General features: G+C 44.5%; 24 non-coding genes across 24 annotated transcripts; all 24 read left to right on the top strand.

Moving 5' to 3' along the window:
* The first annotated feature begins 7,911 nt into the window (after positions 1-7,911).
* LOC138568046 (U6 spliceosomal RNA) lies at positions 7,912-8,018 on the top strand. The gene has a single exon (XR_011302419.1). It is a non-coding gene; the product is annotated as a U6 spliceosomal RNA (small nuclear RNA).
* A 5,351-nt stretch (positions 8,019-13,369) lies between these two features.
* Positions 13,370-13,476, top strand: LOC138568045 (U6 spliceosomal RNA). The gene has a single exon (XR_011302418.1). It is a non-coding gene; the product is annotated as a U6 spliceosomal RNA (small nuclear RNA).
* A 5,359-nt stretch (positions 13,477-18,835) lies between these two features.
* On the top strand, positions 18,836-18,942 carry LOC138568044 (U6 spliceosomal RNA). Its single transcript, XR_011302417.1, has one exon. It is a non-coding gene; the product is annotated as a U6 spliceosomal RNA (small nuclear RNA).
* Positions 18,943-24,300: 5,358 nt separating this feature from the next.
* On the top strand, positions 24,301-24,407 carry LOC138568043 (U6 spliceosomal RNA). Its single transcript, XR_011302416.1, has one exon. It is a non-coding gene; the product is annotated as a U6 spliceosomal RNA (small nuclear RNA).
* A 5,352-nt stretch (positions 24,408-29,759) lies between these two features.
* On the top strand, positions 29,760-29,866 carry LOC138568042 (U6 spliceosomal RNA). Its single transcript, XR_011302415.1, has one exon. It is a non-coding gene; the product is annotated as a U6 spliceosomal RNA (small nuclear RNA).
* Positions 29,867-35,199: 5,333 nt separating this feature from the next.
* Positions 35,200-35,306, top strand: LOC138568041 (U6 spliceosomal RNA). Its single transcript, XR_011302414.1, has one exon. It is a non-coding gene; the product is annotated as a U6 spliceosomal RNA (small nuclear RNA).
* Positions 35,307-40,664: 5,358 nt separating this feature from the next.
* Positions 40,665-40,771, top strand: LOC138568040 (U6 spliceosomal RNA). Its single transcript, XR_011302413.1, has one exon. It is a non-coding gene; the product is annotated as a U6 spliceosomal RNA (small nuclear RNA).
* A 5,351-nt stretch (positions 40,772-46,122) lies between these two features.
* Positions 46,123-46,229, top strand: LOC138568039 (U6 spliceosomal RNA). Its single transcript, XR_011302412.1, has one exon. It is a non-coding gene; the product is annotated as a U6 spliceosomal RNA (small nuclear RNA).
* A 5,358-nt stretch (positions 46,230-51,587) lies between these two features.
* On the top strand, positions 51,588-51,694 carry LOC138568038 (U6 spliceosomal RNA). The gene has a single exon (XR_011302411.1). It is a non-coding gene; the product is annotated as a U6 spliceosomal RNA (small nuclear RNA).
* A 5,351-nt stretch (positions 51,695-57,045) lies between these two features.
* On the top strand, positions 57,046-57,152 carry LOC138568037 (U6 spliceosomal RNA). Its single transcript, XR_011302410.1, has one exon. It is a non-coding gene; the product is annotated as a U6 spliceosomal RNA (small nuclear RNA).
* A 5,354-nt stretch (positions 57,153-62,506) lies between these two features.
* LOC138568035 (U6 spliceosomal RNA) lies at positions 62,507-62,613 on the top strand. Its single transcript, XR_011302409.1, has one exon. It is a non-coding gene; the product is annotated as a U6 spliceosomal RNA (small nuclear RNA).
* Positions 62,614-67,959: 5,346 nt separating this feature from the next.
* LOC138568034 (U6 spliceosomal RNA) lies at positions 67,960-68,066 on the top strand. The gene has a single exon (XR_011302408.1). It is a non-coding gene; the product is annotated as a U6 spliceosomal RNA (small nuclear RNA).
* A 5,351-nt stretch (positions 68,067-73,417) lies between these two features.
* LOC138568033 (U6 spliceosomal RNA) lies at positions 73,418-73,524 on the top strand. Its single transcript, XR_011302407.1, has one exon. It is a non-coding gene; the product is annotated as a U6 spliceosomal RNA (small nuclear RNA).
* A 5,345-nt stretch (positions 73,525-78,869) lies between these two features.
* LOC138568032 (U6 spliceosomal RNA) lies at positions 78,870-78,976 on the top strand. The gene has a single exon (XR_011302406.1). It is a non-coding gene; the product is annotated as a U6 spliceosomal RNA (small nuclear RNA).
* Positions 78,977-84,327: 5,351 nt separating this feature from the next.
* LOC138568031 (U6 spliceosomal RNA) lies at positions 84,328-84,434 on the top strand. The gene has a single exon (XR_011302405.1). It is a non-coding gene; the product is annotated as a U6 spliceosomal RNA (small nuclear RNA).
* A 5,347-nt stretch (positions 84,435-89,781) lies between these two features.
* LOC138568030 (U6 spliceosomal RNA) lies at positions 89,782-89,888 on the top strand. Its single transcript, XR_011302404.1, has one exon. It is a non-coding gene; the product is annotated as a U6 spliceosomal RNA (small nuclear RNA).
* A 5,347-nt stretch (positions 89,889-95,235) lies between these two features.
* On the top strand, positions 95,236-95,342 carry LOC138568029 (U6 spliceosomal RNA). Its single transcript, XR_011302403.1, has one exon. It is a non-coding gene; the product is annotated as a U6 spliceosomal RNA (small nuclear RNA).
* Positions 95,343-100,699: 5,357 nt separating this feature from the next.
* On the top strand, positions 100,700-100,806 carry LOC138568028 (U6 spliceosomal RNA). Its single transcript, XR_011302402.1, has one exon. It is a non-coding gene; the product is annotated as a U6 spliceosomal RNA (small nuclear RNA).
* A 5,347-nt stretch (positions 100,807-106,153) lies between these two features.
* Positions 106,154-106,260, top strand: LOC138568027 (U6 spliceosomal RNA). The gene has a single exon (XR_011302401.1). It is a non-coding gene; the product is annotated as a U6 spliceosomal RNA (small nuclear RNA).
* Positions 106,261-111,631: 5,371 nt separating this feature from the next.
* Positions 111,632-111,738, top strand: LOC138568026 (U6 spliceosomal RNA). The gene has a single exon (XR_011302400.1). It is a non-coding gene; the product is annotated as a U6 spliceosomal RNA (small nuclear RNA).
* Positions 111,739-117,085: 5,347 nt separating this feature from the next.
* LOC138568025 (U6 spliceosomal RNA) lies at positions 117,086-117,192 on the top strand. Its single transcript, XR_011302399.1, has one exon. It is a non-coding gene; the product is annotated as a U6 spliceosomal RNA (small nuclear RNA).
* Positions 117,193-122,536: 5,344 nt separating this feature from the next.
* On the top strand, positions 122,537-122,643 carry LOC138568024 (U6 spliceosomal RNA). Its single transcript, XR_011302398.1, has one exon. It is a non-coding gene; the product is annotated as a U6 spliceosomal RNA (small nuclear RNA).
* Positions 122,644-127,994: 5,351 nt separating this feature from the next.
* Positions 127,995-128,101, top strand: LOC138568023 (U6 spliceosomal RNA). The gene has a single exon (XR_011302397.1). It is a non-coding gene; the product is annotated as a U6 spliceosomal RNA (small nuclear RNA).
* A 5,345-nt stretch (positions 128,102-133,446) lies between these two features.
* LOC138568022 (U6 spliceosomal RNA) lies at positions 133,447-133,553 on the top strand. Its single transcript, XR_011302396.1, has one exon. It is a non-coding gene; the product is annotated as a U6 spliceosomal RNA (small nuclear RNA).
* The last annotated feature ends 3,372 nt before the right edge of the window (positions 133,554-136,925 follow it).

Genomic DNA, 136,925 nt, shown 5'->3' with positions numbered 1-136,925 from the left:
GAAAATGGGAAAATTGAATTTGACCCTGCTTCAAAGGATGACACGCACATTCGTAAAGCATTCACTATTTTTGGCACACGACAGGACAGAAACTTTCTTAATCTGCAAGTCTTTATTTTTGAATACATCTTTTTTAATGAAGATTGAAATTGTATGTTCATTCATTTTACACGACAACACAATACATTTTGCTCCAAATTCAACACTAATGACTCTGGAGCCTTTTACTTGTGAGTCCTATTGACTGAATGAACAGCCCCATCCCCTTCAATTTCTTGACTTGTACTTTTAGAAGTGGCACGCTGCTTTTGTTTTTTTATCCCATTCTACCAAACTCAGTATTAACACTTTCCCCCTTGTTGTGCACTCCAGCGTAAACTGCTTTAAGGTGCTATTTGCAAACATCGCTCTGAACTACAGCTTTACTTGCTTCTAGGCCTTAATCTTTAATTGGGGCTGAGCAGTGTACTCCGGATTTGGCTGCTTTTAGTTGGTTGATTTCTTTTTTGATTTCTGTAACTTTCAAACAGTCCCATTGTGAAATACCATTGTCACAATGTGATGCAGTGCAGGAAAACTTAAAATTAATGGTAGGGAGAGGGAGAGGGAGCGGGGGTTGTGGGGGATGGGAAGGAGGGAGGGAGGGAGGAGAGAGAGACAGAGAGAGAGAAAACAATTAAAAGCCTAAAATCTTTGCCATGCAAACACATAGCCCCCGAATACCATATTTTCTTTATGTGGAAAGGGGCTCTGTGGCTGGTATGGCAGCCTGTTGATGCTTTGTTGAGTTGCTTGGAACGTGCATGGAAGGAGACCTGAAGCACTCCCGACCAGGTTGCATGCCTCCAGGTTACTGAAATCCCACAGACCTCCTCCCTGTGCCACAAAGTTCTGGGCGCTGAGCTCTGCAGTTGTTCCCCACAAGTTGCCAAGCACCCCAGATTTACTAGTTACTACTACCCCACCTCGACCACTATATTTTCCCCAGATACTTGCTACTGTGGAGTAAGCAGGGCTAAGAAAGAGGGAGAGGGGGTTTGCCTATGCAAATCATCTGCCAGTTTGCTTCCTGCGAGGTCATTCCATCTCACCAGCTGACACCTGGGCAGCGGCAGGTAATTTGGAGAACTGACATATATGGACAGGCCACAAAGCAAAGGCTGAGCCGTTGATTGAGGATCCCTTTTGCCATGTCTCCCTAAGTTACCGAGGACCAGAAAATTCCACCCTCAGCTCTCATAGAGAGGTCCTTGGCCGATCGTAGCCGATCAGAGGAGTGAAGTGTCGGAGGTGACTGTACACTGCCTCACCTGCCCTGCTTTCTACAGTGGTAATGCTTTTGCAGAAGGGGCCTGTACAAGAGATTTTGTTCTGCACTGTGGGAAAGTGACATTTATCCACTGACATTAACCAAACTACTTGCGCTGTTCAATGCACATGTATGCAGAGAAATCATTTTATGTTTTTTGGGGAAGGTCTAGAGGGTCCTGCTGGTGATTCTTTTAAGCTGTCTGCTACTCTTGCTTTTACATAGAGTCTTCCCTGCCCAGGAAGGTATACTGTATGTCCCTCCCTTACAATGAAAACTCTGTTCAAAGCACAGAGGTACATAGGAATGGATCTGTTAAGAAATGAGACAAAAAGCCTGTAAAATTTCAAAGCAGGTAGCATTTGGACTTACAATAAACTGACTCACAGTCAAATGTGCTATCATTTGACCCACTGAACCCCTTACCTTTTGTGTCATACTTTTGCTCTCAGTGGGGTTGCCCAAAGTTCCCTTCTTAAAGCGGCTTTCTTTTAAAAAATCCTAGACCTGCTTTTTGTGGCACACATGCCTCATATCCTGTTGCAGTTGATAAAGTCACATCATCTCCCACCAGTACAAGCTGTACAAGATTTCCAGGGCTTATCCTTGCAATCTAGACGTGGGTCGAAGGTTGAGCAATCCTTAAATCAGCTGCAAAGTTAAAATTGAAATCAGCCTGAGAATCCTTTAAAGGATGGTCCAACATCTGTTGCTTACAGGGCTCAATCGGACAGCCTCTGGTGCTGACGCTTTAAGCCACCTCCTGTTCTTGCCTTGTCCTTGTTACAGCCATGGGCCCACATACACTCAGAGGTACAGAGTTTTTCTCATGTCTATGGGTCTGTTGTGATGCTCTCAGGCTTGCATCAGCCAGCCATTGTGATGGGGAGAGGGTGTCATTTTGCAAGCACCCTGGAGCATTAATCTTTATATCTTTAAATATAATTGGCATTAAACTAAAACCCTTTAGGACCAGATCAATACAGCAGCAAAGAATGCTTATTCATTGTTGTTTGCCTCTTCATTTCATATCACCCGATATCTAAATGGTGTTTGGACTTTCTGCCCTCTGACATAAGGACATTTGGTATGGCAAACCTTTGACAGAGGTCCTAATCAATGGTTTGATTGACTCTCCCTTTGCGCTTGCTTCTGCAACACATGTACTAATATTGGAATGATAATGGGAAAATTAAATTGGCCCCTGCTCTAAAGGAGGACCGCACATTCGTAAAGCATTCACTATTTTAGGCACATGTCTGGACAGAAACTTTCTTAATTTGCAAGTCTTTATTTTTTAATATATCTTTTTTTATTGAAGATTGACATTTTATGTTCATTCATATTACACGACAACACAATACATTTTGCGCCAAATTCAACACTAATGCCTCAGGAGCCTTTTACTTGTGAGTCCTCTTGACTGAATGAACAGCCCTGTCCCCTTCAATTTCTTGACTTGTACTTTTAGAAGTGGCACACTTCTTTTTTTTTTTTTTTTTTAATCCCATTCTACCAAACTCAGTATTATCACTTTCCTCCTTGTTGTGCACTCCAGCGTAAACTGCTTTAAGGTGCTGTTTGCAAACATCGCTCTGAACCACAGCTTTACTTGCTTCAGGGCCTTAATCTTTAATTGGGGCTGAGCAGTGTACTCCGGATTTGGCTGCGTTTAGTTGGTTGATTTCTTTTTTGATTTCTGTAACTTTCAAAAAGTCCCATTGTGAAATACCATTGTGACAATGTGCTGCAGTGCATGAAAACCTAAAATTAATGGTAGGGAGAGGGAGGGGGGTAGGGGGGAAGAGAGAGGGTGGGAAGGAGTGAGTGAGGGAGGGAGAGAGGGAGGAGAGAGAGACAGAGAGAGAGAAAACAAAGAAAATATGGTATTTGGGGGCTATGTATTTGCATGGAAAAGATTTTGGCCTTTTAATCAAGTGGGAAGGGGCTCTGTGGTTGGTATCTCAGCCTGTTGATGCTTTGTTGAGTTGCTTGGAACATGCAAGGAAGGAGACCTGAAGCACTCCCGACCAGGTTGCATGTCTCCAAGTTACTGAAATCCCACAGACCTCCTCCCTGTGCCACAAAGTCCTGGGCACTGAGCTCTGCAGTTGTTGCCCACAGGTCGCCAAGTGTCCCAGATTTACTTTCTCAGAGTTGCTAGTTACTGCTACCCCACCTCGACCACTATATTTTCCCCAGATACTTGCTACTGTGGAGCAAGCAGGGCTAAGGAGAGGGAGAGGGGGTGTGCCTATGCAAATTATCTGCCAGTGTGCTTCCTGGGAGGTCATTCCATCTCACCAGCTGACACCTGGGCAGCGGCAGGTAATTTGGAGAACAGACATATCCGGACAGGCCACAGAGCAAAGGCTGGGCCGTTGATTGAGGATCCCTTTAGCCATGTCTCCCTAAGTTACTGAGGTCCAGAAAAATTCCACCCTCAGCTCTCATAGAGAGGTCCTTGGCCGATCGTGGCCGATCAGGGCTGTGAAGGGTCAGGGGGGACTGCACACTGCCTCACCTTTTCACTGCTTTCTGTAGCGGTAATGCTTTTGCAGAAGGGGCCTGTACAAGTGATTTTGTTCTGCGCTGTGCGAAAGTCACATTTATCCACTGACATTAACCAAATTACTTGCGCTGTTCAACGCACATACATGCATAGAAATCATGTTATGTTTTTTGGGGAAGGTCTAGAGGGTCCTGCTGATGATTTATTAAGCTGTCTGCTACTCTTGCTTTTACATAGTCTTCCCTGCCCAGGCATGTTTAAGGCATACTGTATGTCCCTCCATTACAATGAAAACTCTGTTGAAAGCACAGAGGTACATAGGAATGGATCTGTTAAGAAATGAAACAAAAAGTCTGGAAAAATGTCGAAACGGGTAGGATTTGGGCTTACAATTAACTGACTCACAGTCAGATGTGCTATCCCCTGACCCACTGATCCCCTTTCCTTTTGTGTAATCCTTTTGTTCTCAGTAGGGTTTTCCAAAGTGGCTTTCAAATAAAAGATCCTAGACCTGCATTTTGTGGCACACATGCCTCATATCCCGTTGCTCTTGATAAACTCACATCATCTCCCACCAATACAAGCTGTAAAAGATTTTCAGGGCTTAGCCAAGCAAACTAGACGCAGGTCGAAGGTTGAGCAATCCTTTAATCAGCAGCAAAGTTAACATTGAAATCAGCCTCAGAATCTCTTAAAGGATGGGCCAACATCTGTTGCTGGCAGCGTGCAAAGGGGCAGCCTGGGTGCTGACACCTTAAGCCATCTCCTGTTCTTGCCTTGTCCTTGATCCAGCCATGGGCCCACATACACTCAGAGGTACAGAGTGTTTCTCATGTCTATGGGTCTGCTGTGATGCTCTCACGCTTGCATCACCCAGCCATCGTGATGGGGAGGGGGTGTCGATTTGCAAGCACCCTTGAGCATGAATCTTTAAATATAATTGGCATTAAACCAAACCCTTTAGGACCAGATCAATAAAGCAGCAAAGAATGCTGATGTATTGCTGTTTGCCGCTTAATTCCATACCATCCGACATCTAAATGGTGTTTGGTCAAACGTTTGCCATATCAAATGTCCTTATGTCAAAGAGCAGAAAGTCCAGAGGTCCTAATCAATGGTTTGGTTGGCTCTCCCTTTGCGCTTGCCTTAAGGCGTCAGCACCAGAGGCTGTCCGATTGCGCCCTGCAAGCAACCAATGTTGGCCCATCCTTTAAGAGATTCTGAGGCTGATTTCAATGTTAATTTTGCTGCTGGTTTAAGGATTGCTCAACCTTCGGCCCACGTCTAATTTCCTTGGCTATGCCCTTGAAATATTTTACAGATTGTATTGGTGGGAGATGACGTGGGTTTATCAAGAGCAACGGGATATGAGGCATGTGGGCCATAAAAAACAGGTCTAGGATCTTTTGTATAAGAAAGTCTCTTTAAGTAGGGAACTTTGGACAACACTGCTGAGAGGAAAAGGATTACACAAAAGGCAAGGGGGTCAGTGGGTCAAGGGATAGCACATCTGACTGTGAGTCAGTTTATTGTAAGTCCAAATCCTACTTGTTTCAACATTTTTCCAGGCTTTTTGTTTCATTTCTTAACAGATCCATTCCTATGTGCCTCAGCAACCCATGTACTAATATTGGAATGAAAATGGGAAAATTGAATTTGACCCTGCTTCAAAGGATGACACGCACATTCGTAAAGCATTCACTATTTTTGGCACACGACAGGACAGAAACTTTCTTAATCTGCAAGTCTTTATTTTTGAATACATCTTTTTTAATGAAGATTGAAATTGTATGTTCATTCATTTTACACGACAACACAATACATTTTGCTCCAAATTCAACACTAATGACTCTGGAGCCTTTTACTTGTGAGTCCTATTGACTGAATGAACAGCCCCATCCCCTTCAATTTCTTGACTTGTACTTTTAGAAGTGGCACGCTGCTTTTGTTTTTTTATCCCATTCTACCAAACTCAGTATTAACACTTTCCCCCTTGTTGTGCACTCCAGCGTAAACTGCTTTAAGGTGCTATTTGCAAACATCGCTCTGAACTACAGCTTTACTTGCTTCTAGGCCTTAATCTTTAATTGGGGCTGAGCAGTGTACTCCGGATTTGGCTGCTTTTAGTTGGTTGATTTCTTTTTTGATTTCTGTAACTTTCAAACAGTCCCATTGTGAAATACCATTGTCACAATGTGATGCAGTGCAGGAAAACTTAAAATTAATGGTAGGGAGAGGGAGAGGGAGCGGGGGTTGTGGGGGATGGGAAGGAGGGAGGGAGGGAGGAGAGAGAGACAGAGAGAGAGAAAACAATTAAAAGCCTAAAATCTTTGCCATGCAAACACATAGCCCCCGAATACCATATTTTCTTTATGTGGAAAGGGGCTCTGTGGCTGGTATGGCAGCCTGTTGATGCTTTGTTGAGTTGCTTGGAACGTGCATGGAAGGAGACCTGAAGCACTCCCGACCAGGTTGCATGCCTCCAGGTTACTGAAATCCCACAGACCTCCTCCCTGTGCCACAAAGTTCTGGGCGCTGAGCTCTGCAGTTGTTCCCCACAAGTTGCCAAGCACCCCAGATTTACTAGTTACTACTACCCCACCTCGACCACTATATTTTCCCCAGATACTTGCTACTGTGGAGTAAGCAGGGCTAAGAAAGAGGGAGAGGGGGTTTGCCTATGCAAATCATCTGCCAGTTTGCTTCCTGCGAGGTCATTCCATCTCACCAGCTGACACCTGGGCAGCGGCAGGTAATTTGGAGAACTGACATATATGGACAGGCCACAAAGCAAAGGCTGAGCCGTTGATTGAGGATCCCTTTTGCCATGTCTCCCTAAGTTACCGAGGACCAGAAAATTCCACCCTCAGCTCTCATAGAGAGGTCCTTGGCCGATCGTAGCCGATCAGAGGAGTGAAGTGTCGGAGGTGACTGTACACTGCCTCACCTGCCCTGCTTTCTACAGTGGTAATGCTTTTGCAGAAGGGGCCTGTACAAGAGATTTTGTTCTGCACTGTGGGAAAGTGACATTTATCCACTGACATTAACCAAACTACTTGCGCTGTTCAATGCACATGTATGCAGAGAAATCATTTTATGTTTTTTGGGGAAGGTCTAGAGGGTCCTGCTGGTGATTCTTTTAAGCTGTCTGCTACTCTTGCTTTTACATAGAGTCTTCCCTGCCCAGGAAGGTATACTGTATGTCCCTCCCTTACAATGAAAACTCTGTTCAAAGCACAGAGGTACATAGGAATGGATCTGTTAAGAAATGAGACAAAAAGCCTGTAAAATTTCAAAGCAGGTAGCATTTGGACTTACAATAAACTGACTCACAGTCAAATGTGCTATCATTTGACCCACTGAACCCCTTACCTTTTGTGTCATACTTTTGCTCTCAGTGGGGTTGCCCAAAGTTCCCTTCTTAAAGCGGCTTTCTTTTAAAAAATCCTAGACCTGCTTTTTGTGGCACACATGCCTCATATCCTGTTGCAGTTGATAAAGTCACATCATCTCCCACCAGTACAAGCTGTACAAGATGTCCAGGGCTTATCCTTGCAATCTAGACGTGGGTCGAAGGTTGAGCAATCCTTAAATCAGCTGCAAAGTTAAAATTGAAATCAGCCTGAGAATCCTTTAAAGGATGGTCCAACATCTGTTGCTTACAGGGCTCAATCGGACAGCCTCTGGTGCTGACGCTTTAAGCCACCTCCTGTTCTTGCCTTGTCCTTGTTACAGCCATGGGCCCACATACACTCAGAGGTACAGAGTTTTTCTCATGTCTATGGGTCTGTTGTGATGCTCTCAGGCTTGCATCAGCCAGCCATTGTGATGGGGAGAGGGTGTCATTTTGCAAGCACCCTGGAGCATTAATCTTTATATCTTTAAATATAATTGGCATTAAACTAAAACCCTTTAGGACCAGATCAATACAGCAGCAAAGAATGCTTATTCATTGTTGTTTGCCTCTTCATTTCATATCACCCGATATCTAAATGGTGTTTGGACTTTCTGCCCTCTGACATAAGGACATTTGGTATGGCAAACCTTTGACAGAGGTCCTAATCAATGGTTTGATTGACTCTCCCTTTGCGCTTGCTTCTGCAACACATGTACTAATATTGGAATGATAATGGGAAAATTAAATTGGCCCCTGCTCTAAAGGATGACACGCACATTCGTAAAGCATTCACTATTTTAGGCACATGTCTGGACAGAAACTTTCTTAATTTGCAAGTCTTTATTTTTTAATATATCTTTTTTTATTGAAGATTGACATTTTATGTTCATTCATATTACACGACAACACAATACATTTTGCGCCAAATTCAACACTAATGCCTCAGGAGCCTTTTACTTGTGAGTCCTCTTGACTGAATGAACAGCCCTGTCCCCTTCAATTTCTTGACTTGTACTTTTAGAAGTGGCACACTTCTTTTTTTTTTTTTTTTTTAATCCCATTCTACCAAACTCAGTATTATCACTTTCCTCCTTGTTGTGCACTCCAGCGTAAACTGCTTTAAGGTGCTGTTTGCAAACATCGCTCTGAACCACAGCTTTACTTGCTTCAGGGCCTTAATCTTTAATTGGGGCTGAGCAGTGTACTCCGGATTTGGCTGCGTTTAGTTGGTTGATTTCATTTTTGATTTCTGTAACTTTCAAAAAGTCCCATTGTGAAATACCATTGTGACAATGTGCTGCAGTGCATGAAAACCTAAAATTAATGGTAGGGAGAGGGAGGGGGGTAGGGGGGAAGAGAGAGAGTGGGAAGGAGTGAGTGAGGGAGGGAGAGAGGGAGGAGAGAGAGACAGAGAGAGAGAAAACAAAGAAAATATGGTATTTGGGGGCTATGTATTTGCATGGAAAAGATTTTGGCCTTTTAATCAAGTGGGAAGGGGCTCTGTGGTTGGTATCTCAGCCTGTTGATGCTTTGTTGAGTTGCTTGGAACATGCAAGGAAGGAGACCTGAAGCACTCCCGACCAGGTTGCATGTCTCCAAGTTACTGAAATCCCACAGACCTCCTCCCTGTGCCACAAAGTCCTGGGCACTGAGCTCTGCAGTTGTTGCCCACAGGTCGCCAAGTGTCCCAGATTTACTTTCTCAGAGTTGCTAGTTACTGCTACCCCACCTCGACCACTATATTTTCCCCAGATACTTGCTACTGTGGAGCAAGCAGGGCTAAGGAGAGGGAGAGGGGGTGTGCCTATGCAAATTATCTGCCAGTGTGCTTCCTGGGAGGTCATTCCATCTCACCAGCTGACACCTGGGCAGCGGCAGGTAATTTGGAGAACAGACATATCCGGACAGGCCACAGAGCAAAGGCTGGGCCGTTGATTGAGGATCCCTTTAGCCATGTCTCCCTAAGTTACTGAGGTCCAGAAAAATTCCACCCTCAGCTCTCATAGAGAGGTCCTTGGCCGATCGTGGCCGATCAGGGCTGTGAAGGGTCAGGGGGGACTGCACACTGCCTCACCTTTTCACTGCTTTCTGTAGCGGTAATGCTTTTGCAGAAGGGGCCTGTACAAGTGATTTTGTTCTGCGCTGTGCGAAAGTCACATTTATCCACTGACATTAACCAAATTACTTGCGCTGTTCAACGCACATACATGCATAGAAATCATGTTATGTTTTTTGGGGAAGGTCTAGAGGGTCCTGCTGATGATTTATTAAGCTGTCTGCTACTCTTGCTTTTACATAGTCTTCCCTGCCCAGGCATGTTTAAGGCATACTGTATGTCCCTCCATTACAATGAAAACTCTGTTGAAAGCACAGAGGTACATAGGAATGGATCTGTTAAGAAATGAAACAAAAAGTCTGGAAAAATGTCGAAACGGGTAGGATTTGGGCTTACAATTAACTGACTCACAGTCAGATGTGCTATCCCCTGACCCACTGATCCCCTTTCCTTTTGTGTAATCCTTTTGTTCTCAGTAGGGTTTTCCAAAGTGGCTTTCAAATAAAAGATCCTAGACCTGCATTTTGTGGCACACATGCCTCATATCCCGTTGCTCTTGATAAACTCACATCATCTCCCACCAATACAAGCTGTAAAAGATTTTCAGGGCTTAGCCAAGCAAACTAGACGCAGGTCGAAGGTTGAGCAATCCTTTAATCAGCAGCAAAGTTAACATTGAAATCAGCCTCAGAATCTCTTAAAGGATGGGCCAACATCTGTTGCTGGCAGCGTGCAAAGGGGCAGCCTGGGTGCTGACACCTTAAGCCATCTCCTGTTCTTGCCTTGTCCTTGATCCAGCCATGGGCCCACATACACTCAGAGGTACAGAGTGTTTCTCATGTCTATGGGTCTGCTGTGATGCTCTCACGCTTGCATCACCCAGCCATCGTGATGGGGAGGGGGTGTCGATTTGCAAGCACCCTTGAGCATGAATCTTTAAATATAATTGGCATTAAACCAAACCCTTTAGGACCAGATCAATAAAGCAGCAAAGAATGCTGATGTATTGCTGTTTGCCGCTTAATTCCATACCATCCGACATCTAAATGGTGTTTGGTCAAACGTTTGCCATATCAAATGTCCTTATGTCAAAGAGCAGAAAGTCCAGAGGTCCTAATCAATGGTTTGGTTGGCTCTCCCTTTGCGCTTGCCTTAAGGCGTCAGCACCAGAGGCTGTCCGATTGCGCCCTGCAAGCAACCAATGTTGGCCCATCCTTTAAGAGATTCTGAGGCTGATTTCAATGTTAATTTTGCTGCTGGTTTAAGGATTGCTCAACCTTCGGCCCACGTCTAATTTCCTTGGCTATGCCCTTGAAATATTTTACAGATTGTATTGGTGGGAGATGACGTGGGTTTATCAAGAGCAACGGGATATGAGGCATGTGGGCCATAAAAAACAGGTCTAGGATCTTTTGTATAAGAAAGTCTCTTTAAGTAGGGAACTTTGGACAACACTGCTGAGAGGAAAAGGATTACACAAAAGGCAAGGGGGTCAGTGGGTCAAGGGATAGCACATCTGACTGTGAGTCAGTTTATTGTAAGTCCAAATCCTACCTGTTTCAACATTTTTCCAGGCTTTTTGTTTCATTTCTTAACAGATCCATTCCTATGTGCCTCAGCAACCCATGTACTAATATTGGAATGAAAATGGGAAAATTGAATTTGACCCTGCTTCAAAGGATGACACGCACATTCGTAAAGCATTCACTATTTTTGGCACACGACAGGACAAAAACTTTCTTAATCTGCAAGTCTTTATTTTTGAATACATCTTTTTTAATGAAGATTGAAATTGTATGTTCATTCATTTTACACGACAACACAATACATTTTGCGCCAAATTCAACACTAATGACTCTGGAGCCTTTTACTTGTGAGTCCTATTGACTGAATGAACAGCCCCATCCCCTTCAATTTCTTGACTTGTACTTTTAGAAGTGGCACGCTGCTTTTGTTTTTTTATCCCATTCTACCAAACTCAGTATTAACACTTTCCCCCTTGTTGTGCACTCCAGCGTAAACTGCTTTAAGGTGCTATTTGCAAACATCGCTCTGAACTACAGCTTTACTTGCTTCTAGGCCTTAATCTTTAATTGGGGCTGAGCAGTGTACTCCGGATTTGGCTGCTTTTAGTTGGTTGATTTCTTTTTTGATTTCTGTAACTTTCAAACAGTCCCATTGTGAAATACCATTGTCACAATGTGATGCAGTGCAGGAACACTTAAAATTAATGGTAGGGAGAGGGAGCGGGGGTTGTGGGGGATGGGAAGGAGGGAGGGAGGGAGGAGAGAGAGAGACAGAGAGAGAGAGAAAACAATTAAAAGCCTAAAATCTTTGCCATGCAAACACATAGCCCCCGAATACCATATTTTCTTTATGTGGAAAGGGGCTCTGTGGCTGGTATGGCAGCCTGTTGATGCTTTGTTGAGTTGCTTGGAACGTGCATGGAAGGAGACCTGAAGCACTCCCGACCAGGTTGCATGCCTCCAAGTTACTGAAATCCCACAGACCTCCTCCCTGTGCCACAAAGTTCTGGGCGCTGAGCTCTGCAGTTGTTCCCCACAAGTTGCCAAGCACCCCAGATTTACTAGTTACTACTACCCCACCTCGACCACTATATTTTCCCCAGATACTTGCTACTGTGGAGTAAGCAGGGCTAAGAAAGAGGGAGAGGGGGTTTGCCTATGCAAATCATCTGCCAGTTTGCTTCCTGCGAGGTCATTCCATCTCACCAGCTGACACCTGGGCAGCGGCAGGTAATTTGGAGAACAGACATATATGGACAGGCCACAAAGCAAAGGCTGAGCCGTTGATTGAGGATCCCTTTTGCCATGTCTCCCTAAGTTACCGAGGACCAGAAAATTCCACCCTCAGCTCTCATAGAGAGGTCCTTGGCCGATCGTAGCCGATCAGAGGAGTGAAGTGTCGGAGGTGACTGTACACTGCCTCACCTGCCCTGCTTTCTACAGTGGTAATGCTTTTGCAGAAGGGGCCTGTACAAGAGATTTTGTTCTGCACTGTGGGAAAGTGACATTTATCCACTGACATTAACCAAACTACTTGCGCTGTTCAATGCACATGTATGCAGAGAAATCATTTTATGTTTTTTGGGGAAGGTCTAGAGGGTCCTGCTGGTGATTCTTTTAAGCTGTCTGCTACTCTTGCTTTTACATAGAGTCTTCCCTGCCCAGGAAGGTATACTGTATGTCCCTCCCTTACAATGAAAACTCTGTTCAAAGCACAGAGGTACATAGGAATGGATCTGTTAAGAAGTGAGACAAAAAGCCTGGAAAATTTCAAAGCAGGTAGCATTTGGACTTACAATAAACTGACTCACAGTCAAATGTGCTATCATTTGACCCACTGAACCCCTTACCTTTTGTGTCATACTTTTGCTCTCAGTGGGGTTGCCCAAAGTTCCCTTCTTAAAGCGGCTTTCTTTTAAAAAATCCTAGACCTGCTTTTTGTGGCACACATGCCTCATATCCCGTTGCAGTTGATAAAGTCACATCATCTCCCACCAGTACAAGCTGTACAAGATTTCCAGGGCTTATCCTTGCAATCTAGACGTGGGTCGAAGGTTGAGCAATCCTTAAATCAGCTGCAAAGTTAAAATTGAAATCAGCCTGAGAATCCTTTAAAGGATGGTCCAACATCTGTTGCTTACAGGGCTCAATCGGACAGCCTCTGGTGCTGACGCTTTAAGCCACCTCCTGTTCTTGCCTTGTCCTTGTTACAGCCATGGGCCCACATACACTCAGAGGTACAGAGTTTTTCTCATGTCTATGGGTCTGTTGTGATGCTCTCAGGCTTGCATCAGCCAGCCATTGTGATGGGGAGGGGGTGTCATTTTGCAAGCACCCTGGAGCATTAATCTTTATATCTTTAAATATAATTGGCATTAAACTAAAACCCTTTAGGACCAGATCAATACAGCAGCAAAGAATGCTTATTCATTGTTGTTTGCCTCTTCATTTCATATCACCCGATATCTAAATGGTGTTTGGACTTTCTGCCCTCTGACATAAGGACATTTGGTATGGCAAACCTTTGACCAGAGGTCCTAATCAATGGTTTGATTGACTCTCCCTTTGCGCTTGCTTCTGCAACACATGTACTAATATTGGAATGATAATGGGAAAATTAAATTGGCCCCTGCTCTAAAGGATGACACGCACATTCGTAAAGCATTCACTATTTTAGGCACATGTCTGGACAGAAACTTTCTTAATTTGCAAGTCTTTATTTTTTAATATATCTTTTTTTATTGAAGATTGACATTTTATGTTCATTCATATTACACGACAACACAATACATTTTGCGCCAAATTCAACACTAATGCCTCAGGAGCCTTTTACTTGTGAGTCCTCTTGACTGAATGAACAGCCCTGTCCCCTTCAGTTTCTTGACTTGTACTTTTAGAAGTGGCACGCTTCTTTTTTTTTTTTTTTTATCCCATTCTACCAAACTCAGTATTATCACTTTCCTCCTTGTTGTGCACTCCAGCGTAAACTGCTTTAAGGTGCTGTTTGCAAACATCGCTCTGAACCACAGCTTTACTTGCTTCAGGGCCTTAATCTTTAATTGGGGCTGAGCAGTGTACTCCGGATTTGGCTGCTTTTAGTTGGTTGATTTCTTTTTTGATTTCTGTAACTTTCAAAAAGTCCCATTGTGAAATACCATTGTGACAATGTGCTGCAGTGCATGAAAACCTAAAATTAATGGTAGGGAGAGGGAGGGGGGGTAGGGGGGAAGAGAGAGGGCGGGAGGGTGGGAAGGAGTGAGTGAGGGAGGGAGATAGGGAGGAGAGAGAGACAGAGAGAGAGAAAACAAAGAAAATATGGTATTTGGGGGCTATGTATTTGCATGGAAAAGATTTTGGCCTTTTAATCAAGTGGGAAGGGGCTCTGTGGTTGGTATCTCAGCCTGTTGATGCTTTGTTGAGTTGCTTGGAACATGCAAGGAAGGAGACCTGAAGCACTCCCGACCAGGTTGCATGTCTCCAAGTTACTGAAATCCCACAGACCTCCTCCCTGTGCCACAAAGTCCTGGGCACTGAGCTCTGCAGTTGTTGCCCACAGGTCGCCAAGTGTCCCAGATTTACTTTCTCAGAGTTGCTAGTTACTGCTACCCCACCTCGACCACTATATTTTCCCCAGATACTTGCTACTGTGGAGCAAGCAGGGCTAAGGAGAGGGAGAGGGGGTGTGCCTATGCAAATTATCTGCCAGTGTGCTTCCTGGGAGGTCATTCCATCTCACCAGCTGACACCTGGGCAGCGGCAGGTAATTTGGAGAACAGACATATCCGGACAGGCCACAGAGCAAAGGCTGGGCCGTTGATTGAGGATCCCTTTAGCCATGTCTCCCTAAGTTACTGAGGTCCAGAAAAATTCCACCCTCAGCTCTCATAGAGAGGTCCTTGGCCGATCGTGGCCGATCAGGGCTGTGAAGGGTCAGGGGGGACTGCACACTGCCTCACCTTTTCACTGCTTTCTGTAGCGGTAATGCTTTTGCAGAAGGGGCCTGTACAAGTGATTTTGTTCTGCGCTGTGCGAAAGTCACATTTATCCACTGACATTAACCAAATTACTTGCGCTGTTCAACGCACATACATGCATAGAAATCATGTTATGTTTTTTGGGGAAGGTCTAGAGGGTCCTGCTGATGATTTATTAAGCTGTCTGCTACTCTTGCTTTTACATAGTCTTCCCTGCCCAGGCATGTTTAAGGCATACTGTATGTCCCTCCATTACAATGAAAACTCTGTTGAAAGCACAGAGGTACATAGGAATGGATCTGTTAAGAAATGAAACAAAAAGTCTGGAAAAATGTCGAAACGGGTAGGATTTGGGCTTACAATTAACTGACTCACAGTCAGATGTGCTATCCCCTGACCCACTGATCCCCTTTCCTTTTGTGTAATCCTTTTGTTCTCAGTAGGGTTTTCCAAAGTGGCTTTCAAATAAAAGATCCTAGACCTGCATTTTGTGGCACACATGCCTCATATCCCGTTGCTCTTGATAAACTCACATCATCTCCCACCAATACAAGCTGTAAAAGATTTTCAGGGCTTAGCCAAGCAAACTAGACGCAGGTCGAAGGTTGAGCAATCCTTTAATCAGCAGCAAAGTTAACATTGAAATCAGCCTCAGAATCTCTTAAAGGATGGGCCAACATCTGTTGCTGGCAGCGTGCAAAGGGGCAGCCTGGGTGCTGACACCTTAAGCCATCTCCTGTTCTTGCCTTGTCCTTGATCCAGCCATGGGCCCACATACACTCAGAGGTACAGAGTGTTTCTCATGTCTATGGGTCTGCTGTGATGCTCTCACGCTTGCATCACCCAGCCATCGTGATGGGGAGGGGGTGTCGATTTGCAAGCACCCTTGAGCATGAATCTTTAAATATAATTGGCATTAAACCAAACCCTTTAGGACCAGATCAATAAAGCAGCAAAGAATGCTGATGTATTGCTGTTTGCCGCTTAATTCCATACCATCCGACATCTAAATGGTGTTTGGTCAAACGTTTGCCATATCAAATGTCCTTATGTCAAAGAGCAGAAAGTCCAGAGGTCCTAATCAATGGTTTGGTTGGCTCTCCCTTTGCGCTTGCCTTAAGGCGTCAGCACCAGAGGCTGTCCGATTGCGCCCTGCAAGCAACCAATGTTGGCCCATCCTTTAAGAGATTCTGAGGCTGATTTCAATGTTAATTTTGCTGCTGGTTTAAGGATTGCTCAACCTTCGGCCCACGTCTAATTTCCTTGGCTATGCCCTTGAAATATTTTACAGATTGTATTGGTGGGAGATGACGTGGGTTTATCAAGAGCAACGGGATATGAGGCATGTGGGCCATAAAAAACAGGTCTAGGATCTTTTGTATAAGAAAGTCTCTTTAAGTAGGGAACTTTGGACAACACTGCTGAGAGGAAAAGGATTACACAAAAGGCAAGGGGGTCAGTGGGTCAAGGGATAGCACATCTGACTGTGAGTCAGTTTATTGTAAGTCCAAATCCTACTTGTTTCAACATTTTTCCAGGCTTTTTGTTTCATTTCTTAACAGATCCATTCCTATGTGCCTCAGCAACCCATGTACTAATATTGGAATGAAAATGGGAAAATTGAATTTGACCCTGCTTCAAAGGATGACACGCACATTCGTAAAGCATTCACTATTTTTGGCACACGACAGGACAGAAACTTTCTTAATCTGCAAGTCTTTATTTTTGAATACATCTTTTTTAATGAAGATTGAAATTGTATGTTCATTCATTTTACACGACAACACAATACATTTTGCTCCAAATTCAACACTAATGACTCTGGAGCCTTTTACTTGTGAGTCCTATTGACTGAATGAACAGCCCCATCCCCTTCAATTTCTTGACTTGTACTTTTAGAAGTGGCACGCTGCTTTTGTTTTTTTATCCCATTCTACCAAACTCAGTATTAACACTTTCCCCCTTGTTGTGCACTCCAGCGTAAACTGCTTTAAGGTGCTATTTGCAAACATCGCTCTGAACTACAGCTTTACTTGCTTCTAGGCCTTAATCTTTAATTGGGGCTGAGCAGTGTACTCCGGATTTGGCTGCTTTTAGTTGGTTGATTTCTTTTTTGATTTCTGTAACTTTCAAACAGTCCCATTGTGAAATACCATTGTCACAATGTGATGCAGTGCAGGAACACTTAAAATTAATGGTAGGGAGAGGGAGAGGGAGCGGGGGTTGTGGGGGATGGGAAGGAGGGAGGGAGGGAGGAGAGAGAGACAGAGAGAGAGAAAACAATTAAAAGCCTAAAATCTTTGCCATGCAAACACATAGCCCCCGAATACCATATTTTCTTTATGTGGAAAGGGGCTCTGTGGCTGGTATGGCAGCCTGTTGATGCTTTGTTGAGTTGCTTGGAACGTGCATGGAAGGAGACCTGAAGCACTCCCGACCAGGTTGCATGCCTCCAAGTTACTGAAATCCCACAGACCTCCTCCCTGTGCCACAAAGTTCTGGGCGCTGAGCTCTGCAGTTGTTCCCCACAAGTTGCCAAGCACCCCAGATTTACTAGTTACTACTACCCCACCTCGACCACTATATTTTCCCCAGATACTTGCTACTGTGGAGTAAGCAGGGCTAAGAAAGAGGGAGAGGGGGTTTGCCTATGCAAATCATCTGCCAGTTTGCTTCCTGCGAGGTCATTCCATCTCACCAGCTGACACCTGGGCAGCGGCAGGTAATTTGGAGAACTGACATATATGGACAGGCCACAAAGCAAAGGCTGAGCCGTTGATTGAGGATCCCTTTTGCCATGTCTCCCTAAGTTACCGAGGACCAGAAAATTCCACCCTCAGCTCTCATAGAGAGGTCCTTGGCCGATCGTAGCCGATCAGAGGAGTGAAGTGTCGGAGGTGACTGTACACTGCCTCACCTGCCCTGCTTTCTACAGTGGTAATGCTTTTGCAGAAGGGGCCTGTACAAGAGATTTTGTTCTGCACTGTGGGAAAGTGACATTTATCCACTGACATTAACCAAACTACTTGCGCTGTTCAATGCACATGTATGCAGAGAAATCATTTTATGTTTTTTGGGGAAGGTCTAGAGGGTCCTGCTGGTGATTCTTTTAAGCTGTCTGCTACTCTTGCTTTTACATAGAGTCTTCCCTGCCCAGGAAGGTATACTGTATGTCCCTCCCTTACAATGAAAACTCTGTTCAAAGCACAGAGGTACATAGGAATGGATCTGTTAAGAAGTGAGACAAAAAGCCTGGAAAATTTCAAAGCAGGTAGCATTTGGACTTACAATAAACTGACTCACAGTCAAATGTGCTATCATTTGACCCACTGAACCCCTTACCTTTTGTGTCATACTTTTGCTCTCAGTGGGGTTGCCCAAAGTTCCCTTCTTAAAGCGGCTTTCTTTTAAAAAATCCTAGACCTGCTTTTTGTGGCACACATGCCTCATATCCCGTTGCAGTTGATAAAGTCACATCATCTCCCACCAGTACAAGCTGTACAAGATTTCCAGGGCTTATCCTTGCAATCTAGACGTGGGTCGAAGGTTGAGCAATCCTTAAATCAGCTGCAAAGTTAAAATTGAAATCAGCCTGAGAATCCTTTAAAGGATGGTCCAACATCTGTTGCTTACAGGGCTCAATCGGACAGCCTCTGGTGCTGACGCTTTAAGCCACCTCCTGTTCTTGCCTTGTCCTTGTTACAGCCATGGGCCCACATACACTCAGAGGTACAGAGTTTTTCTCATGTCTATGGGTCTGTTGTGATGCTCTCAGGCTTGCATCAGCCAGCCATTGTGATGGGGAGGGGGTGTCATTTTGCAAGCACCCTGGAGCATTAATCTTTATATCTTTAAATATAATTGGCATTAAACTAAAACCCTTTAGGACCAGATCAATACAGCAGCAAAGAATGCTTATTCATTGTTGTTTGCCTCTTCATTTCATATCACCCGATATCTAAATGGTGTTTGGACTTTCTGCCCTCTGACATAAGGACATTTGGTATGGCAAACCTTTGACCAGAGGTCCTAATCAATGGTTTGATTGACTCTCCCTTTGCGCTTGCTTCTGCAACACATGTACTAATATTGGAATGATAATGGGAAAATTAAATTGGCCCCTGCTCTAAAGGATGACACGCACATTCGTAAAGCATTCACTATTTTAGGCACATGTCTGGACAGAAACTTTCTTAATTTGCAAGTCTTTATTTTTTAATATATCTTTTTTTATTGAAGATTGACATTTTATGTTCATTCATATTACACGACAACACAATACATTTTGCGCCAAATTCAACACTAATGCCTCAGGAGCCTTTTACTTGTGAGTCCTCTTGACTGAATGAACAGCCCTGTCCCCTTCAGTTTCTTGACTTGTACTTTTAGAAGTGGCACGCTTCTTTTTTTTTTTTTTTTATCCCATTCTACCAAACTCAGTATTATCACTTTCCTCCTTGTTGTGCACTCCAGCGTAAACTGCTTTAAGGTGCTGTTTGCAAACATCGCTCTGAACCACAGCTTTACTTGCTTCAGGGCCTTAATCTTTAATTGGGGCTGAGCAGTGTACTCCGGATTTGGCTGCTTTTAGTTGGTTGATTTCTTTTTTGATTTCTGTAACTTTCAAAAAGTCCCATTGTGAAATATCATTGTGACAATGTGCTGCAGTGCATGAAAACCTAAAATTAATGGTAGGGAGAGGGAGGGGGGGTAGGGGGGAAGAGAGAGGGCGGGAGGGTGGGAAGGAGTGAGTGAGGGAGGGAGATAGGGAGGAGAGAGAGACAGAGAGAGAGAAAACAAAGAAAATATGGTATTTGGGGGCTATGTATTTGCATGGAAAAGATTTTGGCCTTTTAATCAAGTGGGAAGGGGCTCTGTGGTTGGTATCTCAGCCTGTTGATGCTTTGTTGAGTTGCTTGGAACATGCAAGGAAGGAGACCTGAAGCACTCCCGACCAGGTTGCATGTCTCCAAGTTACTGAAATCCCACAGACCTCCTCCCTGTGCCACAAAGTCCTGGGCACTGAGCTCTGCAGTTGTTGCCCACAGGTCGCCAAGTGTCCCAGATTTACTTTCTCAGAGTTGCTAGTTACTGCTACCCCACCTCGACCACTATATTTTCCCCAGATACTTGCTACTGTGGAGCAAGCAGGGCTAAGGAGAGGGAGAGGGGGTGTGCCTATGCAAATTATCTGCCAGTGTGCTTCCTGGGAGGTCATTCCATCTCACCAGCTGACACCTGGGCAGCGGCAGGTAATTTGGAGAACAGACATATCCGGACAGGCCACAGAGCAAAGGCTGGGCCGTTGATTGAGGATCCCTTTAGCCATGTCTCCCTAAGTTACTGAGGTCCAGAAAAATTCCACCCTCAGCTCTCATAGAGAGGTCCTTGGCCGATCGTGGCCGATCAGGGCTGTGAAGGGTCAGGGGGGACTGCACACTGCCTCACCTTTTCACTGCTTTCTGTAGCGGTAATGCTTTTGCAGAAGGGGCCTGTACAAGTGATTTTGTTCTGCGCTGTGCGAAAGTCACATTTATCCACTGACATTAACCAAATTACTTGCGCTGTTCAACGCACATACATGCATAGAAATCATGTTATGTTTTTTGGGGAAGGTCTAGAGGGTCCTGCTGATGATTTATTAAGCTGTCTGCTACTCTTGCTTTTACATAGTCTTCCCTGCCCAGGCATGTTTAAGGCATACTGTATGTCCCTCCATTACAATGAAAACTCTGTTGAAAGCACAGAGGTACATAGGAATGGATCTGTTAAGAAATGAAACAAAAAGTCTGGAAAAATGTCGAAACGGGTAGGATTTGGGCTTACAATTAACTGACTCACAGTCAGATGTGCTATCCCCTGACCCACTGATCCCCTTTCCTTTTGTGTAATCCTTTTGTTCTCAGTAGGGTTTTCCAAAGTGGCTTTCAAATAAAAGATCCTAGACCTGCATTTTGTGGCACACATGCCTCATATCCCGTTGCTCTTGATAAACTCACATCATCTCCCACCAATACAAGCTGTAAAAGATTTTCAGGGCTTAGCCAAGCAAACTAGACGCAGGTCGAAGGTTGAGCAATCCTTTAATCAGCAGCAAAGTTAACATTGAAATCAGCCTCAGAATCTCTTAAAGGATGGGCCAACATCTGTTGCTGGCAGCGTGCAAAGGGGCAGCCTGGGTGCTGACACCTTAAGCCATCTCCTGTTCTTGCCTTGTCCTTGATCCAGCCATGGGCCCACATACACTCAGAGGTACAGAGTGTTTCTCATGTCTATGGGTCTGCTGTGATGCTCTCACGCTTGCATCACCCAGCCATCGTGATGGGGAGGGGGTGTCGATTTGCAAGCACCCTTGAGCATGAATCTTTAAATATAATTGGCATTAAACCAAACCCTTTAGGACCAGATCAATAAAGCAGCAAAGAATGCTGATGTATTGCTGTTTGCCGCTTAATTCCATACCATCCGACATCTAAATGGTGTTTGGTCAAACGTTTGCCATATCAAATGTCCTTATGTCAAAGAGCAGAAAGTCCAGAGGTCCTAATCAATGGTTTGGTTGGCTCTCCCTTTGCGCTTGCCTTAAGGCGTCAGCACCAGAGGCTGTCCGATTGCGCCCTGCAAGCAACCAATGTTGGCCCATCCTTTAAGAGATTCTGAGGCTGATTTCAATGTTAATTTTGCTGCTGGTTTAAGGATTGCTCAACCTTCGGCCCACGTCTAATTTCCTTGGCTATGCCCTTGAAATATTTTACAGATTGTATTGGTGGGAGATGACGTGGGTTTATCAAGAGCAACGGGATATGAGGCATGTGGGCCATAAAAAACAGGTCTAGGATCTTTTGTATAAGAAAGTCTCTTTAAGTAGGGAACTTTGGACAACACTGCTGAGAGGAAAAGGATTACACAAAAGGCAAGGGGGTCAGTGGGTCAAGGGATAGCACATCTGACTGTGAGTCAGTTTATTGTAAGTCCAAATCCTACTTGTTTCAACATTTTTCCAGGCTTTTTGTTTCATTTCTTAACAGATCCATTCCTATGTGCCTCAGCAACCCATGTACTAATATTGGAATGAAAATGGGAAAATTGAATTTGACCCTGCTTCAAAGGATGACACGCACATTCGTAAAGCATTCACTATTTTTGGCACACGACAGGACAGAAACTTTCTTAATCTGCAAGTCTTTATTTTTGAATACATCTTTTTTAATGAAGATTGAAATTGTATGTTCATTCATTTTACACGACAACACAATACATTTTGCTCCAAATTCAACACTAATGACTCTGGAGCCTTTTACTTGTGAGTCCTATTGACTGAATGAACAGCCCCATCCCCTTCAATTTCTTGACTTGTACTTTTAGAAGTGGCACGCTGCTTTTGTTTTTTTATCCCATTCTACCAAACTCAGTATTAACACTTTCCCCCTTGTTGTGCACTCCAGCGTAAACTGCTTTAAGGTGCTATTTGCAAACATCGCTCTGAACTACAGCTTTACTTGCTTCTAGGCCTTAATCTTTAATTGGGGCTGAGCAGTGTACTCCGGATTTGGCTGCTTTTAGTTGGTTGATTTCTTTTTTGATTTCTGTAACTTTCAAACAGTCCCATTGTGAAATACCATTGTCACAATGTGATGCAGTGCAGGAAAACTTAAAATTAATGGTAGGGAGAGGGAGAGGGAGCGGGGGTTGTGGGGGATGGGAAGGAGGGAGGGAGGGAGGAGAGAGAGACAGAGAGAGAGAAAACAATTAAAAGCCTAAAATCTTTGCCATGCAAACACATAGCCCCCGAATACCATATTTTCTTTATGTGGAAAGGGGCTCTGTGGCTGGTATGGCAGCCTGTTGATGCTTTGTTGAGTTGCTTGGAACGTGCATGGAAGGAGACCTGAAGCACTCCCGACCAGGTTGCATGCCTCCAAGTTACTGAAATCCCACAGACCTCCTCCCTGTGCCACACAGTTCTGGGCGCTGAGCTCTGCAGTTGTTCCCCACAAGTTGCCAAGCACCCCAGATTTACTAGTTACTACTACCCCACCTCGACCACTATATTTTCCCCAGATACTTGCTACTGTGGAGTAAGCAGGGCTAAGAAAGAGGGAGAGGGGGTTTGCCTATGCAAATCATCTGCCAGTTTGCTTCCTGCGAGGTCATTCCATCTCACCAGCTGACACCTGGGCAGCGGCAGGTAATTTGGAGAACTGACATATATGGACAGGCCACAAAGCAAAGGCTGAGCCGTTGATTGAGGATCCCTTTTGCCATGTCTCCCTAAGTTACCGAGGACCAGAAAATTCCACCCTCAGCTCTCATAGAGAGGTCCTTGGCCGATCGTAGCCGATCAGAGGAGTGAAGTGTCGGAGGTGACTGTACACTGCCTCACCTGCCCTGCTTTCTACAGTGGTAATGCTTTTGCAGAAGGGGCCTGTACAAGAGATTTTGTTCTGCACTGTGGGAAAGTGACATTTATCCACTGACATTAACCAAACTACTTGCGCTGTTCAATGCACATGTATGCAGAGAAATCATTTTATGTTTTTTGGGGAAGGTCTAGAGGGTCCTGCTGGTGATTCTTTTAAGCTGTCTGCTACTCTTGCTTTTACATAGAGTCTTCCCTGCCCAGGAAGGTATACTGTATGTCCCTCCCTTACAATGAAAACTCTGTTCAAAGCACAGAGGTACATAGGAATGGATCTGTTAAGAAATGAGACAAAAAGCCTGGAAAATTTCAAAGCAGGTAGCATTTGGACTTACAATAAACTGACTCACAGTCAAATGTGCTATCATTTGACCCACTGAACCCCTTACCTTTTGTGTCATACTTTTGCTCTCAGTGGGGTTGCCCAAAGTTCCCTTCTTAAAGCGGCTTTCTTTTAAAAAATCCTAGACCTGCTTTTTGTGGCACACATGCCTCATATCCCGTTGCAGTTGATAAAGTCACATCATCTCCCACCAGTACAAGCTGTACAAGATTTCCAGGGCTTATCCTTGCAATCTAGACGTGGGTCGAAGGTTGAGCAATCCTTAAATCAGCTGCAAAGTTAAAATTGAAATCAGCCTGAGAATCCTTTAAAGGATGGTCCAACATCTGTTGCTTACAGGGCTCAATCGGACAGCCTCTGGTGCTGACGCTTTAAGCCACCTCCTGTTCTTGCCTTGTCCTTGTTACAGCCATGGGCCCACATACACTCAGAGGTACAGAGTTTTTCTCATGTCTATGGGTCTGTTGTGATGCTCTCAGGCTTGCATCAGCCAGCCATTGTGATGGGGAGAGGGTGTCATTTTGCAAGCACCCTGGAGCATTAATCTTTATATCTTTAAATATAATTGGCATTAAACTAAAACCCTTTAGGACCAGATCAATACAGCAGCAAAGAATGCTTATTCATTGTTGTTTGCCTCTTCATTTCATATCACCCGATATCTAAATGGTGTTTGGACTTTCTGCCCTCTGACATAAGGACATTTGGTATGGCAAACCTTTGACAGAGGTCCTAATCAATGGTTTGATTGACTCTCCCTTTGCGCTTGCTTCTGCAACACATGTACTAATATTGGAATGATAATGGGAAAATTAAATTGGCCCCTGCTCTAAAGGATGACACGCACATTCGTAAAGCATTCACTATTTTAGGCACATGTCTGGACAGAAACTTTCTTAATTTGCAAGTCTTTATTTTTTAATATATCTTTTTTTATTGAAGATTGACATTTTATGTTCATTCATATTACACGACAACACAATACATTTTGCGCCAAATTCAACACTAATGCCTCAGGAGCCTTTTACTTGTGAGTCCTCTTGACTGAATGAACAGCCCTGTCCCCTTCAATTTCTTGACTTGTACTTTTAGAAGTGGCACACTTCTTTTTTTTTTTTTTTTTTAATCCCATTCTACCAAACTCAGTATTATCACTTTCCTCCTTGTTGTGCACTCCAGCGTAAACTGCTTTAAGGTGCTGTTTGCAAACATCGCTCTGAACCACAGCTTTACTTGCTTCAGGGCCTTAATCTTTAATTGGGGCTGAGCAGTGTACTCCGGATTTGGCTGCGTTTAGTTGGTTGATTTCTTTTTTGATTTCTGTAACTTTCAAAAAGTCCCATTGTGAAATACCATTGTGACAATGTGCTGCAGTGCATGAAAACCTAAAATTAATGGTAGGGAGAGGGAGGGGGGTAGGGGGGAAGAGAGAGGGTGGGAAGGAGTGAGTGAGGGAGGGAGAGAGGGAGGAGAGAGAGACAGAGAGAGAGAAAACAAAGAAAATATGGTATTTGGGGGCTATGTATTTGCATGGAAAAGATTTTGGCCTTTTAATCAAGTGGGAAGGGGCTCTGTGGTTGGTATCTCAGCCTGTTGATGCTTTGTTGAGTTGCTTGGAACATGCAAGGAAGGAGACCTGAAGCACTCCCGACCAGGTTGCATGTCTCCAAGTTACTGAAATCCCACAGACCTCCTCCCTGTGCCACAAAGTCCTGGGCACTGAGCTCTGCAGTTGTTGCCCACAGGTCGCCAAGTGTCCCAGATTTACTTTCTCAGAGTTGCTAGTTACTGCTACCCCACCTCGACCACTATATTTTCCCCAGATACTTGCTACTGTGGAGCAAGCAGGGCTAAGGAGAGGGAGAGGGGGTGTGCCTATGCAAATTATCTGCCAGTGTGCTTCCTGGGAGGTCATTCCATCTCACCAGCTGACACCTGGGCAGCGGCAGGTAATTTGGAGAACAGACATATCCGGACAGGCCACAGAGCAAAGGCTGGGCCGTTGATTGAGGATCCCTTTAGCCATGTCTCCCTAAGTTACTGAGGTCCAGAAAAATTCCACCCTCAGCTCTCATAGAGAGGTCCTTGGCCGATCGTGGCCGATCAGGGCTGTGAAGGGTCAGGGGGGACTGCACACTGCCTCACCTTTTCACTGCTTTCTGTAGCGGTAATGCTTTTGCAGAAGGGGCCTGTACAAGTGATTTTGTTCTGCGCTGTGCGAAAGTCACATTTATCCACTGACATTAACCAAATTACTTGCGCTGTTCAACGCACATACATGCATAGAAATCATGTTATGTTTTTTGGGGAAGGTCTAGAGGGTCCTGCTGATGATTTATTAAGCTGTCTGCTACTCTTGCTTTTACATAGTCTTCCCTGCCCAGGCATGTTTAAGGCATACTGTATGTCCCTCCATTACAATGAAAACTCTGTTGAAAGCACAGAGGTACATAGGAATGGATCTGTTAAGAAATGAAACAAAAAGTCTGGAAAAATGTCGAAACGGGTAGGATTTGGGCTTACAATTAACTGACTCACAGTCAGATGTGCTATCCCCTGACCCACTGATCCCCTTTCCTTTTGTGTAATCCTTTTGTTCTCAGTAGGGTTTTCCAAAGTGGCTTTCAAATAAAAGATCCTAGACCTGCATTTTGTGGCACACATGCCTCATATCCCGTTGCTCTTGATAAACTCACATCATCTCCCACCAATACAAGCTGTAAAAGATTTTCAGGGCTTAGCCAAGCAAACTAGACGCAGGTCGAAGGTTGAGCAATCCTTTAATCAGCAGCAAAGTTAACATTGAAATCAGCCTCAGAATCTCTTAAAGGATGGGCCAACATCTGTTGCTGGCAGCGTGCAAAGGGGCAGCCTGGGTGCTGACACCTTAAGCCATCTCCTGTTCTTGCCTTGTCCTTGATCCAGCCATGGGCCCACATACACTCAGAGGTACAGAGTGTTTCTCATGTCTATGGGTCTGCTGTGATGCTCTCACGCTTGCATCACCCAGCCATCGTGATGGGGAGGGGGTGTCGATTTGCAAGCACCCTTGAGCATGAATCTTTAAATATAATTGGCATTAAACCAAACCCTTTAGGACCAGATCAATAAAGCAGCAAAGAATGCTGATGTATTGCTGTTTGCCGCTTAATTCCATACCATCCGACATCTAAATGGTGTTTGGTCAAACGTTTGCCATATCAAATGTCCTTATGTCAAAGAGCAGAAAGTCCAGAGGTCCTAATCAATGGTTTGGTTGGCTCTCCCTTTGCGCTTGCCTTAAGGCGTCAGCACCAGAGGCTGTCCGATTGCGCCCTGCAAGCAACCAATGTTGGCCCATCCTTTAAGAGATTCTGAGGCTGATTTCAATGTTAATTTTGCTGCTGGTTTAAGGATTGCTCAACCTTCGGCCCACGTCTAATTTCCTTGGCTATGCCCTTGAAATATTTTACAGATTGTATTGGTGGGAGATGACGTGGGTTTATCAAGAGCAACGGGATATGAGGCATGTGGGCCATAAAAAACAGGTCTAGGATCTTTTGTATAAGAAAGTCTCTTTAAGTAGGGAACTTTGGACAACACTGCTGAGAGGAAAAGGATTACACAAAAGGCAAGGGGGTCAGTGGGTCAAGGGATAGCACATCTGACTGTGAGTCAGTTTATTGTAAGTCCAAATCCTACTTGTTTCAACATTTTTCCAGGCTTTTTGTTTCATTTCTTAACAGATCCATTCCTATGTGCCTCAGCAACCCATGTACTAATATTGGAATGAAAATGGGAAAATTGAATTTGACCCTGCTTCAAAGGATGACACGCACATTCGTAAAGCATTCACTATTTTTGGCACACGACAGGACAGAAACTTTCTTAATCTGCAAGTCTTTATTTTTGAATACATCTTTTTTAATGAAGATTGAAATTGTATGTTCATTCATTTTACACGACAACACAATACATTTTGCTCCAAATTCAACACTAATGACTCTGGAGCCTTTTACTTGTGAGTCCTATTGACTGAATGAACAGCCCCATCCCCTTCAATTTCTTGACTTGTACTTTTAGAAGTGGCACGCTGCTTTTGTTTTTTTATCCCATTCTACCAAACTCAGTATTAACACTTTCCCCCTTGTTGTGCACTCCAGCGTAAACTGCTTTAAGGTGCTATTTGCAAACATCGCTCTGAACTACAGCTTTACTTGCTTCTAGGCCTTAATCTTTAATTGGGGCTGAGCAGTGTACTCCGGATTTGGCTGCTTTTAGTTGGTTGATTTCTTTTTTGATTTCTGTAACTTTCAAACAGTCCCATTGTGAAATACCATTGTCACAATGTGATGCAGTGCAGGAAAACTTAAAATTAATGGTAGGGAGAGGGAGAGGGAGCGGGGGTTGTGGGGGATGGGAAGGAGGGAGGGAGGGAGGAGAGAGAGACAGAGAGAGAGAAAACAATTAAAAGCCTAAAATCTTTGCCATGCAAACACATAGCCCCCGAATACCATATTTTCTTTATGTGGAAAGGGGCTCTGTGGCTGGTATGGCAGCCTGTTGATGCTTTGTTGAGTTGCTTGGAACGTGCATGGAAGGAGACCTGAAGCACTCCCGACCAGGTTGCATGCCTCCAGGTTACTGAAATCCCACAGACCTCCTCCCTGTGCCACAAAGTTCTGGGCGCTGAGCTCTGCAGTTGTTCCCCACAAGTTGCCAAGCACCCCAGATTTACTAGTTACTACTACCCCACCTCGACCACTATATTTTCCCCAGATACTTGCTACTGTGGAGTAAGCAGGGCTAAGAAAGAGGGAGAGGGGGTTTGCCTATGCAAATCATCTGCCAGTTTGCTTCCTGCGAGGTCATTCCATCTCACCAGCTGACACCTGGGCAGCGGCAGGTAATTTGGAGAACTGACATATATGGACAGGCCACAAAGCAAAGGCTGAGCCGTTGATTGAGGATCCCTTTTGCCATGTCTCCCTAAGTTACCGAGGACCAGAAAATTCCACCCTCAGCTCTCATAGAGAGGTCCTTGGCCGATCGTAGCCGATCAGAGGAGTGAAGTGTCGGAGGTGACTGTACACTGCCTCACCTGCCCTGCTTTCTACAGTGGTAATGCTTTTGCAGAAGGGGCCTGTACAAGAGATTTTGTTCTGCACTGTGGGAAAGTGACATTTATCCACTGACATTAACCAAACTACTTGCGCTGTTCAATGCACATGTATGCAGAGAAATCATTTTATGTTTTTTGGGGAAGGTCTAGAGGGTCCTGCTGGTGATTCTTTTAAGCTGTCTGCTACTCTTGCTTTTACATAGAGTCTTCCCTGCCCAGGAAGGTATACTGTATGTCCCTCCCTTACAATGAAAACTCTGTTCAAAGCACAGAGGTACATAGGAATGGATCTGTTAAGAAATGAGACAAAAAGCCTGTAAAATTTCAAAGCAGGTAGCATTTGGACTTACAATAAACTGACTCACAGTCAAATGTGCTATCATTTGACCCACTGAACCCCTTACCTTTTGTGTCATACTTTTGCTCTCAGTGGGGTTGCCCAAAGTTCCCTTCTTAAAGCGGCTTTCTTTTAAAAAATCCTAGACCTGCTTTTTGTGGCACACATGCCTCATATCCTGTTGCAGTTGATAAAGTCACATCATCTCCCACCAGTACAAGCTGTACAAGATTTCCAGGGCTTATCCTTGCAATCTAGACGTGGGTCGAAGGTTGAGCAATCCTTAAATCAGCTGCAAAGTTAAAATTGAAATCAGCCTGAGAATCCTTTAAAGGATGGTCCAACATCTGTTGCTTACAGGGCTCAATCGGACAGCCTCTGGTGCTGACGCTTTAAGCCACCTCCTGTTCTTGCCTTGTCCTTGTTACAGCCATGGGCCCACATACACTCAGAGGTACAGAGTTTTTCTCATGTCTATGGGTCTGTTGTGATGCTCTCAGGCTTGCATCAGCCAGCCATTGTGATGGGGAGAGGGTGTCATTTTGCAAGCACCCTGGAGCATTAATCTTTATATCTTTAAATATAATTGGCATTAAACTAAAACCCTTTAGGACCAGATCAATACAGCAGCAAAGAATGCTTATTCATTGTTGTTTGCCTCTTCATTTCATATCACCCGATATCTAAATGGTGTTTGGACTTTCTGCCCTCTGACATAAGGACATTTGGTATGGCAAACCTTTGACAGAGGTCCTAATCAATGGTTTGATTGACTCTCCCTTTGCGCTTGCTTCTGCAACACATGTACTAATATTGGAATGATAATGGGAAAATTAAATTGGCCCCTGCTCTAAAGGATGACACGCACATTCGTAAAGCATTCACTATTTTAGGCACATGTCTGGACAGAAACTTTCTTAATTTGCAAGTCTTTATTTTTTAATATATCTTTTTTTATTGAAGATTGACATTTTATGTTCATTCATATTACACGACAACACAATACATTTTGCGCCAAATTCAACACTAATGCCTCAGGAGCCTTTTACTTGTGAGTCCTCTTGACTGAATGAACAGCCCTGTCCCCTTCAATTTCTTGACTTGTACTTTTAGAAGTGGCACACTTCTTTTTTTTTTTTTTTTTTAATCCCATTCTACCAAACTCAGTATTATCACTTTCCTCCTTGTTGTGCACTCCAGCGTAAACTGCTTTAAGGTGCTGTTTGCAAACATCGCTCTGAACCACAGCTTTACTTGCTTCAGGGCCTTAATCTTTAATTGGGGCTGAGCAGTGTACTCCGGATTTGGCTGCGTTTAGTTGGTTGATTTCTTTTTTGATTTCTGTAACTTTCAAAAAGTCCCATTGTGAAATACCATTGTGACAATGTGCTGCAGTGCATGAAAACCTAAAATTAATGGTAGGGAGAGGGAGGGGGGTAGGGGGGAAGAGAGAGGGTGGGAAGGAGTGAGTGAGGGAGGGAGAGAGGGAGGAGAGAGAGACAGAGAGAGAGAAAACAAAGAAAATATGGTATTTGGGGGCTATGTATTTGCATGGAAAAGATTTTGGCCTTTTAATCAAGTGGGAAGGGGCTCTGTGGTTGGTATCTCAGCCTGTTGATGCTTTGTTGAGTTGCTTGGAACATGCAAGGAAGGAGACCTGAAGCACTCCCGACCAGGTTGCATGTCTCCAAGTTACTGAAATCCCACAGACCTCCTCCCTGTGCCACAAAGTCCTGGGCACTGAGCTCTGCAGTTGTTGCCCACAGGTCGCCAAGTGTCCCAGATTTACTTTCTCAGAGTTGCTAGTTACTGCTACCCCACCTCGACCACTATATTTTCCCCAGATACTTGCTACTGTGGAGCAAGCAGGGCTAAGGAGAGGGAGAGGGGGTGTGCCTATGCAAATTATCTGCCAGTGTGCTTCCTGGGAGGTCATTCCATCTCACCAGCTGACACCTGGGCAGCGGCAGGTAATTTGGAGAACAGACATATCCGGACAGGCCACAGAGCAAAGGCTGGGCCGTTGATTGAGGATCCCTTTAGCCATGTCTCCCTAAGTTACTGAGGTCCAGAAAAATTCCACCCTCAGCTCTCATAGAGAGGTCCTTGGCCGATCGTGGCCGATCAGGGCTGTGAAGGGTCAGGGGGGACTGCACACTGCCTCACCTTTTCACTGCTTTCTGTAGCGGTAATGCTTTTGCAGAAGGGGCCTGTACAAGTGATTTTGTTCTGCGCTGTGCGAAAGTCACATTTATCCACTGACATTAACCAAATTACTTGCGCTGTTCAACGCACATACATGCATAGAAATCATGTTATGTTTTTTGGGGAAGGTCTAGAGGGTCCTGCTGATGATTTATTAAGCTGTCTGCTACTCTTGCTTTTACATAGTCTTCCCTGCCCAGGCATGTTTAAGGCATACTGTATGTCCCTCCATTACAATGAAAACTCTGTTGAAAGCACAGAGGTACATAGGAATGGATCTGTTAAGAAATGAAACAAAAAGTCTGGAAAAATGTCGAAACGGGTAGGATTTGGGCTTACAATTAACTGACTCACAGTCAGATGTGCTATCCCCTGACCCACTGATCCCCTTTCCTTTTGTGTAATCCTTTTGTTCTCAGTAGGGTTTTCCAAAGTGGCTTTCAAATAAAAGATCCTAGACCTGCATTTTGTGGCACACATGCCTCATATCCCGTTGCTCTTGATAAACTCACATCATCTCCCACCAATACAAGCTGTAAAAGATTTTCAGGGCTTAGCCAAGCAAACTAGACGCAGGTCGAAGGTTGAGCAATCCTTTAATCAGCAGCAAAGTTAACATTGAAATCAGCCTCAGAATCTCTTAAAGGATGGGCCAACATCTGTTGCTGGCAGCGTGCAAAGGGGCAGCCTGGGTGCTGACACCTTAAGCCATCTCCTGTTCTTGCCTTGTCCTTGATCCAGCCATGGGCCCACATACACTCAGAGGTACAGAGTGTTTCTCATGTCTATGGGTCTGCTGTGATGCTCTCACGCTTGCATCACCCAGCCATCGTGATGGGGAGGGGGTGTCGATTTGCAAGCACCCTTGAGCATGAATCTTTAAATATAATTGGCATTAAACCAAACCCTTTAGGACCAGATCAATAAAGCAGCAAAGAATGCTGATGTATTGCTGTTTGCCGCTTAATTCCATACCATCCGACATCTAAATGGTGTTTGGTCAAACGTTTGCCATATCAAATGTCCTTATGTCAAAGAGCAGAAAGTCCAGAGGTCCTAATCAATGGTTTGGTTGGCTCTCCCTTTGCGCTTGCCTTAAGGCGTCAGCACCAGAGGCTGTCCGATTGCGCCCTGCAAGCAACCAATGTTGGCCCATCCTTTAAGAGATTCTGAGGCTGATTTCAATGTTAATTTTGCTGCTGGTTTAAGGATTGCTCAACCTTCGGCCCACGTCTAATTTCCTTGGCTATGCCCTTGAAATATTTTACAGATTGTATTGGTGGGAGATGACGTGGGTTTATCAAGAGCAACGGGATATGAGGCATGTGGGCCATAAAAAACAGGTCTAGGATCTTTTGTATAAGAAAGTCTCTTTAAGTAGGGAACTTTGGACAACACTGCTGAGAGGAAAAGGATTACACAAAAGGCAAGGGGGTCAGTGGGTCAAGGGATAGCACATCTGACTGTGAGTCAGTTTATTGTAAGTCCAAATCCTACCTGTTTCAACATTTTTCCAGGCTTTTTGTTTCATTTCTTAACAGATCCATTCCTATGTGCCTCAGCAACCCATGTACTAATATTGGAATGAAAATGGGAAAATTGAATTTGACCCTGCTTCAAAGGATGACACGCACATTCGTAAAGCATTCACTATTTTTGGCACACGACAGGACAAAAACTTTCTTAATCTGCAAGTCTTTATTTTTGAATACATCTTTTTTAATGAAGATTGAAATTGTATGTTCATTCATTTTACACGACAACACAATACATTTTGCGCCAAATTCAACACTAATGACTCTGGAGCCTTTTACTTGTGAGTCCTATTGACTGAATGAACAGCCCCATCCCCTTCAATTTCTTGACTTGTACTTTTAGAAGTGGCACGCTGCTTTTGTTTTTTTATCCCATTCTACCAAACTCAGTATTAACACTTTCCCCCTTGTTGTGCACTCCAGCGTAAACTGCTTTAAGGTGCTATTTGCAAACATCGCTCTGAACTACAGCTTTACTTGCTTCTAGGCCTTAATCTTTAATTGGGGCTGAGCAGTGTACTCCGGATTTGGCTGCTTTTAGTTGGTTGATTTCTTTTTTGATTTCTGTAACTTTCAAACAGTCCCATTGTGAAATACCATTGTCACAATGTGATGCAGTGCAGGAACACTTAAAATTAATGGTAGGGAGAGGGAGCGGGGGTTGTGGGGGATGGGAAGGAGGGAGGGAGGGAGGAGAGAGAGAGACAGAGAGAGAGAGAAAACAATTAAAAGCCTAAAATCTTTGCCATGCAAACACATAGCCCCCGAATACCATATTTTCTTTATGTGGAAAGGGGCTCTGTGGCTGGTATGGCAGCCTGTTGATGCTTTGTTGAGTTGCTTGGAACGTGCATGGAAGGAGACCTGAAGCACTCCCGACCAGGTTGCATGCCTCCAAGTTACTGAAATCCCACAGACCTCCTCCCTGTGCCACAAAGTTCTGGGCGCTGAGCTCTGCAGTTGTTCCCCACAAGTTGCCAAGCACCCCAGATTTACTAGTTACTACTACCCCACCTCGACCACTATATTTTCCCCAGATACTTGCTACTGTGGAGTAAGCAGGGCTAAGAAAGAGGGAGAGGGGGTTTGCCTATGCAAATCATCTGCCAGTTTGCTTCCTGCGAGGTCATTCCATCTCACCAGCTGACACCTGGGCAGCGGCAGGTAATTTGGAGAACAGACATATATGGACAGGCCACAAAGCAAAGGCTGAGCCGTTGATTGAGGATCCCTTTTGCCATGTCTCCCTAAGTTACCGAGGACCAGAAAATTCCACCCTCAGCTCTCATAGAGAGGTCCTTGGCCGATCGTAGCCGATCAGAGGAGTGAAGTGTCGGAGGTGACTGTACACTGCCTCACCTGCCCTGCTTTCTACAGTGGTAATGCTTTTGCAGAAGGGGCCTGTACAAGAGATTTTGTTCTGCACTGTGGGAAAGTGACATTTATCCACTGACATTAACCAAACTACTTGCGCTGTTCAATGCACATGTATGCAGAGAAATCATTTTATGTTTTTTGGGGAAGGTCTAGAGGGTCCTGCTGGTGATTCTTTTAAGCTGTCTGCTACTCTTGCTTTTACATAGAGTCTTCCCTGCCCAGGAAGGTATACTGTATGTCCCTCCCTTACAATGAAAACTCTGTTCAAAGCACAGAGGTACATAGGAATGGATCTGTTAAGAAGTGAGACAAAAAGCCTGGAAAATTTCAAAGCAGGTAGCATTTGGACTTACACAATGTGCTATCATTTGACCCACTGAACCCCTTACCTTTTGTGTCATACTTTTGCTCTCAGTGGGGTTGCCCAAAGTTCCCTTCTTAAAGCGGCTTTCTTTTAAAAAATCCTAGACCTGCTTTTTGTGGCACACATGCCTCATATCCCGTTGCAGTTGATAAAGTCACATCATCTCCCACCAGTACAAGCTGTACAAGATTTCCAGGGCTTATCCTTGCAATCTAGACGTGGGTCGAAGGTTGAGCAATCCTTAAATCAGCTGCAAAGTTAAAATTGAAATCAGCCTGAGAATCCTTTAAAGGATGGTCCAACATCTGTTGCTTACAGGGCTCAATCGGACAGCCTCTGGTGCTGACGCTTTAAGCCACCTCCTGTTCTTGCCTTGTCCTTGTTACAGCCATGGGCCCACATACACTCAGAGGTACAGAGTTTTTCTCATGTCTATGGGTCTGTTGTGATGCTCTCAGGCTTGCATCAGCCAGCCATTGTGATGGGGAGGGGGTGTCATTTTGCAAGCACCCTGGAGCATTAATCTTTATATCTTTAAATATAATTGGCATTAAACTAAAACCCTTTAGGACCAGATCAATACAGCAGCAAAGAATGCTTATTCATTGTTGTTTGCCTCTTCATTTCATATCACCCGATATCTAAATGGTGTTTGGACTTTCTGCCCTCTGACATAAGGACATTTGGTATGGCAAACCTTTGACCAGAGGTCCTAATCAATGGTTTGATTGACTCTCCCTTTGCGCTTGCTTCTGCAACACATGTACTAATATTGGAATGATAATGGGAAAATTAAATTGGCCCCTGCTCTAAAGGATGACACGCACATTCGTAAAGCATTCACTATTTTAGGCACATGTCTGGAAAGAAACTTTCTTAATTTGCAAGTCTTTATTTTTTAATATATCTTTTTTTATTGAAGATTGACATTTTATGTTCATTCATATTACACGACAACACAATACATTTTGCGCCAAATTCAACACTAATGCCTCAGGAGCCTTTTACTTGTGAGTCCTCTTGACTGAATGAACAGCCCTGTCCCCTTCAGTTTCTTGACTTGTACTTTTAGAAGTGGCACGCTTCTTTTTTTTTTTTTTTTATCCCATTCTACCAAACTCAGTATTATCACTTTCCTCCTTGTTGTGCACTCCAGCGTAAACTGCTTTAAGGTGCTGTTTGCAAACATCGCTCTGAACCACAGCTTTACTTGCTTCAGGGCCTTAATCTTTAATTGGGGCTGAGCAGTGTACTCCGGATTTGGCTGCTTTTAGTTGGTTGATTTCTTTTTTGATTTCTGTAACTTTCAAAAAGTCCCATTGTGAAATACCATTGTGACAATGTGCTGCAGTGCATGAAAACCTAAAATTAATGGTAGGGAGAGGGAGGGGGGGTAGGGGGGAAGAGAGAGGGCGGGAGGGTGGGAAGGAGTGAGTGAGGGAGGGAGATAGGGAGGAGAGAGAGACAGAGAGAGAGAAAACAAAGAAAATATGGTATTTGGGGGCTATGTATTTGCATGGAAAAGATTTTGGCCTTTTAATCAAGTGGGAAGGGGCTCTGTGGTTGGTATCTCAGCCTGTTGATGCTTTGTTGAGTTGCTTGGAACATGCAAGGAAGGAGACCTGAAGCACTCCCGACCAGGTTGCATGTCTCCAAGTTACTGAAATCCCACAGACCTCCTCCCTGTGCCACAAAGTCCTGGGCACTGAGCTCTGCAGTTGTTGCCCACAGGTCGCCAAGTGTCCCAGATTTACTTTCTCAGAGTTGCTAGTTACTGCTACCCCACCTCGACCACTATATTTTCCCCAGATACTTGCTACTGTGGAGCAAGCAGGGCTAAGGAGAGGGAGAGGGGGTGTGCCTATGCAAATTATCTGCCAGTGTGCTTCCTGGGAGGTCATTCCATCTCACCAGCTGACACCTGGGCAGCGGCAGGTAATTTGGAGAACAGACATATCCGGACAGGCCACAGAGCAAAGGCTGGGCCGTTGATTGAGGATCCCTTTAGCCATGTCTCCCTAAGTTACTGAGGTCCAGAAAAATTCCACCCTCAGCTCTCATAGAGAGGTCCTTGGCCGATCGTGGCCGATCAGGGCTGTGAAGGGTCAGGGGGGACTGCACACTGCCTCACCTTTTCACTGCTTTCTGTAGCGGTAATGCTTTTGCAGAAGGGGCCTGTACAAGTGATTTTGTTCTGCGCTGTGCGAAAGTCACATTTATCCACTGACATTAACCAAATTACTTGCGCTGTTCAACGCACATACATGCATAGAAATCATGTTATGTTTTTTGGGGAAGGTCTAGAGGGTCCTGCTGATGATTTATTAAGCTGTCTGCTACTCTTGCTTTTACATAGTCTTCCCTGCCCAGGCATGTTTAAGGCATACTGTATGTCCCTCCATTACAATGAAAACTCTGTTGAAAGCACAGAGGTACATAGGAATGGATCTGTTAAGAAATGAAACAAAAAGTCTGGAAAAATGTCGAAACGGGTAGGATTTGGGCTTACAATTAACTGACTCACAGTCAGATGTGCTATCCCCTGACCCACTGATCCCCTTTCCTTTTGTGTAATCCTTTTGTTCTCAGTAGGGTTTTCCAAAGTGGCTTTCAAATAAAAGATCCTAGACCTGCATTTTGTGGCACACATGCCTCATATCCCGTTGCTCTTGATAAACTCACATCATCTCCCACCAATACAAGCTGTAAAAGATTTTCAGGGCTTAGCCAAGCAAACTAGACGCAGGTCGAAGGTTGAGCAATCCTTTAATCAGCAGCAAAGTTAACATTGAAATCAGCCTCAGAATCTCTTAAAGGATGGGCCAACATCTGTTGCTGGCAGCGTGCAAAGGGGCAGCCTGGGTGCTGACACCTTAAGCCATCTCCTGTTCTTGCCTTGTCCTTGATCCAGCCATGGGCCCACATACACTCAGAGGTACAGAGTGTTTCTCATGTCTATGGGTCTGCTGTGATGCTCTCACGCTTGCATCACCCAGCCATCGTGATGGGGAGGGGGTGTCGATTTGCAAGCACCCTTGAGCATGAATCTTTAAATATAATTGGCATTAAACCAAACCCTTTAGGACCAGATCAATAAAGCAGCAAAGAATGCTGATGTATTGCTGTTTGCCGCTTAATTCCATACCATCCGACATCTAAATGGTGTTTGGTCAAACGTTTGCCATATCAAATGTCCTTATGTCAAAGAGCAGAAAGTCCAGAGGTCCTAATCAATGGTTTGGTTGGCTCTCCCTTTGCGCTTGCCTTAAGGCGTCAGCACCAGAGGCTGTCCGATTGCGCCCTGCAAGCAACCAATGTTGGCCCATCCTTTAAGAGATTCTGAGGCTGATTTCAATGTTAATTTTGCTGCTGGTTTAAGGATTGCTCAACCTTCGGCCCACGTCTAATTTCCTTGGCTATGCCCTTGAAATATTTTACAGATTGTATTGGTGGGAGATGACGTGGGTTTATCAAGAGCAACGGGATATGAGGCATGTGGGCCATAAAAAACAGGTCTAGGATCTTTTGTATAAGAAAGTCTCTTTAAGTAGGGAACTTTGGACAACACTGCTGAGAGGAAAAGGATTACACAAAAGGCAAGGGGGTCAGTGGGTCAAGGGATAGCACATCTGACTGTGAGTCAGTTTATTGTAAGTCCAAATCCTACTTGTTTCAACATTTTTCCAGGCTTTTTGTTTCATTTCTTAACAGATCCATTCCTATGTGCCTCAGCAACCCATGTACTAATATTGGAATGAAAATGGGAAAATTGAATTTGACCCTGCTTCAAAGGATGACACGCACATTCGTAAAGCATTCACTATTTTTGGCACACGACAGGACAGAAACTTTCTTAATCTGCAAGTCTTTATTTTTGAATACATCTTTTTTAATGAAGATTGAAATTGTATGTTCATTCATTTTACACGACAACACAATACATTTTGCTCCAAATTCAACACTAATGACTCTGGAGCCTTTTACTTGTGAGTCCTATTGACTGAATGAACAGCCCCATCCCCTTCAATTTCTTGACTTGTACTTTTAGAAGTGGCACGCTGCTTTTGTTTTTTTATCCCATTCTACCAAACTCAGTATTAACACTTTCCCCCTTGTTGTGCACTCCAGCGTAAACTGCTTTAAGGTGCTATTTGCAAACATCGCTCTGAACTACAGCTTTACTTGCTTCTAGGCCTTAATCTTTAATTGGGGCTGAGCAGTGTACTCCGGATTTGGCTGCTTTTAGTTGGTTGATTTCTTTTTTGATTTCTGTAACTTTCAAACAGTCCCATTGTGAAATACCATTGTCACAATGTGATGCAGTGCAGGAAAACTTAAAATTAATGGTAGGGAGAGGGAGAGGGAGCGGGGGTTGTGGGGGATGGGAAGGAGGGAGGGAGGGAGGAGAGAGAGACAGAGAGAGAGAAAACAATTAAAAGCCTAAAATCTTTGCCATGCAAACACATAGCCCCCGAATACCATATTTTCTTTATGTGGAAAGGGGCTCTGTGGCTGGTATGGCAGCCTGTTGATGCTTTGTTGAGTTGCTTGGAACGTGCATGGAAGGAGACCTGAAGCACTCCCGACCAGGTTGCATGCCTCCAAGTTACTGAAATCCCACAGACCTCCTCCCTGTGCCACACAGTTCTGGGCGCTGAGCTCTGCAGTTGTTCCCCACAAGTTGCCAAGCACCCCAGATTTACTAGTTACTACTACCCCACCTCGACCACTATATTTTCCCCAGATACTTGCTACTGTGGAGTAAGCAGGGCTAAGAAAGAGGGAGAGGGGGTTTGCCTATGCAAATCATCTGCCAGTTTGCTTCCTGCGAGGTCATTCCATCTCACCAGCTGACACCTGGGCAGCGGCAGGTAATTTGGAGAACTGACATATATGGACAGGCCACAAAGCAAAGGCTGAGCCGTTGATTGAGGATCCCTTTTGCCATGTCTCCCTAAGTTACCGAGGACCAGAAAATTCCACCCTCAGCTCTCATAGAGAGGTCCTTGGCCGATCGTAGCCGATCAGAGGAGTGAAGTGTCGGAGGTGACTGTACACTGCCTCACCTGCCCTGCTTTCTACAGTGGTAATGCTTTTGCAGAAGGGGCCTGTACAAGAGATTTTGTTCTGCACTGTGGGAAAGTGACATTTATCCACTGACATTAACCAAACTACTTGCGCTGTTCAATGCACATGTATGCAGAGAAATCATTTTATGTTTTTTGGGGAAGGTCTAGAGGGTCCTGCTGGTGATTCTTTTAAGCTGTCTGCTACTCTTGCTTTTACATAGAGTCTTCCCTGCCCAGGAAGGTATACTGTATGTCCCTCCCTTACAATGAAAACTCTGTTCAAAGCACAGAGGTACATAGGAATGGATCTGTTAAGAAATGAGACAAAAAGCCTGGAAAATTTCAAAGCAGGTAGCATTTGGACTTACAATAAACTGACTCACAGTCAAATGTGCTATCATTTGACCCACTGAACCCCTTACCTTTTGTGTCATACTTTTGCTCTCAGTGGGGTTGCCCAAAGTTCCCTTCTTAAAGCGGCTTTCTTTTAAAAAATCCTAGACCTGCTTTTTGTGGCACACATGCCTCATATCCCGTTGCAGTTGATAAAGTCACATCATCTCCCACCAGTACAAGCTGTACAAGATTTCCAGGGCTTATCCTTGCAATCTAGACGTGGGTCGAAGGTTGAGCAATCCTTAAATCAGCTGCAAAGTTAAAATTGAAATCAGCCTGAGAATCCTTTAAAGGATGGTCCAACATCTGTTGCTTACAGGGCTCAATCGGACAGCCTCTGGTGCTGACGCTTTAAGCCACCTCCTGTTCTTGCCTTGTCCTTGTTACAGCCATGGGCCCACATACACTCAGAGGTACAGAGTTTTTCTCATGTCTATGGGTCTGTTGTGATGCTCTCAGGCTTGCATCAGCCAGCCATTGTGATGGGGAGAGGGTGTCATTTTGCAAGCACCCTGGAGCATTAATCTTTATATCTTTAAATATAATTGGCATTAAACTAAAACCCTTTAGGACCAGATCAATACAGCAGCAAAGAATGCTTATTCATTGTTGTTTGCCTCTTCATTTCATATCACCCGATATCTAAATGGTGTTTGGACTTTCTGCCCTCTGACATAAGGACATTTGGTATGGCAAACCTTTGACAGAGGTCCTAATCAATGGTTTGATTGACTCTCCCTTTGCGCTTGCTTCTGCAACACATGTACTAATATTGGAATGATAATGGGAAAATTAAATTGGCCCCTGCTCTAAAGGATGACACGCACATTCGTAAAGCATTCACTATTTTAGGCACATGTCTGGACAGAAACTTTCTTAATTTGCAAGTCTTTATTTTTTAATATATCTTTTTTTATTGAAGATTGACATTTTATGTTCATTCATATTACACGACAACACAATACATTTTGCGCCAAATTCAACACTAATGCCTCAGGAGCCTTTTACTTGTGAGTCCTCTTGACTGAATGAACAGCCCTGTCCCCTTCAATTTCTTGACTTGTACTTTTAGAAGTGGCACACTTCTTTTTTTTTTTTTTTTTTAATCCCATTCTACCAAACTCAGTATTATCACTTTCCTCCTTGTTGTGCACTCCAGCGTAAACTGCTTTAAGGTGCTGTTTGCAAACATCGCTCTGAACCACAGCTTTACTTGCTTCAGGGCCTTAATCTTTAATTGGGGCTGAGCAGTGTACTCCGGATTTGGCTGCGTTTAGTTGGTTGATTTCTTTTTTGATTTCTGTAACTTTCAAAAAGTCCCATTGTGAAATACCATTGTGACAATGTGCTGCAGTGCATGAAAACCTAAAATTAATGGTAGGGAGAGGGAGGGGGGTAGGGGGGAAGAGAGAGGGTGGGAAGGAGTGAGTGAGGGAGGGAGAGAGGGAGGAGAGAGAGACAGAGAGAGAGAAAACAAAGAAAATATGGTATTTGGGGGCTATGTATTTGCATGGAAAAGATTTTGGCCTTTTAATCAAGTGGGAAGGGGCTCTGTGGTTGGTATCTCAGCCTGTTGATGCTTTGTTGAGTTGCTTGGAACATGCAAGGAAGGAGACCTGAAGCACTCCCGACCAGGTTGCATGTCTCCAAGTTACTGAAATCCCACAGACCTCCTCCCTGTGCCACAAAGTCCTGGGCACTGAGCTCTGCAGTTGTTGCCCACAGGTCGCCAAGTGTCCCAGATTTACTTTCTCAGAGTTGCTAGTTACTGCTACCCCACCTCGACCACTATATTTTCCCCAGATACTTGCTACTGTGGAGCAAGCAGGGCTAAGGAGAGGGAGAGGGGGTGTGCCTATGCAAATTATCTGCCAGTGTGCTTCCTGGGAGGTCATTCCATCTCACCAGCTGACACCTGGGCAGCGGCAGGTAATTTGGAGAACAGACATATCCGGACAGGCCACAGAGCAAAGGCTGGGCCGTTGATTGAGGATCCCTTTAGCCATGTCTCCCTAAGTTACTGAGGTCCAGAAAAATTCCACCCTCAGCTCTCATAGAGAGGTCCTTGGCCGATCGTGGCCGATCAGGGCTGTGAAGGGTCAGGGGGGACTGCACACTGCCTCACCTTTTCACTGCTTTCTGTAGCGGTAATGCTTTTGCAGAAGGGGCCTGTACAAGTGATTTTGTTCTGCGCTGTGCGAAAGTCACATTTATCCACTGACATTAACCAAATTACTTGCGCTGTTCAACGCACATACATGCATAGAAATCATGTTATGTTTTTTGGGGAAGGTCTAGAGGGTCCTGCTGATGATTTATTAAGCTGTCTGCTACTCTTGCTTTTACATAGTCTTCCCTGCCCAGGCATGTTTAAGGCATACTGTATGTCCCTCCATTACAATGAAAACTCTGTTGAAAGCACAGAGGTACATAGGAATGGATCTGTTAAGAAATGAAACAAAAAGTCTGGAAAAATGTCGAAACGGGTAGGATTTGGGCTTACAATTAACTGACTCACAGTCAGATGTGCTATCCCCTGACCCACTGATCCCCTTTCCTTTTGTGTAATCCTTTTGTTCTCAGTAGGGTTTTCCAAAGTGGCTTTCAAATAAAAGATCCTAGACCTGCATTTTGTGGCACACATGCCTCATATCCCGTTGCTCTTGATAAACTCACATCATCTCCCACCAATACAAGCTGTAAAAGATTTTCAGGGCTTAGCCAAGCAAACTAGACGCAGGTCGAAGGTTGAGCAATCCTTTAATCAGCAGCAAAGTTAACATTGAAATCAGCCTCAGAATCTCTTAAAGGATGGGCCAACATCTGTTGCTGGCAGCGTGCAAAGGGGCAGCCTGGGTGCTGACACCTTAAGCCATCTCCTGTTCTTGCCTTGTCCTTGATCCAGCCATGGGCCCACATACACTCAGAGGTACAGAGTGTTTCTCATGTCTATGGGTCTGCTGTGATGCTCTCACGCTTGCATCACCCAGCCATCGTGATGGGGAGGGGGTGTCGATTTGCAAGCACCCTTGAGCATGAATCTTTAAATATAATTGGCATTAAACCAAACCCTTTAGGACCAGATCAATAAAGCAGCAAAGAATGCTGATGTATTGCTGTTTGCCGCTTAATTCCATACCATCCGACATCTAAATGGTGTTTGGTCAAACGTTTGCCATATCAAATGTCCTTATGTCAAAGAGCAGAAAGTCCAGAGGTCCTAATCAATGGTTTGGTTGGCTCTCCCTTTGCGCTTGCCTTAAGGCGTCAGCACCAGAGGCTGTCCGATTGCGCCCTGCAAGCAACCAATGTTGGCCCATCCTTTAAGAGATTCTGAGGCTGATTTCAATGTTAATTTTGCTGCTGGTTTAAGGATTGCTCAACCTTCGGCCCACGTCTAATTTCCTTGGCTATGCCCTTGAAATATTTTACAGATTGTATTGGTGGGAGATGACGTGGGTTTATCAAGAGCAACGGGATATGAGGCATGTGGGCCATAAAAAACAGGTCTAGGATCTTTTGTATAAGAAAGTCTCTTTAAGTAGGGAACTTTGGACAACACTGCTGAGAGGAAAAGGATTACACAAAAGGCAAGGGGGTCAGTGGGTCAAGGGATAGCACATCTGACTGTGAGTCAGTTTATTGTAAGTCCAAATCCTACCTGTTTCAACATTTTTCCAGGCTTTTTGTTTCATTTCTTAACAGATCCATTCCTATGTGCCTCAGCAACCCATGTACTAATATTGGAATGAAAATGGGAAAATTGAATTTGACCCTGCTTCAAAGGATGACACGCACATTCGTAAAGCATTCACTATTTTTGGCACACGACAGGACAAAAACTTTCTTAATCTGCAAGTCTTTATTTTTGAATACATCTTTTTTAATGAAGATTGAAATTGTATGTTCATTCATTTTACACGACAACACAATACATTTTGCGCCAAATTCAACACTAATGACTCTGGAGCCTTTTACTTGTGAGTCCTATTGACTGAATGAACAGCCCCATCCCCTTCAATTTCTTGACTTGTACTTTTAGAAGTGGCACGCTGCTTTTGTTTTTTTATCCCATTCTACCAAACTCAGTATTAACACTTTCCCCCTTGTTGTGCACTCCAGCGTAAACTGCTTTAAGGTGCTATTTGCAAACATCGCTCTGAACTACAGCTTTACTTGCTTCTAGGCCTTAATCTTTAATTGGGGCTGAGCAGTGTACTCCGGATTTGGCTGCTTTTAGTTGGTTGATTTCTTTTTTGATTTCTGTAACTTTCAAACAGTCCCATTGTGAAATACCATTGTCACAATGTGATGCAGTGCAGGAACACTTAAAATTAATGGTAGGGAGAGGGAGCGGGGGTTGTGGGGGATGGGAAGGAGGGAGGGAGGGAGGAGAGAGAGAGACAGAGAGAGAGAGAAAACAATTAAAAGCCTAAAATCTTTGCCATGCAAACACATAGCCCCCGAATACCATATTTTCTTTATGTGGAAAGGGGCTCTGTGGCTGGTATGGCAGCCTGTTGATGCTTTGTTGAGTTGCTTGGAACGTGCATGGAAGGAGACCTGAAGCACTCCCGACCAGGTTGCATGCCTCCAAGTTACTGAAATCCCACAGACCTCCTCCCTGTGCCACAAAGTTCTGGGCGCTGAGCTCTGCAGTTGTTCCCCACAAGTTGCCAAGCACCCCAGATTTACTAGTTACTACTACCCCACCTCGACCACTATATTTTCCCCAGATACTTGCTACTGTGGAGTAAGCAGGGCTAAGAAAGAGGGAGAGGGGGTTTGCCTATGCAAATCATCTGCCAGTTTGCTTCCTGCGAGGTCATTCCATCTCACCAGCTGACACCTGGGCAGCGGCAGGTAATTTGGAGAACAGACATATATGGACAGGCCACAAAGCAAAGGCTGAGCCGTTGATTGAGGATCCCTTTTGCCATGTCTCCCTAAGTTACCGAGGACCAGAAAATTCCACCCTCAGCTCTCTTAGAGAGGTCCTTGGCCGATCGTAGCCGATCAGAGGAGTGAAGTGTCGGAGGTGACTGTACACTGCCTCACCTGCCCTGCTTTCTACAGTGGTAATGCTTTTGCAGAAGGGGCCTGTACAAGAGATTTTGTTCTGCACTGTGGGAAAGTGACATTTATCCACTGACATTAACCAAACTACTTGCGCTGTTCAATGCACATGTATGCAGAGAAATCATTTTATGTTTTTTGGGGAAGGTCTAGAGGGTCCTGCTGGTGATTCTTTTAAGCTGTCTGCTACTCTTGCTTTTACATAGAGTCTTCCCTGCCCAGGAAGGTATACTGTATGTCCCTCCCTTACAATGAAAACTCTGTTCAAAGCACAGAGGTACATAGGAATGGATCTGTTAAGAAGTGAGACAAAAAGCCTGGAAAATTTCAAAGCAGGTAGCATTTGGACTTACAATAAACTGACTCACAGTCAAATGTGCTATCATTTGACCCACTGAACCCCTTACCTTTTGTGTCATACTTTTGCTCTCAGTGGGGTTGCCCAAAGTTCCCTTCTTAAAGCGGCTTTCTTTTAAAAAATCCTAGACCTGCTTTTTGTGGCACACATGCCTCATATCCCGTTGCAGTTGATAAAGTCACATCATCTCCCACCAGTACAAGCTGTACAAGATTTCCAGGGCTTATCCTTGCAATCTAGACGTGGGTCGAAGGTTGAGCAATCCTTAAATCAGCTGCAAAGTTAAAATTGAAATCAGCCTGAGAATCCTTTAAAGGATGGTCCAACATCTGTTGCTTACAGGGCTCAATCGGACAGCCTCTGGTGCTGACGCTTTAAGCCACCTCCTGTTCTTGCCTTGTCCTTGTTACAGCCATGGGCCCACATACACTCAGAGGTACAGAGTTTTTCTCATGTCTGTGGGTCTGTTGTGATGCTCTCAGGCTTGCATCAGCCAGCCATTGTGATGGGGAGGGGGTGTCATTTTGCAAGCACCCTGGAGCATTAATCTTTATATCTTTAAATATAATTGGCATTAAACTAAAACCCTTTAGGACCAGATCAATACAGCAGCAAAGAATGCTTATTCATTGTTGTTTGCCTCTTCATTTCATATCACCCGATATCTAAATGGTGTTTGGACTTTCTGCCCTCTGACATAAGGACATTTGGTATGGCAAACCTTTGACCAGAGGTCCTAATCAATGGTTTGATTGACTCTCCCTTTGCGCTTGCTTCTGCAACACATGTACTAATATTGGAATGATAATGGGAAAATTAAATTGGCCCCTGCTCTAAAGGATGACACGCACATTCGTAAAGCATTCACTATTTTAGGCACATGTCTGGACAGAAACTTTCTTAATTTGCAAGTCTTTATTTTTTAATATATCTTTTTTTATTGAAGATTGACATTTTATGTTCATTCATATTACACGACAACACAATACATTTTGCGCCAAATTCAACACTAATGCCTCAGGAGCCTTTTACTTGTGAGTCCTCTTGACTGAATGAACAGCCCTGTCCCCTTCAGTTTCTTGACTTGTACTTTTAGAAGTGGCACGCTTCTTTTTTTTTTTTTTTTATCCCATTCTACCAAACTCAGTATTATCACTTTCCTCCTTGTTGTGCACTCCAGCGTAAACTGCTTTAAGGTGCTGTTTGCAAACATCGCTCTGAACCACAGCTTTACTTGCTTCAGGGCCTTAATCTTTAATTGGGGCTGAGCAGTGTACTCCGGATTTGGCTGCTTTTAGTTGGTTGATTTCTTTTTTGATTTCTGTAACTTTCAAAAAGTCCCATTGTGAAATATCATTGTGACAATGTGCTGCAGTGCATGAAAACCTAAAATTAATGGTAGGGAGAGGGAGGGGGGGTAGGGGGGAAGAGAGAGGGCGGGAGGGTGGGAAGGAGTGAGTGAGGGAGGGAGATAGGGAGGAGAGAGAGACAGAGAGAGAGAAAACAAAGAAAATATGGTATTTGGGGGCTATGTATTTGCATGGAAAAGATTTTGGCCTTTTAATCAAGTGGGAAGGGGCTCTGTGGTTGGTATCTCAGCCTGTTGATGCTTTGTTGAGTTGCTTGGAACATGCAAGGAAGGAGACCTGAAGCACTCCCGACCAGGTTGCATGTCTCCAAGTTACTGAAATCCCACAGACCTCCTCCCTGTGCCACAAAGTCCTGGGCACTGAGCTCTGCAGTTGTTGCCCACAGGTCGCCAAGTGTCCCAGATTTACTTTCTCAGAGTTGCTAGTTACTGCTACCCCACCTCGACCACTATATTTTCCCCAGATACTTGCTACTGTGGAGCAAGCAGGGCTAAGGAGAGGGAGAGGGGGTGTGCCTATGCAAATTATCTGCCAGTGTGCTTCCTGGGAGGTCATTCCATCTCACCAGCTGACACCTGGGCAGCGGCAGGTAATTTGGAGAACAGACATATCCGGACAGGCCACAGAGCAAAGGCTGGGCCGTTGATTGAGGATCCCTTTAGCCATGTCTCCCTAAGTTACTGAGGTCCAGAAAAATTCCACCCTCAGCTCTCATAGAGAGGTCCTTGGCCGATCGTGGCCGATCAGGGCTGTGAAGGGTCAGGGGGGACTGCACACTGCCTCACCTTTTCACTGCTTTCTGTAGCGGTAATGCTTTTGCAGAAGGGGCCTGTACAAGTGATTTTGTTCTGCGCTGTGCGAAAGTCACATTTATCCACTGACATTAACCAAATTACTTGCGCTGTTCAACGCACATACATGCATAGAAATCATGTTATGTTTTTTGGGGAAGGTCTAGAGGGTCCTGCTGATGATTTATTAAGCTGTCTGCTACTCTTGCTTTTACATAGTCTTCCCTGCCCAGGCATGTTTAAGGCATACTGTATGTCCCTCCATTACAATGAAAACTCTGTTGAAAGCACAGAGGTACATAGGAATGGATCTGTTAAGAAATGAAACAAAAAGTCTGGAAAAATGTCGAAACGGGTAGGATTTGGGCTTACAATTAACTGACTCACAGTCAGATGTGCTATCCCCTGACCCACTGATCCCCTTTCCTTTTGTGTAATCCTTTTGTTCTCAGTAGGGTTTTCCAAAGTGGCTTTCAAATAAAAGATCCTAGACCTGCATTTTGTGGCACACATGCCTCATATCCCGTTGCTCTTGATAAACTCACATCATCTCCCACCAATACAAGCTGTAAAAGATTTTCAGGGCTTAGCCAAGCAAACTAGACGCAGGTCGAAGGTTGAGCAATCCTTTAATCAGCAGCAAAGTTAACATTGAAATCAGCCTCAGAATCTCTTAAAGGATGGGCCAACATCTGTTGCTGGCAGCGTGCAAAGGGGCAGCCTGGGTGCTGACACCTTAAGCCATCTCCTGTTCTTGCCTTGTCCTTGATCCAGCCATGGGCCCACATACACTCAGAGGTACAGAGTGTTTCTCATGTCTATGGGTCTGCTGTGATGCTCTCACGCTTGCATCACCCAGCCATCGTGATGGGGAGGGGGTGTCGATTTGCAAGCACCCTTGAGCATGAATCTTTAAATATAATTGGCATTAAACCAAACCCTTTAGGACCAGATCAATAAAGCAGCAAAGAATGCTGATGTATTGCTGTTTGCCGCTTAATTCCATACCATCCGACATCTAAATGGTGTTTGGTCAAACGTTTGCCATATCAAATGTCCTTATGTCAAAGAGCAGAAAGTCCAGAGGTCCTAATCAATGGTTTGGTTGGCTCTCCCTTTGCGCTTGCCTTAAGGCGTCAGCACCAGAGGCTGTCCGATTGCGCCCTGCAAGCAACCAATGTTGGCCCATCCTTTAAGAGATTCTGAGGCTGATTTCAATGTTAATTTTGCTGCTGGTTTAAGGATTGCTCAACCTTCGGCCCACGTCTAATTTCCTTGGCTATGCCCTTGAAATATTTTACAGATTGTATTGGTGGGAGATGACGTGGGTTTATCAAGAGCAACGGGATATGAGGCATGTGGGCCATAAAAAACAGGTCTAGGATCTTTTGTATAAGAAAGTCTCTTTAAGTAGGGAACTTTGGACAACACTGCTGAGAGGAAAAGGATTACACAAAAGGCAAGGGGGTCAGTGGGTCAAGGGATAGCACATCTGACTGTGAGTCAGTTTATTGTAAGTCCAAATCCTACTTGTTTCAACATTTTTCCAGGCTTTTTGTTTCATTTCTTAACAGATCCATTCCTATGTGCCTCAGCAACCCATGTACTAATATTGGAATGAAAATGGGAAAATTGAATTTGACCCTGCTTCAAAGGATGACACGCACATTCGTAAAGCATTCACTATTTTTGGCACACGACAGGACAGAAACTTTCTTAATCTGCAAGTCTTTATTTTTGAATACATCTTTTTTAATGAAGATTGAAATTGTATGTTCATTCATTTTACACGACAACACAATACATTTTGCTCCAAATTCAACACTAATGACTCTGGAGCCTTTTACTTGTGAGTCCTATTGACTGAATGAACAGCCCCATCCCCTTCAATTTCTTGACTTGTACTTTTAGAAGTGGCACGCTGCTTTTGTTTTTTTATCCCATTCTACCAAACTCAGTATTAACACTTTCCCCCTTGTTGTGCACTCCAGCGTAAACTGCTTTAAGGTGCTATTTGCAAACATCGCTCTGAACTACAGCTTTACTTGCTTCTAGGCCTTAATCTTTAATTGGGGCTGAGCAGTGTACTCCGGATTTGGCTGCTTTTAGTTGGTTGATTTCTTTTTTGATTTCTGTAACTTTCAAACAGTCCCATTGTGAAATACCATTGTCACAATGTGATGCAGTGCAGGAAAACTTAAAATTAATGGTAGGGAGAGGGAGAGGGAGCGGGGGTTGTGGGGGATGGGAAGGAGGGAGGGAGGGAGGAGAGAGAGACAGAGAGAGAGAAAACAATTAAAAGCCTAAAATCTTTGCCATGCAAACACATAGCCCCCGAATACCATATTTTCTTTATGTGGAAAGGGGCTCTGTGGCTGGTATGGCAGCCTGTTGATGCTTTGTTGAGTTGCTTGGAACGTGCATGGAAGGAGACCTGAAGCACTCCCGACCAGGTTGCATGCCTCCAAGTTACTGAAATCCCACAGACCTCCTCCCTGTGCCACACAGTTCTGGGCGCTGAGCTCTGCAGTTGTTCCCCACAAGTTGCCAAGCACCCCAGATTTACTAGTTACTACTACCCCACCTCGACCACTATATTTTCCCCAGATACTTGCTACTGTGGAGTAAGCAGGGCTAAGAAAGAGGGAGAGGGGGTTTGCCTATGCAAATCATCTGCCAGTTTGCTTCCTGCGAGGTCATTCCATCTCACCAGCTGACACCTGGGCAGCGGCAGGTAATTTGGAGAACTGACATATATGGACAGGCCACAAAGCAAAGGCTGAGCCGTTGATTGAGGATCCCTTTTGCCATGTCTCCCTAAGTTACCGAGGACCAGAAAATTCCACCCTCAGCTCTCATAGAGAGGTCCTTGGCCGATCGTAGCCGATCAGAGGAGTGAAGTGTCGGAGGTGACTGTACACTGCCTCACCTGCCCTGCTTTCTACAGTGGTAATGCTTTTGCAGAAGGGGCCTGTACAAGAGATTTTGTTCTGCACTGTGGGAAAGTGACATTTATCCACTGACATTAACCAAACTACTTGCGCTGTTCAATGCACATGTATGCAGAGAAATCATTTTATGTTTTTTGGGGAAGGTCTAGAGGGTCCTGCTGGTGATTCTTTTAAGCTGTCTGCTACTCTTGCTTTTACATAGAGTCTTCCCTGCCCAGGAAGGTATACTGTATGTCCCTCCCTTACAATGAAAACTCTGTTCAAAGCACAGAGGTACATAGGAATGGATCTGTTAAGAAATGAGACAAAAAGCCTGGAAAATTTCAAAGCAGGTAGCATTTGGACTTACAATAAACTGACTCACAGTCAAATGTGCTATCATTTGACCCACTGAACCCCTTACCTTTTGTGTCATACTTTTGCTCTCAGTGGGGTTGCCCAAAGTTCCCTTCTTAAAGCGGCTTTCTTTTAAAAAATCCTAGACCTGCTTTTTGTGGCACACATGCCTCATATCCCGTTGCAGTTGATAAAGTCACATCATCTCCCACCAGTACAAGCTGTACAAGATTTCCAGGGCTTATCCTTGCAATCTAGACGTGGGTCGAAGGTTGAGCAATCCTTAAATCAGCTGCAAAGTTAAAATTGAAATCAGCCTGAGAATCCTTTAAAGGATGGTCCAACATCTGTTGCTTACAGGGCTCAATCGGACAGCCTCTGGTGCTGACGCTTTAAGCCACCTCCTGTTCTTGCCTTGTCCTTGTTACAGCCATGGGCCCACATACACTCAGAGGTACAGAGTTTTTCTCATGTCTATGGGTCTGTTGTGATGCTCTCAGGCTTGCATCAGCCAGCCATTGTGATGGGGAGAGGGTGTCATTTTGCAAGCACCCTGGAGCATTAATCTTTATATCTTTAAATATAATTGGCATTAAACTAAAACCCTTTAGGACCAGATCAATACAGCAGCAAAGAATGCTTATTCATTGTTGTTTGCCTCTTCATTTCATATCACCCGATATCTAAATGGTGTTTGGACTTTCTGCCCTCTGACATAAGGACATTTGGTATGGCAAACCTTTGACAGAGGTCCTAATCAATGGTTTGATTGACTCTCCCTTTGCGCTTGCTTCTGCAACACATGTACTAATATTGGAATGATAATGGGAAAATTAAATTGGCCCCTGCTCTAAAGGATGACACGCACATTCGTAAAGCATTCACTATTTTAGGCACATGTCTGGACAGAAACTTTCTTAATTTGCAAGTCTTTATTTTTTAATATATCTTTTTTTATTGAAGATTGACATTTTATGTTCATTCATATTACACGACAACACAATACATTTTGCGCCAAATTCAACACTAATGCCTCAGGAGCCTTTTACTTGTGAGTCCTCTTGACTGAATGAACAGCCCTGTCCCCTTCAATTTCTTGACTTGTACTTTTAGAAGTGGCACACTTCTTTTTTTTTTTTTTTTTTAATCCCATTCTACCAAACTCAGTATTATCACTTTCCTCCTTGTTGTGCACTCCAGCGTAAACTGCTTTAAGGTGCTGTTTGCAAACATCGCTCTGAACCACAGCTTTACTTGCTTCAGGGCCTTAATCTTTAATTGGGGCTGAGCAGTGTACTCCGGATTTGGCTGCGTTTAGTTGGTTGATTTCTTTTTTGATTTCTGTAACTTTCAAAAAGTCCCATTGTGAAATACCATTGTGACAATGTGCTGCAGTGCATGAAAACCTAAAATTAATGGTAGGGAGAGGGAGGGGGGTAGGGGGGAAGAGAGAGGGTGGGAAGGAGTGAGTGAGGGAGGGAGAGAGGGAGGAGAGAGAGACAGAGAGAGAGAAAACAAAGAAAATATGGTATTTGGGGGCTATGTATTTGCATGGAAAAGATTTTGGCCTTTTAATCAAGTGGGAAGGGGCTCTGTGGTTGGTATCTCAGCCTGTTGATGCTTTGTTGAGTTGCTTGGAACATGCAAGGAAGGAGACCTGAAGCACTCCCGACCAGGTTGCATGTCTCCAAGTTACTGAAATCCCACAGACCTCCTCCCTGTGCCACAAAGTCCTGGGCACTGAGCTCTGCAGTTGTTGCCCACAGGTCGCCAAGTGTCCCAGATTTACTTTCTCAGAGTTGCTAGTTACTGCTACCCCACCTCGACCACTATATTTTCCCCAGATACTTGCTACTGTGGAGCAAGCAGGGCTAAGGAGAGGGAGAGGGGGTGTGCCTATGCAAATTATCTGCCAGTGTGCTTCCTGGGAGGTCATTCCATCTCACCAGCTGACACCTGGGCAGCGGCAGGTAATTTGGAGAACAGACATATCCGGACAGGCCACAGAGCAAAGGCTGGGCCGTTGATTGAGGATCCCTTTAGCCATGTCTCCCTAAGTTACTGAGGTCCAGAAAAATTCCACCCTCAGCTCTCATAGAGAGGTCCTTGGCCGATCGTGGCCGATCAGGGCTGTGAAGGGTCAGGGGGGACTGCACACTGCCTCACCTTTTCACTGCTTTCTGTAGCGGTAATGCTTTTGCAGAAGGGGCCTGTACAAGTGATTTTGTTCTGCGCTGTGCGAAAGTCACATTTATCCACTGACATTAACCAAATTACTTGCGCTGTTCAACGCACATACATGCATAGAAATCATGTTATGTTTTTTGGGGAAGGTCTAGAGGGTCCTGCTGATGATTTATTAAGCTGTCTGCTACTCTTGCTTTTACATAGTCTTCCCTGCCCAGGCATGTTTAAGGCATACTGTATGTCCCTCCATTACAATGAAAACTCTGTTGAAAGCACAGAGGTACATAGGAATGGATCTGTTAAGAAATGAAACAAAAAGTCTGGAAAAATGTCGAAACGGGTAGGATTTGGGCTTACAATTAACTGACTCACAGTCAGATGTGCTATCCCCTGACCCACTGATCCCCTTTCCTTTTGTGTAATCCTTTTGTTCTCAGTAGGGTTTTCCAAAGTGGCTTTCAAATAAAAGATCCTAGACCTGCATTTTGTGGCACACATGCCTCATATCCCGTTGCTCTTGATAAACTCACATCATCTCCCACCAATACAAGCTGTAAAAGATTTTCAGGGCTTAGCCAAGCAAACTAGACGCAGGTCGAAGGTTGAGCAATCCTTTAATCAGCAGCAAAGTTAACATTGAAATCAGCCTCAGAATCTCTTAAAGGATGGGCCAACATCTGTTGCTGGCAGCGTGCAAAGGGGCAGCCTGGGTGCTGACACCTTAAGCCATCTCCTGTTCTTGCCTTGTCCTTGATCCAGCCATGGGCCCACATACACTCAGAGGTACAGAGTGTTTCTCATGTCTATGGGTCTGCTGTGATGCTCTCACGCTTGCATCACCCAGCCATCGTGATGGGGAGGGGGTGTCGATTTGCAAGCACCCTTGAGCATGAATCTTTAAATATAATTGGCATTAAACCAAACCCTTTAGGACCAGATCAATAAAGCAGCAAAGAATGCTGATGTATTGCTGTTTGCCGCTTAATTCCATACCATCCGACATCTAAATGGTGTTTGGTCAAACGTTTGCCATATCAAATGTCCTTATGTCAAAGAGCAGAAAGTCCAGAGGTCCTAATCAATGGTTTGGTTGGCTCTCCCTTTGCGCTTGCCTTAAGGCGTCAGCACCAGAGGCTGTCCGATTGCGCCCTGCAAGCAACCAATGTTGGCCCATCCTTTAAGAGATTCTGAGGCTGATTTCAATGTTAATTTTGCTGCTGGTTTAAGGATTGCTCAACCTTCGGCCCACGTCTAATTTCCTTGGCTATGCCCTTGAAATATTTTACAGATTGTATTGGTGGGAGATGACGTGGGTTTATCAAGAGCAACGGGATATGAGGCATGTGGGCCATAAAAAACAGGTCTAGGATCTTTTGTATAAGAAAGTCTCTTTAAGTAGGGAACTTTGGACAACACTGCTGAGAGGAAAAGGATTACACAAAAGGCAAGGGGGTCAGTGGGTCAAGGGATAGCACATCTGACTGTGAGTCAGTTTATTGTAAGTCCAAATCCTACCTGTTTCAACATTTTTCCAGGCTTTTTGTTTCATTTCTTAACAGATCCATTCCTATGTGCCTCAGCAACCCATGTACTAATATTGGAATGAAAATGGGAAAATTGAATTTGACCCTGCTTCAAAGGATGACACGCACATTCGTAAAGCATTCACTATTTTTGGCACACGACAGGACAAAAACTTTCTTAATCTGCAAGTCTTTATTTTTGAATACATCTTTTTTAATGAAGATTGAAATTGTATGTTCATTCATTTTACACGACAACACAATACATTTTGCGCCAAATTCAACACTAATGACTCTGGAGCCTTTTACTTGTGAGTCCTATTGACTGAATGAACAGCCCCATCCCCTTCAATTTCTTGACTTGTACTTTTAGAAGTGGCACGCTGCTTTTGTTTTTTTATCCCATTCTACCAAACTCAGTATTAACACTTTCCCCCTTGTTGTGCACTCCAGCGTAAACTGCTTTAAGGTGCTATTTGCAAACATCGCTCTGAACTACAGCTTTACTTGCTTCTAGGCCTTAATCTTTAATTGGGGCTGAGCAGTGTACTCCGGATTTGGCTGCTTTTAGTTGGTTGATTTCTTTTTTGATTTCTGTAACTTTCAAACAGTCCCATTGTGAAATACCATTGTCACAATGTGATGCAGTGCAGGAACACTTAAAATTAATGGTAGGGAGAGGGAGCGGGGGTTGTGGGGGATGGGAAGGAGGGAGGGAGGGAGGAGAGAGAGAGACAGAGAGAGAGAGAAAACAATTAAAAGCCTAAAATCTTTGCCATGCAAACACATAGCCCCCGAATACCATATTTTCTTTATGTGGAAAGGGGCTCTGTGGCTGGTATGGCAGCCTGTTGATGCTTTGTTGAGTTGCTTGGAACGTGCATGGAAGGAGACCTGAAGCACTCCCGACCAGGTTGCATGCCTCCAAGTTACTGAAATCCCACAGACCTCCTCCCTGTGCCACAAAGTTCTGGGCGCTGAGCTCTGCAGTTGTTCCCCACAAGTTGCCAAGCACCCCAGATTTACTAGTTACTACTACCCCACCTCGACCACTATATTTTCCCCAGATACTTGCTACTGTGGAGTAAGCAGGGCTAAGAAAGAGGGAGAGGGGGTTTGCCTATGCAAATCATCTGCCAGTTTGCTTCCTGCGAGGTCATTCCATCTCACCAGCTGACACCTGGGCAGCGGCAGGTAATTTGGAGAACAGACATATATGGACAGGCCACAAAGCAAAGGCTGAGCCGTTGATTGAGGATCCCTTTTGCCATGTCTCCCTAAGTTACCGAGGACCAGAAAATTCCACCCTCAGCTCTCATAGAGAGGTCCTTGGCCGATCGTAGCCGATCAGAGGAGTGAAGTGTCGGAGGTGACTGTACACTGCCTCACCTGCCCTGCTTTCTACAGTGGTAATGCTTTTGCAGAAGGGGCCTGTACAAGAGATTTTGTTCTGCACTGTGGGAAAGTGACATTTATCCACTGACATTAACCAAACTACTTGCGCTGTTCAATGCACATGTATGCAGAGAAATCATTTTATGTTTTTTGGGGAAGGTCTAGAGGGTCCTGCTGGTGATTCTTTTAAGCTGTCTGCTACTCTTGCTTTTACATAGAGTCTTCCCTGCCCAGGAAGGTATACTGTATGTCCCTCCCTTACAATGAAAACTCTGTTCAAAGCACAGAGGTACATAGGAATGGATCTGTTAAGAAATGAGACAAAAAGCCTGGAAAATTTCAAAGCAGGTAGCATTTGGACTTACAATAAACTGACTCACAGTCAAATGTGCTATCATTTGACCCACTGAACCCCTTACCTTTTGTGTCATACTTTTGCTCTCAGTGGGGTTGCCCAAAGTTCCCTTCTTAAAGCGGCTTTCTTTTAAAAAATCCTAGACCTGCTTTTTGTGGCACACATGCCTCCTATCCCGTTGCAGTTGATAAAGTCACATCATCTCCCACCAGTACAAGCTGTACAAGATTTCCAGGGCTTATCCTTGCAATCTAGACGTGGGTCGAAGGTTGAGCAATCCTTAAATCAGCTGCAAAGTTAAAATTGAAATCAGCCTGAGAATCCTTTAAAGGATGGTCCAACATCTGTTGCTTACAGGGCTCAATCGGACAGCCTCTGGTGCTGACGCTTTAAGCCACCTCCTGTTCTTGCCTTGTCCTTGTTACAGCCATGGGCCCACATACACTCAGAGGTACAGAGTTTTTCTCATGTCTATGGGTCTGTTGTGATGCTCTCAGGCTTGCATCAGCCAGCCATTGTGATGGGGAGGGGGTGTCATTTTGCAAGCACCCTGGAGCATTAATCTTTATATCTTTAAATATAATTGGCATTAAACTAAAACCCTTTAGGACCAGATCAATACAGCAGCAAAGAATGCTTATTCATTGTTGTTTGCCTCTTCATTTCATATCACCCGATATCTAAATGGTGTTTGGACTTTCTGCCCTCTGACATAAGGACATTTGGTATGGCAAACCTTTGACCAGAGGTCCTAATCAATGGTTTGATTGACTCTCCCTTTGCGCTTGCTTCTGCAACACATGTACTAATATTGGAATGATAATGGGAAAATTAAATTGGCCCCTGCTCTAAAGGATGACACGCACATTCGTAAAGCATTCACTATTTTAGGCACATGTCTGGACAGAAACTTTCTTAATTTGCAAGTCTTTATTTTTTAATATATCTTTTTTTATTGAAGATTGACATTTTATGTTCATTCATATTACACGACAACACAATACATTTTGCGCCAAATTCAACACTAATGCCTCAGGAGCCTTTTACTTGTGAGTCCTCTTGACTGAATGAACAGCCCTGTCCCCTTCAGTTTCTTGACTTGTACTTTTAGAAGTGGCACGCTTCTTTTTTTTTTTTTTTTATCCCATTCTACCAAACTCAGTATTATCACTTTCCTCCTTGTTGTGCACTCCAGCGTAAACTGCTTTAAGGTGCTGTTTGCAAACATCGCTCTGAACCACAGCTTTACTTGCTTCAGGGCCTTAATCTTTAATTGGGGCTGAGCAGTGTACTCCGGATTTGGCTGCTTTTAGTTGGTTGATTTCTTTTTTGATTTCTGTAACTTTCAAAAAGTCCCATTGTGAAATACCATTGTGACAATGTGCTGCAGTGCATGAAAACCTAAAATTAATGGTAGGGAGAGGGAGGAGGGGTAGGGGGGAAGAGAGAGGGCGGGAGGGTGGGAAGGAGTGAGTGAGGGAGGGAGAGAGGGAGGAGAGAGAGACAGAGAGAGAGAAAACAAAGAAAATATGGTATTTGGGGGCTATGTATTTGCATGGAAAAGATTTTGGCCTTTTAATCAAGTGGGAAGGGGCTCTGTGGTTGGTATCTCAGCCTGTTGATGCTTTGTTGAGTTGCTTGGAACATGCAAGGAAGGAGACCTGAAGCACTCCCGACCAGGTTGCATGTCTCCAAGTTACTGAAATCCCACAGACCTCCTCCCTGTGCCACAAAGTCCTGGGCACTGAGCTCTGCAGTTGTTGCCCACAGGTCGCCAAGTGTCCCAGATTTACTTTCTCAGAGTTGCTAGTTACTGCTACCCCACCTCGACCACTATATTTTCCCCAGATACTTGCTACTGTGGAGCAAGCAGGGCTAAGGAGAGGGAGAGGGGGTGTGCCTATGCAAATTATCTGCCAGTGTGCTTCCTGGGAGGTCATTCCATCTCACCAGCTGACACCTGGGCAGCGGCAGGTAATTTGGAGAACAGACATATCCGGACAGGCCACAGAGCAAAGGCTGGGCCGTTGATTGAGGATCCCTTTAGCCATGTCTCCCTAAGTTACTGAGGTCCAGAAAAATTCCACCCTCAGCTCTCATAGAGAGGTCCTTGGCCGATCGTGGCCGATCAGGGCTGTGAAGGGTCAGGGGGGACTGCACACTGCCTCACCTTTTCACTGCTTTCTGTAGCGGTAATGCTTTTGCAGAAGGGGCCTGTACAAGTGATTTTGTTCTGCGCTGTGCGAAAGTCACATTTATCCACTGACATTAACCAAATTACTTGCGCTGTTCAACGCACATACATGCATAGAAATCATGTTATGTTTTTTGGGGAAGGTCTAGAGGGTCCTGCTGATGATTTATTAAGCTGTCTGCTACTCTTGCTTTTACATAGTCTTCCCTGCCCAGGCATGTTTAAGGCATACTGTATGTCCCTCCATTACAATGAAAACTCTGTTGAAAGCACAGAGGTACATAGGAATGGATCTGTTAAGAAATGAAACAAAAAGTCTGGAAAAATGTCGAAACGGGTAGGATTTGGGCTTACAATTAACTGACTCACAGTCAGATGTGCTATCCCCTGACCCACTGATCCCCTTTCCTTTTGTGTAATCCTTTTGTTCTCAGTAGGGTTTTCCAAAGTGGCTTTCAAATAAAAGATCCTAGACCTGCATTTTGTGGCACACATGCCTCATATCCCGTTGCTCTTGATAAACTCACATCTCCCACCAATACAAGCTGTAAAAGATTTTCAGGGCTTAGCCAAGCAAACTAGACGCAGGTCGAAGGTTGAGCAATCCTTTAATCAGCAGCAAAGTTAACATTGAAATCAGCCTCAGAATCTCTTAAAGGATGGGCCAACATCTGTTGCTGGCAGCGTGCAAAGGGGCAGCCTGGGTGCTGACACCTTAAGCCATCTCCTGTTCTTGCCTTGTCCTTGATCCAGCCATGGGCCCACATACACTCAGAGGTACAGAGTGTTTCTCATGTCTATGGGTCTGCTGTGATGCTCTCACGCTTGCATCACCCAGCCATCGTGATGGGGAGGGGGTGTCGATTTGCAAGCACCCTTGAGCATGAATCTTTAAATATAATTGGCATTAAACCAAACCCTTTAGGACCAGATCAATAAAGCAGCAAAGAATGCTGATGTATTGCTGTTTGCCGCTTAATTCCATACCATCCGACATCTAAATGGTGTTTGGTCAAACGTTTGCCATATCAAATGTCCTTATGTCAAAGAGCAGAAAGTCCAGAGGTCCTAATCAATGGTTTGGTTGGCTCTCCCTTTGCGCTTGCCTTAAGGCGTCAGCACCAGAGGCTGTCCGATTGCGCCCTGCAAGCAACCAATGTTGGCCCATCCTTTAAGAGATTCTGAGGCTGATTTCAATGTTAATTTTGCTGCTGGTTTAAGGATTGCTCAACCTTCGGCCCACGTCTAATTTCCTTGGCTATGCCCTTGAAATATTTTACAGATTGTATTGGTGGGAGATGACGTGGGTTTATCAAGAGCAACGGGATATGAGGCATGTGGGCCATAAAAAACAGGTCTAGGATCTTTTGTATAAGAAAGTCTCTTTAAGTAGGGAACTTTGGACAACACTGCTGAGAGGAAAAGGATTACACAAAAGGCAAGGGGGTCAGTGGGTCAAGGGATAGCACATCTGACTGTGAGTCAGTTTATTGTAAGTCCAAATCCTACCTGTTTCAACATTTTTCCAGGCTTTTTGTTTCATTTCTTAACAGATCCATTCCTATGTGCCTCAGCAACCCATGTACTAATATTGGAATGAAAATGGGAAAATTGAATTTGACCCTGCTTCAAAGGATGACACGCACATTCGTAAAGCATTCACTATTTTTGGCACACGACAGGACAAAAACTTTCTTAATCTGCAAGTCTTTATTTTTGAATACATCTTTTTTAATGAAGATTGAAATTGTATGTTCATTCATTTTACACGACAACACAATACATTTTGCGCCAAATTCAACACTAATGACTCTGGAGCCTTTTACTTGTGAGTCCTATTGACTGAATGAACAGCCCCATCCCCTTCAATTTCTTGACTTGTACTTTTAGAAGTGGCACGCTGCTTTTGTTTTTTTATCCCATTCTACCAAACTCAGTATTAACACTTTCCCCCTTGTTGTGCACTCCAGCGTAAACTGCTTTAAGGTGCTATTTGCAAACATCGCTCTGAACTACAGCTTTACTTGCTTCTAGGCCTTAATCTTTAATTGGGGCTGAGCAGTGTACTCCGGATTTGGCTGCTTTTAGTTGGTTGATTTCTTTTTTGATTTCTGTAACTTTCAAACAGTCCCATTGTGAAATACCATTGTCACAATGTGATGCAGTGCAGGAACACTTAAAATTAATGGTAGGGAGAGGGAGCGGGGGTTGTGGGGGATGGGAAGGAGGGAGGGAGGGAGGAGAGAGAGAGACAGAGAGAGAGAGAAAACAATTAAAAGCCTAAAATCTTTGCCATGCAAACACATAGCCCCCGAATACCATATTTTCTTTATGTGGAAAGGGGCTCTGTGGCTGGTATGGCAGCCTGTTGATGCTTTGTTGAGTTGCTTGGAACGTGCATGGAAGGAGACCTGAAGCACTCCCGACCAGGTTGCATGCCTCCAAGTTACTGAAATCCCACAGACCTCCTCCCTGTGCCACAAAGTTCTGGGCGCTGAGCTCTGCAGTTGTTCCCCACAAGTTGCCAAGCACCCCAGATTTACTAGTTACTACTACCCCACCTCGACCACTATATTTTCCCCAGATACTTGCTACTGTGGAGTAAGCAGGGCTAAGAAAGAGGGAGAGGGGGTTTGCCTATGCAAATCATCTGCCAGTTTGCTTCCTGCGAGGTCATTCCATCTCACCAGCTGACACCTGGGCAGCGGCAGGTAATTTGGAGAACAGACATATATGGACAGGCCACAAAGCAAAGGCTGAGCCGTTGATTGAGGATCCCTTTTGCCATGTCTCCCTAAGTTACCGAGGACCAGAAAATTCCACCCTCAGCTCTCATAGAGAGGTCCTTGGCCGATCGTAGCCGATCAGAGGAGTGAAGTGTCGGAGGTGACTGTACACTGCCTCACCTGCCCTGCTTTCTACAGTGGTAATGCTTTTGCAGAAGGGGCCTGTACAAGAGATTTTGTTCTGCACTGTGGGAAAGTGACATTTATCCACTGACATTAACCAAACTACTTGCGCTGTTCAATGCACATGTATGCAGAGAAATCATTTTATGTTTTTTGGGGAAGGTCTAGAGGGTCCTGCTGGTGATTCTTTTAAGCTGTCTGCTACTCTTGCTTTTACATAGAGTCTTCCCTGCCCAGGAAGGTATACTGTATGTCCCTCCCTTACAATGAAAACTCTGTTCAAAGCACAGAGGTACATAGGAATGGATCTGTTAAGAAATGAGACAAAAAGCCTGGAAAATTTCAAAGCAGGTAGCATTTGGACTTACAATAAACTGACTCACAGTCAAATGTGCTATCATTTGACCCACTGAACCCCTTACCTTTTGTGTCATACTTTTGCTCTCAGTGGGGTTGCCCAAAGTTCCCTTCTTAAAGCGGCTTTCTTTTAAAAAATCCTAGACCTGCTTTTTGTGGCACACATGCCTCCTATCCCGTTGCAGTTGATAAAGTCACATCATCTCCCACCAGTACAAGCTGTACAAGATTTCCAGGGCTTATCCTTGCAATCTAGACGTGGGTCGAAGGTTGAGCAATCCTTAAATCAGCTGCAAAGTTAAAATTGAAATCAGCCTGAGAATCCTTTAAAGGATGGTCCAACATCTGTTGCTTACAGGGCTCAATCGGACAGCCTCTGGTGCTGACGCTTTAAGCCACCTCCTGTTCTTGCCTTGTCATTGTTACAGCCATGGGCCCACATACACTCAGAGGTACAGAGTTTTTCTCATGTCTATGGGTCTGTTGTGATGCTCTCAGGCTTGCATCAGCCAGCCATTGTGATGGGGAGGGGGTGTCATTTTGCAAGCACCCTGGAGCATTAATCTTTATATCTTTAAATATAATTGGCATTAAACTAAAACCCTTTAGGACCAGATCAATACAGCAGCAAAGAATGCTTATTCATTGTTGTTTGCCTCTTCATTTCATATCACCCGATATCTAAATGGTGTTTGGACTTTCTGCCCTCTGACATAAGGACATTTGGTATGGCAAACCTTTGACCAGAGGTCCTAATCAATGGTTTGATTGACTCTCCCTTTGCGCTTGCTTCTGCAACACATGTACTAATATTGGAATGATAATGGGAAAATTAAATTGGCCCCTGCTCTAAAGGATGACACGCACATTCGTAAAGCATTCACTATTTTAGGCACATGTCTGGACAGAAACTTTCTTAATTTGCAAGTCTTTATTTTTTAATATATCTTTTTTTATTGAAGATTGACATTTTATGTTCATTCATATTACACGACAACACAATACATTTTGCGCCAAATTCAACACTAATGCCTCAGGAGCCTTTTACTTGTGAGTCCTCTTGACTGAATGAACAGCCCTGTCCCCTTCAGTTTCTTGACTTGTACTTTTAGAAGTGGCACGCTTCTTTTTTTTTTTTTTTTATCCCATTCTACCAAACTCAGTATTATCACTTTCCTCCTTGTTGTGCACTCCAGCGTAAACTGCTTTAAGGTGCTGTTTGCAAACATCGCTCTGAACCACAGCTTTACTTGCTTCAGGGCCTTAATCTTTAATTGGGGCTGAGCAGTGTACTCCGGATTTGGCTGCTTTTAGTTGGTTGATTTCTTTTTTGATTTCTGTAACTTTCAAAAAGTCCCATTGTGAAATACCATTGTGACAATGTGCTGCAGTGCATGAAAACCTAAAATTAATGGTAGGGAGAGGGAGGAGGGGTAGGGGGGAAGAGAGAGGGCGGGAGGGTGGGAAGGAGTGAGTGAGGGAGGGAGAGAGGGAGGAGAGAGAGACAGAGAGAGAGAAAACAAAGAAAATATGGTATTTGGGGGCTATGTATTTGCATGGAAAAGATTTTGGCCTTTTAATCAAGTGGGAAGGGGCTCTGTGGTTGGTATCTCAGCCTGTTGATGCTTTGTTGAGTTGCTTGGAACATGCAAGGAAGGAGACCTGAAGCACTCCCGACCAGGTTGCATGTCTCCAAGTTACTGAAATCCCACAGACCTCCTCCCTGTGCCACAAAGTCCTGGGCACTGAGCTCTGCAGTTGTTGCCCACAGGTCGCCAAGTGTCCCAGATTTACTTTCTCAGAGTTGCTAGTTACTGCTACCCCACCTCGACCACTATATTTTCCCCAGATACTTGCTACTGTGGAGCAAGCAGGGCTAAGGAGAGGGAGAGGGGGTGTGCCTATGCAAATTATCTGCCAGTGTGCTTCCTGGGAGGTCATTCCATCTCACCAGCTGACACCTGGGCAGCGGCAGGTAATTTGGAGAACAGACATATCCGGACAGGCCACAGAGCAAAGGCTGGGCCGTTGATTGAGGATCCCTTTAGCCATGTCTCCCTAAGTTACTGAGGTCCAGAAAAATTCCACCCTCAGCTCTCATAGAGAGGTCCTTGGCCGATCGTGGCCGATCAGGGCTGTGAAGGGTCAGGGGGGACTGCACACTGCCTCACCTTTTCACTGCTTTCTGTAGCGGTAATGCTTTTGCAGAAGGGGCCTGTACAAGTGATTTTGTTCTGCGCTGTGCGAAAGTCACATTTATCCACTGACATTAACCAAATTACTTGCGCTGTTCAACGCACATACATGCATAGAAATCATGTTATGTTTTTTGGGGAAGGTCTAGAGGGTCCTGCTGATGATTTATTAAGCTGTCTGCTACTCTTGCTTTTACATAGTCTTCCCTGCCCAGGCATGTTTAAGGCATACTGTATGTCCCTCCATTACAATGAAAACTCTGTTGAAAGCACAGAGGTACATAGGAATGGATCTGTTAAGAAATGAAACAAAAAGTCTGGAAAAATGTCGAAACGGGTAGGATTTGGGCTTACAATTAACTGACTCACAGTCAGATGTGCTATCCCCTGACCCACTGATCCCCTTTCCTTTTGTGTAATCCTTTTGTTCTCAGTAGGGTTTTCCAAAGTGGCTTTCAAATAAAAGATCCTAGACCTGCATTTTGTGGCACACATGCCTCATATCCCGTTGCTCTTGATAAACTCACATCATCTCCCACCAATACAAGCTGTAAAAGATTTTCAGGGCTTAGCCAAGCAAACTAGACGCAGGTCGAAGGTTGAGCAATCCTTTAATCAGCAGCAAAGTTAACATTGAAATCAGCCTCAGAATCTCTTAAAGGATGGGCCAACATCTGTTGCTGGCAGCGTGCAAAGGGGCAGCCTGGGTGCTGACACCTTAAGCCATCTCCTGTTCTTGCCTTGTCCTTGATCCAGCCATGGGCCCACATACACTCAGAGGTACAGAGTGTTTCTCATGTCTATGGGTCTGCTGTGATGCTCTCACGCTTGCATCACCCAGCCATCGTGATGGGGAGGGGGTGTCGATTTGCAAGCACCCTTGAGCATGAATCTTTAAATATAATTGGCATTAAACCAAACCCTTTAGGACCAGATCAATAAAGCAGCAAAGAATGCTGATGTATTGCTGTTTGCCGCTTAATTCCATACCATCCGACATCTAAATGGTGTTTGGTCAAACGTTTGCCATATCAAATGTCCTTATGTCAAAGAGCAGAAAGTCCAGAGGTCCTAATCAATGGTTTGGTTGGCTCTCCCTTTGCGCTTGCCTTAAGGCGTCAGCACCAGAGGCTGTCCGATTGCGCCCTGCAAGCAACCAATGTTGGCCCATCCTTTAAGAGATTCTGAGGCTGATTTCAATGTTAATTTTGCTGCTGGTTTAAGGATTGCTCAACCTTCGGCCCACGTCTAATTTCCTTGGCTATGCCCTTGAAATATTTTACAGATTGTATTGGTGGGAGATGACGTGGGTTTATCAAGAGCAACGGGATATGAGGCATGTGGGCCATAAAAAACAGGTCTAGGATCTTTTGTATAAGAAAGTCTCTTTAAGTAGGGAACTTTGGACAACACTGCTGAGAGGAAAAGGATTACACAAAAGGCAAGGGGGTCAGTGGGTCAAGGGATAGCACATCTGACTGTGAGTCAGTTTATTGTAAGTCCAAATCCTACTTGTTTCAACATTTTTCCAGGCTTTTTGTTTCATTTCTTAACAGATCCATTCCTATGTGCCTCAGCAACCCATGTACTAATATTGGAATGAAAATGGGAAAATTGAATTTGACCCTGCTTCAAAGGATGACACGCACATTCGTAAAGCATTCACTATTTTTGGCACACGACAGGACAGAAACTTTCTTAATCTGCAAGTCTTTATTTTTGAATACATCTTTTTTAATGAAGATTGAAATTGTATGTTCATTCATTTTACACGACAACACAATACATTTTGCTCCAAATTCAACACTAATGACTCTGGAGCCTTTTACTTGTGAGTCCTATTGACTGAATGAACAGCCCCATCCCCTTCAATTTCTTGACTTGTACTTTTAGAAGTGGCACGCTGCTTTTGTTTTTTTATCCCATTCTACCAAACTCAGTATTAACACTTTCCCCCTTGTTGTGCACTCCAGCGTAAACTGCTTTAAGGTGCTATTTGCAAACATCGCTCTGAACTACAGCTTTACTTGCTTCTAGGCCTTAATCTTTAATTGGGGCTGAGCAGTGTACTCCGGATTTGGCTGCTTTTAGTTGGTTGATTTCTTTTTTGATTTCTGTAACTTTCAAACAGTACCATTGTCACAATGTGATGCAGTGCAGGAAAACTTAAAATTAATGGTAGGGAGAGGGAGAGGGAGCGGGGGTTGTGGGGGATGGGAAGGAGGGAGGGAGGGAGGAGAGAGAGACAGAGAGAGAGAAAACAATTAAAAGCCTAAAATCTTTGCCATGCAAACACATAGCCCCCGAATACCATATTTTCTTTATGTGGAAAGGGGCTCTGTGGCTGGTATGGCAGCCTGTTGATGCTTTGTTGAGTTGCTTGGAACGTGCATGGAAGGAGACCTGAAGCACTCCCGACCAGGTTGCATGCCTCCAAGTTACTGAAATCCCACAGACCTCCTCCCTGTGCCACAAAGTTCTGGGCGCTGAGCTCTGCAGTTGTTCCCCACAAGTTGCCAAGCACCCCAGATTTACTAGTTACTACTACCCCACCTCGACCACTATATTTTCCCCAGATACTTGCTACTGTGGAGTAAGCAGGGCTAAGAAAGAGGGAGAGGGGGTTTGCCTATGCAAATCATCTGCCAGTTTGCTTCCTGCGAGGTCATTCCATCTCACCAGCTGACACCTGGGCAGCGGCAGGTAATTTGGAGAACAGACATATAAGGACAGGCCACAAAGCAAAGGCTGAGCCGTTGATTGAGGATCCCTTTTGCCATGTCTCCCTAAGTTACCGAGGACCAGAAAATTCCACCCTCAGCTCTCATAGAGAGGTCCTTGGCCGATCGTAGCCGATCAGAGGAGTGAAGTGTCGGAGGTGACTGTACACTGCCTCACCTGCCCTGCTTTCTACAGTGGTAATGCTTTTGCAGAAGGGGCCTGTACAAGAGATTTTGTTCTGCACTGTGGGAAAGTGACATTTATCCACTGACATTAACCAAACTACTTGCGCTGTTCAATGCACATGTATGCAGAGAAATCATTTTATGTTTTTTGGGGAAGGTCTAGAGGGTCCTGCTGGTGATTCTTTTAAGCTGTCTGCTACTCTTGCTTTTACATAGAGTCTTCCCTGCCCAGGAAGGTATACTGTATGTCCCTCCCTTACAATGAAAACTCTGTTCAAAGCACAGAGGTACATAGGAATGGATCTGTTAAGAAATGAGACAAAAAGCCTGGAAAATTTCAAAGCAGGTAGCATTTGGACTTACAATAAACTGACTCACAGTCAAATGTGCTATCATTTGACCCACTGAACCCCTTACCTTTTGTGTCATACTTTTGCTCTCAGTGGGGTTGCCCAAAGTTCCCTTCTTAAAGCGGCTTTCTTTTAAAAAATCCTAGACCTGCTTTTTGTGGCACACATGCCTCATATCCCGTTGCAGTTGATAAAGTCACATCATCTCCCACCAGTACAAGCTGTACAAGATTTCCAGGGCTTATCCTTGCAATCTAGACGTGGGTCGAAGGTTGAGCAATCCTTAAATCAGCTGCAAAGTTAAAATTGAAATCAGCCTGAGAATCCTTTAAAGGATGGTCCAACATCTGTTGCTTACAGGGCTCAATCGGACAGCCTCTGGTGCTGACGCTTTAAGCCACCTCCTGTTCTTGCCTTGTCCTTGTTACAGCCATGGGCCCACATACACTCAGAGGTACAGAGTTTTTCTCATGTCTATGGGTCTGTTGTGATGCTCTCAGGCTTGCATCAGCCAGCCATTGTGATGGGGAGGGGGTGTCATTTTGCAAGCACCCTGGAGCATTAATCTTTATATCTTTAAATATAATTGGCATTAAACTAAAACCCTTTAGGACCAGATCAATACAGCAGCAAAAAATGCTTATTCATTGTTGTTTGCCTCTTCATTTCATATCACCCGATATCTAAATGGTGTTTGGACTTTCTGCCCTCTGACATAAGGACATTTGGTATGGCAAACCTTTGACCAGAGGTCCTAATCAATGGTTTGATTGACTCTCCCTTTGCGCTTGCTTCTGCAACACATGTACTAATATTGGAATGATAATGGGAAAATTAAATTGGCCCCTGCTCTAAAGGATGACACGCACATTCGTAAAGCATTCACTATTTTAGGCACATGTCTGGACAGAAACTTTCTTAATTTGCAAGTCTTTATTTTTTAATATATCTTTTTTTATTGAAGATTGACATTTTATGTTCATTCATATTACACGACAACACAATACATTTTGCGCCAAATTCAACACTAATGCCTCAGGAGCCTTTTACTTGTGAGTCCTCTTGACTGAATGAACAGCCCTGTCCCCTTCAATTTCTTGACTTGTACTTTTAGAAGTGGCACGCTTCTTTTTTTTTTTTTTTTTTAATCCCATTCTACCAAACTCAGTATTATCACTTTCCTCCTTGTTGTGCACTCCAGCGTAAACTGCTTTAAGGTGCTGTTTGCAAACATCGCTCTGAACCACAGCTTTACTTGCTTCAGGGCCTTAATCTTTAATTGGGGCTGAGCAGTGTACTCCGGATTTGGCTGCGTTTAGTTGGTTGATTTCTTTTTTGATTTCTGTAACTTTCAAAAAGTCCCATTGTGAAATACCATTGTGACAATGTGCTGCAGTGCATGAAAACCTAAAATTAATGGTAGGGAGAGGGAGGGGGGTAGGGGGGAAGAGAGAGGGTGGGAAGGAGTGAGTGAGGGAGGGAGAGAGGGAGGAGAGAGAGACAGAGAGAGAGAAAACAAAGAAAATATGGTATTTGGGGGCTATGTATTTGCATGGAAAAGATTTTGGCCTTTTAATCAAGTGGGAAGGGGCTCTGTGGTTGGTATCTCAGCCTGTTGATGCTTTGTTGAGTTGCTTGGAACATGCAAGGAAGGAGACCTGAAGCACTCCCGACCAGGTTGCATGTCTCCAAGTTACTGAAATCCCACAGACCTCCTCCCTGTGCCACAAAGTCCTGGGCACTGAGCTCTGCAGTTGTTGCCCACAGGTCGCCAAGTGTCCCAGATTTACTTTCTCAGAGTTGCTAGTTACTGCTACCCCACCTCGACCACTATATTTTCCCCAGATACTTGCTACTGTGGAGCAAGCAGGGCTAAGGAGAGGGAGAGGGGGTGTGCCTATGCAAATTATCTGCCAGTGTGCTTCCTGGGAGGTCATTCCATCTCACCAGCTGACACCTGGGCAGCGGCAGGTAATTTGGAGAACAGACATATCCGGACAGGCCACAGAGCAAAGGCTGGGCCGTTGATTGAGGATCCCTTTAGCCATGTCTCCCTAAGTTACTGAGGTCCAGAAAAATTCCACCCTCAGCTCTCATAGAGAGGTCCTTGGCCGATCGTGGCCAATCAGGGCTGTGAAGGGTCAGGGGGGACTGCACACTGCCTCACCTTTTCACTGCTTTCTGTAGCGGTAATGCTTTTGCAGAAGGGGCCTGTACAAGTGATTTTGTTCTGCGCTGTGCGAAAGTCACATTTATCCACTGACATTAACCAAATTACTTGCGCTGTTCAACGCACATACATGCATAGAAATCATGTTATGTTTTTTGGGGAAGGTCTAGAGGGTCCTGCTGATGATTTATTAAGCTGTCTGCTACTCTTGCTTTTACATAGTCTTCCCTGCCCAGGCATGTTTAAGGCATACTGTATGTCCCTCCATTACAATGAAAACTCTGTTGAAAGCACAGAGGTACATAGGAATGGATCTGTTAAGAAATGAAACAAAAAGTCTGGAAAAATGTCGAAACGGGTAGGATTTGGGCTTACAATTAACTGACTCACAGTCAGATGTGCTATCCCCTGACCCACTGATCCCCTTTCCTTTTGTGTAATCCTTTTGTTCTCAGTAGGGTTTTCCAAAGTGGCTTTCAAATAAAAGATCCTAGACCTGCATTTTGTGGCACACATGCCTCATATCCCGTTGCTCTTGATAAACTCACATCATCTCCCACCAATACAAGCTGTAAAAGATTTTCAGGGCTTAGCCAAGCAAACTAGACGCAGGTCGAAGGTTGAGCAATCCTTTAATCAGCAGCAAAGTTAACATTGAAATCAGCCTCAGAATCTCTTAAAGGATGGGCCAACATCTGTTGCTGGCAGCGTGCAAAGGGGCAGCCTGGGTGCTGACACCTTAAGCCATCTCCTGTTCTTGCCTTGTCCTTGATCCAGCCATGGGCCCACATACACTCAGAGGTACAGAGTGTTTCTCATGTCTATGGGTCTGCTGTGATGCTCTCACGCTTGCATCACCCAGCCATCGTGATGGGGAGGGGGTGTCGATTTGCAAGCACCCTTGAGCATGAATCTTTAAATATAATTGGCATTAAACCAAACCCTTTAGGACCAGATCAATAAAGCAGCAAAGAATGCTGATGTATTGCTGTTTGCCGCTTAATTCCATACCATCCGACATCTAAATGGTGTTTGGTCAAACGTTTGCCATATCAAATGTCCTTATGTCAAAGAGCAGAAAGTCCAGAGGTCCTAATCAATGGTTTGGTTGGCTCTCCCTTTGCGCTTGCCTTAAGGCGTCAGCACCAGAGGCTGTCCGATTGCGCCCTGCAAGCAACCAATGTTGGCCCATCCTTTAAGAGATTCTGAGGCTGATTTCAATGTTAATTTTGCTGCTGGTTTAAGGATTGCTCAACCTTCGGCCCACGTCTAATTTCCTTGGCTATGCCCTTGAAATATTTTACAGATTGTATTGGTGGGAGATGACGTGGGTTTATCAAGAGCAACGGGATATGAGGCATGTGGGCCATAAAAAACAGGTCTAGGATCTTTTGTATAAGAAAGTCTCTTTAAGTAGGGAACTTTGGACAACACTGCTGAGAGGAAAAGGATTACAGAAAAGGCAAGGGGGTCAGTGGGTCAAGGGATAGCACATCTGACTGTGAGTCAGTTTATTGTAAGTCCAAATCCTACCTGTTTCAACATTTTTCCAGGCTTTTTGTTTCATTTCTTAACAGATCCATTCATATGTGCCTCAGCAACCCATGTACTAATATTGGAATGAAAATGGGAAAATTGAATTTGACCCTGCTTCAAAGGATGACACGCACATTCGTAAAGCATTCACTATTTTTGGCACACGACAGGACAGAAACTTTCTTAATCTGCAAGTCTTTATTTTTGAATACATCTTTTTTAATGAAGATTGAAATTGTATGTTCATTCATTTTACACGACAACACAATACATTTTGCTCCAAATTCAACACTAATGACTCTGGAGCCTTTTACTTGTGAGTCCTATTGACTGAATGAACAGCCCCATCCCCTTCAATTTCTTGACTTGTACTTTTAGAAGTGGCACGCTGCTTTTGTTTTTTTATCCCATTCTACCAAACTCAGTATTAACACTTTCCCCCTTGTTGTGCACTCCAGCGTAAACTGCTTTAAGGTGCTATTTGCAAACATCGCTCTGAACTACAGCTTTACTTGCTTCTAGGCCTTAATCTTTAATTGGGGCTGAGCAGTGTACTCCGGATTTGGCTGCTTTTAGTTGGTTGATTTCTTTTTTGATTTCTGTAACTTTCAAACAGTCCCATTGTGAAATACCATTGTCACAATGTGATGCAGTGCAGGAACACTTAAAATTAATGGTAGGGAGAGGGAGCGGGGGTTGTGGGGGATGGGAAGGAGGGAGGGAGGGAGGAGAGAGAGAGACAGAGAGAGAGAGAAAACAATTAAAAGCCTAAAATCTTTGCCATGCAAACACATAGCCCCCGAATACCATATTTTCTTTATGTGGAAAGGGGCTCTGTGGCTGGTATGGCAGCCTGTTGATGCTTTGTTGAGTTGCTTGGAACGTGCATGGAAGGAGACCTGAAGCACTCCCGACCAGGTTGCATGCCTCCAAGTTACTGAAATCCCACAGACCTCCTCCCTGTGCCACAAAGTTCTGGGCGCTGAGCTCTGCAGTTGTTCCCCACAAGTTGCCAAGCACCCCAGATTTACTAGTTACTACTACCCCACCTCGACCACTATATTTTCCCCAGATACTTGCTACTGTGGAGTAAGCAGGGCTAAGAAAGAGGGAGAGGGGGTTTGCCTATGCAAATCATCTGCCAGTTTGCTTCCTGCGAGGTCATTCCATCTCACCAGCTGACACCTGGGCAGCGGCAGGTAATTTGGAGAACAGACATATATGGACAGGCCACAAAGCAAAGGCTGAGCCGTTGATTGAGGATCCCTTTTGCCATGTCTCCCTAAGTTACCGAGGACCAGAAAATTCCACCCTCAGCTCTCATAGAGAGGTCCTTGGCCGATCGTAGCCGATCAGAGGAGTGAAGTGTCGGAGGTGACTGTACACTGCCTCACCTGCCCTGCTTTCTACAGTGGTAATGCTTTTGCAGAAGGGGCCTGTACAAGAGATTTTGTTCTGCACTGTGGGAAAGTGACATTTATCCACTGACATTAACCAAACTACTTGCGCTGTTCAATGCACATGTATGCAGAGAAATCATTTTATGTTTTTTGGGGAAGGTCTAGAGGGTCCTGCTGGTGATTCTTTTAAGCTGTCTGCTACTCTTGCTTTTACATAGAGTCTTCCCTGCCCAGGAAGGTATACTGTATGTCCCTCCCTTACAATGAAAACTCTGTTCAAAGCACAGAGGTACATAGGAATGGATCTGTTAAGAAATGAGACAAAAAGCCTGGAAAATTTCAAAGCAGGTAGCATTTGGACTTACAATAAACTGACTCACAGTCAAATGTGCTATCATTTGACCCACTGAACCCCTTACCTTTTGTGTCATACTTTTGCTCTCAGTGGGGTTGCCCAAAGTTCCCTTCTTAAAGCGGCTTTCTTTTAAAAAATCCTAGACCTGCTTTTTGTGGCACACATGCCTCATATCCCGTTGCAGTTGATAAAGTCACATCATCTCCCACCAGTACAAGCTGTACAAGATTTCCAGGGCTTATCCTTGCAATCTAGACGTGGGTCGAAGGTTGAGCAATCCTTAAATCAGCTGCAAAGTTAAAATTGAAATCAGCCTGAGAATCCTTTAAAGGATGGTCCAACATCTGTTGCTTACAGGGCTCAATCGGACAGCCTCTGGTGCTGACGCTTTAAGCCACCTCCTGTTCTTGCCTTGTCCTTGTTACAGCCATGGGCCCACATACACTCAGAGGTACAGAGTTTTTCTCATGTCTGTGGGTCTGTTGTGATGCTCTCAGGCTTGCATCAGCCAGCCATTGTGATGGGGAGGGGGTGTCATTTTGCAAGCACCCTGGAGCATTAATCTTTATATCTTTAAATATAATTGGCATTAAACTAAAACCCTTTAGGACCAGATCAATACAGCAGCAAAGAATGCTTATTCATTGTTGTTTGCCTCTTCATTTCATATCACCCGATATCTAAATGGTGTTTGGACTTTCTGCCCTCTGACATAAGGACATTTGGTATGGCAAACCTTTGACCAGAGGTCCTAATCAATGGTTTGATTGACTCTCCCTTTGCGCTTGCTTCTGCAACACATGTACTAATATTGGAATGATAATGGGAAAATTAAATTGGCCCCTGCTCTAAAGGATGACACGCACATTCGTAAAGCATTCACTATTTTAGGCACATGTCTGGACAGAAACTTTCTTAATTTGCAAGTCTTTATTTTTTAATATATCTTTTTTTATTGAAGATTGACATTTTATGTTCATTCATATTACACGACAACACAATACATTTTGCGCCAAATTCAACACTAATGCCTCAGGAGCCTTTTACTTGTGAGTCCTCTTGACTGAATGAACAGCCCTGTCCCCTTCAGTTTCTTGACTTGTACTTTTAGAAGTGGCACGCTTCTTTTTTTTTTTTTTTATCCCATTCTACCAAACTCAGTATTATCACTTTCCTCCTTGTTGTGCACTCCAGCGTAAACTGCTTTAAGGTGCTGTTTGCAAACATCGCTCTGAACCACAGCTTTACTTGCTTCAGGGCCTTAATCTTTAATTGGGGCTGAGCAGTGTACTCCGGATTTGGCTGCGTTTAGTTGGTTGATTTCTTTTTTGATTTCTGTAACTTTCAAAAAGTCCCATTGTGAAATACCATTGTGACAATGTGCTGCAGTGCATGAAAACCTAAAATTAATGGTAGGGAGAGGGAGGAGGGGTAGGGGGGAAGAGAGAGGGCGGGAGGGTGGGAAGGAGTGAGTGAGGGAGGGAGAGAGGGAGGAGAGAGAGACAGAGAGAGAGAAAACAAAGAAAATATGGTATTTGGGGGCTATGTATTTGCATGGAAAAGATTTTGGCCTTTTAATCAAGTGGGAAGGGGCTCTGTGGTTGGTATCTCAGCCTGTTGATGCTTTGTTGAGTTGCTTGGAACATGCAAGGAAGGAGACCTGAAGCACTCCCGACCAGGTTGCATGTCTCCAAGTTACTGAAATCCCACAGACCTCCTCCCTGTGCCACAAAGTCCTGGGCACTGAGCTCTGCAGTTGTTGCCCACAGGTCGCCAAGTGTCCCAGATTTACTTTCTCAGAGTTGCTAGTTACTGCTACCCCACCTCGACCACTATATTTTCCCCAGATACTTGCTACTGTGGAGCAAGCAGGGCTAAGGAGAGGGAGAGGGGGTGTGCCTATGCAAATTATCTGCCAGTGTGCTTCCTGGGAGGTCATTCCATCTCACCAGCTGACACCTGGGCAGCGGCAGGTAATTTGGAGAACAGACATATCCGGACAGGCCACAGAGCAAAGGCTGGGCCGTTGATTGAGGATCCCTTTAGCCATGTCTCCCTAAGTTACTGAGGTCCAGAAAAATTCCACCCTCAGCTCTCATAGAGAGGTCCTTGGCCGATCGTGGCCGATCAGGGCTGTGAAGGGTCAGGGGGGACTGCACACTGCCTCACCTTTTCACTGCTTTCTGTAGCGGTAATGCTTTTGCAGAAGGGGCCTGTACAAGTGATTTTGTTCTGCGCTGTGCGAAAGTCACATTTATCCACTGACATTAACCAAATTACTTGCGCTGTTCAACGCACATACATGCATAGAAATCATGTTATGTTTTTTGGGGAAGGTCTAGAGGGTCCTGCTGATGATTTATTAAGCTGTCTGCTACTCTTGCTTTTACATAGTCTTCCCTGCCCAGGCATGTTTAAGGCATACTGTATGTCCCTCCATTACAATGAAAACTCTGTTGAAAGCACAGAGGTACATAGGAATGGATCTGTTAAGAAATGAAACAAAAAGTCTGGAAAAATGTCGAAACGGGTAGGATTTGGGCTTACAATTAACTGACTCACAGTCAGATGTGCTATCCCCTGACCCACTGATCCCCTTTCCTTTTGTGTAATCCTTTTGTTCTCAGTAGGGTTTTCCAAAGTGGCTTTCAAATAAAAGATCCTAGACCTGCATTTTGTGGCACACATGCCTCATATCCCGTTGCTCTTGATAAACTCACATCATCTCCCACCAATACAAGCTGTAAAAGATTTTCAGGGCTTAGCCAAGCAAACTAGACGCAGGTCGAAGGTTGAGCAATCCTTTAATCAGCAGCAAAGTTAACATTGAAATCAGCCTCAGAATCTCTTAAAGGATGGGCCAACATCTGTTGCTGGCAGCGTGCAAAGGGGCAGCCTGGGTGCTGACACCTTAAGCCATCTCCTGTTCTTGCCTTGTCCTTGATCCAGCCATGGGCCCACATACACTCAGAGGTACAGAGTGTTTCTCATGTCTATGGGTCTGCTGTGATGCTCTCACGCTTGCATCACCCAGCCATCGTGATGGGGAGGGGGTGTCGATTTGCAAGCACCCTTGAGCATGAATCTTTAAATATAATTGGCATTAAACCAAACCCTTTAGGACCAGATCAATAAAGCAGCAAAGAATGCTGATGTATTGCTGTTTGCCGCTTAATTCCATACCATCCGACATCTAAATGGTGTTTGGTCAAACGTTTGCCATATCAAATGTCCTTATGTCAAAGAGCAGAAAGTCCAGAGGTCCTAATCAATGGTTTGGTTGGCTCTCCCTTTGCGCTTGCCTTAAGGCGTCAGCACCAGAGGCTGTCCGATTGCGCCCTGCAAGCAACCAATGTTGGCCCATCCTTTAAGAGATTCTGAGGCTGATTTCAATGTTAATTTTGCTGCTGGTTTAAGGATTGCTCAACCTTCGGCCCACGTCTAATTTCCTTGGCTATGCCCTTGAAATATTTTACAGATTGTATTGGTGGGAGATGACGTGGGTTTATCAAGAGCAACGGGATATGAGGCATGTGGGCCATAAAAAACAGGTCTAGGATCTTTTGTATAAGAAAGTCTCTTTAAGTAGGGAACTTTGGACAACACTGCTGAGAGGAAAAGGATTACACAAAAGGCAAGGGGGTCAGTGGGTCAAGGGATAGCACATCTGACTGTGAGTCAGTTTATTGTAAGTCCAAATCCTACTTGTTTCAACATTTTTCCAGGCTTTTTGTTTCATTTCTTAACAGATCCATTCCTATGTGCCTCAGCAACCCATGTACTAATATTGGAATGAAAATGGGAAAATTGAATTTGACCCTGCTTCAAAGGATGACACGCACATTCGTAAAGCATTCACTATTTTTGGCACACGACAGGACAGAAACTTTCTTAATCTGCAAGTCTTTATTTTTGAATACATCTTTTTTAATGAAGATTGAAATTGTATGTTCATTCATTTTACACGACAACACAATACATTTTGCTCCAAATTCAACACTAATGACTCTGGAGCCTTTTACTTGTGAGTCCTATTGACTGAATGAACAGCCCCATCCCCTTCAATTTCTTGACTTGTACTTTTAGAAGTGGCACGCTGCTTTTGTTTTTTTATCCCATTCTACCAAACTCAGTATTAACACTTTCCCCCTTGTTGTGCACTCCAGCGTAAACTGCTTTAAGGTGCTATTTGCAAACATCGCTCTGAACTACAGCTTTACTTGCTTCTAGGCCTTAATCTTTAATTGGGGCTGAGCAGTGTACTCCGGATTTGGCTGCTTTTAGTTGGTTGATTTCTTTTTTGATTTCTGTAACTTTCAAACAGTACCATTGTCACAATGTGATGCAGTGCAGGAAAACTTAAAATTAATGGTAGGGAGAGGGAGAGGGAGCGGGGGTTGTGGGGGATGGGAAGGAGGGAGGGAGGGAGGAGAGAGAGACAGAGAGAGAGAAAACAATTAAAAGCCTAAAATCTTTGCCATGCAAACACATAGCCCCCGAATACCATATTTTCTTTATGTGGAAAGGGGCTCTGTGGCTGGTATGGCAGCCTGTTGATGCTTTGTTGAGTTGCTTGGAACGTGCATGGAAGGAGACCTGAAGCACTCCCGACCAGGTTGCATGCCTCCAAGTTACTGAAATCCCACAGACCTCCTCCCTGTGCCACAAAGTTCTGGGCGCTGAGCTCTGCAGTTGTTCCCCACAAGTTGCCAAGCACCCCAGATTTACTAGTTACTACTACCCCACCTCGACCACTATATTTTCCCCAGATACTTGCTACTGTGGAGTAAGCAGGGCTAAGAAAGAGGGAGAGGGGGTTTGCCTATGCAAATCATCTGCCAGTTTGCTTCCTGCGAGGTCATTCCATCTCACCAGCTGACACCTGGGCAGCGGCAGGTAATTTGGAGAACAGACATATAAGGACAGGCCACAAAGCAAAGGCTGAGCCGTTGATTGAGGATCCCTTTTGCCATGTCTCCCTAAGTTACCGAGGACCAGAAAATTCCACCCTCAGCTCTCATAGAGAGGTCCTTGGCCGATCGTAGCCGATCAGAGGAGTGAAGTGTCGGAGGTGACTGTACACTGCCTCACCTGCCCTGCTTTCTACAGTGGTAATGCTTTTGCAGAAGGGGCCTGTACAAGAGATTTTGTTCTGCACTGTGGGAAAGTGACATTTATCCACTGACATTAACCAAACTACTTGCGCTGTTCAATGCACATGTATGCAGAGAAATCATTTTATGTTTTTTGGGGAAGGTCTAGAGGGTCCTGCTGGTGATTCTTTTAAGCTGTCTGCTACTCTTGCTTTTACATAGAGTCTTCCCTGCCCAGGAAGGTATACTGTATGTCCCTCCCTTACAATGAAAACTCTGTTCAAAGCACAGAGGTACATAGGAATGGATCTGTTAAGAAATGAGACAAAAAGCCTGGAAAATTTCAAAGCAGGTAGCATTTGGACTTACAATAAACTGACTCACAGTCAAATGTGCTATCATTTGACCCACTGAACCCCTTACCTTTTGTGTCATACTTTTGCTCTCAGTGGGGTTGCCCAAAGTTCCCTTCTTAAAGCGGCTTTCTTTTAAAAAATCCTAGACCTGCTTTTTGTGGCACACATGCCTCATATCCCGTTGCAGTTGATAAAGTCACATCATCTCCCACCAGTACAAGCTGTACAAGATTTCCAGGGCTTATCCTTGCAATCTAGACGTGGGTCGAAGGTTGAGCAATCCTTAAATCAGCTGCAAAGTTAAAATTGAAATCAGCCTGAGAATCCTTTAAAGGATGGTCCAACATCTGTTGCTTACAGGGCTCAATCGGACAGCCTCTGGTGCTGACGCTTTAAGCCACCTCCTGTTCTTGCCTTGTCCTTGTTACAGCCATGGGCCCACATACACTCAGAGGTACAGAGTTTTTCTCATGTCTATGGGTCTGTTGTGATGCTCTCAGGCTTGCATCAGCCAGCCATTGTGATGGGGAGGGGGTGTCATTTTGCAAGCACCCTGGAGCATTAATCTTTATATCTTTAAATATAATTGGCATTAAACTAAAACCCTTTAGGACCAGATCAATACAGCAGCAAAAAATGCTTATTCATTGTTGTTTGCCTCTTCATTTCATATCACCCGATATCTAAATGGTGTTTGGACTTTCTGCCCTCTGACATAAGGACATTTGGTATGGCAAACCTTTGACCAGAGGTCCTAATCAATGGTTTGATTGACTCTCCCTTTGCGCTTGCTTCTGCAACACATGTACTAATATTGGAATGATAATGGGAAAATTAAATTGGCCCCTGCTCTAAAGGATGACACGCACATTCGTAAAGCATTCACTATTTTAGGCACATGTCTGGACAGAAACTTTCTTAATTTGCAAGTCTTTATTTTTTAATATATCTTTTTTTATTGAAGATTGACATTTTATGTTCATTCATATTACACGACAACACAATACATTTTGCGCCAAATTCAACACTAATGCCTCAGGAGCCTTTTACTTGTGAGTCCTCTTGACTGAATGAACAGCCCTGTCCCCTTCAATTTCTTGACTTGTACTTTTAGAAGTGGCACGCTTCTTTTTTTTTTTTTTTTTTAATCCCATTCTACCAAACTCAGTATTATCACTTTCCTCCTTGTTGTGCACTCCAGCGTAAACTGCTTTAAGGTGCTGTTTGCAAACATCGCTCTGAACCACAGCTTTACTTGCTTCAGGGCCTTAATCTTTAATTGGGGCTGAGCAGTGTACTCCGGATTTGGCTGCGTTTAGTTGGTTGATTTCTTTTTTGATTTCTGTAACTTTCAAAAAGTCCCATTGTGAAATACCATTGTGACAATGTGCTGCAGTGCATGAAAACCTAAAATTAATGGTAGGGAGAGGGAGGGGGGTAGGGGGGAAGAGAGAGGGTGGGAAGGAGTGAGTGAGGGAGGGAGAGAGGGAGGAGAGAGAGACAGAGAGAGAGAAAACAAAGAAAATATGGTATTTGGGGGCTATGTATTTGCATGGAAAAGATTTTGGCCTTTTAATCAAGTGGGAAGGGGCTCTGTGGTTGGTATCTCAGCCTGTTGATGCTTTGTTGAGTTGCTTGGAACATGCAAGGAAGGAGACCTGAAGCACTCCCGACCAGGTTGCATGTCTCCAAGTTACTGAAATCCCACAGACCTCCTCCCTGTGCCACAAAGTCCTGGGCACTGAGCTCTGCAGTTGTTGCCCACAGGTCGCCAAGTGTCCCAGATTTACTTTCTCAGAGTTGCTAGTTACTGCTACCCCACCTCGACCACTATATTTTCCCCAGATACTTGCTACTGTGGAGCAAGCAGGGCTAAGGAGAGGGAGAGGGGGTGTGCCTATGCAAATTATCTGCCAGTGTGCTTCCTGGGAGGTCATTCCATCTCACCAGCTGACACCTGGGCAGCGGCAGGTAATTTGGAGAACAGACATATCCGGACAGGCCACAGAGCAAAGGCTGGGCCGTTGATTGAGGATCCCTTTAGCCATGTCTCCCTAAGTTACTGAGGTCCAGAAAAATTCCACCCTCAGCTCTCATAGAGAGGTCCTTGGCCGATCGTGGCCAATCAGGGCTGTGAAGGGTCAGGGGGGACTGCACACTGCCTCACCTTTTCACTGCTTTCTGTAGCGGTAATGCTTTTGCAGAAGGGGCCTGTACAAGTGATTTTGTTCTGCGCTGTGCGAAAGTCACATTTATCCACTGACATTAACCAAATTACTTGCGCTGTTCAACGCACATACATGCATAGAAATCATGTTATGTTTTTTGGGGAAGGTCTAGAGGGTCCTGCTGATGATTTATTAAGCTGTCTGCTACTCTTGCTTTTACATAGTCTTCCCTGCCCAGGCATGTTTAAGGCATACTGTATGTCCCTCCATTACAATGAAAACTCTGTTGAAAGCACAGAGGTACATAGGAATGGATCTGTTAAGAAATGAAACAAAAAGTCTGGAAAAATGTCGAAACGGGTAGGATTTGGGCTTACAATTAACTGACTCACAGTCAGATGTGCTATCCCCTGACCCACTGATCCCCTTTCCTTTTGTGTAATCCTTTTGTTCTCAGTAGGGTTTTCCAAAGTGGCTTTCAAATAAAAGATCCTAGACCTGCATTTTGTGGCACACATGCCTCATATCCCGTTGCTCTTGATAAACTCACATCATCTCCCACCAATACAAGCTGTAAAAGATTTTCAGGGCTTAGCCAAGCAAACTAGACGCAGGTCGAAGGTTGAGCAATCCTTTAATCAGCAGCAAAGTTAACATTGAAATCAGCCTCAGAATCTCTTAAAGGATGGGCCAACATCTGTTGCTGGCAGCGTGCAAAGGGGCAGCCTGGGTGCTGACACCTTAAGCCATCTCCTGTTCTTGCCTTGTCCTTGATCCAGCCATGGGCCCACATACACTCAGAGGTACAGAGTGTTTCTCATGTCTATGGGTCTGCTGTGATGCTCTCACGCTTGCATCACCCAGCCATCGTGATGGGGAGGGGGTGTCGATTTGCAAGCACCCTTGAGCATGAATCTTTAAATATAATTGGCATTAAACCAAACCCTTTAGGACCAGATCAATAAAGCAGCAAAGAATGCTGATGTATTGCTGTTTGCCGCTTAATTCCATACCATCCGACATCTAAATGGTGTTTGGTCAAACGTTTGCCATATCAAATGTCCTTATGTCAAAGAGCAGAAAGTCCAGAGGTCCTAATCAATGGTTTGGTTGGCTCTCCCTTTGCGCTTGCCTTAAGGCGTCAGCACCAGAGGCTGTCCGATTGCGCCCTGCAAGCAACCAATGTTGGCCCATCCTTTAAGAGATTCTGAGGCTGATTTCAATGTTAATTTTGCTGCTGGTTTAAGGATTGCTCAACCTTCGGCCCACGTCTAATTTCCTTGGCTATGCCCTTGAAATATTTTACAGATTGTATTGGTGGGAGATGACGTGGGTTTATCAAGAGCAACGGGATATGAGGCATGTGGGCCATAAAAAACAGGTCTAGGATCTTTTGTATAAGAAAGTCTCTTTAAGTAGGGAACTTTGGACAACACTGCTGAGAGGAAAAGGATTACACAAAAGGCAAGGGGGTCAGTGGGTCAAGGGATAGCACATCTGACTGTGAGTCAGTTTATTGTAAGTCCAAATCCTACCTGTTTCAACATTTTTCCAGGCTTTTTGTTTCATTTCTTAACAGATCCATTCATATGTGCCTCAGCAACCCATGTACTAATATTGGAATGAAAATGGGAAAATTGAATTTGACCCTGCTTCAAAGGATGACACGCACATTCGTAAAGCATTCACTATTTTTGGCACACGACAGGACAGAAACTTTCTTAATCTGCAAGTCTTTATTTTTGAATACATCTTTTTTAATGAAGATTGAAATTGTATGTTCATTCATTTTACACGACAACACAATACATTTTGCTCCAAATTCAACACTAATGACTCTGGAGCCTTTTACTTGTGAGTCCTATTGACTGAATGAACAGCCCCATCCCCTTCAATTTCTTGACTTGTACTTTTAGAAGTGGCACGCTGCTTTTGTTTTTTTATCCCATTCTACCAAACTCAGTATTAACACTTTCCCCCTTGTTGTGCACTCCAGCGTAAACTGCTTTAAGGTGCTATTTGCAAACATCGCTCTGAACTACAGCTTTACTTGCTTCTAGGCCTTAATCTTTAATTGGGGCTGAGCAGTGTACTCCGGATTTGGCTGCTTTTAGTTGGTTGATTTCTTTTTTGATTTCTGTAACTTTCAAACAGTCCCATTGTGAAATACCATTGTCACAATGTGATGCAGTGCAGGAACACTTAAAATTAATGGTAGGGAGAGGGAGCGGGGGTTGTGGGGGATGGGAAGGAGGGAGGGAGGGAGGAGAGAGAGAGACAGAGAGAGAGAGAAAACAATTAAAAGCCTAAAATCTTTGCCATGCAAACACATAGCCCCCGAATACCATATTTTCTTTATGTGGAAAGGGGCTCTGTGGCTGGTATGGCAGCCTGTTGATGCTTTGTTGAGTTGCTTGGAACGTGCATGGAAGGAGACCTGAAGCACTCCCGACCAGGTTGCATGCCTCCAAGTTACTGAAATCCCACAGACCTCCTCCCTGTGCCACAAAGTTCTGGGCGCTGAGCTCTGCAGTTGTTCCCCACAAGTTGCCAAGCACCCCAGATTTACTAGTTACTACTACCCCACCTCGACCACTATATTTTCCCCAGATACTTGCTACTGTGGAGTAAGCAGGGCTAAGAAAGAGGGAGAGGGGGTTTGCCTATGCAAATCATCTGCCAGTTTGCTTCCTGCGAGGTCATTCCATCTCACCAGCTGACACCTGGGCAGCGGCAGGTAATTTGGAGAACAGACATATATGGACAGGCCACAAAGCAAAGGCTGAGCCGTTGATTGAGGATCCCTTTTGCCATGTCTCCCTAAGTTACCGAGGACCAGAAAATTCCACCCTCAGCTCTCATAGAGAGGTCCTTGGCCGATCGTAGCCGATCAGAGGAGTGAAGTGTCGGAGGTGACTGTACACTGCCTCACCTGCCCTGCTTTCTACAGTGGTAATGCTTTTGCAGAAGGGGCCTGTACAAGAGATTTTGTTCTGCACTGTGGGAAAGTGACATTTATCCACTGACATTAACCAAACTACTTGCGCTGTTCAATGCACATGTATGCAGAGAAATCATTTTATGTTTTTTGGGGAAGGTCTAGAGGGTCCTGCTGGTGATTCTTTTAAGCTGTCTGCTACTCTTGCTTTTACATAGAGTCTTCCCTGCCCAGGAAGGTATACTGTATGTCCCTCCCTTACAATGAAAACTCTGTTCAAAGCACAGAGGTACATAGGAATGGATCTGTTAAGAAATGAGACAAAAAGCCTGGAAAATTTCAAAGCAGGTAGCATTTGGACTTACAATAAACTGACTCACAGTCAAATGTGCTATCATTTGACCCACTGAACCCCTTACCTTTTGTGTCATACTTTTGCTCTCAGTGGGGTTGCCCAAAGTTCCCTTCTTAAAGCGGCTTTCTTTTAAAAAATCCTAGACCTGCTTTTTGTGGCACACATGCCTCATATCCCGTTGCAGTTGATAAAGTCACATCATCTCCCACCAGTACAAGCTGTACAAGATTTCCAGGGCTTATCCTTGCAATCTAGACGTGGGTCGAAGGTTGAGCAATCCTTAAATCAGCTGCAAAGTTAAAATTGAAATCAGCCTGAGAATCCTTTAAAGGATGGTCCAACATCTGTTGCTTACAGGGCTCAATCGGACAGCCTCTGGTGCTGACGCTTTAAGCCACCTCCTGTTCCTGCCTTGTCCTTGTTACAGCCATGGGCCCACATACACTCAGAGGTACAGAGTTTTTCTCATGTCTGTGGGTCTGTTGTGATGCTCTCAGGCTTGCATCAGCCAGCCATTGTGATGGGGAGGGGGTGTCATTTTGCAAGCACCCTGGAGCATTAATCTTTATATCTTTAAATATAATTGGCATTAAACTAAAACCCTTTAGGACCAGATCAATACAGCAGCAAAGAATGCTTATTCATTGTTGTTTGCCTCTTCATTTCATATCACCCGATATCTAAATGGTGTTTGGACTTTCTGCCCTCTGACATAAGGACATTTGGTATGGCAAACCTTTGACCAGAGGTCCTAATCAATGGTTTGATTGACTCTCCCTTTGCGCTTGCTTCTGCAACACATGTACTAATATTGGAATGATAATGGGAAAATTAAATTGGCCCCTGCTCTAAAGGATGACACGCACATTCGTAAAGCATTCACTATTTTAGGCACATGTCTGGACAGAAACTTTCTTAATTTGCAAGTCTTTATTTTTTAATATATCTTTTTTTATTGAAGATTGACATTTTATGTTCATTCATATTACACGACAACACAATACATTTTGCGCCAAATTCAACACTAATGCCTCAGGAGCCTTTTACTTGTGAGTCCTCTTGACTGAATGAACAGCCCTGTCCCCTTCAGTTTCTTGACTTGTACTTTTAGAAGTGGCACGCTTCTTTTTTTTTTTTTTTATCCCATTCTACCAAACTCAGTATTATCACTTTCCTCCTTGTTGTGCACTCCAGCGTAAACTGCTTTAAGGTGCTGTTTGCAAACATCGCTCTGAACCACAGCTTTACTTGCTTCAGGGCCTTAATCTTTAATTGGGGCTGAGCAGTGTACTCCGGATTTGGCTGCGTTTAGTTGGTGGATTTCTTTTTTGATTTCTGTAACTTTCAAAAAGTCCCATTGTGAAATACCATTGTGACAATGTGCTGCAGTGCATGAAAACCTAAAATTAATGGTAGGGAGAGGGAGGGGGGTAGGGGGGAAGAGAGAGGGTGGGAAGGAGTGAGTGAGGGAGGGAGAGAGGGAGGAGAGAGAGACAGAGAGAGAGAAAACAAAGAAAATATGGTATTTGGGGGCTATGTATTTGCATGGAAAAGATTTTGGCCTTTTAATCAAGTGGGAAGGGGCTCTGTGGTTGGTATCTCAGCCTGTTGATGCTTTGTTGAGTTGCTTGGAACATGCAAGGAAGGAGACCTGAAGCACTCCCGACCAGGTTGCATGTCTCCAAGTTACTGAAATCCCACAGACCTCCTCCCTGTGCCACAAAGTCCTGGGCACTGAGCTCTGCAGTTGTTGCCCACAGGTCGCCAAGTGTCCCAGATTTACTTTCTCAGAGTTGCTAGTTACTGCTACCCCACCTCGACCACTATATTTTCCCCAGATACTTGCTACTGTGGAGCAAGCAGGGCTAAGGAGAGGGAGAGGGGGTGTGCCTATGCAAATTATCTGCCAGTGTGCTTCCTGGGAGGTCATTCCATCTCACCAGCTGACACCTGGGCAGCGGCAGGTAATTTGGAGAACAGACATATCCGGACAGGCCACAGAGCAAAGGCTGGGCCGTTGATTGAGGATCCCTTTAGCCATGTCTCCCTAAGTTACTGAGGTCCAGAAAAATTCCACCCTCAGCTCTCATAGAGAGGTCCTTGGCCGATCGTGGCCAATCAGGGCTGTGAAGGGTCAGGGGGGACTGCACACTGCCTCACCTTTTCACTGCTTTCTGTAGCGGTAATGCTTTTGCAGAAGGGGCCTGTACAAGTGATTTTGTTCTGCGCTGTGCGAAAGTCACATTTATCCACTGACATTAACCAAATTACTTGCGCTGTTCAACGCACATACATGCATAGAAATCATGTTATGTTTTTTGGGGAAGGTCTAGAGGGTCCTGCTGATGATTTATTAAGCTGTCTGCTACTCTTGCTTTTACATAGTCTTCCCTGCCCAGGCATGTTTAAGGCATACTGTATGTCCCTCCATTACAATGAAAACTCTGTTGAAAGCACAGAGGTACATAGGAATGGATCTGTTAAGAAATGAAACAAAAAGTCTGGAAAAATGTCGAAACGGGTAGGATTTGGGCTTACAATTAACTGACTCACAGTCAGATGTGCTATCCCCTGACCCACTGATCCCCTTTCCTTTTGTGTAATCCTTTTGTTCTCAGTAGGGTTTTCCAAAGTGGCTTTCAAATAAAAGATCCTAGACCTGCATTTTGTGGCACACATGCCTCATATCCCGTTGCTCTTGATAAACTCACATCATCTCCCACCAATACAAGCTGTAAAAGATTTTCAGGGCTTAGCCAAGCAAACTAGACGCAGGTCGAAGGTTGAGCAATCCTTTAATCAGCAGCAAAGTTAACATTGAAATCAGCCTCAGAATCTCTTAAAGGATGGGCCAACATCTGTTGCTGGCAGCGTGCAAAGGGGCAGCCTGGGTGCTGACACCTTAAGCCATCTCCTGTTCTTGCCTTGTCCTTGATCCAGCCATGGGCCCACATACACTCAGAGGTACAGAGTGTTTCTCATGTCTATGGGTCTGCTGTGATGCTCTCACGCTTGCATCACCCAGCCATCGTGATGGGGAGGGGGTGTCGATTTGCAAGCACCCTTGAGCATGAATCTTTAAATATAATTGGCATTAAACCAAACCCTTTAGGACCAGATCAATAAAGCAGCAAAGAATGCTGATGTATTGCTGTTTGCCGCTTAATTCCATACCATCCGACATCTAAATGGTGTTTGGTCAAACGTTTGCCATATCAAATGTCCTTATGTCAAAGAGCAGAAAGTCCAGAGGTCCTAATCAATGGTTTGGTTGGCTCTCCCTTTGCGCTTGCCTTAAGGCGTCAGCACCAGAGGCTGTCCGATTGCGCCCTGCAAGCAACCAATGTTGGCCCATCCTTTAAGAGATTCTGAGGCTGATTTCAATGTTAATTTTGCTGCTGGTTTAAGGATTGCTCAACCTTCGGCCCACGTCTAATTTCCTTGGCTATGCCCTTGAAATATTTTACAGATTGTATTGGTGGGAGATGACGTGGGTTTATCAAGAGCAACGGGATATGAGGCATGTGGGCCATAAAAAACAGGTCTAGGATCTTTTGTATAAGAAAGTCTCTTTAAGTAGGGAACTTTGGACAACACTGCTGAGAGGAAAAGGATTACACAAAAGGCAAGGGGGTCAGTGGGTCAAGGGATAGCACATCTGACTGTGAGTCAGTTTATTGTAAGTCCAAATCCTACCTGTTTCAACATTTTTCCAGGCTTTTTGTTTCATTTCTTAACAGATCCATTCCTATGTGCCTCAGCAACCCATGTACTAATATTGGAATGAAAATGGGAAAATTGAATTTGACCCTGCTTCAAAGGATGACACGCACATTCGTAAAGCATTCACTATTTTTGGCACACGACAGGACAAAAACTTTCTTAATCTGCAAGTCTTTATTTTTGAATACATCTTTTTTAATGAAGATTGAAATTGTATGTTCATTCATTTTACACGACAACACAATACATTTTGCGCCAAATTCAACACTAATGACTCTGGAGCCTTTTACTTGTGAGTCCTATTGACTGAATGAACAGCCCCATCCCCTTCAATTTCTTGACTTGTACTTTTAGAAGTGGCACGCTGCTTTTGTTTTTTTATCCCATTCTACCAAACTCAGTATTAACACTTTCCCCCTTGTTGTGCACTCCAGCGTAAACTGCTTTAAGGTGCTATTTGCAAACATCGCTCTGAACTACAGCTTTACTTGCTTCTAGGCCTTAATCTTTAATTGGGGCTGAGCAGTGTACTCCGGATTTGGCTGCTTTTAGTTGGTTGATTTCTTTTTTGATTTCTGTAACTTTCAAACAGTCCCATTGTGAAATACCATTGTCACAATGTGATGCAGTGCAGGAACACTTAAAATTAATGGTAGGGAGAGGGAGCGGGGGTTGTGGGGGATGGGAAGGAGGGAGGGAGGGAGGAGAGAGAGAGACAGAGAGAGAGAGAAAACAATTAAAAGCCTAAAATCTTTGCCATGCAAACACATAGCCCCCGAATACCATATTTTCTTTATGTGGAAAGGGGCTCTGTGGCTGGTATGGCAGCCTGTTGATGCTTTGTTGAGTTGCTTGGAACGTGCATGGAAGGAGACCTGAAGCACTCCCGACCAGGTTGCATGCCTCCAAGTTACTGAAATCCCACAGACCTCCTCCCTGTGCCACAAAGTTCTGGGCGCTGAGCTCTGCAGTTGTTCCCCACAAGTTGCCAAGCACCCCAGATTTACTAGTTACTACTACCCCACCTCGACCACTATATTTTCCCCAGATACTTGCTACTGTGGAGTAAGCAGGGCTAAGAAAGAGGGAGAGGGGGTTTGCCTATGCAAATCATCTGCCAGTTTGCTTCCTGCGAGGTCATTCCATCTCACCAGCTGACACCTGGGCAGCGGCAGGTAATTTGGAGAACAGACATATATGGACAGGCCACAAAGCAAAGGCTGAGCCGTTGATTGAGGATCCCTTTTGCCATGTCTCCCTAAGTTACCGAGGACCAGAAAATTCCACCCTCAGCTCTCATAGAGAGGTCCTTGGCCGATCGTAGCCGATCAGAGGAGTGAAGTGTCGGAGGTGACTGTACACTGCCTCACCTGCCCTGCTTTCTACAGTGGTAATGCTTTTGCAGAAGGGGCCTGTACAAGAGATTTTGTTCTGCACTGTGGGAAAGTGACATTTATCCACTGACATTAACCAAACTACTTGCGCTGTTCAATGCACATGTATGCAGAGAAATCATTTTATGTTTTTTGGGGAAGGTCTAGAGGGTCCTGCTGGTGATTCTTTTAAGCTGTCTGCTACTCTTGCTTTTACATAGAGTCTTCCCTGCCCAGGAAGGTATACTGTATGTCCCTCCCTTACAATGAAAACTCTGTTCAAAGCACAGAGGTACATAGGAATGGATCTGTTAAGAAATGAGACAAAAAGCCTGGAAAATTTCAAAGCAGGTAGCATTTGGACTTACAATAAACTGACTCACAGTCAAATGTGCTATCATTTGACCCACTGAACCCCTTACCTTTTGTGTCATACTTTTGCTCTCAGTGGGGTTGCCCAAAGTTCCCTTCTTAAAGCGGCTTTCTTTTAAAAAATCCTAGACCTGCTTTTTGTGGCACACATGCCTCATATCCCGTTGCAGTTGATAAAGTCACATCATCTCCCACCAGTACAAGCTGTACAAGATTTCCAGGGCTTATCCTTGCAATCTAGACGTGGGTCGAAGGTTGAGCAATCCTTAAATCAGCTGCAAAGTTAAAATTGAAATCAGCCTGAGAATCCTTTAAAGGATGGTCCAACATCTGTTGCTTACAGGGCTCAATCGGACAGCCTCTGGTGCTGACGCTTTAAGCCACCTCCTGTTCTTGCCTTGTCCTTGTTACAGCCATGGGCCCACATACACTCAGAGGTACAGAGTTTTTCTCATGTCTGTGGGTCTGTTGTGATGCTCTCAGGCTTGCATCAGCCAGCCATTGTGATGGGGAGGGGGTGTCATTTTGCAAGCACCCTGGAGCATTAATCTTTATATCTTTAAATATAATTGGCATTAAACTAAAACCCTTTAGGACCAGATCAATACAGCAGCAAAGAATGCTTATTCATTGTTGTTTGCCTCTTCATTTCATATCACCCGATATCTAAATGGTGTTTGGACTTTCTGCCCTCTGACATAAGGACATTTGGTATGGCAAACCTTTGACCAGAGGTCCTAATCAATGGTTTGATTGACTCTCCCTTTGCGCTTGCTTCTGCAACACATGTACTAATATTGGAATGATAATGGGAAAATTAAATTGGCCCCTGCTCTAAAGGATGACACGCACATTCGTAAAGCATTCACTATTTTAGGCACATGTCTGGACAGAAACTTTCTTAATTTGCAAGTCTTTATTTTTTAATATATCTTTTTTTATTGAAGATTGACATTTTATGTTCATTCATATTACACGACAACACAATACATTTTGCGCCAAATTCAACACTAATGCCTCAGGAGCCTTTTACTTGTGAGTCCTCTTGACTGAATGAACAGCCCTGTCCCCTTCAGTTTCTTGACTTGTACTTTTAGAAGTGGCACGCTTCTTTTTTTTTTTTTTTATCCCATTCTACCAAACTCAGTATTATCACTTTCCTCCTTGTTGTGCACTCCAGCGTAAACTGCTTTAAGGTGCTGTTTGCAAACATCGCTCTGAACCACAGCTTTACTTGCTTCAGGGCCTTAATCTTTAATTGGGGCTGAGCAGTGTACTCCGGATTTGGCTGCGTTTAGTTGGTTGATTTCTTTTTTGATTTCTGTAACTTTCAAAAAGTCCCATTGTGAAATACCATTGTGACAATGTGCTGCAGTGCATGAAAACCTAAAATTAATGGTAGGGAGAGGGAGGGGGGTAGGGGGGAAGAGAGAGGGTGGGAAGGAGTGAGTGAGGGAGGGAGAGAGGGAGGAGAGAGAGACAGAGAGAGAGAAAACAAAGAAAATATGGTATTTGGGGGCTATGTATTTGCATGGAAAAGATTTTGGCCTTTTAATCAAGTGGGAAGGGGCTCTGTGGTTGGTATCTCAGCCTGTTGATGCTTTGTTGAGTTGCTTGGAACATGCAAGGAAGGAGACCTGAAGCACTCCCGACCAGGTTGCATGTCTCCAAGTTACTGAAATCCCACAGACCTCCTCCCTGTGCCACAAAGTCCTGGGCACTGAGCTCTGCAGTTGTTGCCCACAGGTCGCCAAGTGTCCCAGATTTACTTTCTCAGAGTTGCTAGTTACTGCTACCCCACCTCGACCACTATATTTTCCCCAGATACTTGCTACTGTGGAGCAAGCAGGGCTAAGGAGAGGGAGAGGGGGTGTGCCTATGCAAATTATCTGCCAGTGTGCTTCCTGGGAGGTCATTCCATCTCACCAGCTGACACCTGGGCAGCGGCAGGTAATTTGGAGAACAGACATATCCGGACAGGCCACAGAGCAAAGGCTGGGCCGTTGATTGAGGATCCCTTTAGCCATGTCTCCCTAAGTTACTGAGGTCCAGAAAAATTCCACCCTCAGCTCTCATAGAGAGGTCCTTGGCCGATCGTGGCCGATCAGGGCTGTGAAGGGTCAGGGGGGACTGCACACTGCCTCACCTTTTCACTGCTTTCTGTAGCGGTAATGCTTTTGCAGAAGGGGCCTGTACAAGTGATTTTGTTCTGCGCTGTGCGAAAGTCACATTTATCCACTGACATTAACCAAATTACTTGCGCTGTTCAACGCACATACATGCATAGAAATCATGTTATGTTTTTTGGGGAAGGTCTAGAGGGTCCTGCTGATGATTTATTAAGCTGTCTGCTACTCTTGCTTTTACATAGTCTTCCCTGCCCAGGCATGTTTAAGGCATACTGTATGTCCCTCCATTACAATGAAAACTCTGTTGAAAGCACAGAGGTACATAGGAATGGATCTGTTAAGAAATGAAACAAAAAGTCTGGAAAAATGTCGAAACGGGTAGGATTTGGGCTTACAATTAACTGACTCACAGTCAGATGTGCTATCCCCTGACCCACTGATCCCCTTTCCTTTTGTGTAATCCTTTTGTTCTCAGTAGGGTTTTCCAAAGTGGCTTTCAAATAAAAGATCCTAGACCTGCATTTTGTGGCACACATGCCTCATATCCCGTTGCTCTTGATAAACTCACATCATCTCCCACCAATACAAGCTGTAAAAGATTTTCAGGGCTTAGCCAAGCAAACTAGACGCAGGTCGAAGGTTGAGCAATCCTTTAATCAGCAGCAAAGTTAACATTGAAATCAGCCTCAGAATCTCTTAAAGGATGGGCCAACATCTGTTGCTGGCAGCGTGCAAAGGGGCAGCCTGGGTGCTGACACCTTAAGCCATCTCCTGTTCTTGCCTTGTCCTTGATCCAGCCATGGGCCCACATACACTCAGAGGTACAGAGTGTTTCTCATGTCTATGGGTCTGCTGTGATGCTCTCACGCTTGCATCACCCAGCCATCGTGATGGGGAGGGGGTGTCGATTTGCAAGCACCCTTGAGCATGAATCTTTAAATATAATTGGCATTAAACCAAACCCTTTAGGACCAGATCAATAAAGCAGCAAAGAATGCTGATGTATTGCTGTTTGCCGCTTAATTCCATACCATCCGACATCTAAATGGTGTTTGGTCAAACGTTTGCCATATCAAATGTCCTTATGTCAAAGAGCAGAAAGTCCAGAGGTCCTAATCAATGGTTTGGTTGGCTCTCCCTTTGCGCTTGCCTTAAGGCGTCAGCACCAGAGGCTGTCCGTTTGCGCCCTGCAAGCAACCAATGTTGGCCCATCCTTTAAGAGATTCTGAGGCTGATTTCAATGTTAATTTTGCTGCTGGTTTAAGGATTGCTCAACCTTCGGCCCACGTCTAATTTCCTTGGCTATGCCCTTGAAATATTTTACAGATTGTATTGGTGGGAGATGACGTGGGTTTATCAAGAGCAACGGGATATGAGGCATGTGGGCCATAAAAAACAGGTCTAGGATCTTTTGTATAAGAAAGTCTCTTTAAGTAGGGAACTTTGGACAACACTGCTGAGAGGAAAAGGATTACACAAAAGGCAAGGGGGTCAGTGGGTCAAGGGATAGCACATCTGACTGTGAGTCAGTTTATTGTAAGTCCAAATCCTACCTGTTTCAACATTTTTCCAGGCTTTTTGTTTCATTTCTTAACAGATCCATTCCTATGTGCCTCAGCAACCCATGTACTAATATTGGAATGAAAATGGGAAAATTGAATTTGACCCTGCTTCAAAGGATGACACGCACATTCGTAAAGCATTCACTATTTTTGGCACACGACAGGACAAAAACTTTCTTAATCTGCAAGTCTTTATTTTTGAATACATCTTTTTTAATGAAGATTGAAATTGTATGTTCATTCATTTTACACGACAACACAATACATTTTGCGCCAAATTCAACACTAATGACTCTGGAGCCTTTTACTTGTGAGTCCTATTGACTGAATGAACAGCCCCATCCCCTTCAATTTCTTGACTTGTACTTTTAGAAGTGGCACGCTGCTTTTGTTTTTTTATCCCATTCTACCAAACTCAGTATTAACACTTTCCCCCTTGTTGTGCACTCCAGCGTAAACTGCTTTAAGGTGCTATTTGCAAACATCGCTCTGAACTACAGCTTTACTTGCTTCTAGGCCTTAATCTTTAATTGGGGCTGAGCAGTGTACTCCGGATTTGGCTGCTTTTAGTTGGTTGATTTCTTTTTTGATTTCTGTAACTTTCAAACAGTCCCATTGTGAAATACCATTGTCACAATGTGATGCAGTGCAGGAACACTTAAAATTAATGGTAGGGAGAGGGAGCGGGGGTTGTGGGGGATGGGAAGGAGGGAGGGAGGGAGGAGAGAGAGAGACAGAGAGAGAGAGAAAACAATTAAAAGCCTAAAATCTTTGCCATGCAAACACATAGCCCCCGAATACCATATTTTCTTTATGTGGAAAGGGGCTCTGTGGCTGGTATGGCAGCCTGTTGATGCTTTGTTGAGTTGCTTGGAACGTGCATGGAAGGAGACCTGAAGCACTCCCGACCAGGTTGCATGCCTCCAAGTTACTGAAATCCCACAGACCTCCTCCCTGTGCCACAAAGTTCTGGGCGCTGAGCTCTGCAGTTGTTCCCCACAAGTTGCCAAGCACCCCAGATTTACTAGTTACTACTACCCCACCTCGACCACTATATTTTCCCCAGATACTTGCTACTGTGGAGTAAGCAGGGCTAAGAAAGAGGGAGAGGGGGTTTGCCTATGCAAATCATCTGCCAGTTTGCTTCCTGCGAGGTCATTCCATCTCACCAGCTGACACCTGGGCAGCGGCAGGTAATTTGGAGAACAGACATATATGGACAGGCCACAAAGCAAAGGCTGAGCCGTTGATTGAGGATCCCTTTTGCCATGTCTCCCTAAGTTACCGAGGACCAGAAAATTCCACCCTCAGCTCTCATAGAGAGGTCCTTGGCCGATCGTAGCCGATCAGAGGAGTGAAGTGTCGGAGGTGACTGTACACTGCCTCACCTGCCCTGCTTTCTACAGTGGTAATGCTTTTGCAGAAGGGGCCTGTACAAGAGATTTTGTTCTGCACTGTGGGAAAGTGACATTTATCCACTGACATTAACCAAACTACTTGCGCTGTTCAATGCACATGTATGCAGAGAAATCATTTTATGTTTTTTGGGGAAGGTCTAGAGGGTCCTGCTGGTGATTCTTTTAAGCTGTCTGCTACTCTTGCTTTTACATAGAGTCTTCCCTGCCCAGGAAGGTATACTGTATGTCCCTCCCTTACAATGAAAACTCTGTTCAAAGCACAGAGGTACATAGGAATGGATCTGTTAAGAAATGAGACAAAAAGCCTGGAAAATTTCAAAGCAGGTAGCATTTGGACTTACAATAAACTGACTCACAGTCAAATGTGCTATCATTTGACCCACTGAACCCCTTACCTTTTGTGTCATACTTTTGCTCTCAGTGGGGTTGCCCAAAGTTCCCTTCTTAAAGCGGCTTTCTTTTAAAAAATCCTAGACCTGCTTTTTGTGGCACACATGCCTCATATCCCGTTGCAGTTGATAAAGTCACATCATCTCCCACCAGTACAAGCTGTACAAGATTTCCAGGGCTTATCCTTGCAATCTAGACGTGGGTCGAAGGTTGAGCAATCCTTAAATCAGCTGCAAAGTTAAAATTGAAATCAGCCTGAGAATCCTTTAAAGGATGGTCCAACATCTGTTGCTTACAGGGCTCAATCGGACAGCCTCTGGTGCTGACGCTTTAAGCCACCTCCTGTTCTTGCCTTGTCCTTGTTACAGCCATGGGCCCACATACACTCAGAGGTACAGAGTTTTTCTCATGTCTATGGGTCTGTTGTGATGCTCTCAGGCTTGCATCAGCCAGCCATTGTGATGGGGAGGGGGTGTCATTTTGCAAGCACCCTGGAGCATTAATCTTTATATCTTTAAATATAATTGGCATTAAACTAAAACCCTTTAGGACCAGATCAATACAGCAGCAAAGAATGCTTATTCATTGTTGTTTGCCTCTTCATTTCATATCACCCGATATCTAAATGGTGTTTGGACTTTCTGCCCTCTGACATAAGGACATTTGGTATGGCAAACCTTTGACCAGAGGTCCTAATCAATGGTTTGATTGACTCTCCCTTTGCGCTTGCTTCTGCAACACATGTACTAATATTGGAATGATAATGGGAAAATTAAATTGGCCCCTGCTCTAAAGGATGACACGCACATTCGTAAAGCATTCACTATTTTAGGCACATGTCTGGACAGAAACTTTCTTAATTTGCAAGTCTTTATTTTTTAATATATCTTTTTTTATTGAAGATTGACATTTTATGTTCATTCATATTACACGACAACACAATACATTTTGCGCCAAATTCAACACTAATGCCTCAGGAGCCTTTTACTTGTGAGTCCTCTTGACTGAATGAACAGCCCTGTCCCCTTCAGTTTCTTGACTTGTACTTTTAGAAGTGGCACGCTTCTTTTTTTTTTTTTTTTATCCCATTCTACCAAACTCAGTATTATCACTTTCCTCCTTGTTGTGCACTCCAGCGTAAACTGCTTTAAGGTGCTGTTTGCAAACATCGCTCTGAACCACAGCTTTACTTGCTTCAGGGCCTTAATCTTTAATTGGGGCTGAGCAGTGTACTCCGGATTTGGCTGCTTTTAGTTGGTTGATTTCTTTTTTGATTTCTGTAACTTTCAAAAAGTCCCATTGTGAAATACCATTGTGACAATGTGCTGCAGTGCATGAAAACCTAAAATTAATGGTAGGGAGAGGGAGGAGGGGTAGGGGGGAAGAGAGAGGGCGGGAGGGTGGGAAGGAGTGAGTGAGGGAGGGAGAGAGGGAGGAGAGAGAGACAGAGAGAGAGAAAACAAAGAAAATATGGTATTTGGGGGCTATGTATTTGCATGGAAAAGATTTTGGCCTTTTAATCAAGTGGGAAGGGGCTCTGTGGTTGGTATCTCAGCCTGTTGATGCTTTGTTGAGTTGCTTGGAACATGCAAGGAAGGAGACCTGAAGCACTCCCGACCAGGTTGCATGTCTCCAAGTTACTGAAATCCCACAGACCTCCTCCCTGTGCCACAAAGTCCTGGGCACTGAGCTCTGCAGTTGTTGCCCACAGGTCGCCAAGTGTCCCAGATTTACTTTCTCAGAGTTGCTAGTTACTGCTACCCCACCTCGACCACTATATTTTCCCCAGATACTTGCTACTGTGGAGCAAGCAGGGCTAAGGAGAGGGAGAGGGGGTGTGCCTATGCAAATTATCTGCCAGTGTGCTTCCTGGGAGGTCATTCCATCTCACCAGCTGACACCTGGGCAGCGGCAGGTAATTTGGAGAACAGACATATCCGGACAGGCCACAGAGCAAAGGCTGGGCCGTTGATTGAGGATCCCTTTAGCCATGTCTCCCTAAGTTACTGAGGTCCAGAAAAATTCCACCCTCAGCTCTCATAGAGAGGTCCTTGGCCGATCGTGGCCAATCAGGGCTGTGAAGGGTCAGGGGGGACTGCACACTGCCTCACCTTTTCACTGCTTTCTGTAGCGGTAATGCTTTTGCAGAAGGGGCCTGTACAAGTGATTTTGTTCTGCGCTGTGCGAAAGTCACATTTATCCACTGACATTAACCAAATTACTTGCGCTGTTCAACGCACATACATGCATAGAAATCATGTTATGTTTTTTGGGGAAGGTCTAGAGGGTCCTGCTGATGATTTATTAAGCTGTCTGCTACTCTTGCTTTTACATAGTCTTCCCTGCCCAGGCATGTTTAAGGCATACTGTATGTCCCTCCATTACAATGAAAACTCTGTTGAAAGCACAGAGGTACATAGGAATGGATCTGTTAAGAAATGAAACAAAAAGTCTGGAAAAATGTCGAAACGGGTAGGATTTGGGCTTACAATTAACTGACTCACAGTCAGATGTGCTATCCCCTGACCCACTGATCCCCTTTCCTTTTGTGTAATCCTTTTGTTCTCAGTAGGGTTTTCCAAAGTGGCTTTCAAATAAAAGATCCTAGACCTGCATTTTGTGGCACACATGCCTCATATCCCGTTGCTCTTGATAAACTCACATCATCTCCCACCAATACAAGCTGTAAAAGATTTTCAGGGCTTAGCCAAGCAAACTAGACGCAGGTCGAAGGTTGAGCAATCCTTTAATCAGCAGCAAAGTTAACATTGAAATCAGCCTCAGAATCTCTTAAAGGATGGGCCAACATCTGTTGCTGGCAGCGTGCAAAGGGGCAGCCTGGGTGCTGACACCTTAAGCCATCTCCTGTTCTTGCCTTGTCCTTGATCCAGCCATGGGCCCACATACACTCAGAGGTACAGAGTGTTTCTCATGTCTATGGGTCTGCTGTGATGCTCTCACGCTTGCATCACCCAGCCATCGTGATGGGGAGGGGGTGTCGATTTGCAAGCACCCTTGAGCATGAATCTTTAAATATAATTGGCATTAAACCAAACCCTTTAGGACCAGATCAATAAAGCAGCAAAGAATGCTGATGTATTGCTGTTTGCCGCTTAATTCCATACCATCCGACATCTAAATGGTGTTTGGTCAAACGTTTGCCATATCAAATGTCCTTATGTCAAAGAGCAGAAAGTCCAGAGGTCCTAATCAATGGTTTGGTTGGCTCTCCCTTTGCGCTTGCCTTAAGGCGTCAGCACCAGAGGCTGTCCGATTGCGCCCTGCAAGCAACCAATGTTGGCCCATCCTTTAAGAGATTCTGAGGCTGATTTCAATGTTAATTTTGCTGCTGGTTTAAGGATTGCTCAACCTTCGGCCCACGTCTAATTTCCTTGGCTATGCCCTTGAAATATTTTACAGATTGTATTGGTGGGAGATGACGTGGGTTTATCAAGAGCAACGGGATATGAGGCATGTGGGCCATAAAAAACAGGTCTAGGATCTTTTGTATAAGAAAGTCTCTTTAAGTAGGGAACTTTGGACAACACTGCTGAGAGGAAAAGGATTACACAAAAGGCAAGGGGGTCAGTGGGTCAAGGGATAGCACATCTGACTGTGAGTCAGTTTATTGTAAGTCCAAATCCTACCTGTTTCAACATTTTTCCAGGCTTTTTGTTTCATTTCTTAACAGATCCATTCATATGTGCCTCAGCAACCCATGTACTAATATTGGAATGAAAATGGGAAAATTGAATTTGACCCTGCTTCAAAGGATGACACGCACATTCGTAAAGCATTCACTATTTTTGGCACACGACAGGACAGAAACTTTCTTAATCTGCAAGTCTTTATTTTTGAATACATCTTTTTTAATGAAGATTGAAATTGTATGTTCATTCATTTTACACGACAACACAATACATTTTGCTCCAAATTCAACACTAATGACTCTGGAGCCTTTTACTTGTGAGTCCTATTGACTGAATGAACAGCCCCATCCCCTTCAATTTCTTGACTTGTACTTTTAGAAGTGGCACGCTGCTTTTGTTTTTTTATCCCATTCTACCAAACTCAGTATTAACACTTTCCCCCTTGTTGTGCACTCCAGCGTAAACTGCTTTAAGGTGCTATTTGCAAACATCGCTCTGAACTACAGCTTTACTTGCTTCTAGGCCTTAATCTTTAATTGGGGCTGAGCAGTGTACTCCGGATTTGGCTGCTTTTAGTTGGTTGATTTCTTTTTTGATTTCTGTAACTTTCAAACAGTCCCATTGTGAAATACCATTGTCACAATGTGATGCAGTGCAGGAACACTTAAAATTAATGGTAGGGAGAGGGAGCGGGGGTTGTGGGGGATGGGAAGGAGGGAGGGAGGGAGGAGAGAGAGAGACAGAGAGAGAGAGAAAACAATTAAAAGCCTAAAATCTTTGCCATGCAAACACATAGCCCCCGAATACCATATTTTCTTTATGTGGAAAGGGGCTCTGTGGCTGGTATGGCAGCCTGTTGATGCTTTGTTGAGTTGCTTGGAACGTGCATGGAAGGAGACCTGAAGCACTCCCGACCAGGTTGCATGCCTCCAAGTTACTGAAATCCCACAGACCTCCTCCCTGTGCCACAAAGTTCTGGGCGCTGAGCTCTGCAGTTGTTCCCCACAAGTTGCCAAGCACCCCAGATTTACTAGTTACTACTACCCCACCTCGACCACTATATTTTCCCCAGATACTTGCTACTGTGGAGTAAGCAGGGCTAAGAAAGAGGGAGAGGGGGTTTGCCTATGCAAATCATCTGCCAGTTTGCTTCCTGCGAGGTCATTCCATCTCACCAGCTGACACCTGGGCAGCGGCAGGTAATTTGGAGAACAGACATATATGGACAGGCCACAAAGCAAAGGCTGAGCCGTTGATTGAGGATCCCTTTTGCCATGTCTCCCTAAGTTACCGAGGACCAGAAAATTCCACCCTCAGCTCTCATAGAGAGGTCCTTGGCCGATCGTAGCCGATCAGAGGAGTGAAGTGTCGGAGGTGACTGTACACTGCCTCACCTGCCCTGCTTTCTACAGTGGTAATGCTTTTGCAGAAGGGGCCTGTACAAGAGATTTTGTTCTGCACTGTGGGAAAGTGACATTTATCCACTGACATTAACCAAACTACTTGCGCTGTTCAATGCACATGTATGCAGAGAAATCATTTTATGTTTTTTGGGGAAGGTCTAGAGGGTCCTGCTGGTGATTCTTTTAAGCTGTCTGCTACTCTTGCTTTTACATAGAGTCTTCCCTGCCCAGGAAGGTATACTGTATGTCCCTCCCTTACAATGAAAACTCTGTTCAAAGCACAGAGGTACATAGGAATGGATCTGTTAAGAAATGAGACAAAAAGCCTGGAAAATTTCAAAGCAGGTAGCATTTGGACTTACAATAAACTGACTCACAGTCAAATGTGCTATCATTTGACCCACTGAACCCCTTACCTTTTGTGTCATACTTTTGCTCTCAGTGGGGTTGCCCAAAGTTCCCTTCTTAAAGCGGCTTTCTTTTAAAAAATCCTAGACCTGCTTTTTGTGGCACACATGCCTCATATCCCGTTGCAGTTGATAAAGTCACATCATCTCCCACCAGTACAAGCTGTACAAGATTTCCAGGGCTTATCCTTGCAATCTAGACGTGGGTCGAAGGTTGAGCAATCCTTAAATCAGCTGCAAAGTTAAAATTGAAATCAGCCTGAGAATCCTTTAAAGGATGGTCCAACATCTGTTGCTTACAGGGCTCAATCGGACAGCCTCTGGTGCTGACGCTTTAAGCCACCTCCTGTTCTTGCCTTGTCCTTGTTACAGCCATGGGCCCACATACACTCAGAGGTACAGAGTTTTTCTCATGTCTGTGGGTCTGTTGTGATGCTCTCAGGCTTGCATCAGCCAGCCATTGTGATGGGGAGGGGGTGTCATTTTGCAAGCACCCTGGAGCATTAATCTTTATATCTTTAAATATAATTGGCATTAAACTAAAACCCTTTAGGACCAGATCAATACAGCAGCAAAGAATGCTTATTCATTGTTGTTTGCCTCTTCATTTCATATCACCCGATATCTAAATGGTGTTTGGACTTTCTGCCCTCTGACATAAGGACATTTGGTATGGCAAACCTTTGACCAGAGGTCCTAATCAATGGTTTGATTGACTCTCCCTTTGCGCTTGCTTCTGCAACACATGTACTAATATTGGAATGATAATGGGAAAATTAAATTGGCCCCTGCTCTAAAGGATGACACGCACATTCGTAAAGCATTCACTATTTTAGGCACATGTCTGGACAGAAACTTTCTTAATTTGCAAGTCTTTATTTTTTAATATATCTTTTTTTATTGAAGATTGACATTTTATGTTCATTCATATTACACGACAACACAATACATTTTGCGCCAAATTCAACACTAATGCCTCAGGAGCCTTTTACTTGTGAGTCCTCTTGACTGAATGAACAGCCCTGTCCCCTTCAGTTTCTTGACTTGTACTTTTAGAAGTGGCACGCTTCTTTTTTTTTTTTTTTATCCCATTCTACCAAACTCAGTATTATCACTTTCCTCCTTGTTGTGCACTCCAGCGTAAACTGCTTTAAGGTGCTGTTTGCAAACATCGCTCTGAACCACAGCTTTACTTGCTTCAGGGCCTTAATCTTTAATTGGGGCTGAGCAGTGTACTCCGGATTTGGCTGCGTTTAGTTGGTTGATTTCTTTTTTGATTTCTGTAACTTTCAAAAAGTCCCATTGTGAAATACCATTGTGACAATGTGCTGCAGTGCATGAAAACCTAAAATTAATGGTAGGGAGAGGGAGGGGGGTAGGGGGGAAGAGAGAGGGTGGGAAGGAGTGAGTGAGGGAGGGAGAGAGGGAGGAGAGAGAGACAGAGAGAGAGAAAACAAAGAAAATATGGTATTTGGGGGCTATGTATTTGCATGGAAAAGATTTTGGCCTTTTAATCAAGTGGGAAGGGGCTCTGTGGTTGGTATCTCAGCCTGTTGATGCTTTGTTGAGTTGCTTGGAACATGCAAGGAAGGAGACCTGAAGCACTCCCGACCAGGTTGCATGTCTCCAAGTTACTGAAATCCCACAGACCTCCTCCCTGTGCCACAAAGTCCTGGGCACTGAGCTCTGCAGTTGTTGCCCACAGGTCGCCAAGTGTCCCAGATTTACTTTCTCAGAGTTGCTAGTTACTGCTACCCCACCTCGACCACTATATTTTCCCCAGATACTTGCTACTGTGGAGCAAGCAGGGCTAAGGAGAGGGAGAGGGGGTGTGCCTATGCAAATTATCTGCCAGTGTGCTTCCTGGGAGGTCATTCCATCTCACCAGCTGACACCTGGGCAGCGGCAGGTAATTTGGAGAACAGACATATCCGGACAGGCCACAGAGCAAAGGCTGGGCCGTTGATTGAGGATCCCTTTAGCCATGTCTCCCTAAGTTACTGAGGTCCAGAAAAATTCCACCCTCAGCTCTCATAGAGAGGTCCTTGGCCGATCGTGGCCGATCAGGGCTGTGAAGGGTCAGGGGGGACTGCACACTGCCTCACCTTTTCACTGCTTTCTGTAGCGGTAATGCTTTTGCAGAAGGGGCCTGTACAAGTGATTTTGTTCTGCGCTGTGCGAAAGTCACATTTATCCACTGACATTAACCAAATTACTTGCGCTGTTCAACGCACATACATGCATAGAAATCATGTTATGTTTTTTGGGGAAGGTCTAGAGGGTCCTGCTGATGATTTATTAAGCTGTCTGCTACTCTTGCTTTTACATAGTCTTCCCTGCCCAGGCATGTTTAAGGCATACTGTATGTCCCTCCATTACAATGAAAACTCTGTTGAAAGCACAGAGGTACATAGGAATGGATCTGTTAAGAAATGAAACAAAAAGTCTGGAAAAATGTCGAAACGGGTAGGATTTGGGCTTACAATTAACTGACTCACAGTCAGATGTGCTATCCCCTGACCCACTGATCCCCTTTCCTTTTGTGTAATCCTTTTGTTCTCAGTAGGGTTTTCCAAAGTGGCTTTCAAATAAAAGATCCTAGACCTGCATTTTGTGGCACACATGCCTCATATCCCGTTGCTCTTGATAAACTCACATCATCTCCCACCAATACAAGCTGTAAAAGATTTTCAGGGCTTAGCCAAGCAAACTAGACGCAGGTCGAAGGTTGAGCAATCCTTTAATCAGCAGCAAAGTTAACATTGAAATCAGCCTCAGAATCTCTTAAAGGATGGGCCAACATCTGTTGCTGGCAGCGTGCAAAGGGGCAGCCTGGGTGCTGACACCTTAAGCCATCTCCTGTTCTTGCCTTGTCCTTGATCCAGCCATGGGCCCACATACACTCAGAGGTACAGAGTGTTTCTCATGTCTATGGGTCTGCTGTGATGCTCTCACGCTTGCATCACCCAGCCATCGTGATGGGGAGGGGGTGTCGATTTGCAAGCACCCTTGAGCATGAATCTTTAAATATAATTGGCATTAAACCAAACCCTTTAGGACCAGATCAATAAAGCAGCAAAGAATGCTGATGTATTGCTGTTTGCCGCTTAATTCCATACCATCCGACATCTAAATGGTGTTTGGTCAAACGTTTGCCATATCAAATGTCCTTATGTCAAAGAGCAGAAAGTCCAGAGGTCCTAATCAATGGTTTGGTTGGCTCTCCCTTTGCGCTTGCCTTAAGGCGTCAGCACCAGAGGCTGTCCGTTTGCGCCCTGCAAGCAACCAATGTTGGCCCATCCTTTAAGAGATTCTGAGGCTGATTTCAATGTTAATTTTGCTGCTGGTTTAAGGATTGCTCAACCTTCGGCCCACGTCTAATTTCCTTGGCTATGCCCTTGAAATATTTTACAGATTGTATTGGTGGGAGATGACGTGGGTTTATCAAGAGCAACGGGATATGAGGCATGTGGGCCATAAAAAACAGGTCTAGGATCTTTTGTATAAGAAAGTCTCTTTAAGTAGGGAACTTTGGACAACACTGCTGAGAGGAAAAGGATTACACAAAAGGCAAGGGGGTCAGTGGGTCAAGGGATAGCACATCTGACTGTGAGTCAGTTTATTGTAAGTCCAAATCCTACCTGTTTCAACATTTTTCCAGGCTTTTTGTTTCATTTCTTAACAGATCCATTCATATGTGCCTCAGCAACCCATGTACTAATATTGGAATGAAAATGGGAAAATTGAATTTGACCCTGCTTCAAAGGATGACACGCACATTCGTAAAGCATTCACTATTTTTGGCACACGACAGGACAGAAACTTTCTTAATCTGCAAGTCTTTATTTTTGAATACATCTTTTTTAATGAAGATTGAAATTGTATGTTCATTCATTTTACACGACAACACAATACATTTTGCTCCAAATTCAACACTAATGACTCTGGAGCCTTTTACTTGTGAGTCCTATTGACTGAATGAACAGCCCCATCCCCTTCAATTTCTTGACTTGTACTTTTAGAAGTGGCACGCTGCTTTTGTTTTTTTATCCCATTCTACCAAACTCAGTATTAACACTTTCCCCCTTGTTGTGCACTCCAGCGTAAACTGCTTTAAGGTGCTATTTGCAAACATCGCTCTGAACTACAGCTTTACTTGCTTCTAGGCCTTAATCTTTAATTGGGGCTGAGCAGTGTACTCCGGATTTGGCTGCTTTTAGTTGGTTGATTTCTTTTTTGATTTCTGTAACTTTCAAACAGTCCCATTGTGAAATACCATTGTCACAATGTGATGCAGTGCAGGAACACTTAAAATTAATGGTAGGGAGAGGGAGCGGGGGTTGTGGGGGATGGGAAGGAGGGAGGGAGGGAGGAGAGAGAGAGACAGAGAGAGAGAGAAAACAATTAAAAGCCTAAAATCTTTGCCATGCAAACACATAGCCCCCGAATACCATATTTTCTTTATGTGGAAAGGGGCTCTGTGGCTGGTATGGCAGCCTGTTGATGCTTTGTTGAGTTGCTTGGAACGTGCATGGAAGGAGACCTGAAGCACTCCCGACCAGGTTGCATGCCTCCAAGTTACTGAAATCCCACAGACCTCCTCCCTGTGCCACAAAGTTCTGGGCGCTGAGCTCTGCAGTTGTTCCCCACAAGTTGCCAAGCACCCCAGATTTACTAGTTACTACTACCCCACCTCGACCACTATATTTTCCCCAGATACTTGCTACTGTGGAGTAAGCAGGGCTAAGAAAGAGGGAGAGGGGGTTTGCCTATGCAAATCATCTGCCAGTTTGCTTCCTGCGAGGTCATTCCATCTCACCAGCTGACACCTGGGCAGCGGCAGGTAATTTGGAGAACAGACATATATGGACAGGCCACAAAGCAAAGGCTGAGCCGTTGATTGAGGATCCCTTTTGCCATGTCTCCCTAAGTTACCGAGGACCAGAAAATTCCACCCTCAGCTCTCATAGAGAGGTCCTTGGCCGATCGTAGCCGATCAGAGGAGTGAAGTGTCGGAGGTGACTGTACACTGCCTCACCTGCCCTGCTTTCTACAGTGGTAATGCTTTTGCAGAAGGGGCCTGTACAAGAGATTTTGTTCTGCACTGTGGGAAAGTGACATTTATCCACTGACATTAACCAAACTACTTGCGCTGTTCAATGCACATGTATGCAGAGAAATCATTTTATGTTTTTTGGGGAAGGTCTAGAGGGTCCTGCTGGTGATTCTTTTAAGCTGTCTGCTACTCTTGCTTTTACATAGAGTCTTCCCTGCCCAGGAAGGTATACTGTATGTCCCTCCCTTACAATGAAAACTCTGTTCAAAGCACAGAGGTACATAGGAATGGATCTGTTAAGAAATGAGACAAAAAGCCTGGAAAATTTCAAAGCAGGTAGCATTTGGACTTACAATAAACTGACTCACAGTCAAATGTGCTATCATTTGACCCACTGAACCCCTTACCTTTTGTGTCATACTTTTGCTCTCAGTGGGGTTGCCCAAAGTTCCCTTCTTAAAGCGGCTTTCTTTTAAAAAATCCTAGACCTGCTTTTTGTGGCACACATGCCTCATATCCCGTTGCAGTTGATAAAGTCACATCATCTCCCACCAGTACAAGCTGTACAAGATTTCCAGGGCTTATCCTTGCAATCTAGACGTGGGTCGAAGGTTGAGCAATCCTTAAATCAGCTGCAAAGTTAAAATTGAAATCAGCCTGAGAATCCTTTAAAGGATGGTCCAACATCTGTTGCTTACAGGGCTCAATCGGACAGCCTCTGGTGCTGACGCTTTAAGCCACCTCCTGTTCTTGCCTTGTCCTTGTTACAGCCATGGGCCCACATACACTCAGAGGTACAGAGTTTTTCTCATGTCTGTGGGTCTGTTGTGATGCTCTCAGGCTTGCATCAGCCAGCCATTGTGATGGGGAGGGGGTGTCATTTTGCAAGCACCCTGGAGCATTAATCTTTATATCTTTAAATATAATTGGCATTAAACTAAAACCCTTTAGGACCAGATCAATACAGCAGCAAAGAATGCTTATTCATTGTTGTTTGCCTCTTCATTTCATATCACCCGATATCTAAATGGTGTTTGGACTTTCTGCCCTCTGACATAAGGACATTTGGTATGGCAAACCTTTGACCAGAGGTCCTAATCAATGGTTTGATTGACTCTCCCTTTGCGCTTGCTTCTGCAACACATGTACTAATATTGGAATGATAATGGGAAAATTAAATTGGCCCCTGCTCTAAAGGATGACACGCACATTCGTAAAGCATTCACTATTTTAGGCACATGTCTGGACAGAAACTTTCTTAATTTGCAAGTCTTTATTTTTTAATATATCTTTTTTTATTGAAGATTGACATTTTATGTTCATTCATATTACACGACAACACAATACATTTTGCGCCAAATTCAACACTAATGCCTCAGGAGCCTTTTACTTGTGAGTCCTCTTGACTGAATGAACAGCCCTGTCCCCTTCAGTTTCTTGACTTGTACTTTTAGAAGTGGCACGCTTCTTTTTTTTTTTTTTTATCCCATTCTACCAAACTCAGTATTATCACTTTCCTCCTTGTTGTGCACTCCAGCGTAAACTGCTTTAAGGTGCTGTTTGCAAACATCGCTCTGAACCACAGCTTTACTTGCTTCAGGGCCTTAATCTTTAATTGGGGCTGAGCAGTGTACTCCGGATTTGGCTGCGTTTAGTTGGTTGATTTCTTTTTTGATTTCTGTAACTTTCAAAAAGTCCCATTGTGAAATACCATTGTGACAATGTGCTGCAGTGCATGAAAACCTAAAATTAATGGTAGGGAGAGGGAGGGGGGTAGGGGGGAAGAGAGAGGGTGGGAAGGAGTGAGTGAGGGAGGGAGAGAGGGAGGAGAGAGAGACAGAGAGAGAGAAAACAAAGAAAATATGGTATTTGGGGGCTATGTATTTGCATGGAAAAGATTTTGGCCTTTTAATCAAGTGGGAAGGGGCTCTGTGGTTGGTATCTCAGCCTGTTGATGCTTTGTTGAGTTGCTTGGAACATGCAAGGAAGGAGACCTGAAGCACTCCCGACCAGGTTGCATGTCTCCAAGTTACTGAAATCCCACAGACCTCCTCCCTGTGCCACAAAGTCCTGGGCACTGAGCTCTGCAGTTGTTGCCCACAGGTCGCCAAGTGTCCCAGATTTACTTTCTCAGAGTTGCTAGTTACTGCTACCCCACCTCGACCACTATATTTTCCCCAGATACTTGCTACTGTGGAGCAAGCAGGGCTAAGGAGAGGGAGAGGGGGTGTGCCTATGCAAATTATCTGCCAGTGTGCTTCCTGGGAGGTCATTCCATCTCACCAGCTGACACCTGGGCAGCGGCAGGTAATTTGGAGAACAGACATATCCGGACAGGCCACAGAGCAAAGGCTGGGCCGTTGATTGAGGATCCCTTTAGCCATGTCTCCCTAAGTTACTGAGGTCCAGAAAAATTCCACCCTCAGCTCTCATAGAGAGGTCCTTGGCCGATCGTGGCCGATCAGGGCTGTGAAGGGTCAGGGGGGACTGCACACTGCCTCACCTTTTCACTGCTTTCTGTAGCGGTAATGCTTTTGCAGAAGGGGCCTGTACAAGTGATTTTGTTCTGCGCTGTGCGAAAGTCACATTTATCCACTGACATTAACCAAATTACGTGCGCTGTTCAACGCACATACATGCATAGAAATCATGTTATGTTTTTTGGGGAAGGTCTAGAGGGTCCTGCTGATGATTTATTAAGCTGTCTGCTACTCTTGCTTTTACATAGTCTTCCCTGCCCAGGCATGTTTAAGGCATACTGTATGTCCCTCCATTACAATGAAAACTCTGTTGAAAGCACAGAGGTACATAGGAATGGATCTGTTAAGAAATGAAACAAAAAGTCTGTCAAAATGTCGAAACGGGTAGGATTTGGGCTTACAATTAACTGACTCACAGTCAGATGTGCTATCCCCTGACCCACTGATCCCCTTTCCTTTTGTGTAATCCTTTTGTTCTCAGTAGGGTTTTCCAAAGTGGCTTTCAAATAAAAGATCCTAGACCTGCATTTTGTGGCACACATGCCTCATATCCCGTTGCTCTTGATAAACTCACATCATCTCCCACCAATACAAGCTGTAAAAGATTTTCAGGGCTTAGCCAAGCAAACTAGACGCAGGTCGAAGGTTGAGCAATCCTTTAATCAGCAGCAAAGTTAACATTGAAATCAGCCTCAGAATCTCTTAAAGGATGGGCCAACATCTGTTGCTGGCAGCGTGCAAAGGGGCAGCCTGGGTGCTGACACCTTAAGCCATCTCCTGTTCTTGCCTTGTCCTTGATCCAGCCATGGGCCCACATACACTCAGAGGTACAGAGTGTTTCTCATGTCTATGGGTCTGCTGTGATGCTCTCACGCTTGCATCACCCAGCCATCGTGATGGGGAGGGGGTGTCGATTTGCAAGCACCCTTGAGCATGAATCTTTAAATATAATTGGCATTAAACCAAACCCTTTAGGACCAGATCAATAAAGCAGCAAAGAATGCTGATGTATTGCTGTTTGCCGCTTAATTCCATACCATCCGACATCTAAATGGTGTTTGGTCAAACGTTTGCCATATCAAATGTCCTTATGTCAAAGAGCAGAAAGTCCAGAGGTCCTAATCAATGGTTTGGTTGGCTCTCCCTTTGCGCTTGCCTTAAGGCGTCAGCACCAGAGGCTGTCCGATTGCGCCCTGCAAGCAACCAATGTTGGCCCATCCTTTAAGAGATTCTGAGGCTGATTTCAATGTTAATTTTGCTGCTGGTTTAAGGATTGCTCAACCTTCGGCCCACGTCTAATTTCCTTGGCTATGCCCTTGAAATATTTTACAGATTGTATTGGTGGGAGATGACGTGGGTTTATCAAGAGCAACGGGATATGAGGCATGTGGGCCATAAAAAACAGGTCTAGGATCTTTTGTATAAGAAAGTCTCTTTAAGTAGGGAACTTTGGACAACACTGCTGAGAGGAAAAGGATTACACAAAAGGCAAGGGGGTCAGTGGGTCAAGGGATAGCACATCTGACTGTGAGTCAGTTTATTGTAAGTCCAAATCCTACCTGTTTCAACATTTTTCCAGGCTTTTTGTTTCATTTCTTAACAGATCCATTCCTATGTGCCTCAGCAACCCATGTACTAATATTGGAATGAAAATGGGAAAATTGAATTTGACCCTGCTTCAAAGGATGACACGCACATTCGTAAAGCATTCACTATTTTTGGCACACGACAGGACAAAAACTTTCTTAATCTGCAAGTCTTTATTTTTGAATACATCTTTTTTAATGAAGATTGAAATTGTATGTTCATTCATTTTACACGACAACACAATACATTTTGCGCCAAATTCAACACTAATGACTCTGGAGCCTTTTACTTGTGAGTCCTATTGACTGAATGAACAGCCCCATCCCCTTCAATTTCTTGACTTGTACTTTTAGAAGTGGCACGCTGCTTTTGTTTTTTTATCCCATTCTACCAAACTCAGTATTAACACTTTCCCCCTTGTTGTGCACTCCAGCGTAAACTGCTTTAAGGTGCTATTTGCAAACATCGCTCTGAACTACAGCTTTACTTGCTTCTAGGCCTTAATCTTTAATTGGGGCTGAGCAGTGTACTCCGGATTTGGCTGCTTTTAGTTGGTTGATTTCTTTTTTGATTTCTGTAACTTTCAAACAGTCCCATTGTGAAATACCATTGTCACAATGTGATGCAGTGCAGGAACACTTAAAATTAATGGTAGGGAGAGGGAGAGGGAGCGGGGGTTGTGGGGGATGGGAAGGAGGGAGGGAGGGAGGAGAGAGAGAGAGACAGAGAGAGAGAGAAAACAATTAAAAGCCTAAAATCTTTGCCATGCAAACACATAGCCCCCGAATACCATATTTTCTTTATGTGGAAAGGGGCTCTGTGGCTGGTATGGCAGCCTGTTGATGCTTTGTTGAGTTGCTTGGAACGTGCATGGAAGGAGACCTGAAGCACTCCCGACCAGGTTGCATGCCTCCAAGTTACTGAAATCCCACAGACCTCCTCCCTGTGCCACAAAGTTCTGGGCGCTGAGCTCTGCAGTTGTTCCCCACAAGTTGCCAAGCACCCCAGATTTACTAGTTACTACTACCCCACCTCGACCACTATATTTTCCCCAGATACTTGCTACTGTGGAGTAAGCAGGGCTAAGAAAGAGGGAGAGGGGGTTTGCCTATGCAAATCATCTGCCAGTTTGCTTCCTGCGAGGTCATTCCATCTCACCAGCTGACACCTGGGCAGCGGCAGGTAATTTGGAGAACAGACATATATGGACAGGCCACAAAGCAAAGGCTGAGCCGTTGATTGAGGATCCCTTTTGCCATGTCTCCCTAAGTTACCGAGGACCAGAAAATTCCACCCTCAGCTCTCATAGAGAGGTCCTTGGCCGATCGTAGCCGATCAGAGGAGTGAAGTGTCGGAGGTGACTGTACACTGCCTCACCTGCCCTGCTTTCTACAGTGGTAATGCTTTTGCAGAAGGGGCCTGTACAAGAGATTTTGTTCTGCACTGTGGGAAAGTGACATTTATCCACTGACATTAACCAAACTACTTGCGCTGTTCAATGCACATGTATGCAGAGAAATCATTTTATGTTTTTTGGGGAAGGTCTAGAGGGTCCTGCTGGTGATTCTTTTAAGCTGTCTGCTACTCTTGCTTTTACATAGAGTCTTCCCTGCCCAGGAAGGTATACTGTATGTCCCTCCCTTACAATGAAAACTCTGTTCAAAGCACAGAGGTACATAGGAATGGATCTGTTAAGAAATGAGACAAAAAGCCTGGAAAATTTCAAAGCAGGTAGCATTTGGACTTACAATAAACTGACTCACAGTCAAACTGACTCACAGTCAAATGTGCTATCATTTGACCCACTGAACCCCTTACCTTTTGTGTCATACTTTTGCTCTCAGTGGGGTTGCCCAAAGTTCCCTTCTTAAAGCGGCTTTCTTTTAAAAAATCCTAGACCTGCTTTTTGTGGCACACATGCCTCATATCCCGTTGCAGTTGATAAAGTCACATCATCTCCCACCAGTACAAGCTGTACAAGATTTCCAGGGCTTATCCTTGCAATCTAGACGTGGGTCGAAGGTTGAGCAATCCTTAAATCAGCTGCAAAGTTAAAATTGAAATCAGCCTGAGAATCCTTTAAAGGATGGTCCAACATCTGTTGCTTACAGGGCTCAATCGGACAGCCTCTGGTGCTGACGCTTTAAGCCACCTCCTGTTCTTGCCTTGTCCTTGTTACAGCCATGGGCCCACATACACTCAGAGGTACAGAGTTTTTCTCATGTCTGTGGGTCTGTTGTGATGCTCTCAGGCTTGCATCAGCCAGCCATTGTGATGGGGAGGGGGTGTCATTTTGCAAGCACCCTGGAGCATTAATCTTTATATCTTTAAATATAATTGGCATTAAACTAAAACCCTTTAGGACCAGATCAATACAGCAGCAAAGAATGCTTATTCATTGTTGTTTGCCTCTTCATTTCATATCACCCGATATCTAAATGGTGTTTGGACTTTCTGCCCTCTGACATAAGGACATTTGGTATGGCAAACCTTTGACCAGAGGTCCTAATCAATGGTTTGATTGACTCTCCCTTTGCGCTTGCTTCTGCAACACATGTACTAATATTGGAATGATAATGGGAAAATTAAATTGGCCCCTGCTCTAAAGGATGACACGCACATTCGTAAAGCATTCACTATTTTAGGCACATGTCTGGACAGAAACTTTCTTAATTTGCAAGTCTTTATTTTTTAATATATCTTTTTTTATTGAAGATTGACATTTTATGTTCATTCATATTACACGACAACACAATACATTTTGCGCCAAATTCAACACTAATGCCTCAGGAGCCTTTTACTTGTGAGTCCTCTTGACTGAATGAACAGCCCTGTCCCCTTCAGTTTCTTGACTTGTACTTTTAGAAGTGGCACGCTTCTTTTTTTTTTTTTTTATCCCATTCTACCAAACTCAGTATTATCACTTTCCTCCTTGTTGTGCACTCCAGCGTAAACTGCTTTAAGGTGCTGTTTGCAAACATCGCTCTGAACCACAGCTTTACTTGCTTCAGGGCCTTAATCTTTAATTGGGGCTGAGCAGTGTACTCCGGATTTGGCTGCGTTTAGTTGGTTGATTTCTTTTTTGATTTCTGTAACTTTCAAAAAGTCCCATTGTGAAATACCATTGTGACAATGTGCTGCAGTGCATGAAAACCTAAAATTAATGGTAGGGAGAGGGAGGGGGGTAGGGGGGAAGAGAGAGGGTGGGAAGGAGTGAGTGAGGGAGGGAGAGAGGGAGGAGAGAGAGACAGAGAGAGAGAAAACAAAGAAAATATGGTATTTGGGGGCTATGTATTTGCATGGAAAAGATTTTGGCCTTTTAATCAAGTGGGAAGGGGCTCTGTGGTTGGTATCTCAGCCTGTTGATGCTTTGTTGAGTTGCTTGGAACATGCAAGGAAGGAGACCTGAAGCACTCCCGACCAGGTTGCATGTCTCCAAGTTACTGAAATCCCACAGACCTCCTCCCTGTGCCACAAAGTCCTGGGCACTGAGCTCTGCAGTTGTTGCCCACAGGTCGCCAAGTGTCCCAGATTTACTTTCTCAGAGTTGCTAGTTACTGCTACCCCACCTCGACCACTATATTTTCCCCAGATACTTGCTACTGTGGAGCAAGCAGGGCTAAGGAGAGGGAGAGGGGGTGTGCCTATGCAAATTATCTGCCAGTGTGCTTCCTGGGAGGTCATTCCATCTCACCAGCTGACACCTGGGCAGCGGCAGGTAATTTGGAGAACAGACATATCCGGACAGGCCACAGAGCAAAGGCTGGGCCGTTGATTGAGGATCCCTTTAGCCATGTCTCCCTAAGTTACTGAGGTCCAGAAAAATTCCACCCTCAGCTCTCATAGAGAGGTCCTTGGCCGATCGTGGCCGATCAGGGCTGTGAAGGGTCAGGGGGGACTGCACACTGCCTCACCTTTTCACTGCTTTCTGTAGCGGTAATGCTTTTGCAGAAGGGGCCTGTACAAGTGATTTTGTTCTGCGCTGTGCGAAAGTCACATTTATCCACTGACATTAACCAAATTACTTGCGCTGTTCAACGCACATACATGCATAGAAATCATGTTATGTTTTTTGGGGAAGGTCTAGAGGGTCCTGCTGATGATTTATTAAGCTGTCTGCTACTCTTGCTTTTACATAGTCTTCCCTGCCCAGGCATGTTTAAGGCATACTGTATGTCCCTCCATTACAATGAAAACTCTGTTGAAAGCACAGAGGTACATAGGAATGGATCTGTTAAGAAATGAAACAAAAAGTCTGGAAAAATGTCGAAACGGGTAGGATTTGGGCTTACAATTAACTGACTCACAGTCAGATGTGCTATCCCCTGACCCACTGATCCCCTTTCCTTTTGTGTAATCCTTTTGTTCTCAGTAGGGTTTTCCAAAGTGGCTTTCAAATAAAAGATCCTAGACCTGCATTTTGTGGCACACATGCCTCATATCCCGTTGCTCTTGATAAACTCACATCATCTCCCACCAATACAAGCTGTAAAAGATTTTCAGGGCTTAGCCAAGCAAACTAGACGCAGGTCGAAGGTTGAGCAATCCTTTAATCAGCAGCAAAGTTAACATTGAAATCAGCCTCAGAATCTCTTAAAGGATGGGCCAACATCTGTTGCTGGCAGCGTGCAAAGGGGCAGCCTGGGTGCTGACACCTTAAGCCATCTCCTGTTCTTGCCTTGTCCTTGATCCAGCCATGGGCCCACATACACTCAGAGGTACAGAGTGTTTCTCATGTCTATGGGTCTGCTGTGATGCTCTCACGCTTGCATCACCCAGCCATCGTGATGGGGAGGGGGTGTCGATTTGCAAGCACCCTTGAGCATGAATCTTTAAATATAATTGGCATTAAACCAAACCCTTTAGGACCAGATCAATAAAGCAGCAAAGAATGCTGATGTATTGCTGTTTGCCGCTTAATTCCATACCATCCGACATCTAAATGGTGTTTGGTCAAACGTTTGCCATATCAAATGTCCTTATGTCAAAGAGCAGAAAGTCCAGAGGTCCTAATCAATGGTTTGGTTGGCTCTCCCTTTGCGCTTGCCTTAAGGCGTCAGCACCAGAGGCTGTCCGTTTGCGCCCTGCAAGCAACCAATGTTGGCCCATCCTTTAAGAGATTCTGAGGCTGATTTCAATGTTAATTTTGCTGCTGGTTTAAGGATTGCTCAACCTTCGGCCCACGTCTAATTTCCTTGGCTATGCCCTTGAAATATTTTACAGATTGTATTGGTGGGAGATGACGTGGGTTTATCAAGAGCAACGGGATATGAGGCATGTGGGCCATAAAAAACAGGTCTAGGATCTTTTGTATAAGAAAGTCTCTTTAAGTAGGGAACTTTGGACAACACTGCTGAGAGGAAAAGGATTACACAAAAGGCAAGGGGGTCAGTGGGTCAAGGGATAGCACATCTGACTGTGAGTCAGTTTATTGTAAGTCCAAATCCTACCTGTTTCAACATTTTTCCAGGCTTTTTGTTTCATTTCTTAACAGATCCATTCCTATGTGCCTCAGCAACCCATGTACTAATATTGGAATGAAAATGGGAAAATTGAATTTGACCCTGCTTCAAAGGATGACACGCACATTCGTAAAGCATTCACTATTTTTGGCACACGACAGGACAAAAACTTTCTTAATCTGCAAGTCTTTATTTTTGAATACATCTTTTTTAATGAAGATTGAAATTGTATGTTCATTCATTTTACACGACAACACAATACATTTTGCGCCAAATTCAACACTAATGACTCTGGAGCCTTTTACTTGTGAGTCCTATTGACTGAATGAACAGCCCCATCCCCTTCAATTTCTTGACTTGTACTTTTAGAAGTGGCACGCTGCTTTTGTTTTTTTATCCCATTCTACCAAACTCAGTATTAACACTTTCCCCCTTGTTGTGCACTCCAGCGTAAACTGCTTTAAGGTGCTATTTGCAAACATCGCTCTGAACTACAGCTTTACTTGCTTCTAGGCCTTAATCTTTAATTGGGGCTGAGCAGTGTACTCCGGATTTGGCTGCTTTTAGTTGGTTGATTTCTTTTTTGATTTCTGTAACTTTCAAACAGTCCCATTGTGAAATACCATTGTCACAATGTGATGCAGTGCAGGAACACTTAAAATTAATGGTAGGGAGAGGGAGCGGGGGTTGTGGGGGATGGGAAGGAGGGAGGGAGGGAGGAGAGAGAGAGACAGAGAGAGAGAGAAAACAATTAAAAGCCTAAAATCTTTGCCATGCAAACACATAGCCCCCGAATACCATATTTTCTTTATGTGGAAAGGGGCTCTGTGGCTGGTATGGCAGCCTGTTGATGCTTTGTTGAGTTGCTTGGAACGTGCATGGAAGGAGACCTGAAGCACTCCCGACCAGGTTGCATGCCTCCAAGTTACTGAAATCCCACAGACCTCCTCCCTGTGCCACAAAGTTCTGGGCGCTGAGCTCTGCAGTTGTTCCCCACAAGTTGCCAAGCACCCCAGATTTACTAGTTACTACTACCCCACCTCGACCACTATATTTTCCCCAGATACTTGCTACTGTGGAGTAAGCAGGGCTAAGAAAGAGGGAGAGGGGGTTTGCCTATGCAAATCATCTGCCAGTTTGCTTCCTGCGAGGTCATTCCATCTCACCAGCTGACACCTGGGCAGCGGCAGGTAATTTGGAGAACAGACATATATGGACAGGCCACAAAGCAAAGGCTGAGCCGTTGATTGAGGATCCCTTTTGCCATGTCTCCCTAAGTTACCGAGGACCAGAAAATTCCACCCTCAGCTCTCATAGAGAGGTCCTTGGCCGATCGTAGCCGATCAGAGGAGTGAAGTGTCGGAGGTGACTGTACACTGCCTCACCTGCCCTGCTTTCTACAGTGGTAATGCTTTTGCAGAAGGGGCCTGTACAAGAGATTTTGTTCTGCACTGTGGGAAAGTGACATTTATCCACTGACATTAACCAAACTACTTGCGCTGTTCAATGCACATGTATGCAGAGAAATCATTTTATGTTTTTTGGGGAAGGTCTAGAGGGTCCTGCTGGTGATTCTTTTAAGCTGTCTGCTACTCTTGCTTTTACATAGAGTCTTCCCTGCCCAGGAAGGTATACTGTATGTCCCTCCCTTACAATGAAAACTCTGTTCAAAGCACAGAGGTACATAGGAATGGATCTGTTAAGAAATGAGACAAAAAGCCTGGAAAATTTCAAAGCAGGTAGCATTTGGACTTACAATAAACTGACTCACAGTCAAATGTGCTATCATTTGACCCACTGAACCCCTTACCTTTTGTGTCATACTTTTGCTCTCAGTGGGGTTGCCCAAAGTTCCCTTCTTAAAGCGGCTTTCTTTTAAAAAATCCTAGACCTGCTTTTTGTGGCACACATGCCTCATATCCCGTTGCAGTTGATAAAGTCACATCATCTCCCACCAGTACAAGCTGTACAAGATTTCCAGGGCTTATCCTTGCAATCTAGACGTGGGTCGAAGGTTGAGCAATCCTTAAATCAGCTGCAAAGTTAAAATTGAAATCAGCCTGAGAATCCTTTAAAGGATGGTCCAACATCTGTTGCTTACAGGGCTCAATCGGACAGCCTCTGGTGCTGACGCTTTAAGCCACCTCCTGTTCTTGCCTTGTCCTTGTTACAGCCATGGGCCCACATACACTCAGAGGTACAGAGTTTTTCTCATGTCTATGGGTCTGTTGTGATGCTCTCAGGCTTGCATCAGCCAGCCATTGTGATGGGGAGGGGGTGTCATTTTGCAAGCACCCTGGAGCATTAATCTTTATATCTTTAAATATAATTGGCATTAAACTAAAACCCTTTAGGACCAGATCAATACAGCAGCAAAGAATGCTTATTCATTGTTGTTTGCCTCTTCATTTCATATCACCCGATATCTAAATGGTGTTTGGACTTTCTGCCCTCTGACATAAGGACATTTGGTATGGCAAACCTTTGACCAGAGGTCCTAATCAATGGTTTGATTGACTCTCCCTTTGCGCTTGCTTCTGCAACACATGTACTAATATTGGAATGATAATGGGAAAATTAAATTGGCCCCTGCTCTAAAGGATGACACGCACATTCGTAAAGCATTCACTATTTTAGGCACATGTCTGGACAGAAACTTTCTTAATTTGCAAGTCTTTATTTTTTAATATATCTTTTTTTATTGAAGATTGACATTTTATGTTCATTCATATTACACGACAACACAATACATTTTGCGCCAAATTCAACACTAATGCCTCAGGAGCCTTTTACTTGTGAGTCCTCTTGACTGAATGAACAGCCCTGTCCCCTTCAGTTTCTTGACTTGTACTTTTAGAAGTGGCACGCTTCTTTTTTTTTTTTTTTATCCCATTCTACCAAACTCAGTATTATCACTTTCCTCCTTGTTGTGCACTCCAGCGTAAACTGCTTTAAGGTGCTGTTTGCAAACATCGCTCTGAACCACAGCTTTACTTGCTTCAGGGCCTTAATCTTTAATTGGGGCTGAGCAGTGTACTCCGGATTTGGCTGCTTTTAGTTGGTTGATTTCTTTTTTGATTTCTGTAACTTTCAAAAAGTCCCATTGTGAAATACCATTGTGACAATGTGCTGCAGTGCATGAAAACCTAAAATTAATGGTAGGGAGAGGGAGGAGGGGTAGGGGGGAAGAGAGAGGGCGGGAGGGTGGGAAGGAGTGAGTGAGGGAGGGAGAGAGGGAGGAGAGAGAGACAGAGAGAGAGAAAACAAAGAAAATATGGTATTTGGGGGCTATGTATTTGCATGGAAAAGATTTTGGCCTTTTAATCAAGTGGGAAGGGGCTCTGTGGTTGGTATCTCAGCCTGTTGATGCTTTGTTGAGTTGCTTGGAACATGCAAGGAAGGAGACCTGAAGCACTCCCGACCAGGTTGCATGTCTCCAAGTTACTGAAATCCCACAGACCTCCTCCCTGTGCCACAAAGTCCTGGGCACTGAGCTCTGCAGTTGTTGCCCACAGGTCGCCAAGTGTCCCAGATTTACTTTCTCAGAGTTGCTAGTTACTGCTACCCCACCTCGACCACTATATTTTCCCCAGATACTTGCTACTGTGGAGCAAGCAGGGCTAAGGAGAGGGAGAGGGGGTGTGCCTATGCAAATTATCTGCCAGTGTGCTTCCTGGGAGGTCATTCCATCTCACCAGCTGACACCTGGGCAGCGGCAGGTAATTTGGAGAACAGACATATCCGGACAGGCCACAGAGCAAAGGCTGGGCCGTTGATTGAGGATCCCTTTAGCCATGTCTCCCTAAGTTACTGAGGTCCAGAAAAATTCCACCCTCAGCTCTCATAGAGAGGTCCTTGGCCGATCGTGGCCGATCAGGGCTGTGAAGGGTCAGGGGGGACTGCACACTGCCTCACCTTTTCACTGCTTTCTGTAGCGGTAATGCTTTTGCAGAAGGGGCCTGTACAAGTGATTTTGTTCTGCGCTGTGCGAAAGTCACATTTATCCACTGACATTAACCAAATTACTTGCGCTGTTCAACGCACATACATGCATAGAAATCATGTTATGTTTTTTGGGGAAGGTCTAGAGGGTCCTGCTGATGATTTATTAAGCTGTCTGCTACTCTTGCTTTTACATAGTCTTCCCTGCCCAGGCATGTTTAAGGCATACTGTATGTCCCTCCATTACAATGAAAACTCTGTTGAAAGCACAGAGGTACATAGGAATGGATCTGTTAAGAAATGAAACAAAAAGTCTGGAAAAATGTCGAAACGGGTAGGATTTGGGCTTACAATTAACTGACTCACAGTCAGATGTGCTATCCCCTGACCCACTGATCCCCTTTCCTTTTGTGTAATCCTTTTGTTCTCAGTAGGGTTTTCCAAAGTGGCTTTCAAATAAAAGATCCTAGACCTGCATTTTGTGGCACACATGCCTCATATCCCGTTGCTCTTGATAAACTCACATCATCTCCCACCAATACAAGCTGTAAAAGATTTTCAGGGCTTAGCCAAGCAAACTAGACGCAGGTCGAAGGTTGAGCAATCCTTTAATCAGCAGCAAAGTTAACATTGAAATCAGCCTCAGAATCTCTTAAAGGATGGGCCAACATCTGTTGCTGGCAGCGTGCAAAGGGGCAGCCTGGGTGCTGACACCTTAAGCCATCTCCTGTTCTTGCCTTGTCCTTGATCCAGCCATGGGCCCACATACACTCAGAGGTACAGAGTGTTTCTCATGTCTATGGGTCTGCTGTGATGCTCTCACGCTTGCATCACCCAGCCATCGTGATGGGGAGGGGGTGTCGATTTGCAAGCACCCTTGAGCATGAATCTTTAAATATAATTGGCATTAAACCAAACCCTTTAGGACCAGATCAATAAAGCAGCAAAGAATGCTGATGTATTGCTGTTTGCCGCTTAATTCCATACCATCCGACATCTAAATGGTGTTTGGTCAAACGTTTGCCATATCAAATGTCCTTATGTCAAAGAGCAGAAAGTCCAGAGGTCCTAATCAATGGTTTGGTTGGCTCTCCCTTTGCGCTTGCCTTAAGGCGTCAGCACCAGAGGCTGTCCGATTGCGCCCTGCAAGCAACCAATGTTGGCCCATCCTTTAAGAGATTCTGAGGCTGATTTCAATGTTAATTTTGCTGCTGGTTTAAGGATTGCTCAACCTTCGGCCCACGTCTAATTTCCTTGGCTATGCCCTTGAAATATTTTACAGATTGTATTGGTGGGAGATGACGTGGGTTTATCAAGAGCAACGGGATATGAGGCATGTGGGCCATAAAAAACAGGTCTAGGATCTTTTGTATAAGAAAGTCTCTTTAAGTAGGGAACTTTGGACAACACTGCTGAGAGGAAAAGGATTACACAAAAGGCAAGGGGGTCAGTGGGTCAAGGGATAGCACATCTGACTGTGAGTCAGTTTATTGTAAGTCCAAATCCTACTTGTTTCAACATTTTTCCAGGCTTTTTGTTTCATTTCTTAACAGATCCATTCCTATGTGCCTCAGCAACCCATGTACTAATATTGGAATGAAAATGGGAAAATTGAATTTGACCCTGCTTCAAAGGATGACACGCACATTCGTAAAGCATTCACTATTTTTGGCACACGACAGGACAGAAACTTTCTTAATCTGCAAGTCTTTATTTTTGAATACATCTTTTTTAATGAAGATTGAAATTGTATGTTCATTCATTTTACACGACAACACAATACATTTTGCTCCAAATTCAACACTAATGACTCTGGAGCCTTTTACTTGTGAGTCCTATTGACTGAATGAACAGCCCCATCCCCTTCAATTTCTTGACTTGTACTTTTAGAAGTGGCACGCTGCTTTTGTTTTTTTATCCCATTCTACCAAACTCAGTATTAACACTTTCCCCCTTGTTGTGCACTCCAGCGTAAACTGCTTTAAGGTGCTATTTGCAAACATCGCTCTGAACTACAGCTTTACTTGCTTCTAGGCCTTAATCTTTAATTGGGGCTGAGCAGTGTACTCCGGATTTGGCTGCTTTTAGTTGGTTGATTTCTTTTTTGATTTCTGTAACTTTCAAACAGTACCATTGTCACAATGTGATGCAGTGCAGGAAAACTTAAAATTAATGGTAGGGAGAGGGAGAGGGAGCGGGGGTTGTGGGGGATGGGAAGGAGGGAGGGAGGGAGGAGAGAGAGACAGAGAGAGAGAAAACAATTAAAAGCCTAAAATCTTTGCCATGCAAACACATAGCCCCCGAATACCATATTTTCTTTATGTGGAAAGGGGCTCTGTGGCTGGTATGGCAGCCTGTTGATGCTTTGTTGAGTTGCTTGGAACGTGCATGGAAGGAGACCTGAAGCACTCCCGACCAGGTTGCATGCCTCCAAGTTACTGAAATCCCACAGACCTCCTCCCTGTGCCACAAAGTTCTGGGCGCTGAGCTCTGCAGTTGTTCCCCACAAGTTGCCAAGCACCCCAGATTTACTAGTTACTACTACCCCACCTCGACCACTATATTTTCCCCAGATACTTGCTACTGTGGAGTAAGCAGGGCTAAGAAAGAGGGAGAGGGGGTTTGCCTATGCAAATCATCTGCCAGTTTGCTTCCTGCGAGGTCATTCCATCTCACCAGCTGACACCTGGGCAGCGGCAGGTAATTTGGAGAACTGACATATATGGACAGGCCACAAAGCAAAGGCTGAGCCGTTGATTGAGGATCCCTTTTGCCATGTCTCCCTAAGTTACCGAGGACCAGAAAATTCCACCCTCAGCTCTCATAGAGAGGTCCTTGGCCGATCGTAGCCGATCAGAGGAGTGAAGTGTCGGAGGTGACTGTACACTGCCTCACCTGCCCTGCTTTCTACAGTGGTAATGCTTTTGCAGAAGGGGCCTGTACAAGAGATTTTGTTCTGCACTGTGGGAAAGTGACATTTATCCACTGACATTAACCAAACTACTTGCGCTGTTCAATGCACATGTATGCAGAGAAATCATTTTATGTTTTTTGGGGAAGGTCTAGAGGGTCCTGCTGGTGATTCTTTTAAGCTGTCTGCTACTCTTGCTTTTACATAGAGTCTTCCCTGCCCAGGAAGGTATACTGTATGTCCCTCCCTTACAATGAAAACTCTGTTCAAAGCACAGAGGTACATAGGAATGGATCTGTTAAGAAATGAGACAAAAAGCCTGTAAAATTTCAAAGCAGGTAGCATTTGGACTTACAATAAACTGACTCACAGTCAAATGTGCTATCATTTGACCCACTGAACCCCTTACCTTTTGTGTCATACTTTTGCTCTCAGTGGGGTTGCCCAAAGTTCCCTTCTTAAAGCGGCTTTCTTTTAAAAAATCCTAGACCTGCTTTTTGTGGCACACATGCCTCATATCCCGTTGCAGTTGATAAAGTCACATCATCTCCCACCAGTACAAGCTGTACAAGATTTCCAGGGCTTATCCTTGCAATCTAGACGTGGGTCGAAGGTTGAGCAATCCTTAAATCAGCTGCAAAGTTAAAATTGAAATCAGCCTGAGAATCCTTTAAAGGATGGTCCAACATCTGTTGCTTACAGGGCTCAATCGGACAGCCTCTGGTGCTGACGCTTTAAGCCACCTCCTGTTCTTGCCTTGTCCTTGTTACAGCCATGGGCCCACATACACTCAGAGGTACAGAGTTTTTCTCATGTCTATGGGTCTGTTGTGATGCTCTCAGGCTTGCATCAGCCAGCCATTGTGATGGGGAGAGGGTGTCATTTTGCAAGCACCCTGGAGCATTAATCTTTATATCTTTAAATATAATTGGCATTAAACTAAAACCCTTTAGGACCAGATCAATACAGCAGCAAAGAATGCTTATTCATTGTTGTTTGCCTCTTCATTTCATATCACCCGATATCTAAATGGTGTTTGGACTTTCTGCCCTCTGACATAAGGACATTTGGTATGGCAAACCTTTGACAGAGGTCCTAATCAATGGTTTGATTGACTCTCCCTTTGCGCTTGCTTCTGCAACACATGTACTAATATTGGAATGATAATGGGAAAATTAAATTGGCCCCTGCTCTAAAGGATGACACGCACATTCGTAAAGCATTCACTATTTTAGGCACATGTCTGGACAGAAACTTTCTTAATTTGCAAGTCTTTATTTTTTAATATATCTTTTTTTATTGAAGATTGACATTTTATGTTCATTCATATTACACGACAACACAATACATTTTGCGCCAAATTCAACACTAATGCCTCAGGAGCCTTTTACTTGTGAGTCCTCTTGACTGAATGAACAGCCCTGTCCCCTTCAATTTCTTGACTTGTACTTTTAGAAGTGGCACACTTCTTTTTTTTTTTTTTTTTTAATCCCATTCTACCAAACTCAGTATTATCACTTTCCTCCTTGTTGTGCACTCCAGCGTAAACTGCTTTAAGGTGCTGTTTGCAAACATCGCTCTGAACCACAGCTTTACTTGCTTCAGGGCCTTAATCTTTAATTGGGGCTGAGCAGTGTACTCCGGATTTGGCTGCGTTTAGTTGGTTGATTTCTTTTTTGATTTCTGTAACTTTCAAAAAGTCCCATTGTGAAATACCATTGTGACAATGTGCTGCAGTGCATGAAAACCTAAAATTAATGGTAGGGAGAGGGAGGGGGGTAGGGGGGAAGAGAGAGGGTGGGAAGGAGTGAGTGAGGGAGGGAGAGAGGGAGGAGAGAGAGACAGAGAGAGAGAAAACAAAGAAAATATGGTATTTGGGGGCTATGTATTTGCATGGAAAAGATTTTGGCCTTTTAATCAAGTGGGAAGGGGCTCTGTGGTTGGTATCTCAGCCTGTTGATGCTTTGTTGAGTTGCTTGGAACATGCAAGGAAGGAGACCTGAAGCACTCCCGACCAGGTTGCATGTCTCCAAGTTACTGAAATCCCACAGACCTCCTCCCTGTGCCACAAAGTCCTGGGCACTGAGCTCTGCATTTGTTGCCCACAGGTCGCCAAGTGTCCCAGATTTACTTTCTCAGAGTTGCTAGTTACTGCTACCCCACCTCGACCACTATATTTTCCCCAGATACTTGCTACTGTGGAGCAAGCAGGGCTAAGGAGAGGGAGAGGGGGTGTGCCTATGCAAATTATCTGCCAGTGTGCTTCCTGGGAGGTCATTCCATCTCACCAGCTGACACCTGGGCAGCGGCAGGTAATTTGGAGAACAGACATATCCGGACAGGCCACAGAGCAAAGGCTGGGCCGTTGATTGAGGATCCCTTTAGCCATGTCTCCCTAAGTTACTGAGGTCCAGAAAAATTCCACCCTCAGCTCTCATAGAGAGGTCCTTGGCCGATCGTGGCCAATCAGGGCTGTGAAGGGTCAGGGGGGACTGCACACTGCCTCACCTTTTCACTGCTTTCTGTAGCGGTAATGCTTTTGCAGAAGGGGCCTGTACAAGTGATTTTGTTCTGCGCTGTGCGAAAGTCACATTTATCCACTGACATTAACCAAATTACTTGCGCTGTTCAACGCACATACATGCATAGAAATCATGTTATGTTTTTTGGGGAAGGTCTAGAGGGTCCTGCTGATGATTTATTAAGCTGTCTGCTACTCTTGCTTTTACATAGTCTTCCCTGCCCAGGCATGTTTAAGGCATACTGTATGTCCCTCCATTACAATGAAAACTCTGTTGAAAGCACAGAGGTACATAGGAATGGATCTGTTAAGAAATGAAACAAAAAGTCTGGAAAAATGTCGAAACGGGTAGGATTTGGGCTTACAATTAACTGACTCACAGTCAGATGTGCTATCCCCTGACCCACTGATCCCCTTTCCTTTTGTGTAATCCTTTTGTTCTCAGTAGGGTTTTCCAAAGTGGCTTTCAAATAAAAGATCCTAGACCTGCATTTTGTGGCACACATGCCTCATATCCCGTTGCTCTTGATAAACTCACATCATCTCCCACCAATACAAGCTGTAAAAGATTTTCAGGGCTTAGCCAAGCAAACTAGACGCAGGTCGAAGGTTGAGCAATCCTTTAATCAGCAGCAAAGTTAACATTGAAATCAGCCTCAGAATCTCTTAAAGGATGGGCCAACATCTGTTGCTGGCAGCGTGCAAAGGGGCAGCCTGGGTGCTGACACCTTAAGCCATCTCCTGTTCTTGCCTTGTCCTTGATCCAGCCATGGGCCCACATACACTCAGAGGTACAGAGTGTTTCTCATGTCTATGGGTCTGCTGTGATGCTCTCACGCTTGCATCACCCAGCCATCGTGATGGGGAGGGGGTGTCGATTTGCAAGCACCCTTGAGCATGAATCTTTAAATATAATTGGCATTAAACCAAACCCTTTAGGACCAGATCAATAAAGCAGCAAAGAATGCTGATGTATTGCTGTTTGCCGCTTAATTCCATACCATCCGACATCTAAATGGTGTTTGGTCAAACGTTTGCCATATCAAATGTCCTTATGTCAAAGAGCAGAAAGTCCAGAGGTCCTAATCAATGGTTTGGTTGGCTCTCCCTTTGCGCTTGCCTTAAGGCGTCAGCACCAGAGGCTGTCCGATTGCGCCCTGCAAGCAACCAATGTTGGCCCATCCTTTAAGAGATTCTGAGGCTGATTTCAATGTTAATTTTGCTGCTGGTTTAAGGATTGCTCAACCTTCGGCCCACGTCTAATTTCCTTGGCTATGCCCTTGAAATATTTTACAGATTGTATTGGTGGGAGATGACGTGGGTTTATCAAGAGCAACGGGATATGAGGCATGTGGGCCATAAAAAACAGGTCTAGGATCTTTTGTATAAGAAAGTCTCTTTAAGTAGGGAACTTTGGACAACACTGCTGAGAGGAAAAGGATTACACAAAAGGCAAGGGGGTCAGTGGGTCAAGGGATAGCACATCTGACTGTGAGTCAGTTTATTGTAAGTCCAAATCCTACCTGTTTCAACATTTTTCCAGGCTTTTTGTTTCATTTCTTAACAGATCCATTCCTATGTGCCTCAGCAACCCATGTACTAATATTGGAATGAAAATGGGAAAATTGAATTTGACCCTGCTTCAAAGGATGACACGCACATTCGTAAAGCATTCACTATTTTTGGCACACGACAGGACAGAAACTTTCTTAATCTGCAAGTCTTTATTTTTGAATACATCTTTTTTAATGAAGATTGAAATTGTATGTTCATTCATTTTACACGACAACACAATACATTTTGCTCCAAATTCAACACTAATGACTCTGGAGCCTTTTACTTGTGAGTCCTATTGACTGAATGAACAGCCCCATCCCCTTCAATTTCTTGACTTGTACTTTTAGAAGTGGCACGCTGCTTTTGTTTTTTTATCCCATTCTACCAAACTCAGTATTAACACTTTCCCCCTTGTTGTGCACTCCAGCGTAAACTGCTTTAAGGTGCTATTTGCAAACATCGCTCTGAACTACAGCTTTACTTGCTTCTAGGCCTTAATCTTTAATTGGGGCTGAGCAGTGTACTCCGGATTTGGCTGCTTTTAGTTGGTTGATTTCTTTTTTGATTTCTGTAACTTTCAAACAGTCCCATTGTGAAATACCATTGTCACAATGTGATGCAGTGCAGGAACACTTAAAATTAATGGTAGGGAGAGGGAGCGGGGGTTGTGGGGGATGGGAAGGAGGGAGGGAGGGAGGAGAGAGAGAGACAGAGAGAGAGAGAAAACAATTAAAAGCCTAAAATCTTTGCCATGCAAACACATAGCCCCCGAATACCATATTTTCTTTATGTGGAAAGGGGCTCTGTGGCTGGTATGGCAGCCTGTTGATGCTTTGTTGAGTTGCTTGGAACGTGCATGGAAGGAGACCTGAAGCACTCCCGACCAGGTTGCATGCCTCCAAGTTACTGAAATCCCACAGACCTCCTCCCTGTGCCACAAAGTTCTGGGCGCTGAGCTCTGCAGTTGTTCCCCACAAGTTGCCAAGCACCCCAGATTTACTAGTTACTACTACCCCACCTCGACCACTATATTTTCCCCAGATACTTGCTACTGTGGAGTAAGCAGGGCTAAGAAAGAGGGAGAGGGGGTTTGCCTATGCAAATCATCTGCCAGTTTGCTTCCTGCGAGGTCATTCCATCTCACCAGCTGACACCTGGGCAGCGGCAGGTAATTTGGAGAACAGACATATATGGACAGGCCACAAAGCAAAGGCTGAGCCGTTGATTGAGGATCCCTTTTGCCATGTCTCCCTAAGTTACCGAGGACCAGAAAATTCCACCCTCAGCTCTCATAGAGAGGTCCTTGGCCGATCGTAGCCGATCAGAGGAGTGAAGTGTCGGAGGTGACTGTACACTGCCTCACCTGCCCTGCTTTCTACAGTGGTAATGCTTTTGCAGAAGGGGCCTGTACAAGAGATTTTGTTCTGCACTGTGGGAAAGTGACATTTATCCACTGACATTAACCAAACTACTTGCGCTGTTCAATGCACATGTATGCAGAGAAATCATTTTATGTTTTTTGGGGAAGGTCTAGAGGGTCCTGCTGGTGATTCTTTTAAGCTGTCTGCTACTCTTGCTTTTACATAGAGTCTTCCCTGCCCAGGAAGGTATACTGTATGTCCCTCCCTTACAATGAAAACTCTGTTCAAAGCACAGAGGTACATAGGAATGGATCTGTTAAGAAATGAGACAAAAAGCCTGGAAAATTTCAAAGCAGGTAGCATTTGGACTTACAATAAACTGACTCACAGTCAAATGTGCTATCATTTGACCCACTGAACCCCTTACCTTTTGTGTCATACTTTTGCTCTCAGTGGGGTTGCCCAAAGTTCCCTTCTTAAAGCGGCTTTCTTTTAAAAAATCCTAGACCTGCTTTTTGTGGCACACATGCCTCATATCCCGTTGCAGTTGATAAAGTCACATCATCTCCCACCAGTACAAGCTGTACAAGATTTCCAGGGCTTATCCTTGCAATCTAGACGTGGGTCGAAGGTTGAGCAATCCTTAAATCAGCTGCAAAGTTAAAATTGAAATCAGCCTGAGAATCCTTTAAAGGATGGTCCAACATCTGTTGCTTACAGGGCTCAATCGGACAGCCTCTGGTGCTGACGCTTTAAGCCACCTCCTGTTCTTGCCTTGTCCTTGTTACAGCCATGGGCCCACATACACTCAGAGGTACAGAGTTTTTCTCATGTCTGTGGGTCTGTTGTGATGCTCTCAGGCTTGCATCAGCCAGCCATTGTGATGGGGAGGGGGTGTCATTTTGCAAGCACCCTGGAGCATTAATCTTTATATCTTTAAATATAATTGGCATTAAACTAAAACCCTTTAGGACCAGATCAATACAGCAGCAAAGAATGCTTATTCATTGTTGTTTGCCTCTTCATTTCATATCACCCGATATCTAAATGGTGTTTGGACTTTCTGCCCTCTGACATAAGGACATTTGGTATGGCAAACCTTTGACCAGAGGTCCTAATCAATGGTTTGATTGACTCTCCCTTTGCGCTTGCTTCTGCAACACATGTACTAATATTGGAATGATAATGGGAAAATTAAATTGGCCCCTGCTCTAAAGGATGACACGCACATTCGTAAAGCATTCACTATTTTAGGCACATGTCTGGACAGAAACTTTCTTAATTTGCAAGTCTTTATTTTTTAATATATCTTTTTTTATTGAAGATTGACATTTTATGTTCATTCATATTACACGACAACACAATACATTTTGCGCCAAATTCAACACTAATGCCTCAGGAGCCTTTTACTTGTGAGTCCTCTTGACTGAATGAACAGCCCTGTCCCCTTCAGTTTCTTGACTTGTACTTTTAGAAGTGGCACGCTTCTTTTTTTTTTTTTTTTATCCCATTCTACCAAACTCAGTATTATCACTTTCCTCCTTGTTGTGCACTCCAGCGTAAACTGCTTTAAGGTGCTGTTTGCAAACATCGCTCTGAACCACAGCTTTACTTGCTTCAGGGCCTTAATCTTTAATTGGGGCTGAGCAGTGTACTCCGGATTTGGCTGCTTTTAGTTGGTTGATTTCTTTTTTGATTTCTGTAACTTTCAAAAAGTCCCATTGTGAAATACCATTGTGACAATGTGCTGCAGTGCATGAAAACCTAAAATTAATGGTAGGGAGAGGGAGGAGGGGTAGGGGGGAAGAGAGAGGGCGGGAGGGTGGGAAGGAGTGAGTGAGGGAGGGAGAGAGGGAGGAGAGAGAGACAGAGAGAGAGAAAACAAAGAAAATATGGTATTTGGGGGCTATGTATTTGCATGGAAAAGATTTTGGCCTTTTAATCAAGTGGGAAGGGGCTCTGTGGTTGGTATCTCAGCCTGTTGATGCTTTGTTGAGTTGCTTGGAACATGCAAGGAAGGAGACCTGAAGCACTCCCGACCAGGTTGCATGTCTCCAAGTTACTGAAATCCCACAGACCTCCTCCCTGTGCCACAAAGTCCTGGGCACTGAGCTCTGCAGTTGTTGCCCACAGGTCGCCAAGTGTCCCAGATTTACTTTCTCAGAGTTGCTAGTTACTGCTACCCCACCTCGACCACTATATTTTCCCCAGATACTTGCTACTGTGGAGCAAGCAGGGCTAAGGAGAGGGAGAGGGGGTGTGCCTATGCAAATTATCTGCCAGTGTGCTTCCTGGGAGGTCATTCCATCTCACCAGCTGACACCTGGGCAGCGGCAGGTAATTTGGAGAACAGACATATCCGGACAGGCCACAGAGCAAAGGCTGGGCCGTTGATTGAGGATCCCTTTAGCCATGTCTCCCTAAGTTACTGAGGTCCAGAAAAATTCCACCCTCAGCTCTCATAGAGAGGTCCTTGGCCGATCGTGGCCGATCAGGGCTGTGAAGGGTCAGGGGGGACTGCACACTGCCTCACCTTTTCACTGCTTTCTGTAGCGGTAATGCTTTTGCAGAAGGGGCCTGTACAAGTGATTTTGTTCTGCGCTGTGCGAAAGTCACATTTATCCACTGACATTAACCAAATTACTTGCGCTGTTCAACGCACATACATGCATAGAAATCATGTTATGTTTTTTGGGGAAGGTCTAGAGGGTCCTGCTGATGATTTATTAAGCTGTCTGCTACTCTTGCTTTTACATAGTCTTCCCTGCCCAGGCATGTTTAAGGCATACTGTATGTCCCTCCATTACAATGAAAACTCTGTTGAAAGCACAGAGGTACATAGGAATGGATCTGTTAAGAAATGAAACAAAAAGTCTGGAAAAATGTCGAAACGGGTAGGATTTGGGCTTACAATTAACTGACTCACAGTCAGATGTGCTATCCCCTGACCCACTGATCCCCTTTCCTTTTGTGTAATCCTTTTGTTCTCAGTAGGGTTTTCCAAAGTGGCTTTCAAATAAAAGATCCTAGACCTGCATTTTGTGGCACACATGCCTCATATCCCGTTGCTCTTGATAAACTCACATCATCTCCCACCAATACAAGCTGTAAAAGATTTTCAGGGCTTAGCCAAGCAAACTAGACGCAGGTCGAAGGTTGAGCAATCCTTTAATCAGCAGCAAAGTTAACATTGAAATCAGCCTCAGAATCTCTTAAAGGATGGGCCAACATCTGTTGCTGGCAGCGTGCAAAGGGGCAGCCTGGGTGCTGACACCTTAAGCCATCTCCTGTTCTTGCCTTGTCCTTGATCCAGCCATGGGCCCACATACACTCAGAGGTACAGAGTGTTTCTCATGTCTATGGGTCTGCTGTGATGCTCTCACGCTTGCATCACCCAGCCATCGTGATGGGGAGGGGGTGTCGATTTGCAAGCACCCTTGAGCATGAATCTTTAAATATAATTGGCATTAAACCAAACCCTTTAGGACCAGATCAATAAAGCAGCAAAGAATGCTGATGTATTGCTGTTTGCCGCTTAATTCCATACCATCCGACATCTAAATGGTGTTTGGTCAAACGTTTGCCATATCAAATGTCCTTATGTCAAAGAGCAGAAAGTCCAGAGGTCCTAATCAATGGTTTGGTTGGCTCTCCCTTTGCGCTTGCCTTAAGGCGTCAGCACCAGAGGCTGTCCGATTGCGCCCTGCAAGCAACCAATGTTGGCCCATCCTTTAAGAGATTCTGAGGCTGATTTCAATGTTAATTTTGCTGCTGGTTTAAGGATTGCTCAACCTTCGGCCCACGTCTAATTTCCTTGGCTATGCCCTTGAAATATTTTACAGATTGTATTGGTGGGAGATGACGTGGGTTTATCAAGAGCAACGGGATATGAGGCATGTGGGCCATAAAAAACAGGTCTAGGATCTTTTGTATAAGAAAGTCTCTTTAAGTAGGGAACTTTGGACAACACTGCTGAGAGGAAAAGGATTACACAAAAGGCAAGGGGGTCAGTGGGTCAAGGGATAGCACATCTGACTGTGAGTCAGTTTATTGTAAGTCCAAATCCTACTTGTTTCAACATTTTTCCAGGCTTTTTGTTTCATTTCTTAACAGATCCATTCCTATGTGCCTCAGCAACCCATGTACTAATATTGGAATGAAAATGGGAAAATTGAATTTGACCCTGCTTCAAAGGATGACACGCACATTCGTAAAGCATTCACTATTTTTGGCACACGACAGGACAGAAACTTTCTTAATCTGCAAGTCTTTATTTTTGAATACATCTTTTTTAATGAAGATTGAAATTGTATGTTCATTCATTTTACACGACAACACAATACATTTTGCTCCAAATTCAACACTAATGACTCTGGAGCCTTTTACTTGTGAGTCCTATTGACTGAATGAACAGCCCCATCCCCTTCAATTTCTTGACTTGTACTTTTAGAAGTGGCACGCTGCTTTTGTTTTTTTATCCCATTCTACCAAACTCAGTATTAACACTTTCCCCCTTGTTGTGCACTCCAGCGTAAACTGCTTTAAGGTGCTATTTGCAAACATCGCTCTGAACTACAGCTTTACTTGCTTCTAGGCCTTAATCTTTAATTGGGGCTGAGCAGTGTACTCCGGATTTGGCTGCTTTTAGTTGGTTGATTTCTTTTTTGATTTCTGTAACTTTCAAACAGTACCATTGTCACAATGTGATGCAGTGCAGGAAAACTTAAAATTAATGGTAGGGAGAGGGAGAGGGAGCGGGGGTTGTGGGGGATGGGAAGGAGGGAGGGAGGGAGGAGAGAGAGACAGAGAGAGAGAAAACAATTAAAAGCCTAAAATCTTTGCCATGCAAACACATAGCCCCCGAATACCATATTTTCTTTATGTGGAAAGGGGCTCTGTGGCTGGTATGGCAGCCTGTTGATGCTTTGTTGAGTTGCTTGGAACGTGCATGGAAGGAGACCTGAAGCACTCCCGACCAGGTTGCATGCCTCCAAGTTACTGAAATCCCACAGACCTCCTCCCTGTGCCACAAAGTTCTGGGCGCTGAGCTCTGCAGTTGTTCCCCACAAGTTGCCAAGCACCCCAGATTTACTAGTTACTACTACCCCACCTCGACCACTATATTTTCCCCAGATACTTGCTACTGTGGAGTAAGCAGGGCTAAGAAAGAGGGAGAGGGGGTTTGCCTATGCAAATCATCTGCCAGTTTGCTTCCTGCGAGGTCATTCCATCTCACCAGCTGACACCTGGGCAGCGGCAGGTAATTTGGAGAACTGACATATATGGACAGGCCACAAAGCAAAGGCTGAGCCGTTGATTGAGGATCCCTTTTGCCATGTCTCCCTAAGTTACCGAGGACCAGAAAATTCCACCCTCAGCTCTCATAGAGAGGTCCTTGGCCGATCGTAGCCGATCAGAGGAGTGAAGTGTCGGAGGTGACTGTACACTGCCTCACCTGCCCTGCTTTCTACAGTGGTAATGCTTTTGCAGAAGGGGCCTGTACAAGAGATTTTGTTCTGCACTGTGGGAAAGTGACATTTATCCACTGACATTAACCAAACTACTTGCGCTGTTCAATGCACATGTATGCAGAGAAATCATTTTATGTTTTTTGGGGAAGGTCTAGAGGGTCCTGCTGGTGATTCTTTTAAGCTGTCTGCTACTCTTGCTTTTACATAGAGTCTTCCCTGCCCAGGAAGGTATACTGTATGTCCCTCCCTTACAATGAAAACTCTGTTCAAAGCACAGAGGTACATAGGAATGGATCTGTTAAGAAATGAGACAAAAAGCCTGTAAAATTTCAAAGCAGGTAGCATTTGGACTTACAATAAACTGACTCACAGTCAAATGTGCTATCATTTGACCCACTGAACCCCTTACCTTTTGTGTCATACTTTTGCTCTCAGTGGGGTTGCCCAAAGTTCCCTTCTTAAAGCGGCTTTCTTTTAAAAAATCCTAGACCTGCTTTTTGTGGCACACATGCCTCATATCCCGTTGCAGTTGATAAAGTCACATCATCTCCCACCAGTACAAGCTGTACAAGATTTCCAGGGCTTATCCTTGCAATCTAGACGTGGGTCGAAGGTTGAGCAATCCTTAAATCAGCTGCAAAGTTAAAATTGAAATCAGCCTGAGAATCCTTTAAAGGATGGTCCAACATCTGTTGCTTACAGGGCTCAATCGGACAGCCTCTGGTGCTGACGCTTTAAGCCACCTCCTGTTCTTGCCTTGTCCTTGTTACAGCCATGGGCCCACATACACTCAGAGGTACAGAGTTTTTCTCATGTCTATGGGTCTGTTGTGATGCTCTCAGGCTTGCATCAGCCAGCCATTGTGATGGGGAGAGGGTGTCATTTTGCAAGCACCCTGGAGCATTAATCTTTATATCTTTAAATATAATTGGCATTAAACTAAAACCCTTTAGGACCAGATCAATACAGCAGCAAAGAATGCTTATTCATTGTTGTTTGCCTCTTCATTTCATATCACCCGATATCTAAATGGTGTTTGGACTTTCTGCCCTCTGACATAAGGACATTTGGTATGGCAAACCTTTGACAGAGGTCCTAATCAATGGTTTGATTGACTCTCCCTTTGCGCTTGCTTCTGCAACACATGTACTAATATTGGAATGATAATGGGAAAATTAAATTGGCCCCTGCTCTAAAGGATGACACGCACATTCGTAAAGCATTCACTATTTTAGGCACATGTCTGGACAGAAACTTTCTTAATTTGCAAGTCTTTATTTTTTAATATATCTTTTTTTATTGAAGATTGACATTTTATGTTCATTCATATTACACGACAACACAATACATTTTGCGCCAAATTCAACACTAATGCCTCAGGAGCCTTTTACTTGTGAGTCCTCTTGACTGAATGAACAGCCCTGTCCCCTTCAATTTCTTGACTTGTACTTTTAGAAGTGGCACACTTCTTTTTTTTTTTTTTTTTTAATCCCATTCTACCAAACTCAGTATTATCACTTTCCTCCTTGTTGTGCACTCCAGCGTAAACTGCTTTAAGGTGCTGTTTGCAAACATCGCTCTGAACCACAGCTTTACTTGCTTCAGGGCCTTAATCTTTAATTGGGGCTGAGCAGTGTACTCCGGATTTGGCTGCGTTTAGTTGGTTGATTTCTTTTTTGATTTCTGTAACTTTCAAAAAGTCCCATTGTGAAATACCATTGTGACAATGTGCTGCAGTGCATGAAAACCTAAAATTAATGGTAGGGAGAGGGAGGGGGGTAGGGGGGAAGAGAGAGGGTGGGAAGGAGTGAGTGAGGGAGGGAGAGAGGGAGGAGAGAGAGACAGAGAGAGAGAAAACAAAGAAAATATGGTATTTGGGGGCTATGTATTTGCATGGAAAAGATTTTGGCCTTTTAATCAAGTGGGAAGGGGCTCTGTGGTTGGTATCTCAGCCTGTTGATGCTTTGTTGAGTTGCTTGGAACATGCAAGGAAGGAGACCTGAAGCACTCCCGACCAGGTTGCATGTCTCCAAGTTACTGAAATCCCACAGACCTCCTCCCTGTGCCACAAAGTCCTGGGCACTGAGCTCTGCATTTGTTGCCCACAGGTCGCCAAGTGTCCCAGATTTACTTTCTCAGAGTTGCTAGTTACTGCTACCCCACCTCGACCACTATATTTTCCCCAGATACTTGCTACTGTGGAGCAAGCAGGGCTAAGGAGAGGGAGAGGGGGTGTGCCTATGCAAATTATCTGCCAGTGTGCTTCCTGGGAGGTCATTCCATCTCACCAGCTGACACCTGGGCAGCGGCAGGTAATTTGGAGAACAGACATATCCGGACAGGCCACAGAGCAAAGGCTGGGCCGTTGATTGAGGATCCCTTTAGCCATGTCTCCCTAAGTTACTGAGGTCCAGAAAAATTCCACCCTCAGCTCTCATAGAGAGGTCCTTGGCCGATCGTGGCCAATCAGGGCTGTGAAGGGTCAGGGGGGACTGCACACTGCCTCACCTTTTCACTGCTTTCTGTAGCGGTAATGCTTTTGCAGAAGGGGCCTGTACAAGTGATTTTGTTCTGCGCTGTGCGAAAGTCACATTTATCCACTGACATTAACCAAATTACTTGCGCTGTTCAACGCACATACATGCATAGAAATCATGTTATGTTTTTTGGGGAAGGTCTAGAGGGTCCTGCTGATGATTTATTAAGCTGTCTGCTACTCTTGCTTTTACATAGTCTTCCCTGCCCAGGCATGTTTAAGGCATACTGTATGTCCCTCCATTACAATGAAAACTCTGTTGAAAGCACAGAGGTACATAGGAATGGATCTGTTAAGAAATGAAACAAAAAGTCTGGAAAAATGTCGAAACGGGTAGGATTTGGGCTTACAATTAACTGACTCACAGTCAGATGTGCTATCCCCTGACCCACTGATCCCCTTTCCTTTTGTGTAATCCTTTTGTTCTCAGTAGGGTTTTCCAAAGTGGCTTTCAAATAAAAGATCCTAGACCTGCATTTTGTGGCACACATGCCTCATATCCCGTTGCTCTTGATAAACTCACATCATCTCCCACCAATACAAGCTGTAAAAGATTTTCAGGGCTTAGCCAAGCAAACTAGACGCAGGTCGAAGGTTGAGCAATCCTTTAATCAGCAGCAAAGTTAACATTGAAATCAGCCTCAGAATCTCTTAAAGGATGGGCCAACATCTGTTGCTGGCAGCGTGCAAAGGGGCAGCCTGGGTGCTGACACCTTAAGCCATCTCCTGTTCTTGCCTTGTCCTTGATCCAGCCATGGGCCCACATACACTCAGAGGTACAGAGTGTTTCTCATGTCTATGGGTCTGCTGTGATGCTCTCACGCTTGCATCACCCAGCCATCGTGATGGGGAGGGGGTGTCGATTTGCAAGCACCCTTGAGCATGAATCTTTAAATATAATTGGCATTAAACCAAACCCTTTAGGACCAGATCAATAAAGCAGCAAAGAATGCTGATGTATTGCTGTTTGCCGCTTAATTCCATACCATCCGACATCTAAATGGTGTTTGGTCAAACGTTTGCCATATCAAATGTCCTTATGTCAAAGAGCAGAAAGTCCAGAGGTCCTAATCAATGGTTTGGTTGGCTCTCCCTTTGCGCTTGCCTTAAGGCGTCAGCACCAGAGGCTGTCCGATTGCGCCCTGCAAGCAACCAATGTTGGCCCATCCTTTAAGAGATTCTGAGGCTGATTTCAATGTTAATTTTGCTGCTGGTTTAAGGATTGCTCAACCTTCGGCCCACGTCTAATTTCCTTGGCTATGCCCTTGAAATATTTTACAGATTGTATTGGTGGGAGATGACGTGGGTTTATCAAGAGCAACGGGATATGAGGCATGTGGGCCATAAAAAACAGGTCTAGGATCTTTTGTATAAGAAAGTCTCTTTAAGTAGGGAACTTTGGACAACACTGCTGAGAGGAAAAGGATTACACAAAAGGCAAGGGGGTCAGTGGGTCAAGGGATAGCACATCTGACTGTGAGTCAGTTTATTGTAAGTCCAAATCCTACCTGTTTCAACATTTTTCCAGGCTTTTTGTTTCATTTCTTAACAGATCCATTCCTATGTGCCTCAGCAACCCATGTACTAATATTGGAATGAAAATGGGAAAATTGAATTTGACCCTGCTTCAAAGGATGACACGCACATTCGTAAAGCATTCACTATTTTTGGCACACGACAGGACAGAAACTTTCTTAATCTGCAAGTCTTTATTTTTGAATACATCTTTTTTAATGAAGATTGAAATTGTATGTTCATTCATTTTACACGACAACACAATACATTTTGCTCCAAATTCAACACTAATGACTCTGGAGCCTTTTACTTGTGAGTCCTATTGACTGAATGAACAGCCCCATCCCCTTCAATTTCTTGACTTGTACTTTTAGAAGTGGCACGCTGCTTTTGTTTTTTTATCCCATTCTACCAAACTCAGTATTAACACTTTCCCCCTTGTTGTGCACTCCAGCGTAAACTGCTTTAAGGTGCTATTTGCAAACATCGCTCTGAACTACAGCTTTACTTGCTTCTAGGCCTTAATCTTTAATTGGGGCTGAGCAGTGTACTCCG

The sequence above is a fragment of the Ambystoma mexicanum genome, chromosome 2p (genome assembly GCF_040938575.1).
Source record: "Ambystoma mexicanum isolate Mex_15411 chromosome 2p, UKY_AmexF1_1, whole genome shotgun sequence".
In the NCBI taxonomy this organism is placed as follows: Eukaryota; Metazoa; Chordata; class Amphibia; order Caudata; family Ambystomatidae; genus Ambystoma; species Ambystoma mexicanum.
This window is presented reverse-complemented; position numbering and strand designations above follow the sequence as displayed.